Here is a 109,349-nt window from a genome sequence, read left to right as displayed (position 1 = left end):
ACCCACTTTCCGTCCACAATTCCTCACCATAACTCAAAAACATCATCCAATCAATCATCATCAACAACCGCCCATCTTCCAAATACTACATTAGTGGATTCTTACAAATATCACAACAGAATATGCGATACTACTTAATGTCTAAACAACCAAAACCTAGAATTCAAATACTTACCCAAAAAATCTTTTACTGCTAAATCTCTTTCAATTTTCGCCAGTAAATCAGAATTCATTCGTAAAAAATTCATAAAAACCTTTTCCTTTTACACTTTGGAACGGTTACATTCTTTCTCTGAACAAGAACAAACTCCTGCATCAATTTTTTTCTTTTACATATAAACAGTAAAATAAATTATGTTTTTTCTTTTTTAAATAAGAAAAAATATTTCCGTGTGGTGCAACGAGGAGCATGCGCCGACACCACAATAGTCAGGGACCACGACGACATTGAAATGTCGTTACCGGCAATATTTAAAATTATTTTATTTTTCAAATAAATTACAAATAAATGTTACTTATGCGCGTGCAAAGAAATTAAAAGTTAAAAAAATGTTTTAATTTTCTTCAAATTTAATTTTGATTACTATGTTTTTAAATTGATAAATTAATCCTTAAACTTTTAAAAATACCTACATTTAAGTTTTTTAATGGCAGTACAAAATTATCACTAAATAATTAAATTTAAATAAAAAAAATCAAGTTAGCATATTTTAAGAAATTGCCCAAAAAAATTAATTAAATAATAAAGCCTTTTTTTTTTTTTTTGTTTTCCCGTGTGCTATTCAATTCATCTCTCAATGCATTTCATGTGGTTGTTTACGATAAGAATCACGTCACGAAGGAAAGTTTTCTACTTTTTCATATTTTGGTTTCCAGAATCACGTCATTTACTCAAACACTTCTCCTCAAAATCAGCACTTTAATTTAGCCCAATCCGTTAGTCTGATTTCTTATTTTTTAATGTAAACGAATAAAACATTATATTTCCGTACACGTTGCATATCGTTTTGGAGTTGAGGTTAAGAAAAGATTATATACTCCTTTCATCCACCGAGGCGTCTTTTTAAGATAAAATTGTGACGAAACACCGATTTCTAAAATGGACAATATTTCGAATGTAGTGATTGACCCTAGTGATGGTGTCTCTCGAACTTGCAAAGTTGTTGGTTAACTAGGAACTAACTTGAATCCATATAACGACCCAATCCAACATATCCAATAGCAGAAAGCTAAAGATATCGGCAAAAGCTCAAAAATCTCGAGAGACCTAGAAGATTAATTATTTTTAAGATAATGTAAAAACACATAAAAAAAAATAAGACTAAGGATAATTTAGCTTAGTCATCCTAAACTTAAAACTAATACATTTTTAATATGATTTTAAAATTACACCTCCAACATTTATTAAAAAATACCTTAGGTTAACAAAAACAATAAATTTGATTGTCATAAAAAAAAATCTTTACTAACATTAACTTGAAATAATCCTAATTGATGTCAACTAAAGTATTATATTTAATCTTAATTTACATCCATTAAAAAATATCATCAATCAACTTTAACTTGAAATAAACAAATCGATATTAATTGAAAAAAACAAAATTAAGTCATTGACACCTTGATCAAGAGTGAGTAGACAACATTTTAATTAGGTGAAGTTGACAACATGATCTACAACATCCCAATTGAGATCAATAATGTGAGAGAGAAAATAGTATGCAAATTTTCAAATTCTTATATTTTATGTGAAATGTGAAATTATCTAATTTTAAGTAATTACAGATTTTAAAATTTCATTTTTTTTTAATTTCTTATGAAAGTAATATATTTTTTTATAAAGAATTTTAAATATTTTACAAAATGAATTATTATATAAATTTTTTCATCCAAAACCTTAACGTACCTTAAGGTGTATTTGTTTCTGGGCACAGAAACATTCAGCGTAATAAAAATCAAAGAAAATACTAATTTTAAGAATTTGAAACATAATAAAATACACAAAACGATAAAGCTTGTTGTAATTTAAACTTTTCACTCATATAGGAAGAATTTGCGGGAAAGTACTCTTCCCTTCAAAAAAACAATTGATTATGTTTATTTTCATAATTACATTTATTATAATAAAGTAAATAATTAAAGTAAAAAAATATTAAAAAAGTATATTATACAAATTAAATTATTCTAAAAAATAATATTAAATTATTTTTAAAATATATTAATATAAAAAAAATATTATACTATATCAATCCAATCTTCTACCATTTTTCTATTCAAATCTACTCTTTTTCTTCTTAATTCAAACAATATCATTTTTTTCACACTTTCTTCTTAAATCAATCATTTTACATTTCTCATTTCTCCTTTTTAATCTAAACATAGTCTTTGATGTTTAACTAGTTTTTTACAAAAAAAATAGAAAATAAAATAAAATAAACTTCTCGAAAATTAAAATTAGTTTATATAGAAATTCTCTTCTATAATATTTCTAATAATTTTAATTTTTAAGTAGGCATAAATTATTTCTAACAAAAAGAAACAATATATTTTTTTAAAATATTTTTATAAAAACTTTAACCCAAACATATCCTTATTTAAAATATTTTTATAAGACTAGTATCTTTTTGCAAATAATGAGAAAATCTATGCTAATATGAAGTCATAAATGTTAACACTTTACTTTATTGGAAGACTTTTATCTTATAAGCTAAGGAAAATCTTTACTGTCTTATTTCCATTTTTAGGACTAAAATATCAATTTATTCAAAGTAATTAATTTGAATTGATGTGAATGGTGAAGTGGTTTAACAAAAATAGTTAGGATTTGATTCCTGATTTCTAAAATCACAAAAAAAAAAACTAAAACAGAACTTAAATATCCATAATATGTATCCAATTTTTAGGAAAGTAGCAGTGTCTTCATTTATGATGAAAAAAAAAAGTTTATCCAAAGATAAGGACATAGAAATGGACGAAAATCCGTACGTGTAGGTTTGGACTAAGAAGACAAACTTTGACTCATTTTATTTATTTATTGATTTCTGTAATACAGTGCCGTGTTGCACTGCGACTTTTGTTATGTACTTTGTTATATCTGACGGTTAGGATTTGGATAAAAAACAAATTAAAGCATATCCGTAGGATGCTTTAGCCACAGCAATTGTGACACAAATCTTATCATGTTGTCTTCTTATGATTGATATTTTTATTATTCCCCTTAAACCGTAGCGTGCAACAACACATTCAAAACAAAAATCCAAAACAAAAGATAACGTTTGATATGAATACTTAATTTTCAAACAAGTTTGGCATAAAAAAAAAGCAAAATATTAAGTAAACGACAAAGTTCATCCACATCGTAACTTTTGCTTTTGCATGAAAAATCACTCGGTTTATTGTTTAGTTGGTGTCTGCTCTCAGTTTCTAATTTCACGCATATTCTTTTTTTTAAAGTTAAAAGTAAAAAAAAAAAAAACTTATTTCACGCATTATTATCTTTATTTAATTTGAAATTAGAGCAACTAGAATACAACCTTTTTCCATGACGATGATGACTTGGAAGAAATAATTTATATATAACAACTAGAAGAGTTTGGTGTGATAGAAAAAGAAAAACTATATATGTATTTACATTTTTATACATTAAAAAAAATCATAAAATAAAAATCAATTTTATAAAACATAAATAATTAGTTGTTATAATAATTAAATTAGAAACAATTTTATAGATTATTTTTTTTTAATTTTTAAATTAGTTTATATTATTGTTAAATGGTTTCTGAATTGGTATCTAGTTAACAATAAAAAAAATTGCTATCAGATTTAGAATCTAAATAATTGATAGTTAAAACTTTGATAACTAACTATATATTAATTTAAAAACAGTTTAACAATAATATAAACTAATTTAAAAATTAATTTTTTAGTTTTTAAAATAATTTCTAATTTAATTACTATAACAACTAATTATTTTTTTATCTAAAATTATTTTTTATTTCATAATTTTGTAGTGATAGTTAATTTATTTTCTGAAATACAAACTTAAAATCTTTTAAATATTTTTTAGAAAATTGGTAGTGCATAACCTTCTTGTTATGAAAGGGTTGGAGTTGCAAGAAGCATTGTTTGAATAAAAAAAATGATTTGATGTAGAGATCCGGCACCATGGTCCCTCCATTTCCGGATTGGGACGGCATTGGGACGGAAGGTACCACTTTAAAGAAGACCCTTCCCCACCCATTTTCTATGCTAAACACATACACTTATGATAATCTTATTATATTATTATCCCAATTTTACAGCCTCAATTAATGTGTGTGTATAAAAAGAGAAAGAGAGGCAGAAGGAGATTGTGAAGAAGAAATCAAGAAGATGAAGGCGAAGAAGGGTTGGCTAGCAGTTGAGGTAGAAGAAGAATCAGAAGAGGGTTGTGGCAAAGGGTCTCAGAGATTTATGATTCCAATTTCGTATCTTTATCATCCTCTCTTCAACCACCTTCTTGATAAGGCCTACGAGGTTTATGGCTACCACACCCAAGGTCCCCTCAAGCTCCCATGTTCCGTTGATGACTTTCTTCATCTCCGATGGCGAATCCACAAAGAAGCCACCACCCACCATCTTCATCATCAACCTCATCGCCAACTTTCTCACTCCTTCTATTTCCACTCTTGTTAATTCCCACACCTTTTTTCAACAAATAAAACTTTCACACCGCTCTGTAATTACACACTGGAAGAGAAATGTAACGGTGCATACTAAAGCTTTTTCTCTATACTCCTACCTTCTTCTCTGCTTTTTTTTCTTTATGTTTCTCTCTCTCTCTCTCTCTTTTCGTTTCTTTCTATGTATGATCATACACACATGACATCTGCTTTATGTTCAAGTTCATGTTCATGTTCATGTTCATCCACTGTACAGAGAATTAGAACTTATTAGAGAAAGAAGAAAAAAAATCGGTACAAGTAATGCAATTTTCGGTTGGCAGATACTCGTCTAGCATGGTTTTTCGATCCAAGAACAATACATGGTTATTGTTTGAGGTTGTTACTGATAGGATATACTAACTGATGTTTTTAATGTTACGAGATTAATTCAAAATGCAATATTATTATTGTAATTTGATTTAGTCTTTCTTTTTGGAATTCTTCTATAAATTTCCATAGATTTTGATCAGTTTTTTTAAATATAGTCTAAGATAAATAATCTATATATGGAAACAAGTTTTGCAGTCGAATCGAGGATCAAAAGAATGAGTTTTCAATATTCATCTATGTTAATATTTTGATTTTGAATCGATTGAGATAATATAGGTATTAGAATTTAGAGTTCTATCATAATTTTATTTTAAAAATTATTTTTTTATTAAAAATATATATACAAATTATTATTGATGTCAATTTTTATACAATTTTAAACAATTTGAGAATATGAAAACAAATACAAATTACAGAACTAAAGAAAAAAAATTGATGGAAATTAAGAAATAAAAATTTATATGCTATTAAAGTAAAGTATTGTGAGAAAAAGGACTACATTTAACTATATTAATAATGATTTATAATTAAATGACATTAAAATTATTAATACATGGTCTTAACCTCAAATATTAATGTAAATGATAAATGATAACGAATGTTTCTATGCCCATATAAATAATAGTGAAAATAATACAAATAACTTAATTAAATGAAAAAACTGTTATATTAAACTATAAAATAATTGAACACTTTTCTGGAGTAGTATATGCATTTAAAAAGGTATGAAATTCTGTGTTATTACAAACCATCAATATGGGTTAAAAATTTAATTGCTAGTTTAGTTTTTATAATTCTAAAAACTCAATCTTCTAGTTTTGTATTCATGAATATTTTTTAATCTCTATACAATTATAATTTTTAAATTTACAAGTGACTAGATGATATTAAAGCTACATCTGTAGAAGATATAACTAAAAAATAAAAATAAAAAGTCTGGATGAACTAAAAGAAAATGTACGTCTTTTAACGTAATAAAAGTAAAAAAAGAAGAAACTTTTTTCAATTAAATCTCATATAAACAACTCTTTGATTCACAATAGAACTAGTTGAACCAATAAATTGTTAAATTTATTGAAAAATTGTATAAAGTGAAAAAAAACTAAGTAGTTGTTGATGGTTTTAGTGGTGATGTTGTGTTAGAAAGATTTGATTGGTTGAAGTTCCACTTTATGATAATTTAAAGTTAATGAAAGTTGAAAAGGTCAATCGACAGGTTTAGCAGCGAGTGGTGGTCTTATTCACAATGACTAAGGTCTCCTTTTTGGCGGATCATTAGGCAACATAGGGATATGCTCTTTCAATAAAGCAAAATTTTGTGGCCTTCTCTTCCTTCTCTATCTTCCTCCTAGTACACTTATTCCTAAAGGGGTGGCTAAAGTTTACTCCAAAAATTCAAATTCATTTTCGTGAGAAAGAGGGTCTTCCATGTGCCAATGGAACTCTTAACTTTCTTGAAATAGGTTCAACATTCCATATCGATAAAAGATAAAGATATATTGTAGTATAGTGAATGTAAATTTTATTTTATAAGTCGATTTTATAAAATTGAGTTAGACTTCAGTACCAGAGTTATTTATAATCTATTTTAGTGAAAGTTTGTAGATCTTATTAAGTCATCCATCATCGGACTACCAATAACGTGAAGAACTATATTGAAGATCTCAAATCAACTAAATATAAAAATATTTTGTAATATATAAATAAATGTAAACTTCACTTTATCAATAATTTTATAAAGTTGAGTTAAGTTCGATGTTTTCAAATTATCCATCAACATCTCCCTTCATTCTCACATTCTTCATTTCTCCCCCATTATTATAAACAAAATTACTTATCTCTTCTTTATATACACATATATTTTTAATACCTTTTAATTCGTGTCATTTTAGAGGATTAAAGCTATACAAGTTAAAAATATTATTTATATAAACTAAAGAACTTCAAAACGGTATGAATTGAAATTAAAATAGATTTTTTTAAATAAAACTTATAAGAATTAAATTACATTTTTTAAAACTGAGTTGATTAAATATGGCTACTCATTTTCAAATATGTTTCGAAATGTTAAATAGACGTGTTCAACTCACTTCATTCTCAACAAGAAGTTAAGTAAAATGGAAAGAACACAATAAACGCTTGCTGGGCCAGCTTTTTTCTTTGAGTACTGGGTCATCTCATAGGCAACGTTGGGCTATTCTTTGGTAACTACTTCCTGCACCATATCACTGTATCCAATTTCAGTGTAAAACGACGAAAATGCCTTTAAATAAAGTGGGAGTAAAAAAAAGTACAATCCGGACCCTCTTTTCTGAAATATGTTTTCGGATTTTTTTTTCAAAACAAATTTTTTATATTGTGGAATGTTTTTTCAGAATAGGGTTTCTATTTTTGAATTATATTTTGAATTTTTATTTCCAGAACACAATAATCTCTTTGAAATCTTCTTTTCTAATATGTATTATTTTTAATTCTGGATTTTTATTTCTAGAATAAAAGATCTTTTCAAAAATTTTAAAATATGTAGGGTGCAGCTTGAAAAAGGTTGGGTGTAAGAAGAATTTGTCTTATTCTTTTTATTAGAAAAGGCCTGAGACTATATTATGGGCTAACTGGCCTATGGATGTTCTTTCAGGTTCATCTTTTGATATATATCTGGGAGTTTCTTCCTGCATCCCTACTTTTTCTTCCACACTCCCATAATTTTTAAAATTCCAGAATTAGTCTTCACCTTTTATTTAAAAAAGGCACCTACATTTTTTAAATTACGAATTTGTGATTTTGAAATTAATTTTTTGCATTACAGATTCTGAAATTAGGAAACATATGGACCCACAAATCTGAAAGATTTTTTTTTCTAAGTGTATGGTGGAAACACAAAATACACAAATCTGAAAGATTTATAGGTGCACCAATCTGAAAGATTGTGGATTCAATATTTTGGAAGACAAAAAAAAGTGTGGATTTTATGTTTTTGTAAACCTAGCGGAATGCATTGTTTGTAATTACAACATATATATTGCAAAAACGAAAATTCTCAATAAAAACGAAACTATAGATTCATAAACTAAAAAAAAATTTACTTACCTTTTTCTCTAAATAGAGAACCATCACCAAGTCGCAGAAGACACCACCGATCACCACCAAGAGAAACGCTTTTCTGTGTCAAGAAATGGAGTAGTATCGCCGTTGAGAGAGCAATGCAGTCCGTCTGTGTGCAGTATATGTGTGCAAAGGAAGAATAATGAGTAAAGTGTGGGTGTTGTGTGCATTTTAGGATTTTTTGAAAATATTAGGGATAGGTTTATCTTTGCAAAATATTGTGGGGTGCATGAAGAAACTGCCAATATATTTTTGAAACATCAACTTCTTTAATTTTTTTAATCTAAATTTATTTTTTAATCATATATTTTCTACACTATTCCCGTCAATTTCATATGCATACAAATATGGATAAAACTTATATTTAACAAAGATGCGTCTCGATGACCAGTACATATTTTTTATGGTTTACTTTTCGTAACTGTTTCTTATGATTGCTGTTATGGAAAATATGTTTTAAATTTTGTTGACTGTTTTTTGGCCTTTAAAAAATGGATGTACAACACTGTCTCTGTGTTTCCACTCTTTTTATATAATAATAATTAAATAAGCAGGGAAGATTGTTTTATTTGCTCCATTTGTTCTTCATTCTAAGTTAGTTTTAATTAATTCATGAAGATTATCAGTTTATTAAAATTACTCAAGTATCGGATTTCTAAAAAAATTATATGAACTTTATGAAGTTATCCTAAAGAAATAATGGATTTTCTCGGGGAAGGAAGTTATTCTTTAATACAACCTATTGTTCTATGAAGATAATGCAGAATTTATTGTCAAAACAACTCAGAAAACGTTGTGATCCCATTTTCTGAGGTCATTGATTATTTTTCCATCATGATTTAATGTAATTGTCAAATTCATAGTCAAAACTTTTAGTTGTACTTGATTAGCATGACAGAAGCACAAACTGAAAGATGAAAAAGAGAACAAATGTCTGCTACTCATGAATCCTGTTGGTCGACATGAAGCTTATAGGTTTAAGTATCTATTTTGCACTCAAAACATGTCTATGTTTGGTATGCCTCTTTGCTTCTAATTTAAGGTACATCTATTGCCTTCCACCTTTTAACTATATTAACTGCTTTAGTGTATGATTTCATTAAGGAATTTTTACATAAAATGGGACAATTTTTTCTCCCTTCTCACTACAATGATGTTGTTTTTGAAAAAATTTATTAACATCATATAATTTCATTGTTAAGAAGTTGTGTCAAAATGAATTCCAGTGAATCAAAGTTACCTTTAGTCTCACATTTTAAAATCATGTCTTTTAATCAATATTCATTTATATGTATACCATTTTTAATTTCTTTATTTATAGTAGGAATTAAAATAGGTTAAAATTTATATCTACAAAAATGAAAAGGGATTAAAATAGTGTAGGAATCAAAATGAATAAAGTTGAAGTGTAGAAAAAAAAGAAAATTTATACTAATTGAAACTAAATGAATCGGAATGTTGTTTGTGTTTGTAGGTGAGTTGTTGAAGATATGACTGTTAATTAAATGAGTTCACAGATTTGACTGTTAATTAAATGAGTTCAGAGACTTGACTGTTAAGCTAATGTCATGCATTGACGTAAACTTGGTGCCTTGCTTATTCAGAACGTAGAAAGCTGAAAGTGTCCAATCAAAAACCCCAAAAAAGAAAGAAAACTTTAGAGATAGGCTTTTGCTTCATCGAGTAGTGTAACTCCCACTCACTAAGTTCAACCAAATGAACCAACTATAGCCTAATACCCTAAAACCATTTCACCCATATATAAACTTTGCTTCATGTTCTCTCTTTATCAATTTTTAATTAAATATTAATATTTTCTTACACTTTATAAAATTTACAAAAAAACTATGCAAATTTATTCTTTATAACTCCTTTAAAAAACATTGGCTGAAAAAGTTTCATAAAAAATATAAAAAAATTCTCATCATGTAGTGCCCTTGCCTTTAAAATTTGCTACTATACCAATTTGGTGGCTTTCTGCTGATAAAAAAATAGTTTTATTTTATTTGAATATCTATTTCCATACATCCATTTCCTTAAATGCTATTTTCTTCATATATGCCATTTTTTTTTACCACCCTATATCTATTACATTCATTTTTGTTCTCCTAATAATTCTCTCTTCCTTCCACCTCAATGCCCCTCTCAAGGTCCTTTTTTTGTGTGGGGTTTTGAAGTTATGCATTACACAAACAAAGCTAATGTGATTTGTCATTCTCTTTGTTCCCCGAGAAAGTTAACCAGGTGGTAGTAGTAAATTGCAGAAGCAGGCGCAATTATATGAACCTACATGTTGTTAATTGTCACCCTACGTGCTGATGTTTTAAATATATCTTCTTCTTTTTTGTATGAATTTTGTGATTGATGTAATGGTTTTGCAATGAAGATCCATATATATAAAGATGAAGAAGCATTTAGGAGTAGCAGAAAGTTGGTACGGCAGTGGGTAGTATTATTATATGAAATTGGAATTCCAGTTGATGTTTTTGGTTTGTCTAAGAAAAAGATGGGAGTGAGGAATATTAATATTAAGGAGTGAGATTGGTCAGAAATTAAACAGACGTGGTTGTTTGCGTTTGGTATCTCCACCAAGAAGACCTACCATGGCGCTGCATTTATGAAAAGGAAAATGGAAGTGTGAATTTGATTGAGCATTCCAGTGGTCCATTAATTAGTTGGTAGTATTAAGTGTCCTTTAAAACATAAAGCTTTTGGGTTTGATTTGAAGTTGTTGAAATGAGAAAGATGGATCTTTGGATTCCCCCGCGCGCTTGACATGCACGGATCTTGATATATAAAGTGGAGGGTAATAAATGTCTGCGCTGATTAGTCAAAACATTGGGACATAGCTTTCCTGTTCAGCTTATGGCTCGACAATTGAGACTCTCAAACCTCATCCACTCACGTTTTTCCCACCCTCTTTCATCAAACTTTTTTTTATCTTCTTCTTCCTTTCACAATGCACCATAACAAAGTCAAATGAAAAACTGCAATTTGCACTTGATTGTAGAATTAGGGTTCACCATAGTGGAGTGAGATGAGATGAGATGGATCCATTGATGCTGTGCAGTGCAGGGGACATGCAGGCGATATGTGAATTAGGGGAGGGCCCGAGAAATGCGCATAGAGAAAGAGAGAGAGAGAGAAGGTAGCTACAGTGGAGAAGACTACAGGGTGTTGAAGATGCTTAACATAACAACAGTAACATACACAACAGCAGTGATGAGCATTATGATGACCCCATAATTGAAAAATGGTGGTCCCAATTGGAACAGTAACCAAACATGTATCTATGTATGTGTGTATCTGCTCACCATTGGTGGTCCCCCACGTGAGCCGTGTCTTCAATTGCCACCACGTGCTATTGTCCCCCCGCCATGGGACCCACTCTCCGCCGTACCAGCCAGCATTTATTGCTATCACATGGTCATGCCTGCAGCGTACCATGCTCGGAGAATCTCACCCGTCCATTCCACGCACACGCCTTTGACTCTTCATTTACTATAAATAAATTACTTTCTCTCCTCTTCCACACCAAATACCTAATCAAATTTACAATCTCTTTTTATTATTTATTAACACAAACACTTTTCAAATTCTTTTAAAACAAATACGCGTCCCACATGTCCTAATTTGTCAAACAAGTGGTTAAGAGTTTGAATTCATTTTCATGAAAGAGAGTACAACATTTCTTGATATATTTATGGTTGATATTAATTTTTTTGCTTGATCTTTAAGTGTAGTTAAAGTTGTTTTAGCCATTGGAGATTTTGTTAAAGAAAAAGAGTTGTGGATGGAAGGGAAGAGTGAGTGGTCCAGGTGAAGAGGATTAAATGCGGATGTTGGTGTGTGTTGTTGTACTGATAACAATAACAATAATAATAGTATAATGGTGAAGAAGGGTTTTGTGTGTTGGTGTTGGTAATAGTAGCTAGGGTTGGAGTTATTGTTGTGTTTCTCTTGATTTCCTCCTCGTTACTCGGGTTCTCCCCATCCTACGCTCCCGCTGACACCGACATGTCCCCTCTTCTTTCTCACCCTCCAATCACATCTTTCAACGGTTCTCATTCACGCATTCCCTATTCGCCGTCTTTCCCATGACGTCTTTCACGCAACACAACCCTCCTTCATTCATTCATTATTATTATTATTATTATAATACGTAATTAGCAACTGCATGCATGTCTCATGCATGTGCATTTGCATTGTCATTCACCTTCCATTCCACGCTCTTTCTTTCTTTCATTCATTCACATAGATGGCGAGACAAGGGTTCCATGCCACATGCTTCCACACCTTCCACTTTCTTTTCTGGTGTTACATCTTCTTCTCAACTGCTTCTTCTTCTTCTTCTTCTGCATCACTGCAACTAAATTACTATCTCTTCTTCTTCTTCTTCTTCTTCACTCTCTCCTGCAATCTTGCATTAAGATCCCATCAAATCTCAAACGGCCCTGCCTTATCACATCGATTAGTAAGACAAAAATAACATACACCGCTGCATCAATTCAATTCAATGAATTACATCAAATTGCTCTACCTACTCAAACTACCTACGTCTACTCCTACGGACATGCTATTTCTATACTTTATATTATTATCATTATCACAAAAACATATACCATAATTTATATACTTATTTCTAATCTTTTTTCTCTAGACCTCACAATTCCTACACTATGTATGTACACTGTGATATATTTATAAAAATTTATATTTGTGAATTCTTCAACTTAATTTTTTAATCAGAAATAAAAAATCATATAGATGGAAGCATTAGGGTACTCCAACTATAATGTTTTTGTAAAATAATTAAAAAAAAAATACTATGAACTTAAATTGTTCGTCACAAATAAATTTCACGGACTTTGATATTAACTTAGTGATTATGTGCTATATAGTATGAGATAAATCCTAACATTATTTTATTTTTGTCAATCTTCAATTACATCAATTTATTAATGAAATATCAAATTATGCTAAAATTTTATAAATAAAGTTAATACATACCATAAGAATGATAAATTAACAGGTTAATAAAATTTAATTTAATTTTTGAAAAAAAAGTAAAGGAATATATTTAGTTAGAAGCCCTTGTATGCAAGAAGAATAAATTTTCACGTTATAATGAGTTAATTAGCTAGTGTTTTAAAGATAACTTTCAACTAACGTTTTACTATACTTTATTAACGTTTCTAGAAAATTACCCTGTTGTCACCATACTAAATTAAGTTTTGTGCTTGACTCTCTTTTTCTGAATAGTAAATAAGTCTAACATTTGTGTGAGTAACGGAATCAAATTTTAACACTGTTATAAACACATATTCCATTATAATTTTTGGTAGTACAAGTGTTAAATAGGAAAATATTATTATATTTACTTATATTTTGACAAATAACTCAATTAAATGACTATTTAATAAAATTTTATCACTTAAATATTAAGTTGTAAATTAACCGTAACTTATTTTTTATAGTATAGTATCTAATGTGAAATCTGTTTTAAAAAATCATTAGAATTACAAGTTATTTTTATAAATTTAAATAAGTTTTCCCAAACAATCTCTAATAGCATCATTATTATTATTATCATTGCTGTTATTATAGTATAATAAAATTGTGATATTATGTAATAAAATCTTCAATTTTTTTATTGGTAAAAAAAATTATATATTGGTCTCTCAACCTATATACACAAGTTTATAAAACCTAAATGCAAAATGCAAGGTATTTGGAGGTAGTAATAATTCTCTTAAAATGCCAAAATACCCTATCCTTTGTAATATTCTCCTTCTACTATTCTTCTGTGCAGTTTAGACTTTAAAAGTTAAAAGAAAAAGTTGATATTGTAAATGTAGATGCAAAAGCTTCACATGGCCAAGATTTGAAGTCCAAAAATTCACAATCGATAAGTTCGCCCCCACCTTATTTTTGGCAGACCAACGACTAATAATGTTAGGACCAATCGTGTGTTTTAAAACTTCCTTTACAAAATTCTTTAAATAAATTGGCCGACGAGAGTAGCGTCCGCAAATGACCCACGCAAAAATTTGGAAGCTAAATCAAGTTTTTCTTGTCAGAGGTACTTTTAACAATGTGACATAAAGAGGTTTTCAACTATGACAAGTATATAACTGGTATATACTGGTAAGGGTTTTATATGTGAGTATGCTAAAGAAAAAACACCATTAATAGTCGTGAATGTATACTAATCCTGTAACATGGAGGGAAAATTAGATATGGGGAAAAAATAACAACACTAATACAAACAAAAAACATGTAAAACTTGGTGTGCTATGGGACTTTAATATTATCAGAACAACAATACTTCAAGGTTACACTATAGTTGCATGTGGAAAAGCATTGAGGCACAAATGCATGCAAAAGGGAATCCAATTCGTTTGTGCCTTATCCAGTTGGTTTGATAGGTTTGTTGAGTCCCTAGTTTGTTTGAGACAACTTATGTACTTGACATCAAAGAAACCGTTTGTAGTGATTGATAAATGATTATATCAATCATATGTTGAAGAAAAATCAATTAAGATTATTTTTTAGGTGATAATCGATTATGGAGGACTTTTAATATGGAAGATAATCTATTAGCAATATTTTTGTAATGCATATTATCTGGTGTATTTTGTTGCATGGATAATTAATTAGCCTCATATTTTGATCACTTATACATAATCAATTATTCAAAGTTTTAAAAATTTTAATCAATTAATAATTGTGCTTTATTATTTATGCACAATTGATTTGGTTTATATTTATTAGCTTTTGTTTTAGTTTCTTTAAAATTGTTGTGTTGGTTGTTGGCTTTTGTTCTTTAATGTTTATGTTCTTGTTATTGGTGTTGGTGTTTATTTTTGATAATCCATTAAGTGTTAATTGAAATTTGTTAGACGTGTTGTTGTATTAAATGTATTTTGCTATTTAGTTATTGTTCTTCCATATGCATATATGAATACTTTAAGATTTAAAATATTTTATAAATTTTATATATTTCAGATTTTTATTTAAATAGAACATTGAATATTTAAATTTGTATTTATTTAGAATTTTGAATATTTTATAAATTTTATATATTTTAAATTTTTATTTAAATAGGATATTAAATATTTCATATTTGTATTTATTTAGAATTTTTAATATTTTAAAAAATTTATATTTTATATTTTTATTTAAATTGAACATTAATTATTTAGAATTTGTATTTATTTAAGATTTTGAATATTTTAGAAAATTTATATATTTCATATTTTTATTTAAATAGAATACTAAATATTGTATTTATTTAGGATTTTAAATATTTTTTAAAAATATATATTTTAGATTTTTATTTAAATAAGATATTAAATATTTAAGATTTATATTTATTTAGGATTTTGAATATTTAAGATTTTGAATATTTTATATATATTTTAGATTGTTAGTTAAATAAGACATTAATATTTAAGATTTGTATTTATTTAGAATTTTGAATATTTTAAAAAATTTATATATTTTAGATTTTTATTTAAATAAGATTTTAAATAATTTTTGTGACAATCATAATATGTTTGGACAATAATTCGTATTTTTTATAAAACTAATTCTTAGTCAGTATGTAAAATAATACTTTAATTAAAAACAATTTTAATCTACAAATAAATCAAACAAATTAATTTTTCAATTTTTTTTAAATAGAAGAGTAAATTTGTAATGTTAAAAATAACTTGTTTTTTTTTTCTTAAAATAATTATTTAATGGTACTGGACATAATTTATTAAATTCATTATTCAAATATTTTCTTTGATAAAGGTAAATTTGTAAATTTACATTTTAAACATTTTATAAAAATTTAAAATTATCTTACTACGATATTATCACTTACAATGTTCAATAAATTTTACTCACAAATCTAATATAACATACATCAATCCAAACCACCTTACTTTTTTCATTCTTTACTCTCAAATCATTCCAAATCCATTATCTCACATCGTTACACATCTCTAAATTAGAATTAGTAAAAAAAAAAAAAAAATATTATATGGCTATACAGATTTTTTTTATACAAACATGGATCATATTCTAGGAGTAATCAAACTCTTATACAACAAACCAAAACAGCTACATATAATGAATTAAATATAAAACTAAAAATGAGGCAGAGGGGATTGAGTATATGGTGCAAATATCAGTTTACATGTAATAGATGTATTAGTAATAAGGGATTCTTGGTTGTGATTGGCAAGTGAAATAAGTGTCCTGTTATATTTATCATATTCTTTCAAGTTCAACAATGTTGTTCTCAATGAAAAATCTCACGAAGTCAAATCTATGTCCTCCAATTTAATTTTCTTGATATAAATACTTCCTACACTCTCATCTTGAATATCTTCCAAATATGATACTCACTGTAATCAACTTGAAAATGAGAGAAAAACTAAGAAATTACTTTAAATTTTTTTATCAGTAAAAATAAATAAATATGAATTATTTTAGGAGTGACACAAATCTTATAAAAAATAAAAATAAAATAAAATAAGACCTTACGCTACAATCTAATCAAATATTTATATAAATCTAGATATTAAAAATATATTACCTAGTTATCGAGTAGGTAATAAGTCCCAATTTACAAAAATATTGGAAAATCACATAAAATAATGTTCAGTTTAACTTTTACACTTGATGGTTGAATGTTGACTAAAATTTAAACTCACAGGAATTTTCACAATGTTAAATAAAATTATATATATTTAAGAAGGAACAAATAGAGGGTTGTATTGAACACCCTTGCATATATTTATACAGAAATGATATTACAGATTTTGAACAAAATACATGCATATGGTAGCTTACACGAAAGGAATGATAAAATTTGAAAGATAAGTAATATGAGAGGTATTAAGACCACATTTACAACTCAGTTGATGGATCGTTATAGTTTCTTGAAACTGTAAATGAGATGACCTATAAGAAGCTAGACATTAGACATGACACTGGTTTGAGTCAGAAGTGCATATCTGGCCCTCTTTATGATACTTTTAAATCTGCTACTGTAAATCATATACATATTACCACTTTTATTTCATATTCAAACACCCACTGGCTCAAGTATATATTTTCTCTACTCAAATTAATAAACTATATTTTTTTGCATAGTTACCTTTCTCACATGCCATTGCAAACATTCCAATGCAAGTGAACATGGCACACTTATAAATCCTTATTTTTCCACTATGCTCACATATATACCATTACTTCGAGTGTATGAGTCATGATTTTTAAAAATATTCATAATGATAAGAGAATTGGAGACTCGGAATTTTGTTCTACTGAGTCCAATAATTGACGAGACTGGTGTAGAACAAAAGGCTGAGACTATTTTCTCTAGCTGAAGTAGACCATACAGGTAGGATGAAAAAACTTCTGAGGCAGAGTTTGACTGTAGGTGTTTGAAATTGAAGGTGTGTTTGGTAATGATTTTATAGTGAATGTTGAAATTAAGAAGAGAGTGTGGAGATGTTAATGGAGGGTAATTAGAGAGAGGGAAAGAAAAGTGAAAAAGAAAGGAAGAGTGTGTGATTGTGATATGATGTGGCCGTGCGGGTAACGTATAGTACAGAGGAGTTTGAAAGTAGGGATAACAAAAGGCTAAAAATAATAAGGCAATGATGAAAGAATCGCATTAAAGACATAGTTGTCTCGTGTCAAGTGTATTTTAAATACTCATTTTGTCTTCTTCTCTGTGTTTGACTATACCACCAACTGTTGGTAGCAGGTAACAGGTCGGTTGGTTGACCGGCACCATCAGGTCATTCCCATAACAATCTTTTCATTCAAAAACTTACTAAAACATTATTAATTCAGAATCAAATTTAGTGTCATGTCATTATTTATTATTTATAATTATAGCATTGTTACAAAGGTGAGAAGAAGTGGTAGCTAGCTGTAATGAAATGTGGATGAATTTTCGTTAGGTAACTGAATTTGGTAAATTTTGAGTAAATCTCGTAACATGAAACAGATCGAAATCACTTGGACGTTATTTGTTGGAAGAATTTGTGCGTGTTTTGTGGTGTTGAGTTAAGAAACGTAGTACGATGGTTTGTTGTTATGTTATTGTTATGTTACAGGTGAGTAGTTAGTTTAAGTGCCGTTTTGCATAAGCTAATTTTGGAACATCTGAATGGGTGAGCAAAAAGCAGCATTAGTGTGGTGTGAGTCAGTGCTTGGTTTCTCTCTCTTCTCTTCTCTTATATAAGAAGGTATATGTGGGTTAGGGTTTTGAGGGAGAAAGAAGGAAACGCGTTGAGATGGGTTGGTATTGAGGGGAATGTTGGCTGGCTCGAGGCTTTTCACAAAGGAGGTTCACAGTGGATGGAACTATAAGGCTTCGGACCAGGCTTCATTCCCCTCAAAGTACTTCCTTCATGGATCAGTTTCTACTTTCTAATCATCAACTTCTTCAAACACATCATATGAATATAGCTACCTAGGTGCTGTTTTCTTTTCCAACTTCCTCATATCTTGTTCATTCCTTGCAAAGGTGAGGTTGAGAGGAATGTTGTCTGGCTCGAGGTCATGGAGGAGGAGAGTTCTCAGATAAACTCTTTCACCCAAAGTTTCCAATGGAAATTTACCCTCTAACACCAAAATGATTCTCGGACCAGGCTTCATTCCCCCCACCCAACTTTTGCTATTTTCTTTCTCGTAATCTTCATATTTTGCATGCCCCCATGGTAAGCCTTTCTCTTTCTTTCTTCTTTCATCTTTCTCTCAAATTGTAACAATCAATAATGCCCCTTTACAGCTTGTTTTTGCAGGATCAGAATTTTCAACTCACTACCCATCTTCTTTTGTTTTACCTGTAAATATCTTTATAAAGGTTGTATTTTTCGTTACCTTAGTTTTTGTCAAGTATGTGAATATATGTTGGCTTCTTCCAAATCAAGCTAGAACTTCTGTGATGGGTTAACCAATTTGTTTACTTTCATGGCTTAAAAAACAACTTTTGAGTTTGCTTCTGTTCAGATTGTTGTCTAACTGGGCTCGTATTTAATTTGAAAGCATTTTGTATCTATGAAGAATCAATCCGTATTTGAAAATCTGTATTCATCTTAGGGAATAGTAATATTTTTTTAAAATAAATGGTTACCTGTTCAAATGGACTTGTTGTTTTTGTCTATTTTCTCTCTCTCACGTTCACTCACAGAGAGAGGCAAAGCAAAATTTGTCTAGTTTTCTGGTATACTAATTCTATATTAACATTTGAGAGAGATAAGATACTAAGAATATATTAACAAATAAGTTGGCTAATCCAAGGCCCTCACACCTGCGGGAATGTTTATTTCACGTGGACAAGAAAGGTGAATGAAAGCATCAACAGTGAAAACCTATCAGATGTGAAATTCTTTATCTGCAACTAGCTACTACACATCTTAGGTCTTTCTAGAGTTTCAAAACATAGCATCCCTCTTCTGAAGTCCTTTCAGATTTGAATAATGTTTCAGCTTTTTGTCAATTAACCTGTTTTCAGGCCGGTGAAAATTATAGGGAAGGCAACTTCATAATTTACTTGGGAAAAAGGCTTGCCATCATTTTCATCAACATCTGAATGAATGTACTTCAGGTAAATTAACAGTTACCCAGTAAAGCAAGTAATAAATAGATATTTAATAAGCTATTAAATTTAATCATAACACTTATGATATGCATGTGTACTCCTTCAAATGAATACTCACCAGTCTAAATATATTAATGTGTGTGATGTGAGCTTATGAAACATGATGCAGTGTTGAATTTATTATAGTTTTGTTGTGTAGTGAAATGACAGTGACGAGTGTTGAAGGCATGCACTCACTAGCCGCTGAAAGTTGCTGAGAAGCATATGCTAAATGTGAAAGAGTAATGAATGAAAGAAGAGAAGAGAAGTGCTGGAACAGTTAACGAGAAGAAGTGAGAATCAGGAGAAGCTAGCAAGCTAGGGATTCTATGTGTCTGAGTCTGTGACTCTTGCTAGCTAGGTAGAGAACAGATATATGATTATGATCTATGACCACACCATGCCAGCTTCCATGATCATGACGACCCAGATGTGTGTATCTAGCTGCATGCATAACTAAGCTGATGCAAACTAAACCTGGAAGAAAGAGAAAGAGAAAATACAACTTCTCTTCTATTCTATTATTAAGACTCTGATATGTGTGTTTTAGTGTAATGTATTTATGGAGCTTCTAAAGCTGTTGAAAATTCAGAAACCATCTCCGGAAAAGGTTGGATCAGCAATATCAGGTTCATAAGCCTTTTGGTGTACTCACTGTAGTAATAGTGAGATGAGATCTTTTAGCATTTGAAATTGAAAAGCATTTGGAGAGAGAGAGAGTAAATGTAGAGTATCTGATGTTTCTTGGGAAATGAAACTAAGAGAAAGACACAGCAACTCGGGGACCGTTTCATGACAAACTTGGTCTCTTTAAAGAAGTGAAACAATTGCACTCCTTTATTGTCGACACAACTTCATTGTTGATTTATTATCGTTTCTGCTATCTCCCACCTTTTCTACTGTCACCCACCAAGCAACAAAATCTTCAAAACAAATTCAAATTAATCTGTTTAATCTTGGTTTACTTCACAATAATATAGTGATAAAGTTCATTTTTTCAAAATACCATTTACAATTATGTAAGAACTGTTACTACCTAATAGCTTTTGTTTTCATGTGTACTTATATGATGCATCCAACTGCAACTATATACTACTATTCAGTCAGCAGCTCGATGTCCAGAATAAAAAAAGTTAAAATAATAAAAAATATAAAAATACATTCATTTGATATCACTAAAAACAAAAACATTCTACTTTTTAATTTAAAATCTTAATATATATTATTATATTGAGAGTGTCAAAAGTATTTTTTCTGATAATGAAATACAGTGTTCATATGTGTTCATTATTTGGCTGCTGAATCATTTCATTTGAAATGTGGGGTAATCTGAGGGTACCTAAATGACCTTCTATTCTTCCACAGTGTACATATTTGGTTTTGTTCAAGTTTAAACCCTCAAATAAAATTGCATCAATATTTTTTTAGCCATCTCTTTTTGAACTCGTGGTTTTTGTACTCCCAAGTTTCCTTTGTTCTTGTATTTGGTAGCATAGGTAGAAAGGGAAAAGAGAGAGACAAAATGATTTGGGCCATGATTTGTTTGGTAAGGAAAAACCAATGAAAGGAAAGGGACAAAGAGATAATGCAATCTCTCAGGGAGGATTGGAAAAGGAAATATAGTACTAGAGAGTGGCCATATATGTCTTCATATTCGTTTTGTTTTTAACCGATTGCATATGTCTTAATCCAATAAAGGTTGACATAAGCTTAACACCACTTCTGCAAGTTGCTTGCTCACTCATCCAAAACCTCATCCAAAGATCAAACATCATGCATGATCTATACATACATATACATGCATACATATATACATATACATAATATAATATAATATGTGTGTATAATTCATTCTCATCTCAAATCCTCCTTAAGTCCTTAACAATCTCTCTGGTATTCTGTGTGGCTTACCAGCGTATTTTTTACGCAGTAATTATATTTCAATATTCATTTTGCCTTTTATTCTTCTAAATAAAAAAAAATAGTTAATTTTACACTAATTAAAAATTAGTTAGTATCATTTAATTTTACTAATCTCAATTCAATTTGTATAAGTATATCTCACTGGAGACTTGGTAGAAACTAGTCTTCAAAAGTAGAATTATCATCATATGAAGAATGTTATACACATCAAATAGAAACTAATTGTTTATTTTACAAACCTAAATGAATTTATTTAATCGAAGTGTACAATAGATCAAACGGTTTCTAAGATACACTATATAAAAGGCTATAGATTCTTAGAGTTTAATAGTTGAAAGTATAAAATACTTTTACATTGTCATTCAGTTTCAGATAATTATAATAACTTTCAAAATTATTATTGTCAAAATTAACAAACTATCATAATTTCTTGAAATTAAATTGGAAAGTTGTAAACGGATGAATTTGTTAAAGTAACATTTTCATTATAATATAAAACTATATATAATTTTATTTTCAGTCATTATAATAATTGATTTTGTTGACAAGTCTAATTCAGTCTAATAGAGGTTTTGAAATTAGAGAAATGTGTAGAAGTTAGGGTAAGGTTATAAATGTGATTAGTTAGATGAATAATTCCAAGAATAATAAAGGTGTTAGGTGGTATGAATGGTAGGAGTTTGAGGGTAGCATGAGACATAGTAAACAGTTTGCCTAAAAGATGGAGAAAAATGAAAGAGAAATGTTGATGCTTAGTTCATCATGGCCTACAAAAGAAGCATCCAATAAAGAATTCGAAAAACCTCTCCGTTTGTACATGCCTCTGTCTCCCCTCACCAGCTTGTCAAATTAATTGTGATGGACAACTATACGTGATTGGTGCTACTTGCATAGTAGAAAAAATAATAGGTATACTGTCACACTGCTGACAATATAGGTAATAAAAATGTATACAACTTATTAGTTTATCAACAATTTTTCTCTCACTTTGTTTGATACAGAGCAGGGAGAGGAAGAGCATGATTGAAGAAGAAATATGAAAGAATAAAAAAAATCCACAATACTATTTTTATTTTCTATCAAACAATTCAAATTACATAATTTTAAAACATTTTTTTGTTCCTCAATTATTTTTAACCTACAAAATAACTAAATATTTAAATTCATTTTTTTTTCTAATTCAAATTCAAATTGTTTATGGTGATTTACCACAATCATGCATGGCCGTTTATTTTAATGGCCAAATCTTGTAAATAAATGGATTCAAATCCATGTCGAAACATGAACAAATCCAATAAATCATAATCGTTTGTCATCCCTATATTTGTTAGGCTACATCTAAAATATATTTAACTAAACATTTTTTTTTTAATTCTTGGAAGAATTTGAATATCAAAATCCACTATGAACACTGGCAGAAAATGTTCAGAAAAAATCTCATTACACAATGGTAACATAGTACAAATACAAGGATTTCATGAAATGATATTTTGCTGGGTTACAATATACACACAGCTTGGGGTGTTAGACGCAACGCAAACAGTAAACGGAAACCTAAATGATGCCGCCGCACATTTTTCACTCTTACTAAATTTGCCACTTAGTGGAGCTAATCTTTCTGTCTCTATTTCCAATATATTACCAAAAATGGTCCTATAAAAAGGATTAGAAGGCAAAAAGTCAAAAACCCATATGGGCAACTATGTATAATGCGTGCTAAGCCAGAGATGGATCTTTTTATGAAAGATTAATGGCCACATCCTGGAGAAGAACTTTCTTCTGAGATGCATTAATAATTCCCTTGCACTCGGCGTCTAGTAATACCTCTGTCATAATTGCAGCTGCTCTTCCCTTAGGCTCATCTTCTGAAGTCTTCCTCATCATGAATGCCTGAATTTACAACATAGGACCCTCATGTATTCAGAATTCTAGTGAACTGAACTGTCCACATTTTCTAAAGCTCAAATTTGAAGAGATCACTAAAAATAACTAATCATTTCTTTAAAATACGTTTACCCAAAAACGTGAACAAAAGGTATTATTTTTTGCCTATCCCTAAATTCAGCTTAATCGCCAACACCCATCCAGTCTTCCACTAGTTAAAGTCTACGATATTTATTCCTTTCTAATCAACAAGGGAAAATTGAGATCAGGAAAAATCTAGTTGGAGGGGAAAAGGTATTGAATAATAGAAAATCTCTTCGGCTTTTCAGACATTACCCCATCATGTGAATATAATACAAACCATTTTTAATTATTGCAACAGGGACGGACAGTCCCCCCTTCCCCTTACATGTGAATATAACACAAACCATAATTCTATCTGGATGAGATATCACTGTTTTAAACCCAGAAGATGTATGTACACAGCTTTTGAGAGCAATTGTAACTTACGTAATTAGATGGAAAATACATTCTAGACCCATATGGATAAGAACGTATTTTGCTTAAACTGCATACAATAATGTACCATTGAGTAGAAAATGAGAGTTATTTACCACAAAAATATGAAAGCATGCCGTTACCTGTCCGCGATGAGTAATTTCTAAGAATCCTGGTTGTAGGATAAATGGCTCCCCATCAATTTGAACCGGGAAAGGACTGGAACAGTGTATCGTGATGACTTTACCTTGTGCAAGCCTTCTTGCTTGTGAAAGTCCAACCTATACAGTAAACAAAATATACATATTACTAATTTACCATTAATTTTGAAGTTTAGGCTAAATTGGAATTGCATAAAACTTAGATACAGTATTTTCTCCCTTTAATTACCAATTCATACATTTTGGTCTTCCATAATTTTAAATACGTTTTATTTCTTTTATTTTAATCTAATTGAACCCTAGATCTAATATATTTATTTAAGATAATACCATCATGATATGATTTAATTTATTAAAATGTTAAAATAAATAAAATGTATGTATAATTAAATATGTTATCAAAATTGAAGATTTTCTAAAATCAGGAAACTAAGATTGCAGGGGGAAAATAGAGACTAATATCGTAAATTAGGTATTAAATGTGGACTAAAATTCAATTTAGCTAGATTTTTTTTTTCTTTTATCTGTTCCATATGCATTGCAATAAAAGATACAAGTGAAATAAATGTACAAATAAATTAATCTGTTTTGCAAAAGGTTTTCTACGATATCTAGAGTAGTCATTTCAACAAACAAGGTTTAAAATATATAATAATTTTTTATTGTTTTTTTTTTTTTTTGCCATAATAGTATGAGAAGTCCTTATTATAAGATCCTAACGGTAAAAACAGTTTTTTGGACTACAGGTATCTTCTACAAGGGACAATCCTGCTTCAGCCGAATAGGACTACGTAAGTAACAAAAAGCTTAATTAAATATTTAACGCACTTGTATACTTGAAGCTCAAACTCAAGATGAAAGCATAAGCTGGATCAATTTCATGCAGTTGACTCACGTAATTGATGGCATATTATTTGGGACAAAACTTACATATAATACCTTAGATACTATTAGTGTTGTTCTCTAATCAGATTTAGACTTTTACTTTGATAATTTGCATCTTATTAAATGCATTATATATTACCAAAGTGAAACTCTAAATATCATGGGAAGCTAGTATCAACAGTACAATAGTTACTACATGTAAGTTTTGTCCTATTATTTATTGACATTGGGTCAAACTTAAAATCTAACAAGTATGCTATATAGAAAAGTAAGATTTTCAAATCGAGAAAGATGCTATACATAACATGAATGCAAAACTTCTATTACTTTAACGGTTTACTGAGCCTTAACGGTTGTTTAATCTACAATTGAAAAATATGGGCCCCGTAAAAGTCGGCGGTGTGTGTGTGAAGGGAGGAGGCGGGGAGCAGCATAAAAAGGAAGAGGTTTTTAACAAGTTAGACAGCTAGTGAAATGAAAAGGGCGGAGGAAAGGGTGGAGATATTTGGACATTACCTACCACCAGAAGGTGGATTAAATGTGAGGGAGAGGAATGTGAAAGTTTTAGGCACCGAATAATGTAATGAAGCTTTTAGGAGGGTGGAATATTCAGTGGCGGAAGAATTTTCGTAATTGTTTAAATTCTTTCTGGCATCCTCTATGATTTCAATCTTAGCCGGGGCTACCTCTACTGTTCGGGGCTTAGGCTTATTTTGATTCCAGGGAGTCCAACAAAGAGTAAGCATACAAAATGAAATGAAATGAAATCATGATAGAAAGTATCCATTGTAGAATTTAGACCTAACCATTAGTTAAGTGATGGGAATGATCAAAACCCGTGTATACCTTTCACTTTTTAGAATGTTAAAATTTGGATCAGTTTGGCATTTTCAGTAATTACTTTGTTTATGACTATAGCACATACATAATTATATCATTAAAAGATAAAGAATACCTCAAAAGCTTTCTTAATAGTATGTTTAGACGGAGAACTTTTATATGATAATTCATTTATAGAGAATTTGAAATGTTTTATGAAATGTTGTTTATATGAAAAAAAAAACTAAAGGACATTGAAATTCTAAAAATTGATGAGTAATTTAATTACTTAGAATTATAGAATTTCAAAGGAAAAAATTTAAATACTTCATGCTTTCTCCTCTCACGTTTGTGACTCTTCACTACTCTGGGCTGTCTCGACCAAATTGTCGTGTGTCTATTGGGTATGGTAAAATTTAAAATACCTACCCAAACTGATAATTTGATATTTAAAAGTTTGAATTGATTTATCCAAATAAAACATTTTGAAAATGTAGGGAATTTAGATCAAAGTAATTCAATTTCAAGCATATCAAAATCCCCAAATTTTAAAGTTCTTGGTTCAAACCCAAGGTAAATATATTTTGTTCATTTTGTTTTAAACCAGTAGTGCAGTAGAAAAATTTAAAGTAACAAAATTATAAATTCACGTACCTGAAGTTTTCCCAGGTGCCATGCTCCACATACACATACCACCTCCAGCATTTTATCATGCATGGATTGCAGACTAAAATCATCATCATGCTCATAACCATTTTGCCAAAGATCTACTCCACCCATATAGCTCCCGATATTGAGCACAATTAAGCCCTCAGAATCCTGTTGTATGAAAGAAACAACTAAATGTTTTACATGTAAATTTAGAGTACAGAATATTCATAAAATAAATTTCTTATGTGAAAATAATAATCAGTATTTAACCTTGGGAATCTCAATGTCTCTCCCGTCAACTTCAAGCCATACTTGCCATGGCAAGTCAGCACAAGTTCTGTCCATAATATCTCTTGCTCCCTCTTTCGCATATCGCAATTTATTCAAAAACTAGTAATTGAATAATCATTGGAGATTAAGAAACCCAAGTATTAGGTAAGGAAGCATTGTATGAATTGTAAACAAGTTAAATACCATAGATAAGAGAACTCAAAAAAATAACCAAAGCTCTTTAACTGAGAAGAGCCGTAAACATGTATAAGGTATAGTAAAATAAACATTAAAATAATCAATAATAGGTTCCTATTTCATTCAACTATATGTATAGACCTAGTGCAAACCGATTTAGAATAAGGCCTATAAGCACGTAACAGCAGCATAGATTTTAATTAATATTGCTCAGTCTTTCAATAGTAGTTTAAAGAATGTACATACATTGAAAGAAATTTAAGAAAACTAGACAATTGACATGGACCAACAAAAATGAATATTTTACAATGATATACATAGAGGAAGAGAGAATCCCACCTGACTAGAAAACTTTTCAGGACTTATTTGTCGATTAACATGAAATTTATATGCAACCTTTGCATCACATCCAATGCCTACAAACGCAGGTTGTAGATGTTAGCAACTCTTAAGAAACAATCTTAGGTGGTGGTTGTTCAGTGAATTACCTAGATAGTTCATCATGGATTTAGTTTTCACTTTATTTGATTTTCCTTCAGAGCTTTCTTCTGAGATTTTAACTTTCCAGCGATCTAACATAGTGACTGCTGCATTGCCCATGTCATGCAAAAGCATGGTCAATCCACCTTCTCCATCAAGGGTAGAGAAGCCTCTTCCCCAATTCAGTACCCTGGACAAATCATTTCCAGTGCCAAGGGGAAGAATTGCCACAGGTGGAGGTGACTCATAACTGCGTCTTTCTATAGCATCAAGGACCCATGCAACCGTGCCATCCCCACCACATACCAGTACTCTAAAATATCTTACACTTTTGAAGAATTCCAGGCCCACTTCAGGGCCCTGAGAAGCACTCAATTCAAATATCTACAGTAAAATCATCAAACCACAAAATGTCCAGTGAGACTGATATCAATTTAAAAACACTATCTATATCTAGACAAGTAATGCTAGTTTATAGAAGAAAGGAAAAAGTATTTTTCATAGATAACTTGCTCCTAATTTTTTTTAGGAAGATTCAATTAAATATAAATCTGTATTTGCATACAAAGTCCACTATAAAATCATAAGAATTTCTAAGAGAGGAATCAACCAAAAGTTCTTTTTGGTGCAAAAATTGAAAGATAACAATACAATAAACATAATGTGTTGACTTTTTCTTTTAACTGCATAAGAACCAATTTTCATTTTCTTTTATTAACTTGTCCTTAGTTTTAAGAAAGAGTAAATAACCTGCCTAGAAAATCTCCTTAACTGGTAATATATGGATTCAATAAGGCACAAGGTAAATAGTCAGGAGAAATATTAAAGACTACGCAATTTGCAATTGGTATCAATGGTTAATAATGAACCTACAGAACCTATTTGGAAGGTGAAGATTGCCCTAGCTTTATAAGTTCTATTAAGTCATATACCTCAAGTCAATATAGGACTAATCCACTACCCTTAATGCTGCAATTAAGACAATCCCCAAAGAGACCACAACTAGGGGTGACCACATTGTCCGACACTCCCACTCACACCCAGGGTTACTGGCCTTGAATGTGGCAAATGCAGGTAGCCTAACAATGGATTTAAAATATACTCTACTAATTTTAGAATTTGGACTTAAGGCGTCACCCAACTCAAACCAGCTTAAGGTGAGGACTGTGCAAGCTTTATAATTTTTTATTTCAGCTATATCTCTAGTCAATGTAGGACTAAACCACCACCCTAACGGCAACAATTAAAGCAACCCCTAAAGAGGTCGTAATTAAGGTGATCTAAGAGTGACCATAATTAAGGTGACTTTGCAACACTTTAAAAAAAATGTTCCCCTTGCTTCAAGAAAATAAAAGGAATTTTTCACAGTATTGAGTTAAATTTGGAGGAGTATTTTGCATTTTCAGGAATAAGGATGATGAATCCAAATCATACAAGGTTAAGCCAGCAGGTCCTAGATTTCACGCATTATGTGATAGTGTTATAATTTTCTATTTTAAGAAAATATATGAAAAAATATTCCTTTTTCAAAATTTGAATCAGGATAACATAACACTGTTGGACAGCAGTATGAAGGAGAGAGCAAAAGTAGAATTAAAGGAATCTTGACATAAAATCCTCACTAAATATAACTACTAATCAAACAAACTCAAAAGTCATGATCCAACATGACTCTGAAAAATATCTAAAATATATATCTCCAATATGCTTAACAACAGATGTCATTACTTAAATAACAAGTAAAAAAAAAAATTGTTTATCAAAGTCAAAGTAATCACCTGAACAGGATTTAATAGCATATTCAATCTCCTATGAAGAGAAGGCCCAAGCTGACCACCACTCCTGGCATTTATGAAGATCAAAAGTGGGGTTGCATCTTGTGGCAAATCAACCAGTGTGTATTTCTTGATGTGGGTATGGGTAGAAGTTAACTCGTTTCCTAATACTCTACTCCCACTTAATTGATCAGAAAACTTTTCACTACTGGACTTATTCCAGCTGAGACCATTCAACACATATTCGAAAAGCGTTGCATCAGTAACTGAGGAACCACGTAACTTACCATTAGCATTGTAACCACCTCCCTGTTTATTGCGATTGCGTCGCTTTCTAATCTGGCCATTAACAGAAGAGCTTATAATAGAACTTAGCCGTCCTCCTTTTTGATCTTCATCAACTTCTTTGACACAAAGAGGAGAAAGGATAAATCGCCTCAAGGGACCCAAATCACAAAAGTCACCAGAATCTCTAGTCAATTTGTTATGACATTTAACATGAATGAGGCGCTGACACCACTGGCAATGCCATGTGGGAGAAGCTTTAACAAAGGGAACACCGCATGCCTCGTCACAGTAAAAACAGAAGGCAGACATCTCGTGATTTTCATACACATTAACCCATCTTTCTGACCAGTGGTGTCGAATATCGCCAAAACCAGCCTGAGCCACACGTTTGCAATCCTTTGCTGCAAACTGTGAACAAAGGAAATGAGCAGCGACACCACAAACAGAGCAACGATGGAGAGGTGTGTGTGGTGAGGCTGTTGTACCTAGATTTTGAGAAGGCCAAAGGGAAGTCAAGCAGAAACAACAAGTGGATGGCTGTTCTCTGTAAGTGAAATCTTCAACCCAAGAATGATCAGACAATGGTACTTTAAACTTTTTCCAAACTTTCTTCTTTTCTCTTGCTGCAGCTTTAATCCAATTCAACGAGGACCTACGCTGCCACTTAAGAACAGCGTATATGACTGCCATCAGTCCAAATGATCCAGTGATGAGCCATCCAAGAATAGATAAACTGGAAGCATCAGGGCTCGTGATCAACCTCAGAAATGAAATCCCTAAATCTATCATGGTTAAACTCATTCAACTGAACTCTTCCGTCAAACATAAAACCTGATCATTCATGACACACTGTCACACATTGTCATAGATACATTTAAAAAAAATACTGACAACAAGAATTATAGACAGAACATTAAAAAAAAAAAAATAGTAAATATGGCAGCAAAGCGTGATTGACTAGTGGCAATGCAGAAAAATACAAAATATATTAATCCAGAGTGGGGTTCACTAGCTTGATGCAGTTTTAAGAAACACGAATTGAGAACTATAAAATAGCACCCTTCAACTTCAACTTGCTAACTAAATGAAAAATCAGGATACATATTCTTACAGCATTTCACATTATTCCTAATCATATAACATAAACAAAGAGCAAAAAGTGGAAGCGATATTAAATTCCGAAACAACTCACAAACTAATTGCTCGATTAAGAACGAAAATAAAACGAAATTCTATGGCGTGTACGCACGCACGGTGCGGCCTTAATATTCCAAACCGAATTGAGTATTGCGGCAACCTAATATTGAAAATTGAGATAAATGAAAAAACGTTTCAGTCAGTGATTGAAAATGCAGCTTAGGATGGAGGAATCTAGAGATACGATGAACGATGAAGAAATAGAATTGATGAGAGAGATAAGAAACAATAGATCTAGGCAAGACGATGAATGGGACGAAAACGAAAGAGAGAGGAATTGGCATGAAACCTGAGAGGAAGTTAGGTTAGAGACGGAATTGGATTTTGGAGCTTAACAGAATACGGTTGCAATGCAACCCTTCTCTTCTTCGTCTTCTTCTTCCCCTTCGAAGAAGAATACGTTAATGCAAATCCTATATATTACTGTTACCATTATCAGATTTTAAAATTCAACGTTTCATTTTGATTTTATGCCCTTCCTTCCTTTCACCTCACTGAATGCAAAAGCAATAGAATATAATATATATATATTATTTAATAGTTAAATAAATAATGAAAAGGGAAAGAAACAGTTTGAGAGAGAGAAACGGAAAAAGGGCGGTATTTCCAACGCACGATGAACACGCTTCCCTGTTAGATTCACCAGAACATACGAATGCCAAACGCGTTTCATGTTTATTTACCATTTTATCCCTTCTTTTCATACAACTTATATCTTATATTATTTATAATAATATATTTCTATTTTATCTGTGATTATATTTTAAAAACTACACAATAATAATAGCAAATTTTATTATTAATGAAATTTTTATTTAATTTCTCGTTTTAAGGGTAACCTTGTACACTATATTTATATCTGTTAACAAGTTTTTTCGCCTAAATAATATAAAAAATTTATTTATCCAATAACACGTGTTTTATCTAAATAACATTTTACCAGTCAAATATCAATAAATAAATGAATAAAAATATAATTTTAATAGATTTGATAACTAAATTCTTTAAATTTTTAAAAGTGTAAGTTTAGACATGTAAAACCTTTTAAAAATATTCTTAATCTTAAATGTTTATTTAATCAAAACTAATTAATTAATTTTTTGTTTATTTTACAGAAATGTTTTTATTAAAAATTATCATAAACTATAAATATTATTAATTATATTTTTAATACAAACTAAAAAAAATAATGATTTTAAGGACAAATTAATATAATCTCAACAATATATTTAATTAAGGGCGATTGCCAAATATTTATTTCAAAAACCTGTATCAAAAGTTGATTTGAAAATCTCAATAAAAACTTATAATTATTTCAAATTCCGTCTCTCTAGATGGAATAAAAGTGTAAGAAGAAACAATCCTAACGTTTTGTAAAAATCTTGGCACATACTCACCAACCAAATAAGGTAGGTCCTGGCTTTATTCCTTGCGTCGTTCGTTCCATGTTGCGATAATGTGTTTATCAGTTTGCGATTCTCGCACGGTGCCAGGTGATGAGCACGAGAACAAGTTTGTGTTTCGTGGCCTCAGTTCGACGTCTTTGTGGTATGGTCGTTGATTAAGGTCTGCTTCAACTTTGCATGTTGCAGGGATTTGATTTTGATTTTCATGCGTTCATTAATGAAGTTTCTGACAAAAAAAAAAACTTTATAGAATGCAGTTATTCACACCAGTTCTCATGTTCTTGATTCTTTTTGAATGAAAATACAGGTTCTTGAATGTACTGAAAAGCCTATCCAGGATAAAATTAAGCTAGGGTATTAACTAGAAACATGATGAATGGAAACAGCTGTGAACATTAAGAAAAACTTGTTCTGAATTCTTTAAAAGACATTTGTCTTCTGCTGAAGTGTGTCGGTGCATTTGCTCCAAATAGGTAAACAAATTTTCGTTCTTTTTTTTTTACTGTTCAAGAGTTTTGTGGAATGGTTCAACTCACGTTTAATGTTGTCTTCTTTAATTGCCTTTTTAATGTGGTTTGATTTATGGTCTGATTTTGTGGAAGGGATACACTCGTTAACAATCTTAAGTGCTTTTAACTAATTGGGTTTTGGATTATACAGGACTTTGAATTTGGGTGATTTTGTATTTAAAATTTGGAGAGGACAATGTCACTTTTATAGCCATGAGTTGTGTGGGAGTGGTTTGAAAAGGGGGTTTCGTGTGAAATCAGTTTCTGCAAGGGATTGTGAAAATTGAGGTTCAGGTTGGATTTTGTCCTGACATTCCTAATGTCATTGATATGTGTATAAGAAGCACAATACGGACACGATACGGATTCGAAGTTACGACTAAATTAAAACTTATAGAACACAGGGAGATAAATATAATTTACTTTGAATTTTACATTTGTTCAAGAAGGGATGAACTTCTTTAGTGTGTTTATCTCTATACAAGACGAATCCTGGAAAAGATACTCTTCTTTGGGAGTTCATGGTTGCTGTTCTGTGAATCTTGTATCACAAAGTTTCTCCTCCAAAGATTCTTTTCATCACTACTTACTTTAGTCCATTACAAGGACAAATATAGTGACATCTTAGATTTTTTAGGGCTAATAAATATATTGAAAATTAAATATCAAGGACTAATTTGGTGACTGTGTAATTTTGCATACTATTTTTTTTTTTGCATAGTTTTTTAGTTATTTATGTTAAAATGTTGTTTAATTGTTTTTTGTTGGTGAATTTTTTCCTTTGAAAACTTCTGAAAAGGGACTCGACCGGGTGAGTTTTCCTTGGAGATCAAAGAAATTTATATGTTTCGTCCAAATTTTAGCAGGGGTCTTCTCAAAATATTGACGAGATGGCTCATATTCCTTTCAATCTTGACAGTCAGTTCAGCTATCAAAGATCCTGATGTAGAAGGTGTGGTAAAATTTACTGTTATTCTTTCCTCACCTGAAGCGTATGTTGTTTGAATTTAACTTTGATGCCCTGTGTTACCGTGCAAGGACATTTAAGCTTTCAATAAACCCTAAGATCATGCATGTTTGGAAAAATTGTTTGAAGTCTTCACTAAAAATGAAGAACCTCAGTTATTGTAATAATCTGACCCTTTGTTTATTTCAAGTGCAAAAAATCAGTTAGAATTTTTATATTGACAGAGGATCAAATTTAAAAGCCTAAACTCTTCATTTGTTTCTTTGTCTTTATTTTACGATTTAGTTCTTATACTAGAAAATTTCAAGTTTTAAGTTCCTGTACTTGTATGCAAGCTAAGTGATTCCTATAGTTAAGAGCAGAGAAGAACTTTTGGCAGTATTAAACAGTTTCAATAACTTCTAGACAATTATAAACCACTGGAAAAAACTATGTAGAAGTAAAACTAGCAATTTTTTGTTATATAAACTAAAATTTAAAAGAAAAACAATTTTAGAGATCAATTGAATAGTTTAACCAATTTTTTATTGAGTTTCATTACTTTGGTAATTTGTCATTTAGGATCACTCTTGTGTTGCACCATTCTCACGAGTCATCTTGGATGCTTTTACATGTTATAGTTAGATTGTTACTACATTTGTTTTAACAAATACTTTTTTTACTATGTTGTTCTATGATTCGAGAATAACTTCAACCATACTTAACATTTTTTTATTGTATATTGATACTCTTAACTGAATTGGTCTGAGCTAACTATTTTGCCTAATACCCAGGTGAAGCTCTGCTTGATCTTTTACATTTCCTGAATGATTCCAATAAGCAAATAACGGACTGGGATAGTCATTTAGTTAGCCCGTGCTTCAGCTGGTCTCATGTCACTTGTAGAAACGGACATGTCATATCACTGTAAGTTCATCATCTTCGAAAGCATTAATTGCATGTTTGGTTAGACATTTGGAACCTCGGATCCGTGTTTCTGGATGTGAAAAATAGAAGTTATTCAAAGTAACTTCAACTTCAATGTGGATCATGGATCTATATTTGAATTGATCTGACGCAAAATCAAACATTCAATAAATGTTTTTTATTGCTATTATATTCTTAGTCCAGTCTCTTCATCCTTTATTCAAACATCTTTATTGCATATAGGAACCTCTCAAACATTTGCTGGAATTTAACTTGTCAGTGTTATTCAATCTACAGGGCCCTGGCTTCGGTTGGATTTGTTGGAACACTGTCTCTCTCGATTACCAAGTTGAAATATTTGGTTAGCGTGTAAGTTGTCTTCATGATAAGTTGACATTTATAAGATTGGCATCTACTGCTGCTATACTAATCCAGATAACCAGATTATCATCATTTATCTCAAGTAGTCATTCCTAGAATTAGGAATATGGTGCCATAAAAATTAAGGTCGTGTTTAATGTACTTCTGTAAATCCAAAATGCATAATTCCTTGTTGAACTGATTTTCTGTCAAAAGCTTGAAAATTCATGTTCTGAATCAGATCACCATTTCACTTAAATAATTTGTCATTATGAATTCATTCCTAGTTTGTAAGCAAGCTATTTCTTGTATTTTCTTATTGAAAGAAATCGATGTAAATATGATAAATGGTTCAGTACAACAATTATTGACATATTTCACTTGTACACAATAAAAAAAGAATAATCTTCCTACAAAAACTTTAATTCTATTAACTTTATTTGAACTCCGTTAATAGATGAGGTAGTTGAGCAAGTGTTTAGTCTTTCGTGATTGCCAAGTGTGTTAAAAACAAAATATACCTATACTTGTTGTACTGAATCAATTATCTAGCATCTAAAATATATCCCACTCTTTGGTTTAGTGAAAGAGATTGACCAGTGATGTGTTTTTTTTCTTTACATCATATAGTGATCTGTCTGGTAATGCAGGAAACTGCAGAACAACAATCTTTCAGGACCCTTGCCCGATTACATTTCCTACTTGAAAGACCTACAGTATCTAAATCTTGCTGACAATAATTTTAATGGTTCTATATCAGATAAATGGGATGAACTATCCAATCTCAGGTATCTGTAAAGCATCACTTTCCATTTCTCTGGTCTTTCCATCCTTGGATAGCTGTATTTGTAAAAAGAGATTTAAAAATAAGGGCTTCTTGGAGGGGTAAACAGTTCAAATTTGAAAATGATGGCCTCATATGTGGTTCAGTGTTTTTGAGAATGAACAACTGTTCCTCAAGCAATAACAAATCCTAAAGGATCAGCAAAACTAAAAAAAATTGTATCTAGAAACTACTATTTCTTTAACTTTGACCTTTCATTATAAGATTTAATGGTTAATATTTATTCCTTTCTCACTCTCACATAAAAAAGGTTCTTCTCAATATATATATATATATATATCATAATTATATTTGCTGATCTGTGCAAAATGTGGTGTCTATCTATGAGAAGACTTCTTGCTTTGTTTTGTATGATCTGTGCAATGTGTTGTTAGTAAATTATATTTGGATGACATAGTTTAGAGGTTGACTTTTGGGGGTTTAATGGGGAACCAAACTGATGAGTGGTTAGCATGAACTTTTGAGTTATGTTGTTAGCTTCTCATAGTCCTAGCTTTATTCATATAAATGTTTGAAATTGCCATATTTCTGCTACATTGTGTAATGATGCTAATTTTCTGTTTTAATTGCTGTCATATTTATCAGCTAGTGCTTTGGTAGAGACATTGGGGGAGCGAATATTCAAACCTTCCCTGTCAACTCTAATGGGTGAAAATACAAAGTAATTTTCACATTATATTTTCTTGTTTTTGTATATAATGCTGCAAGATGATTGTATAATTGGATAAAATTGTTTTACAAAGTTCTGTAGCTTAGTGTTTCTAGGTTTGCTATTTGTATCACCTGCGAATCCCGTATGTAGCTGCAAAGAAGATGCAGGAGTTGCACGGTAATTCAGCTGTTATTTTGACCCTGTCAGGAACCAAGATTCAGAGGATACTCACGTAAGATCCTGACATTTCATTGCAGAAAATAGGAATAACGTAGGGTAAAAACATATATTGAGTTATGTGTTAATATTTTCAACTTATTTGGGAGATTCCCATATATCTTATTTGATTATTATCTCCCTAAGTAATTAGAACATTGTGCCTAGGTAGTCTTGTTTAGATTTAGCTCTGTTGTTTGGTTAGACTGCAACATCGCTTCCTGATCATAATACTGTTATATTTATATCTGGTGGGGTGTGCACCTTTAATAACATTAAAGTTTATAATATTCAATAGTAAAATTCATGTGTTTCTTTGTACCAACAGTTGATACACTGTTGTACACCTTTAATAAAGTTGAAGTTTATCATATTTAGTAGTAAAATTCATATGTTCCTTTGAATTAACAGTTGCTGTTAACAGATTCCAATTTTTGATTACTGAAATGTGTTTTGTTTGTAGTTTGAGAGTAGCTCTGGAGCTGTTCATGATATGGCAAATATAATTATATAGAAGTTTTGGGACTCAGCTCTTAATCTAGAACCATCAGACGATTCCGATACTCATAGGTAGTCTGGTTGTGCAAATGTTTAAAGAAAATGATTGTTTTTGTTCTGATCCATAAATTGACGACCTATTTGATGCTCTATTGCAGTGAAATTTCTGGGGCAGACACAGCAAAGTCTGGATGTCAATCTGTAGGTTATGCAAATTCATTTGCCTTCAAATTAGAGGATCTCAGTGGTCGCGTGCATAGATTCAACTGTGGTGAGTTGACTGCTTTGGTAAAGCATTGGTAAGAGTCCTTTCTCTCTAATACTTTTGCGTGTAGATTTTTGCGTGTAGATTTTTGTTCAAGTGTAGGTTTAAAACTTAGTTAAATGCTTCTAATAGGATGGGTGTTTAACAAAGTTGTTTTCTTGAAATTTTGTTTGTATTTAAGTCAAAATTAGTTGTAATGAATAATAGTGAAAGTATTAATATAATATACTTGTTTTTAGTTTTTAGTTATTTTTGGTTTTTTACATATTCTAACTTAAGATTTTATTTTTAAACAACATTATATATATAATATTAATCTTTTTATAGTTTTGGGACCTTTAAAAGTTTTTTTCTATCTTCTTATTTTTTATAACCGTAATTATTTTTTTATCTTCAAATTTCTTATAAAAATCATTTACTTATTTTTACTTTTTTTTATATATTTTCAACTTCAACTTTTATTTTTAAACACATATACACCAATAATTTTCATATAGTTTTCAACTTTTAAAAGTTATTTTTTGATCTTCTAGTTTTTTATAACCATTGTTATCATTTTGTTTACATGTTTATACACCTTATTTCATCACTTTTTTTTAATGTTTTGCAGAATTATATAAACCTTATATTTTGCATTGAATGCTTGATGGCGCCACCTTCCATTTCCCATTCCTCTACCTACCCTTCATCAACCCTCCCCTCTTTATATTCAATTTTTCTTTTCATTTCACTTCAACCCATCAAATTCACTCACTGCTTCCAATGTCACTCCCTTCCGTAACCGCCCTAGACGTCGACAACGTCACTTTCCCTCCCACCGTCAACCCTCCCTCCTCCGCCACCGCCTTCTTCCTCGCCGGCGCCGGCGTCAGGGGCCTCCAGATTCAAGACAATTTCGTTAAATTCACTGCCATTGGAGTCTACCTCCAACCCAATGCCGTTCCTCTTCTCTCCGTCAAGTGGAACGGCAAGTCTGCTCCCGAATTAACGGATTCCGTCGAATTCTTCAGAGATATAATTACAGGTAATTAACTAACTAACTACTTTTTTGGTCTTTTACCAACTGCCTATAAAGATACTGACAAAACAAAACCCTCATTTTTCAAATAATTATTATAGAAATTATTTTCATTTGTTATATCTAAGTAAGAATTTTATGTTCAATGTAAAAAATTGTACAGTCTCAGTGATAACAAGTGTCAGTGTAGTGTGAGTTTATATTATTTTTTTTTATTTTTTTTTCAGCAGTGAGTTTATATTATACTACAGTTTCAGTGATTCACAAAAAACACTTTATACTTCATAAGATATATAATTGAATTCACAATCTTCGGTTTTTTCTCCTAAAATTTCCTTGTTACTAATTTTACAAAACAAAAAATATATTAAATAATGATATAATCAAATGAATGTTGTGGATGTAGCATCTTTGGTTGTGTGCTAGGTAATAGTGTTTTGAAAATGTGACTGTAAACGTGTATGGGAAGCTCGTTGTAAGGTTTAGAGATATGGTTTCAGCATGTGAATGCGAAGAAACTAAAAGGATGTTTTGTTCACTGTTCAGGTCCGTTTGAGAAATTTATGCAGGTAACAATGATCTTACCCTTGACGGGGCAGCAATACTCAGAGAAAGTGTCAGAAAATTGTGTAGCCATTTGGAAGTCTCTTGGGATTTACACTGAGGCAGAAGCTGAAGCAATAGACAAGTTTGTTTCTATTTTCAAAGACGAAACGTTCCCACCAGGCTCCTCTATCCTTTTCACAGTGTTGCCTAAAGGATCATTATTGGTTAGTGATTATTATGTTTTCAAAGTACGTTGTTGTTGTTGTTGTCATGCATCAATTTCACGTCATGCCATGGTTATTCCTATAAATTATCCACTCTCATCTATTTTGCTTACTCATGTATGTTGTTCCAAGAAACATTAGTACATCTTTTTCATTATTTAATTGATTTGCAAACAGATAAGTTTCTCTAAAGATGGAGCCATTCCGGAAGAAGCCAGTACTGTTATAGAGAATAAACTGCTTTCAGAGGCTGTGTTGGAGTCAATGATTGGTAAGCATGGCGTCTCACCTGCAGCAAAACAGAGTTTGGCCTCCAGATTATCTGAGTTATTCAAAGAGGGGGGTGTCCCTGAATCTCATAACTGATTTTATCACCATCCGATGATGAAAATCTTTTACCACTTAATGTGCTACTAATAAATAATGGGGAAATTTCAGATTTTATAAGTATGTTCAAGTCTAGTAGTAACACTTGTGCTGTTGTCGTTTGTTGTCTACGTACTGAAATTTGTATTTGATTTTTCGTTCTGAATCAACTAATTATCCTTATCTGTTTTGCATACTTGAGAATTTCTGCTGATGGGAAATCAAACATAATACATGAAATGTGAATGAAAAAGTACGTTTAGTTGTGAAAAAGTAGGCAACTTAATTTGACTCACCTTTATAGTAAGTTAAAAAAATGTCAATTTGGCTCAACTTAATTCGGCAGCCTTGTTCATAGGTTGACTAAAGAATCAGACAGAAAATAAAAAAAGGATAAAATGTAAAGTAAAGCTCATTAAGTTTAATTTTATATTAATTTAATAATGCATAATGATAAGACTGATGTAAATTAAAGATTGTGGCTGAGCTAAAAAAATAGTTTGATCAGGTCTAATTCATATATTATCGAAAATAAATTGAAGGGAAAATGTCAAACTAAACAGAATGCCCAAAAGAACATTTTTTTTTCAAAATGAAAGGGATTACGTTATAATGAGCAACAACACCATCAAAACTAAGAAAGTTTAAATTACTATTTATTTATATTCTAAAGTTATTAACTAAAACATAAATACTAATTAATTATTAATTTAAAAATTATTTATCAATAATATAAACTAATTTAAATAATATCTAATTTAATTAATATAACGATTAATTATTTTGTATATCTTAAATTATTTTTTATTTAATAAATTTTTTCCACAACCTTCTCTTCCAAATAAATATCCATTCCAGTGAAATTCAGAAACTCTCCTTCAATATTCAACCCTCTCACCCCCATATGCAAAATCAAATTGATCAAGTAAATCAAAGAAAAACAAGATAAATGAATCTTTTTTATAGTTTTAATTACTTTTTAACATGCTCAATTTTGTGTCTTCCAGCAACAACAGTCTTAAATCCAGCAATTTTCAAGCAAAACTTTTTGTTATATCAACATGTAAAAGACTACCATCATGTATTTATAGGATTCATAATAGTTTTTTATATAATATTTAAAATTACGAAAAATATTGTTATATCTTTCTATAAAAATTATTTGCCGATAAAAAATATTATTTTAATTCATTAACGAGTTTATTACTAGTTAATATAACTATTTATAAATTAAAGTGTTATTAATTGTAAAAAAAGTTCACAATCAATTTATGGTGTACCTAGGATCGATTTTAAGTGAAAAATAATAGACACGGATTATTAACAAACAATCACAACATTAATTATCTGAGACAAAAAATAATCAACATTGATTCTCATGATGTTCACTACAAAAAAAGTTTGGATAATTAATGTTCTAAAAAACACAGTAAAACATCAATTATCAACTGAAAATAGAAAGATAATCCATGCTCATATTTAGAACATGAATTTTCTTGATTTCAAACTCCAAAATAATCTCATTGTTCTTAACTTAATGATACTTAATGATATAGCACCACTAAACTGCAGAAACAAACAGTTTTACCAAAAATATTAAGCCATGAAAAAGGTTGGAAAATTGTGGATAGAAAGAAAAGGCAGCAACGTGTGTGCATGAGAACCACCAATTGATATGAAAAGTGCAAACTGTAACAGAAAACGACAAAAGCAAAGACTAGTGGCTCTTATCCATATGCATGCACTCCATTCAGCAATGGCATGACATGAACGACAACATCAACAACTACACCATCTCAGCTTCTCCAGCACTCACTCTGCTCTTTCTGTCTCTCATGACATGATCACCATTTGCACAGCTTCTTCAATCAGCAACCTTGGAGGAGCACAACCTCTTTCTCTGCGCTTCCTATCCAAACCACCGCTTCTATCTCTCACCCTCTTCTTCCCCTCCCACTCTGCTCTCAAGGGCATTGCGGTTTCGTCAACTCAGTGCAAACCCAGAGTCCGGTGTGAGAAAGAAGTAGGGAATGGTAATCATAATGGGGTAGAGGAAGAAAATGAAGAGGTTGAACGTGAAGTGCAGTGCGAGGTTCAAGTGGTTTCTTGGAGGGAAAGGAGGGTTAAGGCTGAAATTTCTGTCAGTGCTGACATTGAATCCAATTGGAACGCTCTCACTGATTATGAGCATCTTGCTGATTTCATTCCAAACCTTGTGTGGAGGTAATTTTATAAATTATGTTAACTTTTAATCTCTGTATCTCAGTAAATAATTTACATTAACAATATAGAAAATATGACTTTTGACATAATTACTGTAAAAGCAAATAAGTTTACTGTACTTAGCAACTTGTAATTAAGTAATGTAATGATGAAAATTTTCTTGGACCATCAACTACACCAATCAGAAAACATGATATATATTATAAGAAAAAAGTGACAATAACGAACCAAAGTAATGTAAGTAGTTAGATGTTTTTTCTGTAATCAAGTTGACATTTCATCACAGTAATTGATGCTTCTTTTTTTTTCTTGAGAACTAACATTGGAAGTGATTAGCGAGATGATTTGATAACAGTAGTAATATTTGTAGTGTTTTTTTGTGTAAGTTTTGTATGAGATTATGACTGTTAGCATTGTTTGTTCGACAGTGGAAAAATACCTTGCCCATACCCTGGACGAATATGGTTAGAGCAAAGAGGATTTCAAAGGTCAATGTATTGGCACATAGAAGCTCGAGTTGTGTTGGATCTTCAAGAATTCGTCAATTCTGTGAGCATCTCATCCGTAAACACTTAGAAATAACATTTTATCCTTCTGTGATTCAGTTACTGCATTCAGTATTGAAATGGATACAAACCCCCTAAATTCTTAACTTGAGATAAAGTTAAGAGTTTGACAGTTAGGATTCAAAACGTTGAACGATAAGGTTTAAGGTTACTACACTGAATCTGTTGACTGCATGTGAAACAACAAAATATGATGAATCATCTCTGCATAGCAGCTCTTTCATTTCAAATACTCGGATAATGACCCGCAAGAAGAGTCACTTAACAGGATTAGGATTTTAGTGCTGTAGATGGTTGTTTATGTGGCAAAATAATAGAATTGAGGCAGAGACTTAAGTTGCTCAAATGACATTTACATTAAATTTCATCTAAAGACCAATTATTTTAAAACAAATGACTAAAGTTATACCCAACAAATTGAGACAAACAATGTGAAACTTTCCAACACCTCTTTAAACTATTAGAATTAGCAATTCTACAAAGGAGCAGTACTGTGACAGAAACTTGGGTATTATGGGGTGTGTAAATCTCACATCAAGTAGTATAAATGCTGCAACAATGCATTATTTACACCCACGGTTCAGGGTCATCAAATTTGTGTTTGTGTCAAATTATATTTATTTGTATCTGAGTAATGAGTACCTAGGACAGGACACTGTTAAACACAAGATATGCAAGGATACATGAAATTTTGTAAGACGCAATACAGCCATGGTTTATATGAACTTTAATAAGAATATGCAAAGACAATAATTTTTTTAATGTTTATTCATTTGTATCAGTATATAAATTTAATAAATTGTATAAGACAGCTAGAAGTATTTGAAGTGTTCATTTTATAGTCTAAGTGACTGTGCATCTTGCCAGGCACCCTAAGCGAAATTTCCATGCAGCCATTACTTGATTGATGGAAAACTTTCTCAAGAATTGTTCTCAACAAAGAAGGCACTCACTGCATATTTGATACATATTTTTTTAATGCTCCAGGCGTGGGACCGAGAACTTCACTTTTCCATGGTTGATGGAGACTTTAAGAAGTTTGAGGGCAAATGGTCTGTAAAATCAGGAACAAGGTAGAACTTATATACCCTTGATATCCATTGATTGCTAAGCAGCCTAGTATGATTTAGAGACTATATTTTTATTTTACTTCTGAACTCATTGGACACCCTAAGGCTGTTTCAGTTCAAATTATTTTGTTTACATGAGATGTAGTGTATCATGCTAAAGTATTGCCAACACACTCAAAGTTTGGAATTCTGGATGAAGTTACTATGACAGAAGAGGCTTCACTTTTGGCCTTCATATGGAGATCCTTGTGTTACTTCTAAGTTGTTAGGGTACAAGGGGAAGGAGAAGTTAGTCAAGATAGATAGAATTTAATGAGTTAGTAGTTACTTACTTGAGATGTGTGTTAGATATAAATAGGGGAAGAAGGATAGAAGAGAGGAAAGATGTTCAATTTCTAGATTGAGCATTATCTCTTTGTCAAAGGAGAAATCTTTTGTGTAGGGAAACCCTTGAAGGAGAGAGTGTCTCCTATTTCTTGTTGTTCATTCTATTCAATAAAAAAAAACCTTCTTTTCTTTCTCTATGATACAAGTTCATGTATGATTCTGTTGAGTATTTTCATACCAATGATTTTGAACTTAAACTCTCGACTATGTTCTACTTCTGTATAGACCAAAATCAAAATAGAATGAAAGCAAAAGAAGTTATATTCATTTGCTATTGGCTTGGAAGTTTACAGTTTATTCTTCAATTCTGTTTCTTGCAGATCTTCATCAACTAATGTATCGTATGAAGTTAATGTTATACCAAGATTCAATTTCCCAGCTATATTCTTGGAAAGGATTATCAGATCTGATCTTCCCGTGAACCTTCGAGCCTTGGCATATAGAGTCGAAAGGAATATTTCAGGAAATCTGAAACTTTCCCTGGCAGAAAATAATAAGTTGTCAACTGGAGAAAACAAAGAAGATTTAGTTCGCTCAATTTCGGGTTCCTCTCCCTTGTCTTCCAGTGACGTGAATATCAATAATTGGGGTGCATTTGGGAAAACTTGCAGTCTTGACAGGCCTTGTGTGGTGGATGAAATTCATCTCCGTAGATTTGATGGACTTTTGGTAACTCACCTGCACTAAAATTGCTATGTGTTGGCCTTAGTTCTGAGAACGAGCTAAATTTGTGATCAAAGTTTTTGCATGTGTTCATGTTAAGGAAAATGGAGGTGTTCATCGCTGTGTTTTTGCAAGCATAACAGTTAAAGCTCCTGTTTGTGATGTATGGAATGCCATGTCTTCCTATGAAACTCTTCCTGAGTAAGTAGTGTGTGTACTGCAGAAGATTCTGCATGATCTCATGTCTAATATTCCTGACTTGAAATAAAATCATTTACTGCAGAATAGTTCCAAATTTAGCAATTAGTAAGATTTTATCACGAGATAACAATAAAGTCCGCATTCTCCAGGTATGGTGCAATTTGAATAACAGTTAATATTCTAGTTTGTTTGCTGGTCACTGTATTAATACCAACTATTGTTCTACCTTCACCTTCCACTTTCAACAAAATGCACAAGTATTTCCTTATCAGTGACTAGCACAATTATGAACTTGTGATTTTATAACTCCCTAATGTAATCAATATTCAGGAAGGGTGTAAGGGCCTGCTTTATATGGTGCTTCATGCTCGTGTTGTGCTAGACTTGTGTGAATATTTAGAACAAGAGATCAGTTTTGAACAGGTTGAAGGGGACTTTGACTCATTCCAGGGAAAGTGGACTTTTGAGCAACTCGGAAATCATCATACACTGCTAAAGTACTCTGTGGAGTCAAAAATGCGCAAAGACACTTTCCTTTCTGAAGCTATCATGGAAGAGGTGTTTGTGAATTATTTGATTCGATTTGGTTGATCCATATCACTGTGCTACAGTTTACAGTTCACTGTAGTTCACCTAAGATAACCTTTTAATAGAAAAATGCAAGCTCTGTCATCTAAAATAGACAGTTACTCGGTATGTTTAACCTATATAAGTGGAAGCATGAAACATGCATATTTATCCATGTCCTGTTTTTCTTTTAGAGAGAGAAGCGTTATACATTTGTGTTAGATACAATCTTTTGAAGGAAAAGTGATCCACTTGTCTGTGACTCCAAACAATATACACATTCATGTACTGAGTATATTTGAATAGGGAAATGTTATTTCTTTTAACAATATTATTTCAGGTCATTTATGAAGATCTCCCATCAAACTTGTGTGCAATAAGAGACTACATTGAGAACAAGACAGCATCAAATATTTTGGAAAGTAAGCAAAATACAAATTCAAGGCAGCAAACTGCTCCATCTGGCTTTGCAGATGATGACAGCTACTGTTCAGTTGAAGAGTTGTCTGATTGCAATTCTCAAAGCTTATCTCAACAAAGACCAAGAGTTCCAGGATTACAAAGGGACATTGAAGTCCTTAAATCTGAAATCCTGAAATTCATTGCAGAACATGGACAAGAAGGATTCATGCCAATGAGGAAGCAACTTCGTTTGCATGGAAGAGTTGATATTGAGAAGGCTATAAATCGCATGGGGGGGTTCAGAAAGATTGCAATTATAATGAACCTCTCTCTGGCTTACAAACACCGCAAGCCAAAGGGTTACTGGGACAATCTTGAAAATTTGCATGATGAGGTGACCTGCAAAAGTTCCTCTTTTCATAAATTTCTTCACAAACACTTTAAAGAAAAGAAAGCAATAAGGCAAAATGAAATGAGTTTCTTCTATCTAACATTAATATATGCACTTAGCTTTTATAGAAGCTCTCTTTATTTAATTTATTCATAAGTTGAGTTTCATAATTGATTTTAACTTATGCGAGAAGGTCAATTCATTTTGTATGCTTCGTTTTGGGTCTCCTATAATTTATTTTATCCAAATAGGACGTTATTCACTTAACAAGAATGACAGGCTAAAATGTTAAATCAAGGACATTAAGAAGGATAAAGGTTATGCACCTATGTTAAAGATTATTTCATGATAGAGAGCATGCATAAGTATAACATTGTTTACATCTTCAATCAGATTATAACTCATTGGTTCATGCAGATAAATAGATTTCAAAGGAGCTGGGGAATGGACCCTTCATTTATGCCCAGCAGAAAGTCATTTGAACGTGCAGGTAAGTTGAGATATTCTCCAAACCTTTGATTTTATTGCTTCCAACAACAAACCATAGTTCTATTCGCTTTCAAGTCTAAGAAAGAAAGATGGATGAAATTTGTAACATCACATGGCTGTAACTTCATCCCACTTTCATTTTGAAGTTAGTATATAATAGAATTTTCCCACAGGACGCTTTGATATAGCACGTGCACTGGAAAAGTGGGGTGGACTTAATCAGGTTTCTCGCCTTCTGTCCCTCAAGGTGAGGAGACAGAGAAGCAAACAGGGCAACCTTGACAAGGATAAGAAAGTTGAGGATGATGTAGCATCACCTGAAGTAGATATTCAGATCAAGACACCATCTAGACCCACTGTTTCTCAAGATCCACAAAAATGGCTCACAGAATTAAAACAGCTGGACATAAATTGGGTTGACTAAAAACAGTATATATATATATATATATTGGTTCAAATAGCATTTTGTGCTCACACAAGATTTTTGGTTTCGTTTTCCTGTCCTTCTATCCAAATTGGCTTGAGGGAAGGTACTTATCAAAGGAAAAACTCAACACTGGGGGCTACGATTTTTATTGGAATAGAATGGAATCTTTGTTATATGTTCATTCTTTGAAGTTATTACAGACAAAGGCATATCGCAAGGGAAATTTTGGAAGTGTATGTGTTCTACAGTTCTTTTATATGGTTTATTCCAACAAATTAAGTTATCTTACCATATTGTTCAATTAAAAAAGATTATAGGACAGACTAATCAATTCAAGGACATGAGAAAGAACAACGGGAAATGAAGATCACTGCATGAATTAACAAAAAGGTGAAGGTAAAAATCCATTACTGTTGCACTTTGAGGTGTGTATCCCTAAAGATTGTTCCTAATTCAACATTGTAAAATAACAAGGAGATTATACAATATACAAAAAGCTAGACAGAGTCCACAAGATTTATATGATCAACTAAGCACATTGAAGAAAATAAAGAATATTGACCAAATATCTTCACACTCACCACGGTAATAAAAAAGCAGAATACATTAATTCACATCTCTACCAAACAACCCCGACCAACCCTATTCTTTAAAAGTAAACAAGAAACTGCATATGTCCCTGTCCCTTACAGAATTAGAACACCACAGTAGAAGATGCACTCTCATACTTGGCCATATTCTCTAACGGTTGAGTTGGTTCCTCACAGAAGGAAGGTAACAAAGCGGTCAGTTTTATATCATAGATTCTGGAATCATCAGAGATGCCATCCCAGGATTGTGATTGGGAGGGAAGAGTGTAGGCATAGCCAAGGTGGCTGGCACAGTTTCTGCAAAGGAGCTTGGTTCTTTGTTGGCGCTTGAAGTTGAAAAAGGGTATCCAAAATGACCAGGGAAGTTGCTGGATCTGAGTGAACCTGCTCTCATCCACAGAGAAGAAGGAGATGATGCCTCTCTTTATGGACTTTGAGTCTATGAGACCAGTGTTGCGGTTGCTGGAGTTCAGGTTCAGTTCATAACCACACGAACCACAACTACATAGAAGCATGCAAAGGAAACACATCACACATGGTTGAAGTTGAAAGCTCAAAATTTAAAGTGAACAACACCCACAACAATATTAACACCTAGGAATGATATATAGAGTTGGAGTAGAGAGAACACACTGAATCACCTGTAGTTTACATCTCTGATAATGGAGGATACTTGAAGTTGTTGACATTCAAATGATCCCTTGAGCATGTCGCCGTAGGGAATCATTGTTTGTGTGATCTAGTGTGTGTGAGAGAGAGAGAGAGAGAAAGAGAGAGAGAGAGATTGGGTTTATAACAATGGAGAAAAGAGTTTCAGATACAAACATGGTCCCTTTACATTGTAACGGTCACAATAGATGGAAACAAAATATAATAATTTCAACATATAGTTCTGTATCTTGCTACATTCTCATCTGTCCTCATACGTTTACACCTTCTTCTTCTTATTATTATTATTATTATTACTATTTAGAAAAGGAAAATAGTGATTCCTATTTACTTTCAAAATAATGCATTTATTTAATTTGAATATAACGCCACATAAATCCATATTTGTCCGCATGACACGAAGCAAAAGAAAACAAATGAAGTCTGCAATTATGGTCTGATACAAAGGTTGTACCGCAAAATGGTTAAATTTGCTCTGCATCAATTTACTGCATTGTGTTTATATAAAATAACTGTAAAAACTATATTAAACGCTCGCTTTGCCTTCCCTATGAACGTACATAATTACACTAATTAAATTATAAAAAAAGTATGTTGTGATAAATATTTTTGAGAAACAATTCCTGGACTAACTAAAAAATCTTTACATAAATTATAGCATTAACGAAATTTCCCGTTGAGCACAAGCAGTAACAAGAATTTAGCAACAAAATGTCAAAAACTCAGTGAAACTTTGGCAAGGTAAAAATGAATTTACCCCCCTTAGGCATAGAGTAGCCCACAAACCAGACCATGCAAACATCATGGTTGAACCAGCGAAGGTGTTTAGCAGAGATTTCATGATGATGAAACGGGAAGTTCGTTGCATGTATTATCTGAATTTGCAGGAAACATTGCACCTTCTCCGATGTTGTTATATAGGTTGCATAGTATTAAACATCGTTGTTACACAAAAATACTTTGAATGCGAAAAAGTAATTAAAAATGTCTTAAATATTAATATGGGGTCAATTATTAAGCTCGTAAAATTAAATTAAACACTTTATCCACTTTAGTATTAAAATAAATTTATGCAAAATATTTAATATGTTATATAATAATTCTAGAAAATTAAGATAAATAACTCATTTAAGCAACAAGTAAATGCTCTTATATTGATGAAAAAAGAAAACGTCTGACATTTATTATGCCAAGACATTACCTATACATATTCCCACTACGAAGGACGAGAAATTAATGGTTGCAATTACATAAGAGACACAAAAAATACAAGTGGCTATGTTAACTAATCACCTTGGCTTCACCATGGGGGAATAACCCAAAAACAAAAAAGACTCAAGTTTATGAACCTCACATCATTGGCCTATTTCAGTATCCAAGATTTAGATTCCCTTAATTGTAATGAGCCTTCAAAGGGCAATAAGTGCTCTTGAAATCATACAGAGCGATTATTGCTTTCTTTTTGTCCCCCCAAACAGGCAAATACATCAATGTTTGGAGTGCTTTAAGTAGACTAACATGCCAACGCTTGCTATAGCAATTGCACTTGCAAAAGTAATGGAGCTTACAGAAATAACACTGGTTTTCTGAATAGTAGCTGTACAAGAATTTGGAGTTGTTGCTTTGGTTAATCTGCCAAAATCCAAATGCAACTTCAAAGCCTGAAATACAAAGATGCTTTATATTAGAAGCAAATTGAAATGGTAATGAAAAAGCTAGTAGAAGCAGATATCTTCACCTTCACTCCTGCAGACCTAGCACAGCTGACAGCCGTACCAAGATCATTATCAGTCGCAAGAACAATTTTATCACCTTCATCATCATCGTACTATAAAAAGGAGGAAAAATGTCAGCATGATAATAAACACATACAGTACTCTCACAAATGGCAGAAGAAATTTAAGTAGCATGAAACACACCATAATTATAGGGCGTTCTCCGTCCTTAACATCAACTCTCTGCATGACTGCAGAAACTAGCTCATCTAGACGTTCAGTACCTAAAGAAAGCAGCAACACAGTCATTGTAAATTCTCATAAGAATCAAAGAGGTAGGGAAGATGATAAAGATTACACGGCCCAGGTTCAGATAAAAAGTGTGCACTGTGTTTGCATCTAACCTCAAAGCCAGAGAGAAAGGACTCTTAAAAACCTCACAATGCTTTACCAAAGCAGTCAACTCACCACAATTGAATCTATGCACGCGACCATTGAGATCCTCTAATTTGAAGGCAAATGAATTTGCATAACCTACAGATTGAGATACAGACTTTGCTGTATCTGCCCCAGAAAGTTCACTACAATAGAACATCAAATAGGTCATCAATTTATGGATCATAACAAAAACAATCCTTTTCTTTAAACATCTGCACAACCAGGCTACCTATGAGTATCGGAATCTTCTGGGGGCTCTAGATTAAGAGCTGAGTCCCAAAACTTTTGCATAATTGTATTTGCCATATCATTAACAGAGCTACTCTCAACCTATAAACAAAACACATTTTAGTAATCAGAAATTGGTATGTGTCAACTGTTAATACAAAGAAACATATGAATTTTACTACTAAATATGATAAACTTCAACGTTACTAGAGGTGTACATCAGTATGCCAACTGTTAGTACAAAGAAACACATGAATTTTACTACTGAATATTATAAACTTCAACTTTATCAAAGGTGCACACCCCACCAGATATAAATATAACAGTATTATGATTAGGAAGCGATGCTACAATCTAACCAACAGAACTAAATATAAACAAGACTACCTAGACACAACGTTCTGATTACTTAGGGAGATAACAATCAAATAAGATATATGGGAATCTCCCAAACAAGTGGAAAATATCAACACATAACCTACACACACCAGTGCATACGAATGAACACCTCACAGAAGAATAATCAATCACATCCACCACATATTTCCATCTTCAAGGCTACAATTTTTTAGTATCTGAAACATGAAATTTACCATGGAAATTGCAGCATGTGTTATCTGCAAAACATCTATGCAAGCAACAACATATCCATCTGCAGAAACAAGAATAAATAGTCAGCACAACAAGGTAAGAATTAATAGACTGCCTACAAAATTAGAAAAGTAAAGATCACCTTTGTCAATCACAGGAAGATTTAAGAATTTCCCATCATGCATCATATGCAGTGCATCCAGTATTGTTGTATCTACTGATGCACAATCTGGATTTGGAGTCATTACCTAAGTGAGAAAGGGAATATCTAGCAAAAGTCAGATCCAAACAAAAGAATATTCCTCTCAAAATAACCCTCTTTTTCCACTTATGTCACTTTCAAAAACAAATAATAAAATAAAATAACAACCTTTTCCACTAGAGTCAACTGAGGAGAAAGATTTTCAGCCACAACACGCATTAGTATGTCCTTTGGACTGCATGAGATACACAGAGAACATTTAGCATCTTACAATGATTAAGGTGCAAATTAGGAAGGATCAGATTAGTAGCAGAGGACTGAGGCAGAAAAAGGTGGGAAAATCAGCATGGGAAAGCAGCATTACCTCCTGTCCTGTCCATGTGGCAAGATTGAGAGAGAAATCAAGAAAGGGGGTTGCTACTTGTTAGAAGGTTATGAATGAAAGTGAAAAAGAATAAAGGAGGGATATAGTGAGATAGGCAAGAATTGACTAAGGTTTTGGGGCCTTAGGAAGAAGGGAAGGTTGCAGACCCTTGAGAAGTTTTGAGGGTTTTTACCCTCTGTTATTCCTATTTTCTGTAATGAAATGCCAGGATCCTACCAGATACAAAATATTTTATACCCCTAAATTTAGAGTTCTTCTCTATGAAAACGGGCAATTCTGTAAATGATTCCATATCCTTGACTTCAAAAAGTGAATAAAGTCTTTGTAAAAGATCTTACGTGAGTATCCCCTGAATCTTGGTTCCTGACGGGGACACAATAACAGCTGAATTAACACGCAATTCCTGCATCTTCTTTGCTGCTACATAGACGGGATCCGCATGTGATACAATAGCAACCCTAGAAACATAAAGCTACAGAACTTTGTAAAACAATTTTATCCAATTATACAATCATCTTGCAGCAATATATACAAAAACAAGAAAATATAATGTGAAAATTACTTTGTATTTTCACCCATTAGAGTTGACAGGGAAGGTTTGAACATGCGCTCCCTCAATGTCTCTACCAAAGCACTAGCTGATAAATATGGCAGCAATTAAAACAGAAAATTAGCATCATTACAAAATGAAGCAGAAATATGGCCATTAAAACACTTACATATGGATAAAGCTAGGACTATGAGAAACCAACAACAGAACTCAAAAATTCATGGTAACCACTCATCAGTTTGGTTCCCCATTCATCTACCTACCTTAACATTAACAATGAAACCCTCAAAAGTCAACCTCTAAAGTATGTCATCCAAATATAATTTGCTAAGAACACATTGCACAGATCATAACAAATAAAAAAAGAAGTCGATAGACACCACATTTTGCCTACTCCTTTTAGATTTAAATTTTTATTCTTAATATTATATGACAATTTGATTATGATGTGAAAGAAAGTGAAAAATAAGGGAGGATGAATAAATAAACAAACGAATAAGAGAGTAAGAGGACAAGACAAACTATAGTGCTCATAATTATGAATAGAAACTAAAATAGTGATGGCGTATATAATTAAGGTTGAAATGGAATAATAAAAACAAAATATCCAGTTAAAGAAATAGTAGGTAATATAACATTCACAATATGATATATATATATATATATAGAGAAAGGAATAAATATTGACCATTAAATCTTATAATGAAAGGTCGAAATTAAAACATAGAAGTCATGTGAGTTTCTTAAAACTTTATAAATATAAGGAGAGATCAAGTTCCTCCAAAAGTAATAAAATTGTACAGCTATATGACACTTAATTAAATAAATTCCCTTTGAAGTATGATATACTTTTTAGAAATATAAGCAAGTGCTGACTACAAGATTACATAACTACAAACGTCTGATTGATCTAAAATTTGGTGTGAATGAACATTGAGTTAATATCAAAATATCTAATGGTTTGATGAATAAAAATTAACATATACAAGGACTTAAAATAAAATATCCCCCAAGAGAAGAAAAAAATGAACAGGTAGCAACAACCATAGAGCACTAATTTCACTCATTTGGTAATTCTCTTCATATCTTTTTCTACAAACTATCAAACTCTGTGTGTCTAATTTTAGCCACAAAGACAAAAGCCTATACAATTTTGTTAGCAGAAACAGTCATTTTAGCTAATATGCCAAATAATAGATTTCATATTAAAAGAACATAAAACTTCTGAATCAACGATGGCAACTACAGTATAAACATATGCATAGAGGTGGATGCAAAGATGACTGTTAACCAACCAGATACATTGCTACCCCGGTGGCGCTCCACCCCTTCAACTGCAGCCGCAATGGCACTGCTCTGCTCAGCAGCCTTCTCCATCCTAATTATTGCATCATAAAGACATCTGGTGATATCCAGTATGGCAATGACTTCACCATTTTCTACAACAGGGAGGTGCCTGAATTTACCTATCAGTTAAAATGAATAAATCATATCTCATTTAATGGATTACTTTATGACTGTCAAAATCAGTACAAAATTTAAACAGACAGATAATAGAAAAATATGGCCAAGCCATGATCAGGTATCAACCAAATAAAGATAAATAGCAATGGGGGAAAAAGGAACTCCATAACAAAGAAGAAACTAATGTATAAGTTTTGTTGCAAATCAGACACATATTTGCTGGGTTTGGAGGATGATAATGCAATGCATCATAAGAGGAGAAAGGCAGTCTAAAGGGATAGAAATGAAGAAAAAAAAAACATTTCAAGACAGCACCATTTAATAAAATGTGATGTAAAACAAAAAAAATGATGAAAGTCAAAATCTACAATGTGCATTAAGAAAATCACTAAGACCTATTGATTTAGAACCAAAAAAACTGAGGGGAGAATAGAGAAGCAGAAAATGGAAAACGATTTAGCTTTTAATCCGTCTAATTGAATAGTGTAAATAGCTAATAGTTTAAGGTGACAAGATTATCACTAATCCGTATATTCTATGGATATGAGATATGCCACTATGAAGGTAAAAGAAGAAAGGAGCATTCCTAAGATCATGGAATTGAGCTCAAGTCACCAATGATTCAACAACAACAATAATAATATAAGATCTATCTCTCAAATATGTCTCTGAAAACAAAGGTCTGAGCGATGGAATGTCAAATGATCATAATATTCTTTATTTAACTATAATAAAGCTATGCTCCCAGGAAAATAAACTTAGACATGAAACAGAAGACGTGACTCCTACAAGAAGTGACAAAAAAACATTGACAAAATCCTCAATTTGATCCTCCAAAATTACACCAGTCACCAAATTAGTCCATCGATGATTTAAACTGCCCATATTAGTCCTTGATATTTAATTTTTCAATATATTTATTAGTCCCTAAAAAATCTAAGATGTCACTATATTTGTCCTTATAATAGGCTAAAGTAGTGATGAAAAGAATCTTTGAAGGACTAACTTGGTGACCAAACTTTGTAGGGACTAATGAAGTGATACAAGATACACAGAACAGCAAACATGAACTCCCAAAGAAGAGTATCTTTTTCCAGGATATGTCCTGTATAGAGATAAACACACTAAAGAAGCTCATCCCTTCTTGAACCATCTAAATCATTACAGATATTAGGATATTCTCTTGAAATTATTAGTTAGCCTGTCAGTTACATTACATTGTAATTGATCTGTCCATTGTGACTGACTGTAACTCACTGTTGAATTAGCAGTCAGTAGCCTATAAATGTATACTCTCCACTATTTAGTTAGCAATGAATCAGTTAATCATTCTCACCACTTGTCTCAATCCATCTCTTCTCTTGTTTTCTCGTTCTGCTCACTTCCTATCAAATGTGCTTCTAGCTCTTCATCCAGTCATGGTTCCCCACATGGAATGGAACACTTCTTAATCCTGAAACATGTCCTTTATGTCCTTCTGCTACTTTCACACACCAGATCAGCCTCAAGCTTACCACACACAAAAATGCTCCTGGTATACATGGTTACAACATGCTGGGAACAGTAAGATTCATCGCTCTTCACCTGGCTACTATCGACTCTATCTGACATCATTATTCCAATAGTAGTTCACTGTGTTCGTTCATGACAAGTACAGGATGAAATTCAAATTCTTCTGCAGAGAGATGAATGTTAGATCCAGCCAACTTCATTTTGCGCTGAAATCTATCACCAAGGGAGATCTTGTGCTATGGTGGAGTATAAGTATTTAGCTCACATCCAAGCCATTGTAGATGTGCTTCAGTGCTTCTTTTTATTGATGATAGTGCCAACCTGTGACCTCTTGAAGACCTTTTTGAAGGTCTACCAGAACAGTATAGTGCTCTTGCTGCAATCATTCAGTATCAAGCAGAACCGTGTGATATTCTTGAAGTTGAACCTCTCTCAGCTAATCTTGCACAAGTCCCTCCCAAGCCCCAATTAAGATCAGTACACACAAGATCAAGCATAAGAACCAGTCAATGATCCACAGTTCTCTTGTGATTCATGCAGAGGCCACAATGGCTGTTTTGGTTGCTCACACAGCCACAAAGGTCACTCCTTTGACCATTCCTCAGTTCAATGTAAGATCAGTCCCAACACCAATGTGTGTTGTCACAGAAAAGCAAATCTTCATCCACCTACATGGCCATGGCCTAACCCATCACCAGCACCCTCGCGCAATGGTGGTAGGAATGCACCACCCACATGGTCAAGAGTGGGGACCTTCACAGTGGTCAACTAGTAACTGGTCCGGTTCCTATTCCTTACAGTGGCCCAGGTAATTTCTCTGCCCCCTCTCCAGATTCTTCTCAAGTCAATTCGAACTTTGACTTTCATAGGCGGCAAACTCTGCCCTAAACTGCCAATTCTGGCATCGGTTACGGAAAGTCATCTTCATAGTGGTTACTAGTTACCAGTGGTATCCAGATTCTGGTGCAACCCATCATGCAACAAACAAACCAACCAACTTCTTGACAACTCAGTTAAACTAAATAATAATACCAAGAGAATATACTGATATCACTAATATAAATTACAAAACAACTTCTCCCAATTGCAGTGAGAAAATCACTATATCTACTTAGAATTTTCTGGTGAACATTGCACAAATCCTTTTATCACTCATCATTCTTGTTCCATAGCATAGTAATTGCAATATAAATGCAAACAACTGATCTATTAGTGCAAGTTGGTTAGCTCATATCCTGGGTGAATAAGGCAGTGCCTTGTCATATCAGAAATCTGATGATCTTATGAGCACCAATGTCCAAAAACACATACGTCAAGTGCATCCTAGCTTCAATGTAACCAGACCTCTTCAGAAATACAAAACAGCCACAGTAAAAGTGTTCCACAAAATGCATTAAATTAATCGGGATCAGCAGAAAAACAATTGCCGTTGTGTCATCCATTTTCTTGAGGAATGAACCCAAACAACCAAGTTCAGAAATACCAAAAATCCAATAGTAATACTGACATTAACAGTAGGTGAAACAAACCTTGGACCATCTTCTGAAGAGCTTCTATGGCTAAAGAATCAGATGTCACAAATATAGGACTCCTAGTCATTACTTTTGAAACCATAGTCTGCTCAGGCCGTAAACCCTCAGCTATAACTCTTGTAGCAATGTCCTGAGCACAAGACACAAACTTGTAAGACTTCACAAAAACACACACGCATACACTCCAACAAGAAAAAACAAAAAGCAGAAACAGAAACCTTGTCAGTCATGATTCCAGATAGCAAAGCATTGGAATCAGTTAGCAAAACACAATTCACACGCCGAGCCGCCATTCTCCGGCAAGCTTCAGAAACCGTGGTCCCCTCAGATATAGTGAGGGCTTTCGATAGCCGAAGCTTCTTAACGGTCCTTTCTCCCCCATCAAACCTAATCAAATCAATTCAATTATTAACCACAATTAAACCAAAACACTCATTCAATTCAACGACAACCCACCTATACACCCCTTAAAAAGCTTTCTTTTTTATCAATCACAACCCGCACCAAAACTTTTCCAAACAACCGCATCTTGTCAGGGAAAACCATACTTTAAACAAACAAACAAACATAGGTACAAAAACCAAATCTATTATCTCTAAAATAAATAAAAAAGGCTTAGCTGGATTTACACGGATCGGTTTATCGTTAAAAATAGAAAATCATAAACCAATTCGAATAGGAGAGGATGAAAAGATGAAATCAAAGAACATGGGAGAGAAGAAGAAGTTACTCTGGTGGTGGCGGAGAAGAAGCTTTGCTGGGAGGTTCGCTAAAGCTTCCGTTCTCGATCTTCTTGGACAACGAGGGAGCGCGTCTATGAGGGCCATTGTTTCTTCTCGTTATCTGGCCACTCATTTTCGGAGACAGAGGTTACCTTAGGTTCTTCTTCCTCTCCTTCTCCCTCTGTCGCCACCGCCCCTGTTTCTGTCTCTGTTTCTGCAACCTTTCTTTTCCTCTTCCTTCGCTGAAAAATGCTATTTTTTTTTTGGAGTAAAAAACCCAATAAATGTAAAGAAGTGAATAAAAGGACACGATTTGGATTTTGTTTTTACTGTAAAAATAGAACAAAGTTTGGTTGGGAGTTGTGGTTTGTATGTCTCCACTTGTCTCTTAGTTTTATTTTTTTAAGGAAAAAAACCTCTTTTCTTGGAAAACAGTTCTTTTTCTTCACTCATTTACTAACTATTAATCCTAATCATTATTTTAGAATTCCACAGGATAATATTTTGCAAAATTATATTTTTTAATCACATTTAATTTAAATTAAATTATATAAATATGTAATAAATAATTTAAGTTAGTTATTAATTTGAAAATAAAATTAATTTAAAAGACAGATCTAAAGTAGTAAGTAATTAAAAATAACAGTATGAACAACCTCATAGATTGTCGTTCAGTGTTTTGTATTTTATTATGTAATTTAATGTTAAGTGTATTTTTTTAATTCAAATTTAATTTTTTAATTTGGATGTTAGTTGAATTTAAATTTATTTTTTGGACACTTGAATGAGCAACACCCACTATATTACAGTGTATAAAAATGGGTAACTCACTGTATAAATATTTACATAATTCAGTTATAAATTATTCAAGAAAGGATTCACAGAACATGAGTTTTGTCATTGTCATAATCATCTCATTAACTTGTAGTATTTTTCTGACACAGTAGAAAAATATACAATAAATGTAAATAGAGTAAGTTACTAAACATAAGATTAATATAAATCATAATTTAAAAAATATTATAAATCAAAATACTTTATATTATCTATTTATAAAGCATTGTATATCAAAATGTATACTCGTGATCAAATGGATTTAAAATAAAAAATATTAAATGGATGTCTTTAGAATATTCTTATTAAAAATATTATAATAGATATTAAAATCTTACTTATTTTAAGCACCATTATTTACAAGCTCTACAAATTAAAGTAAGTTCATTGCATTAATATTTATACACTTAAAAATATGTAATGGGTGTACAATAAATTTCTTCAAATTACTCACTACCTAATAAGTTCATTGCATTAATACTCGTACACTTACAAATATGTAATTGGTGTACAATAAATCTCTTCAAGTTACTCACTACCTAATGACAAACTCTATAAAGTTTAAACAATTAATGAAATTAAAGTTAACAATTAAATGGAGTGATTATGAGTTTGACTAAATTTGTTCCTTTTTTTTATCATATAATATAATGAGTATATTTATATCCATATTTTTACTTGCTAGGACATTCTTGTAAATATTAATTAAATATTTTTCATAAATAAAACACAATAAAAAACATGATATTAAACAACAATTACATGTTGTTTAATGACAATTAAAACATCTATTTTATTAAGAGTTAATGACAATTAAAACATCTATTTTTTTAAAAATGTTAAGAGAAAAGTACCTAGTGATGGTTATCCAACAAATTGAACCCATTAAAAAAGAGAATGCAAAATTGTATAGTAAAAGAATAACTCTTTAAATAAATAAAAAATAAGAACAAAAAAAATTATACTATCTAATAAATTAAGAATTTACACAGCATTCTCGTAACAAAAAATAAATATATAAAAATAAATAAATGATATCAGAAGTTTAAAAAAATGATGAAATTATGGAGAAATAGAAAAAGAATTACCAAATGAAAATGAATTAACATAAGAAGAAGAAAAAAGATAAAGAAAAAGAAAAAACAATTGGGCCTAGACCCAACTAAGGAGGCATGTTATGATGTCCCCTCTCTACTTAATGGATGCCCTACATGCTTTATATATCACGAATGTATGCTAATTAAGAGAACAATATTAATTAACAATGTCATGGCATAATAAACCATTTTATACATTAATGTTTTCGTTAGAGTAAATTAATTTGTTATGGTGTAAATTATATTCATATATAGCATCAAATAATTAATTATAAAGTGATAAAATGTGGTAAAGAAAGATAAAAGAAAACAAGAAAAAAAAATATTTTTTATACTCTATAATATATGTCAACAAGAATATAGAAATAACCACAAACTATTATAATATGGTAGCACATATGAAAGTAACTTACTAACACATACCCATAAAAAAACGACCTAAGACATTAATAATCAGCCTATTGTAATGGTCCAACTTTCAAGTATCTCTCAAATAATTATTAACATTTGAGTATTTGAAAGATATGCATACTAACAAAGACAACTCAAGATAATAAAGATATCTTTGTTTATATATTTTCCAATTTTATATATAGACACCTTAATTAACATATACTTCTATACTCATTTTATCACTTATAATTATTATTTAATTTCTTGCTAACTTAAATATAGAGTCGGATGTATGTAAACTTCTATTCAATATTTGGTTTTTTTAATCACTATGGGGTTTTTTTTTCTTGTTTTTACTAAGATGGGGTCGTTGTAAAAAATATTACAAATCTGGAATAAGTCGTGTCAACTTGTCACGACTTCATATGTAGAAGTCGTGCCAAGTTGGCATGTCCGCATAATATTTTTTTTTTAAAAAAATATTGTTTTTAAATAAATAAATATAGATATTATAATTATTTAATTATAATTAAAATTATAAGTTATGTGATATTTGAAATTAATTTGATAAATAATTTTTGTATGAAGGAATAAATACTTAGGTAAAGAAAATGAGGAAATTGATAATTAAACTTGAAATTAAATTTTATTATCAAGCTTGGTTGTGCGGACAATTGCTTCTATTGTGACCTTTAGTTCTGCAATATGAACATTTTTTTTGTTTTTCATATTTTTTATTAATCTAATAACCAAATTAATATATTACATTATCGTCAAACATGATTCATACACAATTATTCATTTTTTTATTGTTTAAAACTAACACCCTTAGAAAGTTATATATCAAATTAATTTTAAACATTACATAACTTACTACTCAATATATAAATAAGAAAATTTTACAAGAAAATTAATATATATATATATGACATGGACAAAGTCGTGCCAAGTTGGCACAACTTCAAGGGTTGACGTGGTAAAAGTCGTGTCAACTTGGCACGACTTCAGGCTGACATGATAAAGCCGTGCCAATGAAGTCGTGCCAAGTTTGCCCAAATTTGTAATTTTTTAAAAGCGACCCCATTTTGGTAAAAACGGAAAAAAAAAGGCACCATGGTAGTCAAAACCCCTCAATATTTGAATGACTTTATCTACCTTATATATATAAGTTCATAGCTAGATCATTTTATTTTTCAAAATTTACTTCATGTATATTTCATTTTTAGATAGAACATTTGATAATCACCATGTTAGTAAAATATTTTTTGACCACACAAACAAAAAAAAAAGTGTTCGATCTTTTTTCTAAATCCTTTACGAATGGAAAGAATATTTTTTATTATTCAAAAGATAATTTTTATATTAGTACACCTCTCAATGTTTTTTTGAAATTAGTCAAAACCTTGAGGATGTACTTTTGTTTTAATTACGTTTTTATGGTCAATTTTTTGTGTGCAATTTTCTTAAGGAGTATATCTCCAAACATGTGTATACATAGTCATAGTTTTGTAATTGAATTTTTTGCATGAATGTGACTCTCACATCATGTGAAAATAGTCACAATCCCATGATCAAATATTTGTTATAATTTCTATATAAGCACACCTCTCACATATGAACACACTTATGTAGAGGTAACCACAACCAAGTGATTCAACTATGATATAATTTTTTGTATGAGTATATACATCACACATATATGAATGCAACGATAGAGACAAAGTCGAATATATAATGTACGGACATTCTACACTCATGTGAATGTCCTCAAAAACTTCTAATGATCGTGTCTATGGTACAACAAAAGAATTCTTCTACCCATTACCTTTTTTTTTAAATTTAAAATCTTGAATAGCTCCTTCGAAACTAATTGTATATTAACATTAATTTATTTTCTAATAAATAATTAGCAAAAAGACAATTTCTCAATTATACTGACTATTAACACAATTCAAACAAACTAACAAAATTAAAATTGTGTAGTTTTTTCTCTCTCTCTTATTATACTAAAAAATAAAATATATAAATTATACTGAATTGATTATTTACTCAAAATTTCGTCATTCAACGTTTGGTTCATAGACACTCCATTTTTCAATAATAGTGCCTGTAAATTAAGTGGTCCTTTTATAGTTTTTGTTTTTTTCTGACTGCTTTGAATATGGTTATGCATTATGCAAATAATTGAGATTCACCTTATGCATAGAGACGACACAGAATAAAAGTTTTGGTCAAATTTAAGCTAGAAAACGTAGAAAGAAGATAAATAAATGGAGAGTCTAACCCATGCATGCATCTGCAAACATTGAGATAATGTTTTGTCATATACTATACATTAGTTTTGGTTTTTAGAAATTGAGATTCACTGGATCACACCACCACAATTTTCCTAATATTCCATAAAATAATTTAAAACACTGCATGTCATATCATGTGGATCTTAATTTTCCAAACAAAATTCATTCTCCATCATCACTGATGAAACAATTATTTCAAATAGGAAGTTTTTGAATTTTTGGCCAATAAGTGTTTTTAAGAGAAAATAGATTTTATTCCAAAAAGAATAACAAGATGTTTAACTTCATAATGACTTTCTTCAATTAACTACTTTTTATGAGAATCTAAAGTCTCCGATGAAAGCTAATATGGTGTATAAAAATGTTATGAGATGGTCGAGATTCGATCTTCTGATTGAGATAATCGAGACCCCTTATGGATAGTCTGGCCGACCGACAAATTTAACTATTAACGCTCAAATCAATGTCAGTGAAGCTAAATTATCATTAAGAATTAGGTAATGCAACCATAAGTGTGATTCATTCTACTAATTAGGCCCAATAAGGTAAACTCATTAAAATAATATAAATAGCGCACATCCAAACAAAAAATATACGTTATTATTACTGTACACACCCGAATGCCGAATATCTTCTTTACTAGCTGCAGGTACCTCTCATTTGACATTCATCCGAGACTGAGAACCGAAGGAGTAGTGCGAAGACCATAAGAATCACAGTAAAACTTTAACAACGTGCCCAAAAAAAAAAATAAGCCTTCAATAGTTCTCTAGGTCCATCTCCCATACTCCAAGAACATTTGGTTTCACTAAAATTAATTAAGATATTAAAACTATTCTAAATAATTTTTATTTTTCACGGTGAAACCAAACATAAACCTTCAATGTGTTGAGTGTGGCATGTTCATGGGACCCTTAAGAATCAGCCTTTTCAGAATACGTGTAAAACACATTTTCAACTTTTCAAATTTGCTTTCGTGCAATTGACTTCGACTTCTCTATAACAATCTCACAACCATTGTTAAAACACACAAATAATTTTTGTAAATAAAATCAATTTCGTGAGATTTTTTTTTTTAAATAACACTTAAAATTTAGCATTTTGTAATCTCTGTAAACCTTCTTAGTTTTGGTTGAAAAGTAAAAGGTTGAACATTTTAAATTCTTATATTTGTTTAAAACATTTATTATTAATATTTTGTTATACAGGCTGTGATTTCACATTCTTATATTCTAATTAATTATTTCATCTACATATAGTCTAAAATACAATTAAATTTATACGTGATGTGTCTGTTATTTCTCTGTCAATTTCTAATCATAACTAATTAGTTTATTTTTCTATTAAAATCTCCTATACGTAAAAAAAAGTATAAATAAAGTTTAGGTTATATATATATATATATATTAATTTTTTCATATAAGTATTATTTGGTAACTTTAATGAATGGTAAGGTCAAATGACAAATTACTTGTTTTTGTTTTGAATTTTTTTAGAAATTTATCTTTCTTTAAACATTTTTGCAAATACTATACTTATTTTGGAATCCAAAACTATGTCTACATTTTTATTTTATTTTCATTTTTACTAATAGCTGTTAAATTCAATAAACACTTGTATCCAACAGCTATTAGTTGTAAGTATTTTTCATTTTAAGATTGTAACAGCTTCACGCACTGTTAAGTTTTTGTGACAAAAAAATGATAAATAATTATTAACGTGTTGAGTGGTGTCAATTAATTTTCATTTTTATTCTATTAACATCAAAACTAAACAATGCAAAATATCTAAAGTAAATTAAGTTGACAGAGATTTAAACAGTTACAATTAAATTGCTGTCAAAAAGTCACAATCAAATTTTACTCTATTTTGTTTTAAGTTTTTTTAATATAAAAAAATATATTTTTTCCTTTTAATAAAATAAGTATAAAATTGACTCCTTTCATTTGTGCATTAATAATTAAATATTACATAAATTAGAAAATAAAAATAAAATTTAATATAGTCTTAAATTCTAAATATTACAGCTAAATGAAAAAACATTAGAAATAATTGAAGAATATTTAGTTACGCCTAGATTTCAGTTAAGAGTATAAGTTTATTTGCATTATTTAATGCGAAACGTGGTAAAGCGTATGCATATTAAATAACAACTCTTGTGAAAAGTGAGAAAATTTAATTAAACTATTAAACTAAATTAAGCAAAACAGTCTTTGAGAGTTTTACGAAATCTGACATAAATTTATGTTGATGATTAAGTATTATTGACAATTACGTGTTGAGTAACATATCAACAACAACATAATAATTTTAATTTAATACACAATTGATATAAAAACAAGGTAGTTACTTTCAATAATATTTCCATTTATTATTTAATAAATTGGACGGCGGAATATCGTATTAACGTAACACAAGCACTGGGAGAAAAATGGAAAATGAATGTAAACAACAGCATTCATCAAATTCAAACATATGATTGGACAATGCACCCCAAAAGTCAAATAAGTTAGGCCTGAGAGTCCTTACTAATGTGACTTTTTTTAATATATATTAAGTAGAATTTGAGTATTTTTAATTAAAGCTTTATTAAAAAAATTATTTATTAAGTATTTAAAAAAGTTTTTACTATTTAATTAGGTGAAGTAATTGTCATCTTACCATAAAGATTAAACTAAAAATACTCAAATTTATAGTGTAATTAAAACTTAGTTAAGCTAATAACAAAGTTTTTAAAGAAAGACATGCATGACATCACAATCAAATTATTTATAAATGATCTTTGACAAAATGTAAGAAAGTCTATTTTAATAAGGTCGAAAGTATAAATATGAAGAAGTATTTAGAAAATGTAGCTGTCAACATGTGAAATTATTCTGTAAGGTGGAAAAAGAAGAAGAAGAAGATGTAAGATGGTGATGATGTGTGCGAGGAAAGTACAGTGAGTAACATAGGATGTAACAGAGGACAAAAACATAAACAGTAACAAAAATGGAATCAGATTTTGTAGTGAGAATAAAGGACCAATGAGCGGGAATAACGCGCCCCTCATTTGAAAAACACATAAAACACGCACACCTTCATCACATCTAATAATTACCACCAAATCTTGGCCAAAGTAAACACCCCAACACAACACAACAAAAAAGATTAAATTTTTAAAGAACCAGGATTGCATAACACTTTTCTTCTGCTCTCTTTCTCTCTCCTCAAATGCTCTTCCCCACCCTCTCTCTCTTTCATTATTTCTTTTGTTTTAATTTTTGGTTTTTATCTGTCACAAAGAAACGTGTTGGATAATATTTCTGAATCTTCGCATGATGTTCCTTCACCTATGAAAAATTCCTCTGACATTCCTCTCCGATCTCCATAGCTTGTCTTTCCACACACTGGAAGTAGTGGAAGGTACTATATCCCATTCTTGTCCCTTTCAATTGGGTGCTCATCACACTTCTTGTTAAGCAATATCGTGAGAGATAATTTAAGTGGGTCAATCACCGATTCTTTTTTTGCAGATTTTTTTATCCTCAATGTCGGATTCAATGGCGTCAATTTGAGTAGTCCTTGGTAGGTGACTGTCAGAGGAGTTGTTTCTATTTCCAGTTTAGATTAGTATCCATGAAAATGAGATGAAATTAAATGAAAGGAAAAGAAAAGAAAAGAAAAGAAAGGAAATCTTTCATTTTTTTGTTTATTTTATTTTTGATGTTTGGGAGTGATCCCTTTCAAGCTTCCATTCAAAGCACAAAGCTTTTATGGAAAGTTTTTCAATAAAAGTTGAGAATGGAGGTAGATGGGTTTGGGTGGGAAGTGAATTCTAAGCAAAGCTCATAACTAACCACTTCCCTTCTGTTCTATTTCAAACTCGATTCTGGTTTCACTCTCCTATTTTTGTTTCCCTTATGGTGTGGATTTCGCTTGCCGAATGCAGATTTTGATAGCTACCTGATTGGTGTCATTGTCATATACCATTGAGTCTTGTTTCCCTGATCAAGTTTTGAGTTTTTTTGTGCTGTGTTGTGTAATGGTGTTGTAGGTGGGTCACTGTTGTGAGGGAATAAGGGAGGTGGTACCAGTTACTGCTTTTGCTTATAATATCGTAGATGGACCGGAGGAGTTGGCTTTGGCGCAGGAAGTCATCTGAGAAAAGTCCAGGTGAAACAGAGAGTTCTGGTTCAATCTCATCTCTTTCAGAAAGATTCTCTGATGATCAGGTGGGCATTGGAACGGAAGTGGTATCCATGTGTTTAAATTGAATTTTGATTGCTCAGATGATTGTTAAGTGCTTTTTATGGTAGCGGTTCGCACGGTTAGATCCTATTCAAGATGCTTGATATTGTAATTTCGTCATGATCCTTCAAATTGCACACAAATGTGGCTGTCAATTGCAGTCACGGATCATGTTCTAAAACCTCCTATCCTATTTCTTTATATCTTTGACAATTCAATCTTGGACAGCTTTGATAGTTGTTTGTTGGTGAAATAGATTGTCTGGGTTTTGACCATTTTCTGAAGTTAAAATCACACTCCTTGTTAACTGAAATGAAGAATTTAGAGGGAGGGATATGACTTCAAGGCTTGATTAGTTAAAAAATGTACCATTTTGAATAGAAATCATGATCGTGGAGTCAATTATGCAACTGTTCGTACTGTGAGATAGCCTGTAATGTGTAGTCAAGATGAAAAAAATGGTTATTGCTTGGTCTGCAGGTTTTAAATGGACTTATTCATTTTCTAAGCATGGTGGACTTTGTGGTTAATTATTCCCTTTTCAAGTGTGAGAATTCTGCTTCTTCGGATTACTGTGAAGTTGGAAAAGTAGTATGACGAATCTGATTCTTTTTCCTATGTTGTAAAGGTGTATACAACACAAGCTGCTTTATCTCCTGAAGTCACGTCTAAGTCTGCACCAAATGACGACGTTAATAGCCCAAAAATGAGTAAAGAAGAAGTTACGGATGTAAAGATTCTTACAGAAAAATTAGGTGCTGCTCTGCTGAATATTGGTGCCAAAGAAGACTTGGTAAAGCAGCATGCTAAAGTTGCAGAAGAAGCTGTATCAGGTATTTATCCTTTGGCCCTTACCATGCATATCAATGGAAATAGTGCTACCTCAAATATTTATTATCACTAAGAAATGGGTTGGGTGTTGTACCACAAAATGGATACTCTAAGGAGATTAAAAAGGAAAATTCTTGATGAAGATTTCTTAACTTTTTTAGATAATGATTTCTGCACTTTTTTTGGACACTATTTAAATTCATTGATTCTTCTGATGGTACACTTATTTATGAGTGTCTTTCTGAAAGATTTTATTCATCGTGTCGTTCTTGTGTACCAATAAATTAGGACAGTTTGGTGGTCATCATGACTAACACAATCTTTTGATTGGCTTCTCATTTTTAGGCTGGGAGAAAGCTGAAAATGAAGTGTCATCTTTAAAACAACAGCTTGATGCTACGAGGCAGAAGAACTCAATTCTCGAAGACCGAGTTGGTCATCTTGATGGTGCACTCAAAGAGTGTGTGAGGCAGCTTCGACAAGCTAGAGAAGTGCAAGAGCAAAAGATTGTTGAAGCTGTTGTGAATAGTTGTCGTGAGTGGGAATTCAATAAATCTGAACTTGAGGGGAAAGTTGCTGATCTTGAAGCTCAACTTCAAACAGCTAAAGCAGATTCTGCTGCATCGATTCGTTTTGATCTTCATCAGAGGCTAGAAGCTGTGAAGAAAGAGAATTCGAGTCTTAAGCATGAGCTGCAATCTCGACTGGAGGAACTAGAATTGAGGATAGTTGAGAGGGATTTAAGTTCTCGAGCAGCTGAGACAGCTAGCAAGCAACATTTGGAAAGTGTCAAGAAGGTTGCTAAGCTTGAGGCTGAGTGCCGAAGACTGAAAGCCATGACTCGTAAAACATTTTCTGTCAATGATCACAGGTCTGTGACTGCATCTTCAGTTTATGCTGAGTCTTTCACGGATAGCCTGTCAGATAGTGGAGAGAGGATACTAGCAGTTCAGAGTGATTTGCGTAAATTAGGTGGATGGGAGGTGAATGAATGTGAGCTAAGTCGTTTTGATTCGTGCTCGTCTTCTTTAGTTATGGAAATTGATCAACTTAAGAATGAAAAGACTAGTGGTAAAAATCACATGGTCCCTTCAACTGAGATCAATCTCATGGATGATTTCCTTGAGATGGAAAGGCTTGCTGCATTTCCAGAGAATGAAAGTAGAAGCAATTTTGTCAGGGAAGGAGTTGCATCAGATCAATCTGATGTTGGTCAGGCTACAGTGGATGCTTTGATTCAAAAGAATGTTGAATTGGAGAAGAAGCTGGGGAAAATGGAATTTGAAATGGAAGCTATGATTCAAAAGAATTCTGAATTGGAGAAGAAGCTGGAGAAAATGGAAGCAGGGAAAGTTGAGGTTGAGATGGTTTTAACCAGGTACCATACGCAGCTTGAGACATCAGAAAGTCGGATAAGGGAAGCAGAGTTGAAGGTATCAGAGTTTCAAACTCAGTTAGCTCTTGCAAAAAAATCAAATCAAGAAGCATGCGAAGAACTGAAAGCATCAAAAGCAAAGAAGGAGATAGTCGAGTCTACACTCACGCTGACTCAAACTGAGGTCGAAAAACTCATTTCAAAAATCTGTTCTTTGGAGGAAGGGATTCAGAAGGAGAGAGCTTTGTCTGCAGAGAATACAATCAAACGTGGAAAATTGGAGGAAGAGCTTTTGAATATGAAACAAGAAGCTCATGTTCAGCAAGACACCGAGATAAAGCATAGGGAAGTCGTTAATCACAATTTGAAGTTAAAACAGGTCAGTTTGCTAAAACTGATAGGAAACTTAATTTTTTAAGCCTTCTTTAATGTATTTCATATTTGTTAAAACATGCTAGCTAATCTTCTTGCACAATATTTTTATGATGGAATTCATCAAGAGCAATATCCTAAACATGATTCTTCAACCTTTTTATTTTTTGGTGCAAGAACTAGTTCATGTGGATTTGGTTTATAGAAAACTTATAATCATGGTCTATCATCAAATGTTTTTGTAGTATTACCTTGCTAGTCAAGCAACTTTTATCAAGGGTTGCAAGACAAATACAAGTGATACTTGTTGATTAAAAAAAATCATGCATCATCCATTTTATACTTGTCTTTAACTTGGCATGGTCTCTGCAGGAAAAGGAACTTGCATTGGCTGCTGGTAGATTTGCTGAGTGTCAGAAGACCATTGCATCTCTTGGACAGCAGTTGAAGTGTCTTGCAACTTTGGAAGACTTTCTACTTGATACTGACAACCCTATGGAGTCAACCTGTGAAGTCACAAAAGGTCCCCAAAATGGTGAGCAGATGAAACTACCTCATAGTGATTTGAGCACGCCCGAAAGAGATTTTGATTCATCCATTTCGTTAAACTCATCAGTTACTAATGAGAAAAGTCGTAATGGCTTTAGTAAGTTCATCCCTAAAAGCAAGAGTGTAAGCAAAAAAGGAAGTCACTAAGAGAAAATGGAGAGAAACTATAAATGATAAAGATAAAGTTGAATTGTAAATTTGAGTTATTCATTTTTATCTCATGTTGAAACCATCGCAAAAATAGCAATACATATAAAGTCCAAATTCTAAAATGTTCTCTTGTTACATATGGCAATTTACAACTTCACAAATAAAAATTATGTTGAAATGAAAGTTAAAAACAGAATTGGGGTGAGAGAGGCTCGAACTCTCGACCTCAGGATTACTCTAAAGCTATGAGACCTACGCGCTAGCCAACTGCGCCACCACCCCTTTGATCTCTGAAACAAATTTCTTTATTACTGTTTTGTTTAAAGTTTAAAAAGAAGTTTAAGATTAAGAAAATGGTTAATCTAGTTGATAACATTAAATCTGTAATAAATGTAAATTGAGTGGCATTGATGAGATTGAGAATGAAATTGGGTATGAAGAGAAAAAGAGTGTTTAGATTGTGTGATGAAAAGGAGGAATGAAAGAGAAAGAGAAGGCATTACCCCACACATGTGAGTGATGAGCTGCATATCACAAGTAATTGTTGGATTGCACTCATCAATCAGATCATGTTCTTCACACTCACTTGGTTGGTTGGGACTATCTTCTTCAATATTTAAAGTACATGTGATCAATCTTTACACACACAAAATCATCACAACCTAAACTTAAAAAACCTATAAATATAATAATGGATTAAAATATATCTCCTTTTTATTCTAATATTCTAACTATGATTTTGATGCTAGGTGCATTGACAAATTATTATTATTATTAAAATATGGTTTTGATTTCTCACATATTTTTGTAATAATGTTAGACTTACAACAATTTATAATTTTTGTAAAGAGCTATAAATTATCAATATTTTAAAGAGAACAAAATTAAATTTTACCCTATTATTTATATCATTATATAAAACAAATTATAATTATTTTGTGTCATTTTTAATTATAATATTTTATCATTTATTAAATAAAAATAATTTTATTATTTGATAAATAACCTCCCAATTCAAAAATAACCCCATAATATTTACGCTCAAACCTAACCATAAGTTTTTATAGCTTTTCTATAACTATATTATTTTTTATTTATTACATAACACAACTAATTATTAGTGACATCTAGTTATATAGGGGAATTTTTGTTATTTATGGATATTCAATAAAATGAACATGTGAAATAAAATAAAAAACAAAATGCATAATTTTACTAATTGTGTTCTTTTTTATTTTCTTAACAACTTAGTTTGTTAAATAAATAAATATAAATTAAAGAAACATAAACAAAACTTTATATAAGATTCAAAATGGTGATATAAATGTTTCTGATACATGTAGAGAAACCTTTTTCCATTGATGTCCAGAATTCTTTTTAAGGCTTCAAAATCTTGCATGCACCAATCAGTTGTGGTTTCAAAGTGAACCATCATGTAATCATCAAATTCATCCTAACATTCGAAGAACATAATTATCACATATGCATTTAGATTTTTATTATGAATGGATAAAAAAATTGACATCGAGACATAATAGCTTACTTGCAAATGTAAAACTTATAAGGTATCTATCTCTTGATTGAAAACAATAAATATATCAAAAGTATTTAGATAGTATTCTAGAAGATAATAATTTATTAACAAATTATAATATTATACAATATTTAAGTTTTATTATAAATGTATATTATATTTATATTTATATTTTATTATAAATATATTTAATATTAACATTGATGTTGCGTTTATGTGTATAAATTAATTTGAGAATAATAAAGAAAAGTTACATGTGCTGACCACGTAAATGGAACTTTTTTTTTATAAAAAACATTCCAAAACTAAATATTAAAAAATCGACATTATTTAATTCCACTACACGCCAAAAGTAAATGACCATTTATCACAACAATTGCTAACTTATATATGAACATACCAGATCTATTAAATGGAGTAAGTTTTTAACTACTAAAAAATTAAAAAAAAAATATATGTGGAAGATTTAAATTACAGAAATTGAAAGCCTTTTTTTTTTTACTTTAATAGAAAGTAGAAGTTCCTTAAAGAGATTATTTAAAAAAAAAAATTAACATGAGTGATTTGTAGGGAAGCTCACAACTGATTGCAAATCTGGCCTAAATTGAAAATTAATTAAATTGAAAGCTAAAATATTTTAACTTTTACTTATTGCGGTTTCGTATAGATGTTTTTTGTTCACGTGGCATTTACTATTTTAAAAAATAAATTTGAAATATTTTATAGTAATAAAGAATTTGAAATGTTTTATAATATTGTGTTATTTGGATAAGAAAGTGTAAAATAAATTAAGAATTTCAAATTTTATGTAAGGATTTGAATTTTTTTATTGATTTTTCTTTTTATTATTACGTCTATTTTATTCTTATTTTTTCATGAGTGCATTAGAAAATTTATTATCTTGATTTTGATTAAGAATTACATCAACTTTTTTTGTGATAATTTTGACTATTGGTAAATTTATTTTTTTAACTAGTGTTGGTTAGACTTTTTTTTATAGATGATAATAAAATTATCACTAAAGTACTTTTTTAAGTTGATTTTTTTTAATTCAATATCAACTATAAAATGTCATTTAATTTTTTTTATTTCACATCTATCATTGTTATCTTTTAGTCTATATTTATAAGTGTTATTTTTGGATTGATATCAGTAATGTTATTTTTTAATTAAAGTTGATCATAGTTTTTAAAATTTATATATATTTTGTATTTAAAAAATTTATTTTATTTAAATAAGTTAATCTAATGAGTATTAATCAATTTTATTTTTTATTTTCAAAATTATAAAGTTGTATTCCTTAATTTTAAAAATTGTTACATTGAAATTTAATTTTTATTATATGTAGTTTTCGCATAGTATCGTATAATAAAACATTTGTTACTTTAATTTGTAATATTACTTTTTAATTTAAATTAAATAAAGATTAAAAAAATATTAGTAAAGTAAAATAATAATAAATAAAACGAAAATACATGCTAGAAATCGTGTGAAGAAACTTATAACTTATTTTATAAACTGTATCATTCTACACATGAAATTCTTACTTTTGTGTTAATTATGCTTATTAAATACCTATCAAAAAGTATAACAGACACTCTTCTATATACTATTTTCTTATTACCCTATACTGAATAGTCACGTCATATACCAGCTTTTCTCATTTTAATAATAAAAATAAACAAAAATATAGATTCAAAAAGTAAGATCCTAATAAGATATTCTATAGATTTTATTTAAATTTAAAATGGATTAAATGGATATAAGCAAAAAAATAAGCACTATTTTTTAGAAACAATTAGTATGGAATTTATCATAACAATATTCCTATTTGGTAAAAATAAATTATAATAACAAAGTATGATACAAAAAAAAATAAAAGAGTTACATTTATTTCTTCTAAAAATCAAACATCTATAAAAACCCTAACATGACAAAGGTGTAGTTCCAGGTCCATACGGACGAAGAGTATCCATGTATGAAGTAAAAGAAAGATAGTATTTACATTTGTTTTCACATATTTCTTCAATCTTCATATAGTTTTCACCAATCAAACCACAACTATAAATATATTTTTCAGTAGCAAAGATGAGAAGTTCACCATTCATAACCATGAACCCTGTGATTGTAGGGTATTTTTCCTTCAAACCCATTTCTTTTGTTTTTACCTTCATAATTCTCCTCCACCTACTTGTTTTATAATCTTTTAGAATCCAAACTTTGAAAATATATCTTTTAAGTCTCACCAAGCAAATGGAGGAACTTGCCATTGACACCTTGCCCCAGTTGAAAATGCTCATGTCACACTTATCATCAGTTGAACTCTTTCTAGCCGTTTTGGACAACTTGAGCATTGTGGAGGTGTCATCCTTGAGATTGTAGGACATTATATAGGGTTCAAAATAAGGGCTCCCTTCAGTGATGTAAGAGCCACAATCTGAAATGAAGTGGATGACTCCATTGTGTTGCACAGGCATGTTAAACTTCAAGTTTCTGCCACCTGCACATAAACCCTTTTCCAGTGATTTCCACAATCCTTCTCGAGGCTTCAAAATCTTGCATGCATAATCTGAACACCAATCAGTTGGAGTTTCAAAATGAACCACCATGTAATCATCAAATTCATCATAACACTCCACCAACATGATTATTACATGGGCATTCAGATTTTCATCGTGGGTGGGTACAGAAATTGGTAACCGAGATTTTGTAGCTGGGTTGCAAATGTAGAATTCAGAAGGTGTCTTATCTGTTGCATGACAAAGTATCAATCCCTTTGTTGAAGCTAAGATTTTACTGGATTTTGACAAGAATTGGAGAACATCTCCAGACACACCTGATCCTTGTTGCGAAGGTAATGAGTGCAACCTAACTTCTTCATTGCAGGACATCTCTAATTGTAGGAAGAAACATGTATCATCTCTTTTCAACGAGTTATGAACATGATTCAATAGGAAAAAGACTTCTTCAGCAAGATTGCAGAACCCCTTTCCCACAGCTTTGAACCTGTAAAGAGATTTTGCTGGCAAATAAGTACAAATAGGAAAGATCTCACTTGATATCATGGCCATGAAAAGGTGAAATTAGTTTGAGAAGCAGAGAAAACAAGTGTAGGCGAATTCAAAGGAGAGATTATGTAATGTTTGTAAAACTCAGTTTGATGATCATGAATATATACAAATAGGAAAAAAACTTGATATGTGACTAGTAAATTTTAAAAGATAAAGAAAATTTTAAAAGATAAAGAAAATTTTATCTAAAATTAAAAAAAATCTTGACAACAAATTTTGATTATCAAAATCTCATCATTAAGAAAATCTTTTCCAATTATAAAGATGATAACTATTTTCCTGAAAAGATGATAACTATTTTATTGATGGAATTGATATTTTTGAAAATCTTGTAAATTCACTAACTAAATATTTTTTGAATTAAAATGTGTAGGTGATTACAATCTCATCATTATTTTAGTTTCAACTTTTTATTCTTAAGCAATATATTGTATATTTTAAGATTATTTTTTATTTAATTGAAGATTATTTTTTATTTGAGATGTGTGAGGATTATATTTTATAACATGTGTTTGCCTTTATGCACCAAACTTAACTCATTTTATTCTTCACTAAGACTAAATCACCTTATATCTCTTATTTTTATCTTGTTTTGATTTGTTTTGATTTTTTTTTTATATTTTTTATCTTTATTTTATTTTGTTTTGTCTTTATTCTATATCTTTTATGTTTTTAGTTATTATTTTTTTCTGCCATTTATTATTTTTTTCTGTTTTTTTTTATTTTTATTATAGCTATTTTTATTTTCTATATTTATTTATTTTTACATTTTTTTCTTCTCATTTTTAAGCATTAAGGGTAGCATTTGCATTAGTTTCTTTTTTAGGATTTTGCATTTAGGATAGACACTTCAATATTATTTGTGTCCATTACTAATTATTATTAATTGACTTTGTTTTTTTTTTATAATTATGTCCTTTATATTTTACTTTAAATTAATATGATTACATCATTAATAATAATAAAAATAAATATTAATTTATGTTTATAGATTCAATTTTTATGTTGTTGTAGGGTTTGATTTTTTTTTTCTTCATTCTTACAAAAAAAATTGAATTTTAAACTAAATAATTTTAATTTATTATTTTTTTTTTATTTTGTAAAAACTCATTTCTTAATTCATTAATTATATTTCTAACTATTTTAAACATTACAAATATTTTTTTTACAACCAATACATTTATTTTTTTAATGCATTCAAAATTAAAATTATCAATTCTTTTTAATTTATTATTTTGTTTAACCTTTAAAACGGTGTTAAATAAGGAAATAAAAACAGAAGAGTGTTAGATAGAGAAATAAAAACAGAATGGTGCTAGGAAAAATAAAAATGTAAATAATGCTATATGAGATATTGAGTCACAAAAGAATATTATAATGTTTAAATATATTTATCTATTATATTCAATTTTATAAAACATGCCTTACCGTATATATGTTTTAATATATTTATATATATGTAAATAGTTAGCATATCAATATATATATAACTTATGTATATACTCAATATCTATAAAAAGATATTAATAATTAATAATAAAATATATTTTAAATTACACATGAAATTGTTTATATGGATACAATATACTATAATTAAATAATTAACATTAGTTGTTAATTTATTTCATAAAGAAATTATTAATACTGAAAATAATATTATATTATGATTTAAAATATTTAAAATAATTTTATTCATAATCTTTTATCTTGAAAATAAATATTTATATTTTAACCACCACATATAACATATCTGTTACTTCAAGATTAGAAAGATGGGAGAGAGGAAGGTGACTTTGATCCTTCAAAACTTCCGAAAGCAAGAACGCCGAAGAACCAACAAATGAAGGTTCGCATGATGAGCATTAGATGTAATACTTGTGAATTCAGGTTCTACTCTAAATGCACCTATTGCTCACCGGAATTTACTACTCATTCCCATAATTTAGATTATTTATTCTTTTAAATTTTTCAAATGAAAATTATGAATCGAAGTTTAATATTGAAATTTGTGATATCAAAATTAAAATTTAAGCTGCACAACATGTTTCCATGAGTTGTGTTTATGGTTGTGGTTTCAATGGTTTCATCCAAATTTCCTGCTTTGCACGTTTCATCAAGCATAATATTGCAAATCACACTACAACTCAAGTTACACTACTCTTGACAAATTACAATGAATTTATTTAATTGTTCATTGTTTATTTTTGGATAAACATGAATAGAGAAGATGGTTAGAATGTCAATGGATGTCAAAAGTCTAAATTTTGATCACCTGGTCATTAGTTACCATAACTGTAAATTAAAAACTACATAGGTCTAATTTTTAATTAATTAATTTAATCAAAAGATATAATCATTGTAATTACTGTAATTTCTATAATGATCATATACTTTTATTATTTAAAAATGGACAACTCTGACTGAGAAAGTGATGAATGTTAACATTATCATGTGACACTACTATATGCAAATCAGAATAGATCCAATTTTAAGTTTAAGTTGCCAGATTTTAGCATCTCTTAAAGACTTAGTTTGATAGTGATGAAGATAAGGAAAGGAAAGTACTAGGAATACACATTTTTTTAATGAAAAAAAATCCCCTTTTACCATTCACATTAAAAAAAAAATAAGAAAAAAGATTTTGAACCCACACTAAAATTTGTTCTGACTGATACAAATAAATAACACCCTTAAAAAGCATTTTCCCTTCCTCTTTCCCACTTTATGTTGAAATATATGCTGGTAATGTGAATGTGGCTCTTTATGCACAACCATTATTTCCCTATCTCAAGAACATAATCAAAGAGCATTAACATATTTTTTCCCATCAATACCAAACAGAAGGATAAAAGAAACAAAAATCGTTGTCTCATTTAAGCAAGTCAAGAAAGTTAATCCAAACCAATTCATAAACGCATAATAGGCAGTCAAGCAAAACTCAGTGTGAACAATAGAGGTGTAATAATAAGCTGAAAGCAAGACTAGTTCAGAGAAAATGCAAAAACATTTTACTTTAGCAACAACAAATTTGAACCCATAAAATTCACAATTTGACTGAATCTAATCAATTCCATGAATTTTCTAAACAGGAATGACAGTTTTCCACAATTATTACAAGCATCACATGAGGAAGCATCAGAAGCAGCTATAGTGAATGTTGTATAACTACTACCTTCTGCGCTTAAGGGGTCCTGTCTTATAGCCACTCTTAGTTGGCTTGCCCCAAGGAGTGCGTGATACTTGCCCAAATTTTCCACTACTCTTGCTTTTACCCCTTCCTCCACCGTGAGGATGATCTACGGCATTCATTGCCACTCCTCGAACAACAGGTCTTCGACCAAGCCATCGGCTGTGTCCGGCCTTCCTAAGCTTGCGATCCCCATGACTTGGATTAGACACAACACCAACAGTGGCCCTACACCGAGAATCAATTAACTTTTTAACACCAGAGGGCATCTGGATTAAACAGTATGCTGATGTGGGCTCTTTCAAGATCTTTGCACTTGTTCCTGCAGCTCGGACAAGCTTGCCACCTTGCCCTGGGTTCAATTCAATGTTGTGAATGATTGTTCCAATTCGCATTGCAGACAGTGGCATGCAACTCCCAATTCTTGAGTTTATGTCAGAATACATCATTTGATTCATCATAATCTCTCGCGTTTTTTGAGCACTGGAGTTTGTCACCTCTGAAAATGCAGAACAAATACATGTAACTAAACGATAGAGAAAGAAGTAACAAGGGCAGCATAGAAGCCATAATTTCCATTTTGGATCTAGCAGGTCTAAGATAGCATTTAGCCCATAGACAAAATAAAATGTACAAATTTCTCACCCCATGTTTCGTTTTCTTTAATTTTAAAACACAACCCATATAAATTTTCTTTGGTTCCTCTTCTAACAAGTGTACCTAATGCTACCTAAAACAACATCATTTTGCAATAGAGCATGAACAAGGCTATTACTTGACTTGACAGTGTTTATATAAGATAAATGATTTCATAAGCCACCATTAAACAACATTGAAAAGTATACGGCTTTCTTAGTATAAGGCTAGGGTGTAAAGAAATCAAGTCAATTGTACAAAGCTGTGTAACTAAACTGAAGAGCAGTCAAAAAAAAGAAACCCTAAAGCAACAGAGATTTTTTCCAATATTTTCCCCATCTTGCTCCATTGCTACAAAATACTACGAAACTAACGTTCTAATTGCTGAGAATTAAAAGATAAATGAATGTACCAGAAGAGAATCCGCGAAGAGTATTGGCAAACAAGTGCAGTGTTGATGAAGCAGTGCGACTTCTCCACAGTGACAGAGCCATTTCAAACATGCAATGCCTACAAATTCAGAGCCCATTTGCTTCAGCTTATAAAAATTGATTGTCAATTATGTAAAGAAAAATTGGAATTTATAGAGGTTTTGAAAAAATGATTGTCAATTATGTAAAGAAAAAAGAAATGCGATTTGAAATGGTGGAAGTTAAGAAGTTGATGCAGAGCAGAACATAAAGGAACTTCCGAACGGAGAGAACGAGAATCGAAATGCATAAAATGGTTGAAGGCTTGAAATACAGAGAATGCGAGAGACTCACCGGCGGTAGAAGGTAGGGTTGGCGAAGCCAGTGAGAGAGCTGCGATGCGAACAGAGAGCGTAAGGGTTTTGGCCCTAATGTAGACATAAGTTAGCTAATTTTGAAAATACTTTAATTTTACGGTTCAAATTGGTTAATAAGAAATTAGGAGTTTATAAATTTATTTTTATCTTTAAAAATATATGAATAATAAAAAATAATTAATTAATTTATATATTTATTTTTATAATTAATAATAATAATAATAATCATTTTTTATTATTATTAGTTTCAGATAATGGACAGTGCTACTGTCAGTGCAGACTGCAGAAATGTGTAACCTCTCTTAGAACAAGGTGTCCCTGTTAAGTTCACAGTAAATCAGCATATGCTAGAAATTGAATAGGATAAAGAAAAAGTTACTAAATAGAACATATAGGAAGGAACTAATTTCTTTCATAAATAATAAATAATGATAAACAACACGTAAAAAAATATAAAATATAACTTAATAATTATGATTGGATTCTACCCTATCTAGTCACCAAATTCTATAAACACTATTATTCGCTTAGAAATAAATTTATTTTCATTTTTTCATTCAGTTAGTTACAAAATCAGTTATATTATAGAAGGACAGTTCATCCTTAAAAACATTTACAGTTTGTGTTTCTTACTCATAAAGTTTGACAAATATTAGTTGTATAAAAAAAAATAGGAGTTGTGAAAAATAAGTTATTAAAGGTAAAATTCAACGTAGAGAATTTTGGACAGTTGCACTTAAAAAAAATCTATTTGGCTGTCACTATGGAGTTCAGTTTTACATTTGTTTTTATTAGTATTCATGCTGTTCAGTAAGAAAAACAGCATCTATAATAACAGTTGAGTTCTGTGAGGAGCTGTTCAATCTTGAATACTAGTTAGCTTTCGGATTCTAGGCTTTAAATTGTGGTGCACATTTGCAATTGTGGCTGCAACATCAAGGTTTTTGTGGTTTTCACAACCACATAGGGGCACCAGCCACATTTATTTGCATTATCAAGAATTGCAGGTAGCTGCATCCTCAAATTAAACCTTGTTTCATGTCAAGGAGTTCCTTTACCATATTTGTTATTGTACTGGTATAGCCGAGAGGCCGAGACCTTGAAAGATTTGGCCGAGAGGCCGAAACCTTGGAAGGCTTGGCCGAGACGACCGAGAGGCCGAGACCTTGAAAGACTTGGCCGAGAGGCCGAGACCTTGGAAGGCTTGGCCGAGACGGCCGAGACGACCGAGAGGGCGAGACCTTGGAAGACTTGGCCGAGAGACCGAGACCTTGGAAGGCTTGGCCGAGACCTTAGAAGACTTGCCCGAGGGGCCGAGACCTTAGAAGACTTGGCCGAGAGGCCGAGACGACCGAGACGACTGGAACATGGCCGATGGCCGACCCATGCCATTATGATTTGGCCGATGGCCGACCCCTATTACAGTTAACGCTCAAACCAAGATCAGTGAAGTTAATCTATCATTAAGAATTAGGTAATGAAAACCTAAGAGGTGTCCACCTCGATAAATGGGCCCAACAAGGTAGGCCCACTAGAATAATATAAATAGTACGCATCCCAAGGAGTAAGGTATGTCATTTATCACTCTGAGAGCTGACCACCCGCTTTACTGACTTGAGCGTCGGAGTGCCTTCGCAGGTACCCCACCATCCGGTGTTCCCCCGACGGCCGAGTCCCGAGCGCCGAAGGATAAGCAGGAGGACGAGGACGAGAAGAATCCCAGGTCATCACCCAGTCACCTGCCTGACCGAAGGAAAACGAAGAACACTTCAATAGTTCCCTAGGTCCTATCTCCCAGGAAGAGTTATATATTGAAAATTGAAATTATTTAACGAAAAAGGCAATGCTTAGTGCCTTTAGAACTTAGAAAGGCTTTGCTTTTCAATTTCCTTTTAATGTTTGTTTATTTTTTAATCCTTAACGGCGAATTATAACGGTATTATTTTATGTTATCTGCTAGGTTTTGTTTCTCTTCATGTTTTTTGTCTACTCATGTATTTCAACATTCACATTGCAGGCGACGTAACTCATCATCTTGTTCTCTCATATGCATAAGAAATGGAGATTTAAATTAAAGTGCTCCTGTTTCGCGGCTTCCGCTGAGATCTTTGTTCCAGTGCGGCGCGGCGCAGCTCCACCCGTGCACAGTCACCATGTCCACTTCAATCCTCTCAGGTCTCAAACCCATTTCTGTTAACACCCTCAACCAAGGAATCCTCAAACCCGCTTTTGAATCCTTAACCCTCCTTTCTTCTCACCCTCTCACGTCCCCCTTGCGTCTCGAACACGCGCATTCTCTCCTCCTTGACTTCTGCACCACTGAGAAAGCCCTTCCACAAGGCCAACAGTTGCATGCCCGTTTGCTAAAATCTCACGTTTCGGTGTTTCTAGCCACCAAGCTCGTCCATATGTACGGGAAATGTGGCTCTTTGCTCGATGCACTCAAAGTGTTCGATGAGATAACTGAGAGAACTATTTTTACCTGGAATGCCATGATGGGTGCGTTTTTGTCAAGTGGGAAATACCTCGCAGCAATTGAGTTGTACAGAGAGATGAGAGCCCTTGGAGTGGCATTAGATGCTTGTACTTTTCCCTCTGTGCTTAAAGCGTGTGGTGCTCTTGGTGAAACCCGCTCGGGGGCTGAAATCCATGGTGTGGCGGTTAAGTGTGGATATGGTGAAATTGTGTTTGTGTGTAATGCACTTATAAGTATGTATGCCAAGTGTGGTGATCTTGATGGGGCTAGGGTGCTGTTCGATGGGATTATGATGGAGAAAGAGGACACTGTTTCTTGGAATTCTATTATTTCGGCACATGTAGCAGAAGGGAAATGTTTGGAGGCATTGTCGCTTTTTAGAAGAATGCAGGAGGTTGGTGTCGAGAGTAATACATATACTTTTGTTTCAGCTCTTCAAGGTTGTGAGGATCCCTCGTTTGTTAAACTGGGTATGGAAATTCATGGTTTTGTGTTGAAATCTAACCATTTTGTTGATGTTTATGTTGCCAATGCTTTGATTGCCATGTATGCAAAGTGTGGTCGAATGGAGGATTCTGTAAGAGTTTTTGATAGTATGCTTTGCAGGGATTGCGTATCTTGGAATACGTTGCTCTCCGGTTTGGTTCAAAATGAGCTCTATAGTGATGCTCTAAATTACTTCCGGGATATGCAGGGTTCTGGCTCTAAGTTTGATCAGGTGTCAGTGTTAAACTTGATTGCCGCATCTGGGCGATTAGGAAATTTATTGAAAGGGAAGGAAGTTCATGCCTATGTAATAAGAAATGGAATGGATTCTAATATGCAGATTGGGAACACCATGATAGATATGTATGCTAAATGTTTCTGTCTGAAATATATGGGTCGTGCTTTTGAATGTATGCCTAAAAAGGATCTGATTTCTTGGACAACTGTCATTGCTGGTTATGCACAGAATGAATCCGGATGGTTCAGGTGGATGGGATGGCTGTTGACCACATGATGATTGGAAGTGTTTTGCAGGCTTGTAGTGAGTTGAAATCCAAAAACTTTGTCAGAGAGATTCATGGTTATGTTTTGAAGAGAGATTATTTAGCTGATACAGTGCTACAAAATGTCATTGTCAATGTATACGGAGAGGTTGGGCATATAGATTATGCAAGACGTGTATTTGAATCAATTAAATCCAAAGATATTGTGTCTTGGACAAGTATGATTACCTGCTGTGTTCATAATGGACTTCCAGTTGAGGCTCTTGAACTTTTCTACACACTAAACCAATTTAAAATTCATCCTGATTCTATAGCTGTCATTAGTGCACTCTTCTGCCACTGCTAGTTTATCTTCATTGAAGAAAGGGAAGGAGATTCATGGGTTTCTGATCAGGAAAGGTTTCTTCTTGGAGGGACCAATTGCTAGCTCCCTAGTGGATACATATGCTCACTGTGGAAGTGTGGAGAACTCAAGAAAGATATTTAATTCTGTAAAACAGAGAGATCTAATTTTATGGACTTCCATGATTAATGCAAATGGAATGCATGGATGTGGAAGTAAGGCCATTGCTTTATTCAAGAAAATGACAGATGAAAATGTTATTCCCAACCATATAACCTTTTTAGCTTTATTAAATGCATGCAGCCATTCAGGGTTGATGGATGAAGGTAAGAGGATTTTCGATATTATGAAATATGAATATAAATTGGAACCATTGCCTGATCATTATGCCTGTATGGTTGATCTCCTCAGCCGTTCCAATTCCCTTGAAGAGCTCATCATTTTGTGAGAAACATGCCTATCAAACCTACTTCTGAAGTCTGGTGTGCTCTTCTCAGCGCTTCCCGCATTCATTCTAATAAAGAATTGGGAGAGCTTGCAACAAAGAAGCTCTTACAATTGGATACAGAGAATTCAGGAAAATATGTGTTGATATCAAACATCTTCGCAGCAGATGGAAGATGGAATGATGTTGAAGAAGTGAGGTTGAGAATGAAGGGAAACGGCACAAAGAAGACACCAGGATGCAGTTGGATTGAGGTTGAGAATAAGATTCACACCTTCATGGCAAGGGACAAGTCTCATCCAAAGTCTGATGATATTTGTCTAAAACTAGCTCAGTTTACAAAACTTCTGGAAAAAGGAGGGTATAGGGCTCAAACGAAGTTTGTGTTCCACAATGTTAGTGAAGAAGAGAAAATACAAATGTTATATAGACATAGTGAAAGGTTGGCACTTGGTTATGGTCTGCTTGTTACCCCAAACGGTACTTCAATTCGAATCACAAAAAACCTTCGAATTTGTGATGATTGTCATGCATTCTTTAAGATAGCATCAAAAGTCTCCCAAAGGACCCTTGTTGTAAAGGATGCCAATAGGTTCCATCATTTTGAAAGAGGAATTTGTTCATGTGGAGATTTCTGGTGAATACATTGATAATATGAAAATAAATGTGGACTAAGGATGACAATAGTTAAGGCGACTTTCCCGCTTTTACCAATGAAGCAGTATCTGAATATTGATAATCATAAGACGCAGTGTGGACTTGAGATTTTCTCAATATGGTCCACCAATAAAAGATAAAAATAATTCTTAAGACGGGGATTATCATATTTGTCATGTGTCAGTTTGTGATTGCACTTCACACAAAACAGAACACATATATATATATATTTGAGGACTTTTGGATAAGTAGTCTATGCACAATTTTGTTAGAAGAATAGAAATTTCATTAATTCTAAGCTAAGTCTGGATTTGATAAAGAATGACAGCAAATCGTGAAGTATTTTTCTATAAAATTCGAGAGGAAATTGAGAATGTTTTGGGGGTGGAAATGAAGAGATACAATATGAAAGATTTTGTAGGTTCATTCATTTACAATATATCTTCAATCACAAGTTATCATGGATGATAAGTTGGTTGATTTTTCCAATAAAAGTTAAACAGTTATGCCAAGGATCTGCAGTGTAAAGATTTTCATAGTACGTGGAAATTAAACTCTATAGATTGTTTAAAAAGTTATTATTTTTTTGGGATGGTGGTGATTTTTTGAAGGGAAATGAAGCGGACTCTAGAATGAGGGCAGCCTCAGAGAGGCGTGGTATTCAGTTAACTTCTATTTCAAGGCCAATCAAGCCCTCTGATTTCACTGACTTTGACCTCATTCTTGCTATGGACAATCAAGCCCTCTGATTTCACTGACTTTGACCTCATTCTTGCTATGGACAAGCAGAACAGAGGTAGATTCTGAGATGGAATGTTTGGTTACTTGCTTTGTGATATCTGCTGATGGACATTTTCTTGTTTCCTTTAAAGGACATATTGGAGGCCTTTAATAGATGGAAAGGAAAACATACCTTACCGGATGATGCACATAAAAAGGTTGGTGCAAGGTCTTGCTCTTCTTTCGGGCTTTTGTTTGGTATACTTTTTGGTCTAACCAGGATTGTGATGATGCAGGTTAAGTTGATGTGCTCATATTGTAAGAAGCATGATGAAAGTGAAGTCCCGGATCCCTATTATGGTGGAGTGCAAGGGTTTGAGAAGGTAATGATATTCATGAATCATGTTGGTTATGGTAGGACTTGGTTAGACTTGTATGTTGGAGTGGAGTGTTAATACCTAGTGCTACGATAGTTTTGAATGATGCCACTACTTGGTTCAATAAACTATTATATGGATATTGCTTGGTTGATCTGGTCTCAAATTGTTCATGATGCAAGAAATGCATCTATTTTAAAAGATAACCAACACTATTGAACTACAGACTCTTGGTTGATGCTTTGCTTATCATCATTATGTTGGCACTGGCAGGTGTTGGATTTGCTAGAAGATGCTTGCGGATCATTACTGGAAACCTTTTTGGCAGAAAATAAACATGTACAAGAATCTTAAAACATGTACAGAAGTTTCAATCCTGTGGTGAATTTATAGATCCATTGATGCAGATGTCATAATATCTTCTTGTTTGCGTGGTTCACTGTCCCAAACCCAACGATTTCTATGTATTGTTTGAAACTTCTTGCCATAGTCAGATAACAATTTGAGTCATTAGTTCCATTTCATCTTTGTTTTCCTTCAATGCTGAATTTCAGCCGATTATAGCAGAGATATGTACGATGATATATATTGGCTATTATGTTGACGTACACGTTTTTAATTCTTTCACGGGTGAGGACTGATTTGGGGCGTGTTTGGTTTTGTGTTTACTGGTGTGCTGCTATGCACATCTTTTCAGAAGCTATATTATATAACGCATGGGTTGTTGTCTAGGCCTTTCAAATGATGAATATTATTATTAGTTGTTAGAAGCAACCACTGAATCGAACCTAAAATTCAGATTCATTTAACTTGGTTGTTTACTGCGTGTGATGTTACACATATTTTTAGAAGCTATTAATAAAAAAGTTGTGCATTTTTCATGATTTGATATGTTTAAGACGTGTGTCAAAAACAAGCATTAGTTGTCTAAGCCTTTCAAATGAGGCACATTATTTGGTGTTACATGCTGCAGCATTTAACCCAAAAGTTCAGATCCATTTAACTTAGTTTGACAAGGTTTACCTACTACCATTGATGGAGAGTAATGAGGTGGTGAATGCATTTAAAATGTTCAATTGAATATCTGGAGAAAATTTAAAAATGCATATTCAAAGAAATGTCAGTGCTCTGCTTCGGAGGAGGGAAGATTTTAATGGTGGGTGATATGTTGGTTGGTTAAGAGCAGAAGAGTGTTAATAGAAAGAAAATATTTTCAACATTTTCTCACTTCTTTATTATAAGACTTTAATTAAAATTAGAACTTATTCATTTTTTAAAACCATAGTGTCATTTTTGTTATTTATTTTTATAAAAATACCTTACAAGATGGGGTGCTGCTATTTCAAGGATGAACTCACCCACCTCCTGCATTTGTACACTAGGAGCATGTTGAATGCAACGAAGATATTTTCCAAGACTTCAATGGTGCTAAGATATGATTTACTATTTTTAAGTTTTCTTGATCAATTTAAAGGAAAAATTAGTACAAGCAATATTGTAAAGAGTAAAGATACCACACACTGCAAATTAAACATTATAACGAGTATTTAATCCAATTCAATGAAATTTGAGTTCTAAAATAGTTTAAATTTGTTAATTCAAATTTTTAAAAAAATTGTTTTATGAAGAATCAGGAAAACAACCACTCATCACTCCCCCACCAATACAACATTCAAAATACATGAACTCACTGAATGTATTAACATCAATACAACACTAAAATACATTAACTCATGATGAATGCATTAACATCATCACTTTCTTGTGAATTGAATCCATCATTCAATCAATGCTAACCTATATATAAAGAGAGTTCCATTAATTTTTAAGTTATATATTATTTAAAGATTTTATCAAAATGTAATTTATACGTAAAAGAACTCGACAAATCTTTTTAGTAAAAAAAACATGTGATTTGTTCATAAGACTTGAATTCAATGTATTGGTAAAAATGTCTTAAGTTCCATTGCAACAATACATAATATAATAATTTCATTAATTTGTATTATATAGTTACTGATTCGTAATTTGATTATTTATTAAATTTGTGCAATTTCGGATATTTAACTAAATTCGTACAGCTTTTTTTTAGATGGATAAATTTTAAAAAATAGATAAATAATTCATGTTCGAAAATACATAAATGAACCATTTATATCTCAACGCATAACGTTAGTTTTTATTTTAGCAAAGAAGTCATAAAAAATACAACTTTAGTAAGATTTCTATTCTTTACCTCTAAAAAAATTCTCTATGAATTATTTGAGGAGATAATAATGTAAAAATTAAGTAGAGTCAATCAAATTATTGTCTTAGGTAAGTAATTATTTTTTACTAAGAATTTAATTTAATTTTTTTCTTTTATCATAATTTTTTAATTATGGAAGGTATTTTCAGTGTAGAATTTTATGTTTTTTTTATTATTAGAAGTTTTGTAACTACGTGAAAAATGTTTTGATTATAGACACTGCCTCCTAATAATATTTATTTAAATTTAAATTTAGTGATACGATGTATTTTACAAGTGGGGAAAGTAAGAGAAAAATATTTTTTTTCTTTATTTTTTTTTCTTGATCTCGAGGTGCCACTGGATCAAAATTGTTGTTTTTATGCATCTTCTTACTCGAACTGTTTTCACAAACTTCCCTCGTCTAGCACCTGACACTTATGTATCATACAAAAATAGATGTAATGAGGTGCTATCCTCCGATAAAACACACATCATTTTGAGATTTATATTGATAGTCTTTTCCAAAATTGGAATTCACATTAATACCACTCGGGAGGTATATGTCATACCGATAGATTGTAATCTTCGAGTCTTCGGGAAGGAGTTTAATTGATGGTGTAGTTTTCCATTTTTTGCTAGATAGTACTTAGTGCTACTTGAAGGTATATATATCCAAAGGTAGAACCTCCATGAACAAAATCTTTCACATCATAATAATCGAAATCAGAAGTTTCACCTGAGCGCAAGCTTGAAAACCATTTAAAAAAATGTCATTGAGAGACCTTGTATCCCATCGATACACGCATTGGCGAATATCATAGTTCTTTGAATTTTGGACAAATATTTCTAACCATATTCAATCTAATTATACTGAACAAATAAACTCGAAATATTTTCTTGCGTTATTTTATCAAGAGTTGATTCACATAATTTTAGAATATGAAAATAAATTAACTTGTTTTTTTAAATAAATTTAAAACATGGAAAAGATGATGAATTGATCATTTTATTATTAATGTACACAAAAGAAATTATACACAATTATTTTACGTATCAACCGCGATGGATGACAGACAAAAAAAATTGATATTTCAATTTTTTATTAACTATAATAAATATAAAAATAATTCGTATTTAAAATATTAAAATAACAGATATCATATGAGTTATTGTATTTTTTTATTTATGTCACTTTTTTAATTATTAACAATAATATATCACTATCTATTTGGTTGAGTTAGTATATTATTACCAAACTTAACTTTACTTTTCAAATATTTTTATAATTAATTATATACCTTGTTAATTTGGTGTTAAACTTTTATATTAAATTTTATCCTTGTTAAATAAATAAAGAAAAAATTTCTTATTAAGAATCCAAATCAGATTAAGCATTTGTAAGTAAATTACATTAGAGCCATGATTATATATATATTACAACTTTTACATTTTGATAAAATATTTTTAACCATATTCAATTTAATTATACTGAAGAAATAAATTCAAAATTTATTTTATAGTAAATTAAGTTAAAGTTATTTAAATAAATCACTCGAATTTAAACAACATTTTAAAAAAAGCATAAAAAGCAATAATCAAATTTACTCAATTTTCCTAAGCCAAAAATGTATTAAATATCAAATATTAATATATAATATATGGATAAAAGAGTGTAATAATATTAAAAATGGTAATAAAATGATAATGCTTAGATAATAAAAGATTATAATTAATATAAATAAAAGTGTGTCTAAAAGAAAGATAAATAATTTAAAATTTTAAAATTCATTTTAATAAAGAAAATCTTATAACGTATTTATTTAGCTTAAAAAATTAATAGTTAATAATTTATATATATATATATATATATTGATATATAACTATATTTATAAATATTAAAAATTTGAAAAAACGTAATTTAAATTTTATAAATAATTTCGAATATTTCTTTCATAAATAACTATATTTATAAATATTAATATTTATATAATATGTTAATATAATTATGTGTTTTCATAAAAAAAAATACATTATATAAATTATGTTTTAATATTTTCAATTGAGATAGGTTAATTTATTTTAATAAGTTATAAATTAAAGTACAAAATTTTATATTATATAAAAAGAGAGTAAATTTTGGAAAAACAATGTTGGGAAGATTAAAGTATTACTTGGAAATATGAAAACCAACATGCTAACTCATTTATACATCTAACATACATTTTAATAGAACTTACATCCTAACTGATTTATACATAGAATTTACATCACTCATTTATTCCGTATAAGTGATTCACTTCTTTAATATCTCTAACAAACATCCATAATATCATCCAAAAGTCTAATGACTCTTCTTAGAGGTTGAGACCCACTCTTTTTCTAAACCTTTTTGTCATTGTCTTTAATCTTTCAAAGACCTCTTATTGAAAACAATCATATCATCCAACCTATTCGGTTGGATACCACATACACTAAAGATAAAAACATTTCATAATATATAAGTTGGTGCAAACATCATCCAATAAACCGGTTTTATGAGTCCGAGTTAAGATTAAAGTACACTTCTTAATATATTTTTTCACTATTTTAATACAAAAGACATTTTTCCTTTCTTTATTAGTAAATATTAGTAAACGCAAAGAATTGTTGAGTGCATGATTCTTGGAACTAAGCTTGGTTTATTATTTGGTGATAAACCTTGAGGGGATGTACACCTATAACAACCCTCAACACTCTTACATTATATGGTGGTGTCAAAGATCATGAATGGCTGAGTCTATACATTGCTATTGAAGATGAGGATTGGAATTACATTGACTAGATTTCTATGTATCAGGTTTATCTTAAGTTTATATGTTACACTTTCTATGTCCACATTTTTTAGTGGTAAAACATCTTGCTCTAAACATGTATTGCACTTTCTTTAAACTTATTAAAATCAAACAGTATCAACGAAGTAAAATAGATTCTGATAAAACTATTTATATTCTTACCAAATATGTTTGAATTTTAAAATAAACATAAATATAAAATTCTTAAATTGTATTGAAATATTCGAGAGTAAAGTTAACATTAAGAAAATATGGAAAAATTGACAATAAGAGACAAATTAGCTGCTGCTGTGCTGAATTGCATTTTGCAATTTATAACACTTAATCTTTCAAATAACAAATAAATAAAAATTATGTTGAAAGCATAGTTAAAAAATAAATGGGGTGAGAGAGGCTCGAACTCTCGACCTCAGGATTACTCTAAAGCTATGAGACCTACGCGCTAGCCAACTGCGCCACCACCCCTTTGATCATTGAAACAAATTTTGTTAATATGATTTTGTTAAAGTCTACAAAGAAGGTTAAGATTAAGAAAATGGTTATATATATATATATATATTCTCTCTTTATATATTGTTATGATAGTCTCTTAAAAAAACACAAATAAATATGATGAAATTTCAAAACTTGTTACAAAATAACATAATTCATCAGATAAAAAATATATATAGGATCCCATCAGTGAAATAAAATAAAACATAAAAACATGTCATGTCCCATATAAAATATTAGAAATTATTCTGTTTATTATCATTCTTCTTCCTTACACATTGGCCTGTAATAAATAGTAGAGACGGAACTATATGACCGAACCTTGTCATGACGTGCATGAATGAATTGTGTTATTGTAAAAGATAAAGAAAGAAAGAGTCTCTCATGCTTCCTGCTACTGCTACTGCTAGCCCATGCTTCCTTCTTACTTGTCTCTTCTTAGCTGATCATAAAATATCTTCGGCTTTCTGTATTTTGACAGGCAAATGGTCTGATATCATAACAACACCATCATCATGTTAGTACACAAATTTGGACCATTTAGATGAAAAAATATTATTTGTTGTCACATGCCTTTGTAATGTAGTAGTGGCTACACAAAGGAATTTCATTACCTGCATTGCAAATGCCAAGTGGATCAGTGTTGCTTCTGCCCAAGGTCTTCCTATAAACTGAAGTCCAATAGGCAAACCCAAGGTGTCATATCCAACCTATGATGAAAGGATGATAAAGTTATCATTGAACCTTAGCTCTTAAAGAATTATAAAGAAATTGATTTAGTTGCTTTTAGTTTCTCAATATTTCATAACTGAGATTTTAAAGAAGAAGATCAACTATTTTTGTGTAAACAAGTAGAATTAATAGAGTAAATATAGGTACATAGAGAATACAATTATACCGGAACTGTCACAGCAGGAAGTCCAAGGAAGTTTCCTGATATAGAATACCTAATAAGTGCAGCTGAAAGTGTGGCAAATGTTACATATTATTGTAAGCATGTGGTTAGTTATGCTACCCACAAAACTTCTAAGTGTCACCACAAATGTGAATTTCATTTATACCTCCATTTACATAGTCAAGTTCACCAGTCTTTAGTGCATCATCCTGAATCGAGTATGCAGTTACACTGCAATAAATATTAGACAATGTGTTACCCAAGACAAAATTGCTATCAAATAAAGGCACTGAGAGAACAAAACAAACCCTGTTGTTGGTGACACAATGACATCAGCCTCAGCAAATATTCTCTTGTGAAACTTTGCCTGGCGATTCCTGACCATAATTTAACAAAACAGTGTAAAACTTTAAAAGTCTAAGAGATATGCTGCTTCATGAATATAAATTGCGATTGGATTGATTGCATGAAGATTTATTAGATTTTGGAAAATAGAGCTCACAGGAAAAAATAGGATTTACTAGTAAAAACTCGATAATGGGTTGAATTTTAGGATAGAATATTAAATATTGAGACTAAGCCTTTATGATTCCTCTGATGCAATATTGAGAAGTGATAATATGTTGCAGACCAGAGTGAACGATTAAATTACCAAAGCAAAATTTAGTAGAGGAATACATGATTTTCAAGAAGATGACAAAAATGTTGTCTATGTTTTAATATATTGATTTTGAACTTTCATTAATTCTTTTCTCAGCATAAATTTTTCTATCATTTATTAAGAAAATCAGACAACTAACCTCAATTTTTGAGCTTTAATGTACTCCTTGCTACTGAAAGAACCATAGAGAGAAAGTGCTACCCTTGCATCCCATCCTAATTCTGCAATATGTCTTTGGTAATAATTTTGTAATGTCAGCAATCAACCCCTCTCAATTTAGAGGACAAAATTGAAGAAAAAAAATCAAGGGTTGTATGACATACTTCTTTCCAAAAGAATCAAACCAAGTGGAACATTCTGATCCAATTGTTAAGTAATGTGCCAGGCGCATTGCTTCTATGTCTGGTAAAGTGACATCTATTGTCTTGTATGTTTAAAATAAGGTTGGAAGGTTAGTAAGTAATTACTCTTCTATTTATTAATGAAATGTTCAAAAATTGTGGGGATTTTCTGCTCAAAACAGTTTGTTTCTTCCAACTTTTTAATCATGGAAACAAAGTCAACATTTAAAGACCCTTTTTGTGTTTTATTCTGCAGTACCTTCCAACCATAATAATCCTGAAGTTCGCTTAATGCCTGGGTGCAGCATAATCTGACATCTTCACTGCAATCGTTAAACCACTAATTGATGCAATTAGTGGTTAGATTAGAGATATTAAATGGTGCATGACAACCTACTTATATGGGAATGCATAGTCTAAATATTCAACAAGACAAGAAAACATGCTTCTGACCTTCCCATACTTTGCCAATTTGATGTCACGTATGGACTTTGAGAAGGACAGCAGTGGTAGATTTATCTTGGTCTACGTCATTGCACAAAATATTTTCAGAAGTATAAGGTGAATATTACCAGTTCTTTGAACTTTATTAACAATGTGAAAATAGAAAGGAGTCATTTGAAAAGTCAATCACTTGGATTTTGAGGAGAAAAAGTCCTTACAAGCATACTAGAGGGCTGTTTGGATGGAATTTCTCCACTAATGGCTGCATACCTGTAAATATTGAAATATTAGAGGCTTTGAAACCAATCTTAGAACTTCTTGAAGAAAGAAAATCATAGAAAGTACAACTAACGTGATCAATGCATCCTCAACAGTGCCTGCTAGTATTCCAACCATCCCAACTGTCCAGTTTAGTGGAAGGACTCTGAATGTAGTGCAAGATAAATCTTTTAAATCATCACAAGCCTCACAATTTATACAAACATGAAATCAAATTTGCACACCCACCCGGAATGAGGTACACGATCAAAAGTTGGTTTTAGACCAACAACACCACAAAGTGCCGCAGGCATCCTCACAGAACCTGAACAAGTATGCTAATAGAACATTAACCCATCACTCATGATGTCTATTCAAATCTCATATCCCTACTCATATGGACCTGTCTAGTATACTCAGGTAACTTTGGCTATAACATAAATATGTGAAATGGATGAGCAATAATAAATGATGATTTCGTTGATCTTTCATAATTTAAATTAAATACCTCCCCCATCAACACCAAGGGCAACAGGACACAACCCTGCAGACACCACAGCAGCAGATCCACTAGAAGAACCTCCTGCAATCTTGTTGGCATCATATGGGTTTCTAGAAGCCCTATGGAAGTAAATAAACCATGTCAGCAACAAGTTTTGTGCAAATTCATTAATGTATAGCTCAGAAGTCACAAAAGATGTATCATAATGTGAATAAAATTCTAGGTGTATTTCTCATGGTCACTTTCTTACCCATAATGTGGATTGATACCACTTGTTCCAGCCCCAAGTTCATGCATATTAGTCTTCCCAACAAGCATGGCACCACACAATCTCAGACGCTTAACACAACAAGCATCATCTATACAAGGCCTTTCTTTGTGCAACCACTTTGTACCTCCTAAAGGGCGCATTTTTAGATACCAAAGTGAAAATGAGATCAATCGCTAAAACAACTGAAACTCTAGTACACAACACGTCAGTGAAAGGATAACACATTGCTCTACCTGTAGTTGGATATGGCAAACAATCTATTTCATCCTTGACTGCAATAGGAACTCCGTCTAGGACAGAGATAGGTTCCCCTGCGAAAACAACATGCACCAAATCATAAGACGGTTGAAGACACACCAGCATACAAACCATAACTCTTTTTTGAAAAAAAAAAATTTTTTTGGAACAAAGGTAAAAATTGTATACACCTTACTTCCGAATTTCAATAGCACATGAGAACCATTAACTTTATGAGTTTCAACTTATAATAACACCATCATCAGATTAAATCATCTAAAGATCAATCGAAAGATAATTATTACCCTTTCGAATTGACACTTGAAATTGTTATGTAGTAGTACCTTTCTTATACCTAAGAGTTGATTCATCTGCTTGTCTTAGTATATCATCAGGATTGTAGTTAATGAAGAATCCCATTGGGAGTGGATGCTTTGAAGATTCATCAACAGCAGCTATAAATCGTTCTGCAACCTTTGCAAATGAAACAGGAGAGCCAATGAATGGAAAAGTACATACGAATAAATATGAAGGGCTTGTTATGAAAAGAAATAACCTTGCATAAATATTTATTCAATGTAAAATTTTGAATGATAGATGATGTTGATGAGTTAACACAATAATGATAACATGAGGACATGTTAAAAGAATATGAATATCTGAAATACCACTCGTGGTGTTATTGCTTCCGAACTGTAGGCTTCGTAATAGTCCATTATTGTCCAACGAGAGAAAGAAGGGTTCGTTTCATTTTGTGCTTTTTCTGAAGACGAGGGTAAGCACTCTATTGCAAGTTGAACTTTCTCTTGTGGTGTTAAACCAGAATCCAAGTTTTTGACTTCTTGTTCATTGTGGTCTGCAAGAATAAACTGATATCAGGCCCCTTTCATTCAAGAAAGACCTGAGAAAATTTTGTGATTTGAGATAAACAAACTTTTAAGACAAAAAGAACAACATATCAATGTGGTTTATGATAACTGCAATCTAGCAATATCCATGTTCACACCATTATGCAGGTAACCTTTTATACCTAATAGAAAGAACCTAGTGAGAAATAACAAACCTTCAAAATGGTGTGCGGGAACATAGAGAGGCGACTCATCTAACTCTGCATTTGTAATAAGCTGCAAAAAAAAAAAATATGCATTGAAAAAGGAAAATTGCTATTCAAGTGAAATCCATACCAGTAGTCTCTCCAATCAAATTAGAAAGTGATACTAGTACACAAAGAAGATGATAGAATTCTGATTCTTAAGGGAAAAAATTTCATGAAAATGGAGTAAATAGAGCATGGATCGAAAGCTTACCGTGTGAATAAGATTGTTACCCTTCAATATATATAGTAGCAATGGTCCAAATATTGGAGACTCCAAGAACCAAGTGAAAACCTTGACCAAGATTCCAGTCATACGAGGAGCTACAATAAATTGAAGTAATGATAAGTACTAACGAACACTTTTGACAACCAGAGATTCTGATATAAACATTTAATTCTAGTAACTGATGAAAATACAACTTCACATTAGATTTTCATTCTTTATCTCTAATTATGTTTTCTCTGTGGATTTTTTAGGAGATAATAATGTAAAAATTAAGTAAAGTCAATCAAATTCTTGTGTTAGAAAATTAATTATTTTTTACTAAGAATTTAATTTAATTTTTTTCTTTTATCATAACTTTTTAATAATGATGGAAGGTATTTTCAGTGTAGAAATTAATGTTTTTTTTTTCTTATTAGAAGTTTTGAAACTACATGAAAAATGTTTTGATTACAGATACACCTCCTAATAATCAGAGTTAATAATAATATCTATTTAATAAAAAAATTGTTTAGATGCATGAATTATATATAAACATATAGTATGATTCTCCTAATAAGAAAAATATATAATGATAAGAGATTATGAGAGTGATAAATTGAGATGATTTAATGCATATAACCTATTATCTGATATAAGAATGTTCTGTCATATGTGAATGAAAATTTGTTCTATGAACAAATATGGCTGTTTTAGAGTAACACTGTGTGTTGGAAACAAATGTGTATACCTATTCAATTACTCAATTTTATTTTTACAATAAAGTATTTTTTTATAATATTTATATTATTTAATATAATACTTATTGATGAAATCCTTTATTATAAGTTAAGATTTGTTATCATAAATAGTATAATAACATGGAAAAAATCTTTTATATTTTTAATCTAAATTATTTTCATTATAATCATTATAAAAATAGTAATAATTTAAATAGATTAATATATGTGATAATATTTATTAGATAAAAATTAGTAACTAATATCATTTATAATATAAAAAAAAGGAGTCTAATTTAATTATCACTAATATTAGTTTACCATAAATTAATGTATGATCCAATAATGTCGGCCATTTAACACTTGCCATATTTGGGGGCACAAAATCCTAAGTTAAAATTAAATGTTCCTAAATCTGAAATGCAAATAAGATTAAACAAATGGTTTTTTTGTAAGGTTCACACTGCATGCAATAAGCTTCACATGACAAAACTCATATCAGATCAAGATTTATGCTTCCTAGTTATCAGAGTTTATCTTTTTCCTTCATTAGGATGAAGAAAATAATCAAACGTCCCTTAAAGAACAAAAATCTAATCTTAAAAGAAAATGATTTGAAACATGAGACTATACTTATTAACAAGTATCTTTGGTAGCAGAGAATTGTAAAGTTTGCATGAGAGGAAAACATGAAGATAAAGAGAAGAAGTAGGAAAGTGAGTGAATTATGAACCTTTGACATTGGCATGGAGATAGAATTGAGGGCTATCAGAAGCCAAGTTGAGATCCTTGACAGGCCTATAAACCACCCTTCTGCTTTTGACGAAACCCATTGAAAGTGTTTTGTTTGAGAGATGGAGAAAAAGTGAATAGATGTTATATAGTAGTTGGTAGCATGGCGAAGATAGCAAGAACATTAATTAATTCAAACTTGTTTTGTTGAGATATCTTAGTTGGCATGGTGATGGATAGGTATGGTGTGACAACTCTCTCATCAATGAACTTTGTATGACAAAAACTAAGAGGTCAACATTCTAGAAAACTCAAACTCACCACCTTCCAATTTCTGGATCTTTTTGCCTCTGCAAACTTTCTTTCATTTACTAAATTTTTTTTATGTTGCAGTATTATAAATTAAAATTAATTTATAAACAATTTAAAAAAAATCCATTCAAAAGATTTTTTTATGAATTAATTTATATATAATTTATTTTAGATTACAAAAAAAGTCATCATTTTAGAAAATAAGTTCAGTGTTTAGAAACTCGTGTTTAAAGAGGCTGGGACCATTTGACAGGCCAAACTTTATTTATTTTTTATGAATGTGATCCAGGTATATTAAAACATTGAAAATTGTTAAAAAACGATTAAAACAATATAATAAATATAAAAACAATTCGTTTTTAAAAATAATAAAATAACAAATATCAAATGAGTCATTTTATTTTTTATTTCTGCCACTTTTTAATTATTAGCAATAATACATCATTATCAATTTAGCTGAATTTGTATATTATTACCAAATTTTACTTCTTAAATATTTTTTATAATTAATTATACCCTTATTGATTTGGAACAGAACTTTTATATTACATTTTATCCTTGTTAAATTAATAAAGAATAAAGTTACTTGTGATTAAGACTCTAAATCAAATGAGATTAAGCATTTGTAAGTAAATTACTTTATAGTCATGATTATATATATATATGAATGGAAAAATATCTCTTATCGAACTTAATCCTTTTAATGAATCTCAATATTTTTAAGAATTTAATCTTTTGATTTTAATTTGAAATATATATATATATATATATATATATATAATTGTACTATACACTTTGGACTAACAAAAAAAACTTATAAAACTTGTATTCTTTAAATTTTGAAAATGTAATAGGTTGGAATTTTTTAACCTTTTTAAGCAACATTTAAAATAAGAAACATATAAATAAATAATCAACTTTACTCAATTTTTATACGTTAAAAATGTATTAAATGTCAACTATTAATATATACTATATGGATAAAAGAGTCTAATAATATTAAAAATTGTAATAAAATGATAATAATTATATATAAATATAATTATTGACATGGTTTTAAAGCGTGTTTTAAAAAAGAAAGCAAAGATGGGACAATGAATAAAAAAGACAATATTGGTTAAAAGTTATGAGCATCAGTCTCTCACCAATACAACATTGAAAATACATGAAACTCACAGTGAATGCATTAACATCAATACGACACTAGAATACATTAACTCATAGTGAATGCATTAACATCATCACTTTCTTCTAAATTCAATCCATCATTCAATCAATGTTAACCATGTTATCACTTAATACACCTAATATTAATATATATATATATATATATATAGAGAGAGAGAGAGAGAGAGAGAATTTATTAATTTTTAAGTTATATGTTATTTAACGGTTTTATCAAAAACTAATTTATACGTAAAAGAACTAGACAAATCATTTTTAGTAAAAAAAAATGTGTTTTGTTCATAAGACTTGAATTCAATATATTTGTAAAAATGTCTTATTTAAGTTCCATTCCAACCATAATATAATAATTTAATTAATTTATATTATATAGGTACTAATTCGTAATTTGATTATTTTACTAAATTGGTGTAATTTCGGATATTTAACTAAATTCGTATAGTTTTTTTTAATAAATTTTAAAAAATAGATAAATAATTCAGGTTTAATTCCTATCTAGCATCATTTACACTTTTATTTATCCATCTAGCATCCTTTTGTTTTTATTTCCCTATCTAACATCCTTTTGTTTTTTATTTTCCTATCTAACACCATTTCAAAAATAAATAAAATAACAATAATTTTATTTTTTTATATAATTTTAATTTTGAATGCATTAAAAAAAATATTTTTAATGTTTAAAATATTCAGAAATATAATTAATTAATAAAGAAAAGAGTTTTTACAAAATAAAAATAAAAAAGTAATAAATTAAAATTGTTTAGTTTAAACTTTTTTTTAAGAATTAAGAAAATAAAAAATTAAACTCTACAACAACATAAAAGTTGAATCTATAAACATAAATTAGTATTTATTTTTATTATTATTGATGATGTAATCATGTTAATTTCAAGTAAAAAATACATGACATAATTATAAAAAAATCAAAGTCAATTAGTATTAATTAATATTAGACACACAAATAATATTGAAGTGTCTATCCTAAATGCAAAATCCTAAAAAAAAAACTAATGCAATTGTTACACTTAATGCTTAAAAATGAGAAGAAAATAAATGTAAAAATAAATAAATATAGAAAATAAAAACAACAACATTTCAACAGGTCTGTCATGTTATGAAAGACTATTTGATGGAACTCAGAAATGAAGAGTATTGGCATGCATGCACTAGTCAAATACTATGCTCAAGTCCCGACATGAAAGTAACCTCAAAGGGGAAGACTAAGTCAAGTCGAATAAGGATTTATATGAACATAAGAGAACAACATGATCGAACCAAAAAATGTTCATATTGTCAAAGACCAGGACACACAAAAAGAACTTGTCCCAACATTACTGGATTGTGCACTTCTCATCATTAATTATGTTCCATTTCGCACGTTGAATGTACCATTGAAGAAAAATATTAAATGAATGATCATCTTTCATTTATTTTTCTTTTTATGATCAACATATACTTATTTAGTATCGTCTTATATCTCTTATCTTTATCTTTGTTTGGATTTTTTTTTTATATCTTTTATCTTTATCTAATTTTGTTTTGTCTTTATTTTATATCTTTTATGTTTTTAGTTATTATTATTTTTTCTGTCATTCTTTATTTATTTCTATTTTTTGTTTCTATTTTATTGTTTCTATTTTTATTTTCTATACTTATCTATTTTTGCATTTTTTTTCTTCTCATTTTTAAGCATTAAGTGTAACATTTGCATTAGTTTTTTTTAAAGATTTTGCATTTAGGGTAGACACTTCAATATTATTTGTGTATCTACTATTAATTAATACTAATTGACTTTGGTTTTTTTATAATTATGTCTTGTATTTTTTACTTGAAATTAACATGATTAACTAAACATTTTTAATTTATTACTTTTTTTATTTTGTAAAAATTCATTTCATTATTCATTAATTTATTTTTGAAATGGTGTTAGATAGGGAAATAAAAAATAAAATGGTGCTAGATAGGGAAACAAAAACAAAAGGATGCTAGATAGGAAAATAAAAACAAAATGGTGTTGGATGGAGAAATAAAAATGTAAATGGTGCTAGATAGGGAATTTGATGCGGACATCCAAGCCCAAGGGCGGCTGATCTTTTGGAGGCCCACAATTTAAAAAGACTAAGTTGATTACAGAGTATCAACCTAACCACTGGGACAAATGATCATTATTGAAATATAAGGATTGTAGTTTCATCTTATTGTCTTACAAACAAGAAAAGACCTCTAGCTAAATTTGTAATTTATACACTGCTGGAACTCATAATAGGCTGAACGAATATTTTGACAATTTTAGAGAGAGTGTTTCTCTACTAGGGTTTTTTACCTGCATCTTGCGATCTTATCAAGAATCTACCAATTCTTGTGGCGGTCATTCTTAGACTTATCAAACTTTGTTTGTGACACCTTCCTTTATCCAGGTTTCTATTGTTACTGTTTTGAATTTATTCCGTTTCGTAACCCTAAATTTTCAATTTTACTTTCATTTCTATTTGGATTCATATCATTTGGTATCAAAATAAAGGTTTGAATCATAATTATATTATGCATCATATTTTTTTTTTCTCATTATTATTCATGTTCTACGGTTCATATTCACATTCTACTGTTCATGGTACTGTTCACAGTACTAACTAATTAGTTAGTGATAATTAGTTTACCTAAATTGATGCATGTCCAATAATGTCGGTCATTTAACAATTGCCATATTTGGGGGTACAAAATGATACGGAGTTGAAATTAAATGTTCTTAAATCTCAATTTTTTATTAATAATATTTTTTTACATAACGATAAATGATTAGTCTTACTATCAGTCTAATTTATATCTCAACTTTAATAATAATGTCTAACAGAATTTTTATAAAAAAACACACGCACATATTGGTAAACACTGCCTCCAAGCTTCATATAATAATATTTGGAAAGAGAAATTTATTATATATCTTGTTTTTAGTTTGAGAGTTAATTGTTTATCTTATTAATATTGTAATCATGTTTAATTCTGTAAAATAATTAAGATCAAATTAGTTAGTTAAATAATGATGTTATAAAATAATTACATGTGCTTTGACGATATTTTCTAAACCTTTTTCATTTAACTTTTTCAAAAACTTAAATGCATAATTTTTTCTTGATATGACGCATAACAACTATTAGAAAGTGACAAATTTGGAAATTGAATTAAAGAAAGAAAACTTAGCACTCACACACTCCATATTTTAGTTACTAACGCAAGACACCAAACTTGGTCATTGGTATCAACTGCAGAAAAAAAGAGAGTTGATATTTCAGTTTTATTTATGGATGATTCATTAATGGTTGATACTATAAGTTTAATAAATTTTTATTTTAAATATTTTTAATATTATATTAAAACATATATTTTAAGTTTAATTTTATTGTACAATTTGTCTATTTTAGAAAATTACACAATAATAATAATTTTTCTCACTCTGTGTTACTTTTCTTTTTTCTTTTTTCTAGATTGTGTGATGTTTGGAGTGATTTAATATCCTTGTTAATTAAAAGTTGTGGCTGCGGAAATGAATTTCATTAATTTAGATTTTTCTGGATTGGTAAGCATGTGATGCATACTAAATGGCCATAATGACAAAATAAAGGGAAGGGAAGTGATGTCTTCTAGAGGACTTTCTCTAAAATATAATATTTCCAAAATGTTTCAATTCTTCTTAATTTCCAAACAAACTATTAGCCCAGAAATTATTGTGCAAGAAAATTCTTATATATATTTCTCCGCAGTTATCATAATTTAATAGAGAGAAAATAAAGAAGGTAAATTATCATTTTAATACTAAGAAGTGAAGACAGATAATTCAGTTTAAATAGACAAAAATTGATTTAATATTTAAATGGACAAAACGATATAATAATCACATTTTTCATACATAGTTTAATGTTTCAAATAATGTTAAATTGATCGTTGAATAATATAATTTAGTATTATATTGACATTACTTCTTGATTACAAAATGATTTTTTTAATATATATATATATATATATGTGTGTGTGTGTGTGTAATTGTCACGTTTTTTTTTTAATTTAAATTTGAATCTGTAATATTTTATAAACTTAATTGTCATCAATTAACAGATAACAAACAAATAAACAAAAATATATATATTAAATTGTTTTCATATTTTAGCTTTGCTTTTGAGTTATTTCATGAAAAAGTTAGCATTTTAATTTCAAATGTATCCAACATATCAATTCAATGATTTGTGTAATGAAAAAAAAGGAGATAGTGAATCAGTTGGTTTAATTTGAAAACTAATTACTAACAGGGCTAAAAATCAGAACAAATAAAAATGAGCGGAGTAAAATATTAATTAATAACCAGTTAAACGAATGATAAAACTATATTTAAAAATCTCATCCAATTTTTTTAGATAAATAAATAATGCATGTGATTATTTAAACTTTATTATTAAATAGTGGTTTAGTATAATAAATATTGACATGTTTGTTTTCGGTATAATAAAAAAAATTATAGCCTTATTACAACATCTAACTTTTTTTTAATTATGTTAATTTTGTTTGAACACATTAAATGATGAATATAATTGAGCATATGGTTGGTTAACAATTATCTTATATGTTTATTAAAGAGAAAATTAATATTAATATATTACCAACCTTCTAATAATCATTTAAAACTTAAAATTTACAAAGAAAAAATAAAAAGTAAAAGACTTTTATTAACATTAATTGCATGTTAACATTAAATTTTCTTTCAATAAACATAGGTAAAAATAAAATATATCAATATTTATTGTATTGAACCAGTAATTTATCTTATCTATATTTTATTTTGTATAACATTTGATATTATTCTTTTACTAATTTCAATTTTTATAATTTATATTTGTATAAATTAATATGGCATATGATACATTGAAATCTTTATTTTCTTTATACATGCTGAGGAAATTTTGTTTTATTTTTTACTAATTTTATTTTAAAAAGTTATAAATTATCTTTATAGAAGACCGATAGAAAAAATAAAATAAAAAGTATTTGTAATTGAATGAAAGATGATTTAATTTCATTCAATTTAATTAGATTATGTTCGTATAAATGAAGTAGATTATATTCATATTTTAGATAACTGTGCTTAATTTATTTCCTTCTTATATTCTAGACGAAATAAAATAAACCTGCTTTATTTAATAAAGGAAAAAATCCTTTGATAAAATGAAAATAAGTAAAAATTAAAGATATTAGGTTGAAAATTATAAAATTGAGAGACAGAAAAGGATAAACAAACCTACTATTTTTAAAAAGAAGTTCTCTTGCTCTTCCACCAAACATTCCGCATCCTCTCGACTCCTCCCAATTAAACAAAGGTATGAAGAAAGAAAGGCCTAGCTAGCAAGTAATTGTTGGTAAAAATGTTTGTTGCAATCATTAATGAAAGATATTAATTATATTGAATAAGTATGTTATTAAAATCCGTTTAAATAAATAAAAATATTGTCAGATATTTGATTCAGTGTACTCAATATCACAATGTTAGAAAAATCCGTGTCTAAAATTGAATAATGCAGATCCTTCCAATTGAAAACAAAATTCTTGCAATTCCATTTCTTTTATTATCCTTGTGCTACAGGCGTTTGCTTGCCCATATCTAAATCTCCACATTTATGTCGGGAAACAGATTGTCAATAAAAAAATAGCTGATTCTTTCTGAAGCTATGAGCCTGAAAGGACCTTGTACAAGGTACTTTGCAGCGATGACACTGAATCAATCGCAGATTTTGTAAGCCAGCTAATCCCCACTTTAAGCCTATGTTCATCTGTTGGTAACCTGATCAAATAAGCTATCTTCCTTGCTGCAAAAAACAGAAAAACTCAAGCCTGATTTTTTGCTATTTTATTTAATAAGTAACTAACATAATGAAGAAATGTGCATTGGGCGACTTACCAGTATGACCAAGAGGTCCTTCTAATGTCAATCCATCAACAAAACTCGGAGAAATGACAGCATCATTTCTTCCCAGGGTCATCATCTCACCTAGATTCTGAAACCTGGCACCCCCATGAGGAACAACTATAGTGTTAGGACTTAAGAGTGTGTGGTTAAGTACCTAAATGGCAAAAGTAAGTACCTAAATGGCAAAAGTGGACGCCCATTGATTGCAGCCCACAGATTCCAACCAGTGAAGTCTGCTTGCTGAAATGCAACCTGCAAGGCAAAGGGAAACAATAAGAGAACAAAGATGATAGTATACTCAACATTATTTTATATACATGTCATAGTATTATCACATAGGATTTCAAGCAGCAGTTACCACCTGTGCAGTGGCTGGAAGTATCCGTCCACTTGAATCCCTTAATGCGGACGAGTCGCCAAGGGCAAAAATCCGGGGATGACCCTTAACACGGAGTGTTTCATCTGTTTCAGCCTGTCCTCGAGCATTGAGTGGAATTACAAATGGTACATCTGAAGGTTCTAGCTGAGGGAGAGGAGGTTTGGTTCCAACAGTCCACAATACCAGATCTGCTTCGATGATTTCACTCTGCATTCCCCTTTCAGCAGGTTGTAGCTCCAATATATATTTCTCAGAAGCAGGTACTACTTCAGTACTATTTTCATCCACCCCTGTGAAGGCATCTGAAGATTCCAATTCACTGAGCTTCCGAATACAGCGGACAAAATAACCCAATAAAAGTTCGACTTTCCTTGATGAAAGAACCTAACATGCATAGGACAATGTTTCTTCAGAAACCAGAAGCTATACGTGCATAACATGGGTAATGAACCTAGGCTAGAGGAATACAATTGAATGGAAAGCAAAAACTAAAGCAGCCTTAGTTGAGAACATTGAAGGCAGGACTTCAAGGACTTAGTTTGAAGGTTTGACAAACATTTGGTTATCCAATCTCATCGTGTAGCACCGATGTAGACTTCAATTATGGCCATTGCTTTGATGGCTTTAAGAAATTTACTGTAAAATGGGTGTTAACTAGTGAAGTTACATGAAAGGAAATTTTATAACTTCAAACTGCTCATATTCTTCTTCAGAATATTTTAGGCAAACTATTAGGTAATATTTCTATGCAGCACTCCATTTTTTGAGAAAATTCAAAAAAGTACCTTTTTAGCCTGAAATTTGTAAGAGAAAATTTATAAAGTTTTGCCGTCAATTTTCAAGTCCTTGTAAAAGCACTAATTTACTAAACATGTTTACTTAAGCATCATGGAACCTGCAAAGAAATTAGTTTCAATTAGTTGCCTACGTCCGACCAAAGAAGCAAAACACGTAATTTAAGCGAGGATCATCTTGCCTTGAAGTGTTACATTTATTTAAGCAAGGATTATCTTTTCCTCATATCTAATTAATTGGGTTACATTTCCTCAACCCAGGCAATAAACAATCACATTTAAATTTAAGCATATACTTTTTGAAGTTAATAGACGAATTATATTTTATTTAACATTTAAAAATTACGCTTAAAGCTCTAAATATCTGGCTTAACTCCATTATTAACATGAAATAGGGAAAGAAAAAATTGAACAGAGAAGGGTATCTTGCTGACTTCCATACAAGGAAATACAAAGTCAACATCTTAGTGGACCATCACCTAATTGCATATGATTTTTTGGCATGTACAAAACGAATATCCAAGTTCCAACAAGCATAGAATATAAAATCTAAACAACTTACTTTTAGTGCAGCTTCCCTGTTTGCTGGTGGTGCATTTGGGCAAATCACAGTTTCAACATTAATTGCTCTCACAATTCCTCTGTTTTGTAATCGCTCTGCTAGTGTTGCAGCCAATTCAACTCCCGAGTAACCACAACCAACAACAGCCACACTAATTTGAACGTCCTTTCCAAAGGTCTTTCTCTCTAATGTTGTTAATTTATCATTGACTTTCTGAGACAGGAAGAGACCAGCATATAAAATCAACGAAATGCAAAGATGGCAAGAAAAAGGCCGAATCTATTCCTGAGATATTAAATAATAGACCAATGTATATCATGCACTCACACGTGCATCTTCTAGCGTTGAGAAAGGAATTGCAAATTCTGCTGCCCCTGGTACAACATCCAGTTTAGCTTCAGCACCTAATGCAAGAACCAACCTGGCTGTCCAGTGAGAAGAAATGAAAAGGCTCAAATCACAGAAATGATGCAATTCTATTTGCCATAACAATATAAATGTATTTCCATTTCATTTAACAATAAGCAAATTTTCTTTCTTTTACAGATGCTTTAGGTACACAAAAGAACACTTCAGCTAACTACATTAAAGGGATCCAACCCAAACATCCTAATCAGTATCAAAAGGCATAAACTTAAGTATGTCACAAGAAAATAACCACACAAAAAAACAGAGGTACTTAAAAAGTGCAGATTGTACCAGTCATATTCAATAAGAAGGCCGCTTTCAAGATGAACAGTTCCTCCACATCTAGATGTTTTGGATACATTCATTCCCCAATGATCAGAGGGATGCAAAACTTTTACTCTGTCTTTGAAAAATTGCACACTAGTGTTTGCCAGCAAATCTAAGAAACGAGGAGCTATTTCCCATTCGTCCACTTCTACACATTATAATTAATGTAATTCTATTTAATACTTTTTTAATAAAGAAGAAAACTGCAAATGGTGCTCAGATTTAGTAATGTATACCTCCAGATAGAAGCTCATACAACATTGGCTTGAAAACAAAACGTTCAGACTGATCGACAAGAATAATCTGCTCCATATTTGATAAAGAATTTATCTTGTAAAAACATCACAAGTAAACAAAAAGTGTGCACAAAGCCCTAACAATTAAGTCTCCAGGCATGCATATAAGACGTCATAATCAAGGTTCTATGAGAAGAAGAACATAACTTCTAATCAAACAATCGTTTGCAAATGATAAAGCTTCTTTTTCCCTCTTGTTGGGACGGGCTTTTGTGTCATGGCTTTTGTATCAGCAGCCATACAGCTGAATGAATTGAATTGGAGAACTATCCTGAGCTAAGGAATAAAGCAAGAACTAGCAGCTTTAGGTTTAGCTTATTATACCCTGGGATGTTGTGATGTGGTGCTCAAAGTTGAGTGGTTGGTTATTCTAGGGGACATTACATGGAACTTTGAGAAGTTGTCCATGCAGTTTTATGTTTAAGAGCAGGTATTGAGAGGGGCAACAAGTGAGGGACTTAAAACAGCCAGAAAAATGTGGGAAATACATTGGCACATGGAGTAAGATACTTGTAATTTGAAGGATCAAGCAATATATTCAACAAAGGACATGAGTACGAAACAATTATGCAAAATGTTGAATAAAAAGAATAAAAAGCCCGTGGTGACTTGCCTTTATATATCCATTGCATTAAAATTAAACAGAGATACAGACTATACTAGAACAAGCAATCACAGAGTTTTAATGCCAATCAAACCAAACTTCTATGTGACACGAAATAAAATTCCACGAAAGATTTATTTGAAGACAACTTACCTGTGGTTTGTTATCATCAGGCCACTCCAATGATTCCAACCTTAAAGCAGTATATAAGCCACCAAATCCACCGCCTAATATGCACACCCTAGGTTTCTGCAATCAGATAATAGTTTTTTCTTGTCAATTTAACCACGAAATTTCACACATAAACCAAGATCGCAGGTTCCCTAGGCCAATCACACATGCAAATAGGTACGATTTCCAAAAGAGAAAAAGTAACACTCCGAAACCTTGCTATTAGGCCACGCAAAGTTCGCAGGCTCTTTTTCGGCTTCAGATATCTCCTCCGCAATGCCGCCATTATTTCCCGACGCGAAAAAACGCAATTGCAACCGTTTCCCGAGAGAGTTTGCGAACAAGGACGAACCAGTTCCCCTGCTTCTGGGAAATAGCGCGCTCCATTGCTTCGCTCCGCCTGAAACCGCAAAAGAGAATGCCGATGCATTAATAAAATGAAAATTGATAGTAATTAAGAACTAAAAGTACAAAACAAAACTCCGATAATTCTCCATTAGTTTTATCAGATTCCAAACACTAAGCAATGCGTATGAGATGATAATTGATAGAGGAAGAAGAGAACACACGGTGAAAAGCGACGACAGTGGGAGATGAGGGTGCAGCTAACGCAATGAGCGACATTCTAATCTGCGAAGCGAGAAGCATATACAACGAAATTCAATTGAGTCACTGGAATTGACTTGGGTTTGCTTTCATCGCCAAAGAAAGAAAGAAAGAGAAGAGTTGGAAACAAACAGAAACAGAGAAGAGAGTAGAAGAAGTTAGGCAAGCCTTAGTCACAAGCTTTGCGGCTATTCTGCTTCCACGGCTTCTCCATCTCCTTTCTCCTCATATCATTTTGGTTACTGATATTTATTTTTTAATGGTACATATTATAGTTGGCATGCTAACCTTAAAATAAATGTTTTTAAATAATTAACTTTTAAATTTTACTTATTCAATAAATAAATAAGAGATATATTTTATTTGTGTTTTTTTTTCTTAATGTGATTATATTTAATTGAATAAAATTAATATATTTCTTTATTTTAATTGAGTGATTTTATTATTGTTGATATTAAAATACTTATTTAAAGTTTAATCACACCTATCCACTTCAATTAATAAAATTTATTTTCAAATAAAATAAATGATAATAAAATTTTAAATAATAAAATATAAATATATATATATATAAATTGATATATTTAATAAATAATACTTAATAATAATATATTATTTTTATCTAATTAAAGGTACGAGGAATATAAGGTGTTAATAACTTTTCTACACATAACTTACCTCTCAACCTTAAATTGGTTTTGCAAATTAATATTTTTTATTTTTCCATAATTTTTTTTAATAAACTATGATGACTCATGTGACAGTGAAACTATTTTTATTTTATAATTTTTATAATTAGTAATCTATTAAATTTTTGCTGATAATCTTATTGGAGAATTTTTATTCCCTTACATAGTTTTTCTTCTTAAGTTATGTTTTTGGTTATTTTTGTTTAAGT

The 109,349-nt window shown here is 31.0% G+C and overlaps 11 protein-coding genes, 1 long non-coding RNA gene, 2 other non-coding genes and 1 pseudogene across 56 annotated transcripts; 6 read left to right on the top strand and 9 right to left on the bottom strand.

Annotated features, from left to right (window-relative positions):
• The first annotated feature begins 18,298 nt into the window (after nt 1-18,298).
• On the top strand, nt 18,299-20,637 carry LOC137812525 (uncharacterized). 11 transcript variants are annotated; one of them, XR_016518829.1, is made up of 4 exons: nt 18,402-18,862; nt 18,934-19,008; nt 19,660-19,752; nt 19,946-20,637. It is a non-coding gene; the product is annotated as an uncharacterized LOC137812525 (long non-coding RNA). The 11 variants fall into 11 exon arrangements; XR_016518837.1 differs by having other exon boundaries at nt 18,410-18,619; nt 18,947-18,990; XR_016518834.1 differs by having other exon boundaries at nt 18,410-18,619; nt 18,947-19,008.
• A 2,483-nt stretch (nt 20,638-23,120) lies between these two features.
• Nucleotides 23,121-31,474, bottom strand: DGK2 (diacylglycerol kinase 2). 14 transcript variants are annotated; one of them, XR_011081261.2, is made up of 9 exons: nt 31,104-31,332; nt 30,810-30,914; nt 29,333-30,448; nt 27,563-27,938; nt 27,414-27,490; nt 26,877-26,996; nt 26,610-26,794; nt 24,234-24,371; nt 23,121-23,598 (listed from the first exon to the last, which is right to left on the bottom strand). XR_011081261.2 is itself a non-coding variant. In XM_068614551.2 (9 exons), the coding sequence occupies exons 3-9, from the start codon at nt 30,416-30,418 to the stop codon at nt 23,446-23,448; spliced, it is 2,115 nt and encodes a 704-aa protein (XP_068470652.1). In that variant the 5' UTR covers nt 30,419-30,448; nt 30,810-30,914; nt 31,104-31,474; the 3' UTR covers nt 23,121-23,445. The 14 variants fall into 14 exon arrangements, 7 of the variants coding, with proteins under 7 accessions (XP_068470652.1, XP_068470651.1, XP_090155136.1 ...); XM_068614551.2 differs by having other exon boundaries at nt 26,610-26,774; nt 31,104-31,474; XM_068614550.2 differs by having other exon boundaries at nt 26,610-26,774; nt 29,333-30,466; nt 31,104-31,438.
• Nucleotides 31,475-32,138: 664 nt separating this feature from the next.
• Nucleotides 32,139-39,774, top strand: LOC137812517 (chalcone--flavanone isomerase 2). 11 transcript variants are annotated; one of them, XM_068614545.2, is made up of 10 exons: nt 32,144-32,223; nt 32,308-32,380; nt 32,528-33,681; nt 34,470-34,602; nt 34,900-34,971; nt 35,613-35,750; nt 36,392-36,467; nt 36,572-36,690; nt 37,138-37,244; nt 37,331-37,471. In XM_068614545.2, exons 3-7 carry the CDS (start codon nt 33,573-33,575, stop codon nt 36,393-36,395), a joined length of 456 nt encoding a protein of 151 aa, XP_068470646.1. In that variant the 5' UTR covers nt 32,144-32,223; nt 32,308-32,380; nt 32,528-33,572; the 3' UTR covers nt 36,396-36,467; nt 36,572-36,690; nt 37,138-37,244; nt 37,331-37,471. The 11 variants fall into 11 exon arrangements, with proteins under 11 accessions (XP_068470642.1, XP_068470646.1, XP_090155133.1 ...); XM_090299007.1 differs by having other exon boundaries at nt 32,166-32,362; nt 32,528-32,693; nt 33,529-33,681; XM_068614541.2 differs by having other exon boundaries at nt 32,139-32,223; nt 32,308-33,681.
• Nucleotides 39,775-41,303: 1,529 nt separating this feature from the next.
• Nucleotides 41,304-47,208, top strand: LOC137812515 (uncharacterized). Of its 2 annotated transcripts, none has more exons than XM_068614529.2 (10): nt 41,304-41,814; nt 42,243-42,363; nt 43,368-43,453; nt 44,158-44,506; nt 44,601-44,701; nt 44,784-44,850; nt 45,032-45,259; nt 45,609-46,064; nt 46,479-46,551; nt 46,724-47,208. In XM_068614529.2, exons 1-10 carry the CDS (start codon nt 41,432-41,434, stop codon nt 46,972-46,974), a joined length of 2,115 nt encoding a protein of 704 aa, XP_068470630.2. In that variant the 5' UTR covers nt 41,304-41,431; the 3' UTR covers nt 46,975-47,208. The 2 variants fall into 2 exon arrangements, with proteins under 2 accessions (XP_068470630.2, XP_090155130.1); XM_090299004.1 differs by having other exon boundaries at nt 41,327-41,814; nt 43,248-43,453.
• A 307-nt stretch (nt 47,209-47,515) lies between these two features.
• On the bottom strand, nt 47,516-48,380 carry LOC137812516 (uncharacterized protein At4g08330, chloroplastic). Its single transcript, XM_068614530.2, has 2 exons — nt 48,209-48,380; nt 47,516-48,068 (listed from the first exon to the last, which is right to left on the bottom strand). Exons 1-2 carry the CDS (start codon nt 48,292-48,294, stop codon nt 47,672-47,674), a joined length of 483 nt encoding a protein of 160 aa, XP_068470631.2. The 5' UTR covers nt 48,295-48,380; the 3' UTR covers nt 47,516-47,671.
• A 983-nt stretch (nt 48,381-49,363) lies between these two features.
• On the bottom strand, nt 49,364-57,954 carry LOC137812514 (CBS domain-containing protein CBSCBSPB3). 3 transcript variants are annotated; one of them, XM_068614528.1, is made up of 14 exons: nt 57,584-57,954; nt 57,072-57,240; nt 56,851-56,983; nt 53,641-53,811; nt 52,358-52,433; nt 52,134-52,253; nt 51,579-51,645; nt 51,351-51,456; nt 51,211-51,269; nt 50,619-50,719; nt 50,420-50,532; nt 50,156-50,235; nt 49,975-50,064; nt 49,364-49,897 (listed from the first exon to the last, which is right to left on the bottom strand). In XM_068614528.1, the coding sequence occupies exons 1-14, from the start codon at nt 57,706-57,708 to the stop codon at nt 49,724-49,726; spliced, it is 1,584 nt and encodes a 527-aa protein (XP_068470629.1). In that variant the 5' UTR covers nt 57,709-57,954; the 3' UTR covers nt 49,364-49,723. The 3 variants fall into 3 exon arrangements, with proteins under 3 accessions (XP_068470629.1, XP_090155128.1, XP_090155129.1); XM_090299002.1 differs by having other exon boundaries at nt 55,146-56,983; nt 57,584-57,829; XM_090299003.1 differs by lacking the exons at nt 53,641-53,811; nt 56,851-56,983; nt 57,072-57,240; nt 57,584-57,954 and having other exon boundaries at nt 52,134-52,267; nt 52,358-52,430.
• A 7,291-nt stretch (nt 57,955-65,245) lies between these two features.
• On the top strand, nt 65,246-69,825 carry LOC137812513 (filament-like plant protein 3). Of its 3 annotated transcripts, XM_068614525.2 has the most exons (6): nt 65,282-65,601; nt 65,712-65,763; nt 66,233-66,410; nt 67,055-67,259; nt 67,603-69,011; nt 69,377-69,825. In XM_068614525.2, the coding sequence occupies exons 3-6, from the start codon at nt 66,300-66,302 to the stop codon at nt 69,698-69,700; spliced, it is 2,049 nt and encodes a 682-aa protein (XP_068470626.2). In that variant the 5' UTR covers nt 65,282-65,601; nt 65,712-65,763; nt 66,233-66,299; the 3' UTR covers nt 69,701-69,825. The 3 variants fall into 3 exon arrangements, with proteins under 3 accessions (XP_068470627.2, XP_068470626.2, XP_068470628.2); XM_068614526.2 differs by lacking the exon at nt 65,712-65,763 and having other exon boundaries at nt 65,246-65,601; XM_068614527.2 differs by lacking the exons at nt 65,282-65,601; nt 65,712-65,763; nt 66,233-66,410 and adding an exon at nt 66,920-66,973.
• Nucleotides 69,826-69,900: 75 nt separating this feature from the next.
• On the bottom strand, nt 69,901-69,985 carry TRNAM-CAU (transfer RNA methionine (anticodon CAU)). The gene is given in 2 exon segments: nt 69,901-69,936; nt 69,948-69,985. It is a non-coding gene; the product is annotated as a tRNA-Met (tRNA).
• A 3,177-nt stretch (nt 69,986-73,162) lies between these two features.
• LOC137809531 (uncharacterized) lies at nt 73,163-74,302 on the bottom strand. Its single transcript, XM_068610638.2, has one exon. It carries the CDS (start codon nt 74,300-74,302, stop codon nt 73,163-73,165), a length of 1,140 nt encoding a protein of 379 aa, XP_068466739.2.
• Nucleotides 74,303-77,293: 2,991 nt separating this feature from the next.
• On the bottom strand, nt 77,294-79,195 carry LOC137812523 (Ribosomal protein L2 family). The gene is made up of 3 exons (XM_068614549.2): nt 78,896-79,195; nt 78,544-78,641; nt 77,294-77,994 (listed from the first exon to the last, which is right to left on the bottom strand). Exons 2-3 carry the CDS (start codon nt 78,632-78,634, stop codon nt 77,477-77,479), a joined length of 609 nt encoding a protein of 202 aa, XP_068470650.1. The 5' UTR covers nt 78,635-78,641; nt 78,896-79,195; the 3' UTR covers nt 77,294-77,476.
• Nucleotides 79,196-80,869: 1,674 nt separating this feature from the next.
• On the top strand, nt 80,870-83,836 carry LOC137812519 (pentatricopeptide repeat-containing protein At3g63370, chloroplastic pseudogene; annotated as a pseudogene).
• Nucleotides 83,837-84,539: 703 nt separating this feature from the next.
• On the top strand, nt 84,540-85,546 carry LOC137809530 (uncharacterized). The gene is made up of 3 exons (XM_090299008.1): nt 84,540-84,766; nt 84,845-84,931; nt 85,199-85,546. The coding sequence occupies exons 1-3, from the start codon at nt 84,674-84,676 to the stop codon at nt 85,277-85,279; spliced, it is 261 nt and encodes an 86-aa protein (XP_090155134.1). The 5' UTR covers nt 84,540-84,673; the 3' UTR covers nt 85,280-85,546.
• A 4,820-nt stretch (nt 85,547-90,366) lies between these two features.
• On the bottom strand, nt 90,367-90,451 carry TRNAM-CAU (transfer RNA methionine (anticodon CAU)). The gene is given in 2 exon segments: nt 90,367-90,402; nt 90,414-90,451. It is a non-coding gene; the product is annotated as a tRNA-Met (tRNA).
• Nucleotides 90,452-90,678: 227 nt separating this feature from the next.
• LOC137812512 (fatty acid amide hydrolase) lies at nt 90,679-97,004 on the bottom strand. Its single transcript, XM_068614523.2, has 20 exons — nt 96,859-97,004; nt 95,395-95,504; nt 95,151-95,211; nt 94,756-94,943; nt 94,432-94,561; nt 94,084-94,161; nt 93,830-93,977; nt 93,586-93,698; nt 93,327-93,402; nt 93,172-93,243; nt 93,038-93,089; nt 92,829-92,900; nt 92,635-92,715; nt 92,358-92,458; nt 92,174-92,266; nt 91,682-91,750; nt 91,540-91,604; nt 91,377-91,438; nt 91,093-91,188; nt 90,679-90,968 (listed from the first exon to the last, which is right to left on the bottom strand). The coding sequence occupies exons 1-20, from the start codon at nt 96,956-96,958 to the stop codon at nt 90,903-90,905; spliced, it is 1,833 nt and encodes a 610-aa protein (XP_068470624.2). The 5' UTR covers nt 96,959-97,004; the 3' UTR covers nt 90,679-90,902.
• A 6,924-nt stretch (nt 97,005-103,928) lies between these two features.
• Nucleotides 103,929-108,696, bottom strand: NDC1 (NAD(P)H dehydrogenase C1). Of its 5 annotated transcripts, none has more exons than XM_068614522.1 (12): nt 108,584-108,696; nt 108,415-108,475; nt 108,061-108,245; nt 107,828-107,923; nt 107,011-107,077; nt 106,739-106,922; nt 106,367-106,460; nt 106,040-106,252; nt 104,666-105,067; nt 104,480-104,556; nt 104,296-104,399; nt 103,929-104,203 (listed from the first exon to the last, which is right to left on the bottom strand). In XM_068614522.1, the coding sequence occupies exons 2-12, from the start codon at nt 108,467-108,469 to the stop codon at nt 104,064-104,066; spliced, it is 1,617 nt and encodes a 538-aa protein (XP_068470623.1). In that variant the 5' UTR covers nt 108,470-108,475; nt 108,584-108,696; the 3' UTR covers nt 103,929-104,063. The 5 variants fall into 5 exon arrangements, 4 of the variants coding, with proteins under 4 accessions (XP_068470623.1, XP_090155126.1, XP_068470622.1 ...); XM_090299000.1 differs by having other exon boundaries at nt 106,367-106,464; nt 108,584-108,688; XR_016518821.1 differs by having other exon boundaries at nt 104,666-105,578; nt 108,415-108,631.
• Between the last annotated feature and the right edge of the window lie 653 nt (nt 108,697-109,349).

This window comes from Phaseolus vulgaris, chromosome 2, assembly GCF_051622355.1.
Source record: "Phaseolus vulgaris cultivar YP4 chromosome 2, ASM5162235v1, whole genome shotgun sequence".
NCBI classification, from domain to species: domain Eukaryota; kingdom Viridiplantae; phylum Streptophyta; class Magnoliopsida; order Fabales; family Fabaceae; genus Phaseolus; species Phaseolus vulgaris.
This window is presented reverse-complemented; position numbering and strand designations above follow the sequence as displayed.

Excerpts from the sequence above, each read along its gene's own strand:
- DGK2 (XM_068614551.2), bottom strand. The coding sequence starts at position 30,418 with ATGAGTTTAACCATGATAGATTTAGGGATTTCATTTCTGAGGTTGATC. Across the intron at positions 26,775-26,876 it reads GAGACATTGAGATTCCCAAG|GATTCTGAGGGCTTAATTGT; the intron begins GTTAAATACTGA and ends TTCATACAACAG. Across the intron at positions 24,372-26,609 it reads GGCACCTGGGAAAACTTCAG|GTTGGACTTTCACAAGCAAG; the intron begins GTACGTGAATTT and ends TTTACTGTATAG.
- LOC137812517 (XM_068614534.2), top strand. The coding sequence starts at position 38,077 with ATGCTTGATGGCGCCACCTTCCATTTCCCATTCCTCTACCTACCCTTC. Across the intron at positions 38,462-39,001 it reads CTTCAGAGATATAATTACAG|GTCCGTTTGAGAAATTTATG; the intron begins GTAATTAACTAA and ends TTCACTGTTCAG. Across the intron at positions 39,226-39,402 it reads TGCCTAAAGGATCATTATTG|ATAAGTTTCTCTAAAGATGG; the intron begins GTTAGTGATTAT and ends ATTTGCAAACAG.
- LOC137812515 (XM_068614529.2), top strand. The coding sequence starts at position 41,432 with ATGATCACCATTTGCACAGCTTCTTCAATCAGCAACCTTGGAGGAGCA. Across the intron at positions 43,454-44,157 it reads TCTGTAAAATCAGGAACAAG|ATCTTCATCAACTAATGTAT; the intron begins GTAGAACTTATA and ends TGTTTCTTGCAG. Across the intron at positions 46,552-46,723 it reads AAAGTCATTTGAACGTGCAG|GACGCTTTGATATAGCACGT; the intron begins GTAAGTTGAGAT and ends ATTTTCCCACAG.
- LOC137812516 (XM_068614530.2), bottom strand. The coding sequence starts at position 48,294 with ATGATTCCCTACGGCGACATGCTCAAGGGATCATTTGAATGTCAACAA. Across the intron at positions 48,069-48,208 it reads ATCAGAGATGTAAACTACAG|TTGTGGTTCGTGTGGTTATG; the intron begins GTGATTCAGTGT and ends GCTTCTATGTAG.
- LOC137812514 (XM_068614528.1), bottom strand. The coding sequence starts at position 57,708 with ATGAGTGGCCAGATAACGAGAAGAAACAATGGCCCTCATAGACGCGCT. Across the intron at positions 53,812-56,850 it reads TCTTCAGAAGATGGTCCAAG|GTAAATTCAGGCACCTCCCT; the intron begins GTTTGTTTCACC and ends TTTAACTGATAG. Across the intron at positions 50,065-50,155 it reads GAGAACGCCCTATAATTATG|TACGATGATGATGAAGGTGA; the intron begins GTGTGTTTCATG and ends TCCTTTTTATAG.
- LOC137812513 (XM_068614526.2), top strand. The coding sequence starts at position 66,300 with ATGGACCGGAGGAGTTGGCTTTGGCGCAGGAAGTCATCTGAGAAAAGT. Across the intron at positions 66,411-67,054 it reads AAAGATTCTCTGATGATCAG|GTGTATACAACACAAGCTGC; the intron begins GTGGGCATTGGA and ends TATGTTGTAAAG. Across the intron at positions 67,260-67,602 it reads TGCAGAAGAAGCTGTATCAG|GCTGGGAGAAAGCTGAAAAT; the intron begins GTATTTATCCTT and ends TCTCATTTTTAG.
- LOC137809531 (XM_068610638.2), bottom strand. The coding sequence starts at position 74,302 with ATGATATCAAGTGAGATCTTTCCTATTTGTACTTATTTGCCAGCAAAA.
- LOC137812523 (XM_068614549.2), bottom strand. The coding sequence starts at position 78,634 with ATGTTTGAAATGGCTCTGTCACTGTGGAGAAGTCGCACTGCTTCATCA. Across the intron at positions 77,995-78,543 it reads TCTTCGCGGATTCTCTTCTG|AGGTGACAAACTCCAGTGCT; the intron begins GTACATTCATTT and ends CTGCATTTTCAG.
- LOC137809530 (XM_090299008.1), top strand. The coding sequence starts at position 84,674 with ATGGACATTTTCTTGTTTCCTTTAAAGGACATATTGGAGGCCTTTAAT. Across the intron at positions 84,767-84,844 it reads CGGATGATGCACATAAAAAG|GTTAAGTTGATGTGCTCATA; the intron begins GTTGGTGCAAGG and ends GTGATGATGCAG. Across the intron at positions 84,932-85,198 it reads GAGTGCAAGGGTTTGAGAAG|GTGTTGGATTTGCTAGAAGA; the intron begins GTAATGATATTC and ends TGGCACTGGCAG.
- LOC137812512 (XM_068614523.2), bottom strand. The coding sequence starts at position 96,958 with ATGGGTTTCGTCAAAAGCAGAAGGGTGGTTTATAGGCCTGTCAAGGAT. Across the intron at positions 92,901-93,037 it reads AACAGCCCTCTAGTATGCTT|ACCAAGATAAATCTACCACT; the intron begins GTAAGGACTTTT and ends GCAATGACGTAG. Across the intron at positions 92,716-92,828 it reads AATTGGCAAAGTATGGGAAG|TGGTTTAACGATTGCAGTGA; the intron begins GTCAGAAGCATG and ends TGCATCAATTAG.
- NDC1 (XM_068614521.2), bottom strand. The coding sequence starts at position 108,493 with ATGCTTCTCGCTTCGCAGATTAGAATGTCGCTCATTGCGTTAGCTGCA. Across the intron at positions 106,923-107,010 it reads GTATGAGCTTCTATCTGGAG|AAGTGGACGAATGGGAAATA; the intron begins GTATACATTACT and ends TATAATGTGTAG. Across the intron at positions 106,253-106,366 it reads CAACGCTAGAAGATGCACGT|AAAGTCAATGATAAATTAAC; the intron begins GTGAGTGCATGA and ends TTCCTGTCTCAG.